A 144,179-nucleotide genomic window follows, 5' to 3' on the forward strand; every position below is an offset into this window, starting at 1 on the left:
TTATGCACAACGTCGTTGACAATCTGCCACACACCTGAAACCGATCCGCAAAAAGTGCTTCCTTGTAGCGCTTTCAGGGAAATCCCCAAAAGTGGATTCACCCTCCGGAAAGCGCTACACTCCTGCAACTAATTTGCAGCACTAGCGGGAAAGTTCTGTGCGTTACCATTGTTGTGGTTTCTACAAAGTCCCTCCCCCTGGCTCTCTCCTCTGATCTTCCGGCGAAGCGATCGCCATTTTTTTTTCTCCGAGCGAGCAAAGTTCAACCCACCAGCAAGCCTGTTTAGAGGCTTCCCTGGCTTCAGTCCCTCCCCAGAGCTGTTTATTCACTAAGCACAAACAACAGACAAGCCCGTTTGCTGATGTATTTTCCCTTTATTTTTTACACTGTTTTCGGCCGAAAATCGGGCCCGTGAGGGGGGGGGGATTTTTTTTTTCACTTGGGGGGAGCGTGGCAACGATGAAACGACAGCTCAAACACACCTGCCAGCTGGATGGGTCTCTCCGTTGCAACGAATCAACACATATTTGTTGCAATGGGTGTGTTTTTTTTTTTAAAAACCTTTCTTAAAGGGAAAGGGGCTGTTTGGGAGCATGCTAACGGCTGCCCATTGGCTGCTTGATGGCCAGGGGCGGGACGAGCTTGGCAATAGCGCTTCCTGTCTAGCGATTTTTGCTGAGACCGGAAGCTTGTGGGAAACGATAGAAACGCAACTGGATTCCACTACAAAGTCAGGTATGCATAATGACGAATTGCACTATTTTAAATGGCGATTTTTCGTTCAGCAAACAATTTGCTACAAGGATCCCGGTGCGGAAAGCCCCTCAGTTCCTGCTGGTACCAGTGTTGAATTTTGTTGACCTTGGGGCTATTACTGGATTCAAACTTCTTCTTGCATCTGCTTCTTAACTTTGTTATTTGCATGCTTATTTAAGACTATCCTGTTTCATTGTATCTGATGAAGTGTATGCACACCAAAGCTTAGACTTGAAATAAAACTTTGTTGGTCTTAAAGGTGCCAGTGGACTCAAAATTCGTTCTGCTGCTTCAGATCAACATGGCCACCCACCTGAATCTACCTTTTCCTATCATTCATTGAATTTCTCTCTCCTGACAATTACTTTTAACAGCTCCTGGAAATTGAAACACCAACAGTATTGGGCTTTAAAACAGGGCTGGCAGGTCTATTTTGTAATTATGAATGGAATGGAATGCTATTATTTGCTGCATTCAATGATGGGCTCATTCTTCAAAGTTTCTCACATTCCCCTATATCTATCTTTAGTAGTTCAAAACCAAAAGTCATTACAAAATAATTAACTTGCAGGCAGGCAATTGGGCTAAATGATGATGCTCACACTGTCACCGTCAATTGAATTGGCAAACAGGCCACAGCTTTATTGGAACAATAACCATGTGTCGGCAACAAGGGGATAGGAGCCTAAACTTACCCTGGGTCATCTGACCCTTAAGCTACTCAAATGGTGCCCTGGGTATCCTGTCCCAGACACCTGCTGGGCCACGTGAACCCTTGCCATTGAACATGCTTACCCCAAGGTAGCTGGGATACTTCAGGAGGAGTGGACCACCCTCTGCCCATTCCAGCCTACCTGACATTGAGTGTTTGGGACCTACCCATCCAGGTTGGCCATACTCAATGCTTTTACCTCTTTCTGAGGCCCCCCAATCAAGGGAGACCAATTATTCTCCCTCTGTTCCATTCCTCCCTGTTTAGGCTCCTTTCCCTCGTCCCCTGCCACCAGAACAGGACCTTCTGGCCCTGTTCCTGCCAACACAGACCCCTGCAATCATTTGAGCAATGTATTTCTAATACTATGTATTCAGATGTTAACCTCCAAGTAGACAAATGGACCCCATCACCCCTATACAGCGCCACGATTAAAGCATCAATGACCCCATGCCATGCTATGAAGCCCCCTGTCTGGAGCATAAGAGATCTGGCAGCAGCGTTGAATTTCTTTTTTAAAATGGCTAACTTACTGGAGCAACGAACAGGTGGAAAAGTGTGAAGGTAATTTTTTTTTCAGGTAATATTTTTTTTCAAAGTTGTAACACAAAGCATGCCTCTCTAAAGTCCCCCCCCCATTTTTTTTTAAGTACCGAAGGACTTGCAATCCGATAAGGGGTGGCATTCAAAAAGCACTATGCATCTATGATTCTATGCATAGGCGTTTCAATGGAGAAGTATGAATTTCTTTTTTTTTAATTAGTGGGCATCGCAGGACCTTTAAAACATGGAGAAAGAGGATTGGTTGTCTGGAATGATTGATATGCGGAATTAAAAAGGTGAGGAGGGACTGAGAGGTGCAATATGATTTAGTGCTACACCATTCAGCTGGCATAACACTATTTTTACTGATGTGTGGAAATTCCTAGAGATTCAGCAAGAGAGAGAGAGAGAGAGAGAGAGAGAGAGAGAGAGAGAGAAGAAACCCAACATGGGGAGTGGGGGGAGGAGAGAATGTAGCACACACTTCGCATGGCTAAAGCACAAATTTGGAGGGAGAGAAGAAGAAATGTGAATAAAAAACAGTGAGAAAGGAAACCTAAGGGTGGAGCGGGGGAGGATCACACATATATACAGAGAAATACGAGCAAAGGGGAGGAGTGGAGGAATTTTTAAAAATACAGAAGGAATGGTAGGCGAGTGAGAAAATAAAAGCAACGCAATTGGGAAGCTGCATAAATGTACATATACAGAGGAAACCCAAGTACAGGGCAGAAGAGGAGGCATATTTTTACATACATAGAGGAAAGAGGGGTGAGAGAGGAAATGAAAAACTCTGTGCAAGAGAAGAATAGAAAAGGGACCAAAGACAGGTTTCCTTTGGACTGTCAGCCCAGGGTTGCCAAATCCAGGTGGGAAAACTCTTGAGAGATTTGGAGGCAGAGTCTAGTAAAAGACCTTAGACAGATATAACATCATATGTTCAGCCCTCCAAATAAGCCATTCTTTTCTCTGTAGTGGGGAGATCTGTTGTAATTCTGGGAGATCTACAGGCCCCAACAGGAGACTGGCAACATGGCCTTAGCCCTGGGCAGCCCTGCAAACTGACCACTCTAGCAAGTCCCCTTCCTGGTTCCTACCTCCATGCCTATTCAGGCTAGGCATTTCGGCCCTGGGCTGCAGCACCAAGGCTTGGAATGAGAGGAGGATTGCAAGCTTGGACAGAAATGTAAAGGAAGGGCCTTTCTTTCCCTGCATGTGCCAGCTGACTTCTTTTCCTGCCAGGCTACAGAGGCAGAGCTCAGGAGGAAAGGAAGCCAGCAGGCTTCAGCAGGAAGTAAAGACTTTTCTCTCTCAGCTCTGATGGCTTATGCAGTGGAAAGTTTTTCTCCTCCCAAACGAGCTGGAAGGTAGACAATAGCCAAGGCAAGTTGCAACCTACTAGCCACAAGATCCTTCGGCTATTGCTGCAGCTACCTCTGAAGCAACTTTTTAAAAAACTGAATGCCTCATCTGATCTTCAGCAGCCAGTCAGAAGCCTTGCAGGGCTCAAGTCTTCCTGGCTCTGCCCACCTTCTAAAACACCTTGGAAGGGACCTGTGGTGGGGACCCTTGCCACAGAATTCCTAATGATCCATAAAGCGACATGATGACGCCAGTTTCCTTGGCAGTGATTGCTGTTGAACGTTGCTGTTTAAAGGTGTTCACTTCTGAATAAAGTCTTTCTATCCACCTCATCACATTTTAATAATTAGTGCATTTTATCACAGCTGCTTATTGTGCAAACCGAGCTTTCAGAATGTACAGTTATGAACCTGTGACTGCTGTACCATCATTCACCCAAACAAATGGGTGCTGAGAGCACAAACAGTACATGCAATCTTGCTCACCCCAACAAACACACTCAAAAGAACAGAGAAGCATATGCAGAAACTGGTTATTGTGAGCTTTCCAGGCTGTGTGGCCATGGTCTGGTAGTTTTAGTCACTGATGTTTTGCCAGTAACTGTGGCTCACGTTTTCAGTAGGACATGGCAAGATAGGAATCTCTCCATGCCAAAGTGTGGAGTTTGTGAATAGCTGCTGGACACTTTACTTACTTCTGGGTGTGTATGTAATGCATCATATTCCTGTCTTATCTGGGGATTTCCCAGGGGATGGACTAGAACTAAGAAGCACTTTTCCTGTGTCTGGGTGGAGTTCATTAAGTCAAGGTCTTGCCTATCTGAATTAGGCGGGATGGGATAGATTGCTGAAATACATTTTTGACCACTTGCTTGTCTATTGTAATTGGGTTTTTATTGTTCTTTAATGTTTTATTCTGTGAACCGCCACGGGTTCCTAGGAAATGTGGCAGTATACAAATAGAAATAATAAATAAAATAAGTATTTTATCTGATGAACCATTGAAAGTCCCCTTTTTTCCTATTCTAGCATTTTTTTAAGGGCTGGTAGCCAGGTTTAATGGCTTTCAGACTCACTTCTTTTTTTGTTGAAATTGTATCTGAGTTTGTGAATTTCAGTGGCTCCCCTGTATAGTATAGTAACCACTGACGTCGTCCAGTATTTCTTTATCTTCAAATAGGATTCTATGTCCAGATTGGCTTAGAGCATGTTCTGCTGATTTCTCAGGTTGTTCTAGTCTACAGAGCCTTCCATGTTCTTTTATTCTAGTCTGAATGCTGCATTTTGTGGACCCAATGTATACTTGTCAACAGCTGCATGGTATGTGGCAAATACCTGCGGAGGCAAGGGGGGGGGGGTCTCTCTGGTCTTTTGCTGTTTGTAGCATTTGTTTTATTTTTTCTGGTGGGTCTGAAGGCTGTCTGAAGGCTATGTTTTTCATCAGCTTTCCCAACTGCTTGGTCATTCCTATGATATATACATAGAGAGTTTTTCTTCCATTATATCCTTCCCTAGTAGCTTATGAAAAAACAGGCTGACTCCAGAAGAGCACACACACATACTGTTTGAAAACATTTCCCCCATCAGCTATACCATTCTGCAATAAAGATTAACCATTACATCAAAGCACTAAAGATGCTTTGCCTCAGCATAAGATAACTGAGCCAGTTTATCTCCTAGACCCTGGAGAGCGGCAGTCAGTCAGAATAGACTATACTGACCTTGGTAGACCAGTGGTCTGGTTTACTATAAGATAGCTGCATGCATGTCCCAGCCTTATTATCCTCCTAGCTCAGATAAGAATGGAGATGCTCAGCCTACAGTCACTTAGTAAGATTGGTACTGAGAAGAAATTTGAACTGGGGATGTCACTTAAAGGCATAGGACATTGCTCAAACAGTTGATGCTCCACACCAAAGCTTTTCCTGAGGGGGAACGCATTTCTCCCGTGAACTTAGCTGAGTTGTGCTTCCCAGTGAAGCCACAGCTGAATCAGCCTATTCCTCTTTGCTACATAGAGACAATCTGTTTATAATATCCATTCTGAAATATGGTACCTGCCTTTATTACAACAGCTGCTTTTCAGATTGTTCATTTCCCAAGGGAGTTGACAGAATTTGGGGGGGGAGTGGTTGTGCACAGAGATGTGACATATGGTGAAGTTTGGACAGGGGCAGGATGTAAAGAGTTGGCTTGTGTGAGGAGTCAGGAGGCACTTCTTGTTCCATTTGGAATATCTATGAAATGTTATACAAGGTGACCATCTGCAAAGGAGGGCAAAGCACCTGTAGCTTTGATGGTTGTATAGAAGCAGAGCTTTTTTTTTTTTAAGGTGAAGCTTTGAAACCACAGTGGTATGCGATAGTAATTTTTGTACGAACGTGTACACTGCCACAAACACACCTATGCTTTTCCCTTATGTGTGTGTGCGTGCGTGTGTTTTGTCACTATGAGTCACATTCCATGACATTTAGAAGCTTGCCTAGAGAGAGGAGAATCCTTAACAGTGGGATTTTGACAGCACTAATGCAGAAGAGTTAACACAATGCAACTTTTGCATGACTTTTTGAACTCCACAAATGATCTTTCGGGACTTTACATTTAACATCTGGTTGCACGTTAAAAATAAAATCCTGCCTAGATGAGAGACTGTCAGCTGCTGTTGTGCTGAATTTTCTTTTTTCATCCATTCAACGGACAGCAGCTCTGTTTTAGCCCATCTCCCTAAATGTGGAAAGTGTGAAGTGGCATTGTCAAATGGAGACATGGATTTGGCTGGCCTATCACTAAGCGTAAGGAACAGCCATTCATTCTTCTCTCTCTAGGGTTAGAAACTGTCAGCTTTACTTATTGTTGCTCCCAGATGCCTTTCATTCCCCATGGAATACAGAGATTGATGTCCCCCTTTGACTCCAAGCTGAATGGTAAACTGGGGATGGTGATCAATGCTGCTGACCCTGTCACTAGACAGAACACCTGCAAGGAATCGCAGCTGGGGTGTGATCGAGTCTTTAATATGCCCTTGAGGGTTACTGCACACTGCAGGGTCATGTTTCCCTTGCAAAGGCATTGAAACCTAGTATTAATTCATATTAGCTTGGATTAGCTTCAACACACCAGGGAAAGGATTTGGGCCAGAGCTACAGATTATCACAATGTTTTCAGGGGGAAAGAAATCCACCCCTATTTCATCTGATAATGCTCTAGACCTCATTATTGCAATAATAGTCTTTCGTGCTTCAAAAGACAAGCCACATTCCAAGTCATTGCTGCTTCTGCTACCCCCGTCATGATCGTCTTCCATGTCATCACCATCTTTTCTTACTGTATAACAGACGTTGATCCAATATGCAGGGAATGTATTTCACAGACCAAAAAGATTTGTTTGTGTTTCAGCTGAGCCATTCAGTGCTATTCAACAAATGTCCTAATAAAATGGCATGATAATCAGCATTGCTAGCCTGGTGTAGTAGAGAGCTAGCTTGGTGTAATGGTTAAGAACAGTGTCTTCTAAGCCAGAGAACTAAGTTTGAGTCCCCTCTCATCCTCCACATGCAGCCAGCTGGGTGACCTTGAGCCAGTCACAGCTCTCTTAGAGCTCTTGAAGCCACACCTACCCCACAGGGTGTCTGCTGTGAGGAGAGGAAAGACTCAGGGTACAAACTCCGATAGCTCTTCTTCTTTTCTCTGGGCCATTCCGCACAATGACCAATGTTGCTAAAAGTTTGTACTATGCAGAAACACTATATTTAATAGTAGAATTTTGTCATTCCGCATACCTTCAATTCTAGTGGGATATTGAAGTCCCAGTAGTGGTATATTCATTCCCCACAGGTCTCTGGTCTCGCTGGAATCACAACAAAGGAAGCAATATTTTTCTGCGCTTCTTCCCGCCCCTGGCTGTCAATCAAACAGAACAGCAAACGAACTGTTGTGTTCATGCTTCCGAAAAGCCCCTTTCCCTTTAAAAACTGTTTTTTTAAAAACCCAAATACACCAGTCGCAATGAATGTTTGTTTAATCGTTGTCTCAGAAAGACCTTATTTGCTGGCATAGGAGCTGGCGCTTAATCATTTCCATGCTCTTCAAGTAACCCCCCCCCCATCAGAGCAATTTGTGGCCGAAATTATGGGCAATGTCGAACAGGGGGCTGTATTGTGCTCTGAAATCTTAAAGACAATTGCAGAAAGGAGCTTTGTTTTACTGTTAAGCACTTCTGTTGAGGGACTTCAGCCAGAAGCTTAGGGATGAGACCAAGGGAGGGACATTCTTTCTACCACTATTTTGAGAATGCACATGTCTTTCGCTGATGTGTTGTGGCTTGTGCTCAGAAGTGTAGCGGTTTTTTCAGGGGGAATCCACTTTTCTGGATTTCCCCCTAAGCGCTATAAAATTCCGATTGTTGCTGGCGTTTGGCGAGAGTTTTGCAGTTTGTTTACAACGTCATGCGGAATGTTGAATTAATAGCGTTTATGAAAGGTAAGACTTTGGCTACATTTAAGTCGTGTGGAATGGCCCTCTATATTTACTACAATCACTAATGTCACTAATATGCTGGGGGGGATCCACAAACTATTCTCAGCCAAATTCCAATGTATTTTGCAAAAGGAAAGCCTCCCTGCTCATATTTGCAGTGACAATGTGTTTCACTCTACCTAAACACCATAGCCTGAAAACCCACTTTCAGATGAGGCTGAAAACAACTAATAATAATTGTGAATGCTCTTGGTATCTGGAATATTTTGCTATTGCAGAATGATACCACCATATAGTGAAGTCAATGTTCTCCAGGATATCAGGAGGGGTCATTAGGAATGTGATTGGCCAAGGTTACCAAGCAGGTTTCATGGGGAGGACTGGGGAATTAAACCCGGTAATCCAGATTACAGCCTGCCAGTTTTAGCCATTATACCATGCTGGCTGAACTAAACATAAATTCTTAGCGCAAATGCACAGAGGCTTAGGATACTGCACCTTATCCATCTCAGTGTATTTCCATTCTGTCAGAGTCACTGGGGTTTTTGTGTGTGTTTTTTAGCAGACTATGATGGCAAACTCATGAGAAGCTTCGAGTTAGTCACTAAGGTGAGCCTTTTTTATCAACTGGAGACAAATATAGGTAATATTGTGTGTTTGTTTATAAAGGTTTTACAGATATGTTTTATTACTAGTATGTTTGCTTGTTCACTGGATTAGAATGCTGGTTTTAAATCAATCCTTTCCTGGAGTGATTTAATTGTAATTTAAATCACCTACTTAAATTACTCTGATTTAAAACAATCTGATACATATTCTTGGGACATAGAGGTAGGACATGTATATCCCTTCCTTGGATGGGAACCAAAAGCAAAAATCACTCACATTTTCTTTTGTTTCAGTTTTGTCTATATGTCCTGCATGGTTCTAAATTACATTCCAGTCTATCAGAATAAAACAAGATATTTTCTGCTTCAGGTAATACTGGGTTGTAGTGTTTTTTGCAACTGAATGACTTCTTCGCATTTGCTTTCACTATGGAAAAATGTGGGAGATATATCCATGCCAGACTCACTGTTTTTAGGAAGAGTGTCTGAAGAACTGGGTCAAACTGACATGATGAGAACAAAGTTTCGTCCAGTGACACCTTTAAGACCAACAAACTTTAATTTTGGGTTTAAGCTTTTGTTTGCTTGCACACTAATTCAGATACATTGAAACAAACTTTGCCAACAATTACCTATATTTAGGAAAAGGGTGGGGGCGGGGCGGGGGTTGATAATTGCTAGGAAGGGCTAAATGGTCAAGCTGCATAAGTAACTGAGCAATAATTAAATCTAAGATCAGATTAAAGCAGTTTGCAAAACTTGTGACTAGCAGCAAGTTAGCATACAGGTAAAAAAAGAGTTAACAAACAGATGTACGAGCTGAGTGACTTAGCATGTGTAGTGAGATAAAAACCTGATATCTCTGTTAAGCCCTGGGGGTTCCATTGTCCTGAGTGTTGTAATAACTTGTAATTCAGCAATCTCACGTTCTGGTCTGTTTATGAAATTCCTTTGCAACAAAACACTACTTTGAGGTCCCCCACTGAGAGTCCTGGGAGGCTGAAAAGTTCTACAGGTTTCTCAATTTTGTGTTTTTTTAATGTCAAATGATATGAGGTGATGAGAGATGAAGCTCTAGGGCTACTAAGGCATACTTAAATGAATTACTCTGCAGGTCCTGATGGCATATACTTTAGGGTTATTAAAGACCTCAGATATGAAATTGTTAAAACTACTAACAAGAATATGTAATTTGTTCTTAATATTGACATCTATGTTGAAAATAGCCAATATCACAGCAGTTTACAAGAAGGGGGTTAGAGGGAATCCAGGAAATGACAGGCCAGCTATCCTAAACTGCTATTAAAGACAGAATTATTAAGCAAATTGAGGAACAAAGTCTGCTGAGGGGAAATCAGCATGGCTTCTGCAAAGGAGAGTCCTGTCTCATCAAGATCTTGGAATTCTTTGAGCAAAGTAATAAGCAGTAAAGGACAATCCAGTAGATGACATCCTATATTTGGACTTCAAAAAGGATTTGACAAGTTTATCTCATTAAAGCATGATGAGTAAGTTTAGCAGTCAACAGATCAGAAAATGGGTTCCTTTATGGATTAAAAAGTGATTAAACAACAGAAAGCAGAGAATGGGAACTGATGGACACTTTTCACAATGGAGGGAAGTGATCAGTTAGGTCCCACAGCAATTTGTATTGGGGCCAGTGCTATATAATTTGTTCATCAATGATCTGGAACTGGAGACAAGTAGACAGGCCAAGTTTTCAGATGATAACATATTACATTGAAGACCAAGGTGGGTTGTAATGAGATAAAGAGAAAGTTGAAGGAAGGCTTCATACTTTGCTTAGCCAAGTAGGTACCTTTTACAGCCACCCCCATATTGATTTTGGGCAAGTAGCTTAAGCACTGATATAGTCAATGCAGTTAAGTGGTACATGATTGAAAATGGGAGACATAGAAGAATTATATTATCAAATTGTATGCATACTAAAACTCAGGGTGCAATGATGTCCCTTCTGACATCACTCATCAGCACTGTCATTGTGCTAGAATGATGCTATAACACTCACCCCAAAGCTCTATGGAAACCATGGACTTATAGAATAGCTGGAAGTGAGTGTCATCCTCACTTCCAGATCTCACAGGAAGTGATAGCAATGTGCTGGGATGATGATCACCATCTCCACATTTGCCCGGTCTGTTTCTGCTTGCCAGCCAGCTGAGCTGGAGCATGCACCAGCCAAAATTGCTGGGAGGTTGCCTGCCATAACCAGACACCTGGGAAGCCTAGTCATGTGTGACTGTGCATGTGTTAAATGTTGCCAGTTGCACTGTACTGTAAGGCAGTGGTCCCCAACCTTTTTATCACCGGGGACCACTCAATGCCTTTTACTGAGGCCCGGTGGGGGGGGGGTAGTTTACTCCTCTACTCTCAACCACTGCCCTAGCGCTCTCTGATTGCTATGGTAATGTTTAAACATCCCTTCAATATAAGATACAGACATGCCACAACAATGAAGTGTGTTGTAAAGGGCTGGGGGGATGAAGTAAAGGGCTGGGGGGGGGGGAGAAGGCGTCCTTCGGGGCCCACCTCCAATTAGTCGAAGGACCACATGTGGTCCGCGGCCCACAGGTTGGGGATCGCTACTGTAAGGTATGTATACTATACAATAGCAGTTTGTAAAGGGAAGGCAATACATTAAAAGGTTAAAGGTATGTATAACAAACAAACAAACAAAACCACTCAAGTGAAGAGGGTTCATCTGCTCACAGCCAGCCTGCTTATCAGACAATGGCTCTCTGCTTCTGTTGAGCAAAATGTGAGCTCTACCAGGAACATTAACTGTCCAGAAAATTCAAACATCAGAACTGGACATCTGGTAATCCTAGTTCCTGCTTGGAGGTTTTCAGGGGCATCTGATCAGCTAATATAGGAAAGACAATGCTGGACATGAAGTACCATTGGTCTGAAGCAAGCAGTTATATTGGTCACACTAGTGTTCTGACATTCACATACAGGAGGGAAAAATACCTTCAAGCCATATACTCCCAGTCCAAAGTTCATCTTCTTAAAATGATCTTGTGGGCCAGCTACAGTATTTATGCCCCTCAATACTGCAGTTTAGTTAAGCTAAGTGACTTGATGGATTCATTGCTGTTTTCAAAGCTATTTGTTTGGTATGTTGAGAAATAAGCACTGATGTTATTCTGGAACCTCATGTGGACCTGGCAATATGATTTGGTATGGGTTTGGGCTACAGCAAGGCACATCTTGAATTCCAAAGCTCCTTTGAAATGTTAGCTAAGACGGTTACTTATAAAGCACACAGAAATCATGTTCAGTACAAACCTGTTCTCATTACACGAGCTACCAAACCACTTCCAGATGATGTGGGATTCCAGATCAGCAGGCCTGCTTTAGAGTAACTCATATGGTCAACATACTTCCAGTGGATTTTTTAAAGCCTTTTGCTCTCTACTGACCATTAAACAAAAGGTTGCTCCCACTCGGCTTTAACTTCCATTTTTGGGATGTTCTTTAAACTTCCTTGGGACATTCTTCATTCAACATTACATGTGCTTTTTCTTAGAGGACTCTAAGGAATATGCTCTAAAGCGTGAGGGAGTGATTTACCTCTTTATTGTGTTATCAGGCTGATTTATCTCTTCATTGTGCTATCATTCTTGGGGAAACATGACTTCATACACCTAGGCATTAGAAATCTCTTGATACAGTTACAACTTAACCTCTCCAACTCAATGCAGACTTGGAAACTCCAGCTATTTCCAAACAACACTGGAAGCAATTAGGTGAACACCACAATGGAAAAATCTAAGAAACAGGGAGGATTCCACAGGGACAATAAAGGCCTTGACTTCTAACTCTAAGCTAAATGTATCATTCTGATACAATGCCTATTCATAATGAGTACCTGAATATAAATTTAAGATGCAGAATATGGTTATGAATTGGGGGCACTTTGCCAAGAAATCTCTGTGGTACAATTAGCTCTGGTGTTAGCTTTTCAGTAGACAGCTCGTTACACACTTTACTAAGTCCACAACCTAGCAAAGTTAAAATACTAAGACTTAACTGGATTCAATCTTATAGACTTCTAGTGCAGAATAAATTTAGGGTGCAATGTGCCCGTTTATTGCTGTCGTTCCCAGGATACTCTGCATTTGCATTCCAGACTTCAAACCAGTGGAGCATGTGGCCTTTATATTGCCAACTTGGCTCTCATAGCCTTCTCATCTTTCCCCAGGAAGTTAGGTGCAGCATGCCTGAGCCATTCTGAAAAATCAGCTGCAGGAGCCCGTTTTAGTGGATTCATATTGGTTAAAAACATCTGGATCTTTACAGACTTTGATAGCATAGATAGTGTGAGTCTTACCTGGATATACCTGGATAAATTCCTCATACCTGATGGAAGTCACATATGCTTTAATCTCATTATCTTTGAGGGGGGGGAGTCACATAAAACTTTCCTCTTTTCCTACTCTGTAGCTTCAACCTACCCCATAACAAGGCATTTATTTCTGGAACTATGATGGTTTTGAGTATGTTTCCAATCCAATTCACAGCACTGGTTTTGACCTATAAAGTTCCATATACCGTATATCTAGAATATCTGAAGAACTGCCTGCTTCAGAGCAAACCTGGTCATGTGGATCTCTGTTGGCAGCTCTTCTTTGTATCCTCTATCAATAACATAAAATATTACATCACTCTGTCTTCAAAGGTGAGGTGAGTCTTTGCTGCTTTGAGCAATCATAAATGTCTTCTGTGGGGGCTTTGGGAAACATTCCTGCTGAACTCAGACATGGTCTAGGACAGGGTCTTCACATGTTTATATTCTTAAATCCCCTCTCCCTGAAACTGACCTAGCATCTTTGTTGCTGACATTGAAGCACAAGGCTAAGGGCCAGACTAGATGTGATTCGTGTCCAGCATAGGGAGACTGTCACCATTTCACATCCTAAAATGGGTAATTCAAAAATGTCACAAGGGCCCAGGCCTGTAGTGTGGAGGGACATGGAACTCTTACCCCCCTGCACTTTTTCTAATGCTGAAACAGCCACTCAGAGGGAGAGCTTTATAATGGTAATGATGTCCCTATATTGGACATGAGAATGCTATCTTCTGTAGTTTGGCCCTAAGGTTATTTTATTCCTAAGAAATCTTTGGCTTCTTTTCCTGTTTTCTAGTCTATTTTTAGGCCTCAACTTTCTGAGATGTTTGACTTTTCTGCAGCTGACTTTTTAATTTAGTCTTTGCAATTGTATTTTTTTTATCACTCTTGCATTGATTTCTGTGTGCACAGCTTTAAAAAGAACTTATCAAAGTGGGACAAAAATAAATATAAAAAATAATAACAGTAGATGACCCATTGAATAGCATGGGACTGAAAGTACATGTGGATTTAGAATTCCCTACATGTGGATTTAGAATTCCCCACATGCGTCTGAGATTTTTGAAAACATCTTGCGGAAGGAAGCCATGTAGCATTCTTGTTCTTGCTGAATCTACCATCACGAGCCAGCAGAACAAGTACACTTCATCAATCCAGAATTCTGAAATCTTACTGCAGGAAACCATGTGCACATTCTTAGCTCCACAGAGGTTATGTTGCGCCTATGGTTTAGATCCATCGATTGTCTGTCAGCCAGTGCTTTTAACACAAGAGAATGCCTGCAAAGGGGACATCTGTAATTTCAGAATATAACCTAAGAAATAAATAAGGACAAAAAGGTAAACTACGCTACATCTATGGTAGGAAGCCCAGTTCACTTTCTTTGAGTGCCTGTCTTGGTCAGTACTGGAAAACATATTGCTGGCAGCAGCTTTCTTATCAAAGCTTACAAACACTCAGAGTAAAAGTCCCTTAAGGGATACATCTTGTTCAAAGTTGAGAGAGAAAGAGGGCAAAAATACTTTCCACCACTGAAAATCTCCCCCAATCTCAAAGTTTCTAGGAGGAATTCTGAACTGGGCTTAAAGTATTTCAGAGATTTCATGCTGAAATCATTCATTCCAACTCCATCTGCCGAACTATAACTCGCTACCATGTCCGAGTTCAGCAGGAACGTTTCCCAAAGCCCCCGTAGAAGAAATTTATGGTTGTTCAAAGCAGCATTATAGGCCACAAATGTGTGCACTCCACATGTCTTTGTAATCACATAATGACTCATTTCCTTAATCTCTCATTTCCTATAGCCTCCTTACAAGCAACTCATAAACCCAGCTCCATCCCTGCTCTCCTGGCTAGAGCTGGGCAGAGTTGCGCCAGCTCCTGCTTCTGGTTGGCTGGCTAGGATTCTTTCTTTCTATTCCCTCCTGAAATGTTCCTTCCATTAGACTTTGTCCTCTGCTATAGTGACACCTACTGATGAGGTAAGAATGCATTAACTACAGGATCCCCTGGCACTGATTCCAGCCAGAGTTTACTTCCTGCCTTCAGCCAGATGTTTCTGTTCTTCTGGAGCAAGTTAAGTTCACACCCCATGGAGAGGAACTTTGCACAGTTTTGACATGAAGATGTTGGTGGCCAGCAGATGCAGACAGAGCAACTTCTGATATCAACTGATGCGGAGGGAACAGGAAGTACAAATACCTTGCACTTCCTGTTTATCTGATGCAAAATGGAGTTTTAAACCCTCCTCCTGTCTAGAGGAAAGGAAAACTGTCTTAGGAATTTGCAGATTTTCTGGGTGAAGAAGAGGTGAAACATATTTTGGGGGACAGCCAGGAGATAGTGTGGTTTCAGGAGGGGAGTGCTATCTATATGGCATAACATCACAGAGTTCTCCCTCGGAAGTTGCCATTTTTTCCAGGGGAACTGATCCTGGAGATTCTCTGGAGATCCCTGAGAGTGTCTGGAGATCAGCTATAATTCTGGAATATCTCCAGGTACCACCTGGAAGTTGGCAACCCTAGAATTGAAAGATTCTTGCATTCCCCCCCCCCCAATGCCCCAATGTAACATTTAATAACACAGTTATCCAACTTTGGCCTCAGTGAGTTTTTATCTAGTTTCTGGCCTTGACAGATTAACCTTGAAGACAACTGATTTTTGAAAGGAATTACTTTATCCTCCAGACACTTGGCACTGGAAATGACTGAGACATCTTTGTGATAATAGTGAGACACATCCACAGATTGTTCTATCTGCATTTATAAAAAGAGGTGCCTAGAGAGCGATTTGTTTCCTTGTGTAAGTGGGGGGGGGCTCAATGCTACAGCCATCAGGAACCTGCTCTACTAAAACCCTCTGCCATTATAAAAATGGAGAATTTTCTGCCTAGCTTATAGACCAAACAGAATTCCCAAAGATCTAACCCTCCCTCAGTCTTCATCCTTTATGAACAGTTACATTAATTCACAGCTCAGTTTTATCACCAGGCTTGAAGTAAAGATGCCACAGGATTTCAAGCAAGTATTAAAATCTGTAAGATTCTGCAGGGTATAGAACATTACCAAGCTTTCAATTTGGACTACCTGCAGAAAGATCCCTTTCCTTCTCAGTCGTCTCCAGCTCAGACAGCAAATTCCTGTAGTTCTTCTAACTTCCTTTGTCATCATGAATATTAAAAAAAATTTTTTTGAATAACTGGTGACTAGTGTAACTACTGCACATTGCTTTTGCTCTGCTGTCTCCCATCTTCTCCTTCATATCCAAGTTGTCTTCACATGATGAGTCCTTATATCTGCCCTAATTTGTTGTAGTCTCCCACTGGCCATCTGCGGCTGTGTTGTGTCTAGCCCTTAATACTTTGATGAGCTGTTTGGGCTGCAAAGCCTTCAGTTGTCTTAGACCATATGGTTTGCTGTTTCAGGATATCCTGCCAGCTGGGTCAGGATGGTGCTCAGTACTGATTTATGTTCAAATTTAAAGTCAGAAATGGCATGTATATATTTGCCAGTGTTCTGGGGGGCAGTTAGGGATAATGAGATTGTGTGAACAGAACAACAAATCTTGGCCAAAATCTGCAGCAGCCATCCTCATACTGGAAAACTATGGTTGTGTTTGTTGAGGAGCTTTTCTTCTGATGCTGCATTGCAAAGGAACTGGAAATATGCTCTCTGTTTCTGTACAGTATGAAAATATCCAAAACCATTCTCAGCCCACACAATGAATTTGTAAATACAAAATTCCTGAACTAATTGGTTTTGTTCACATTTATTATTCTTTGAAGATTTTACAAGGTCAGGGTTTTAGTTAATATGTTTTTGTTATCAGTTGTTAGCTGTCTTAAGTGCCTTTTTGGGCTAAATTAAGCTGGTTTCATTTTTTTTTCAAAAAAATAAAAACTGCACAAACCTATGGGCACAGACGTTCAGCGGAGTCTGCTAACTAAGTCTGGGTCAAGCTGACTCAGGTGGCAGCATTATTTCATTAAATTATGGGGAATCGTGTCCTGAGAATTCCCACAGCACACTGGCATGGTGTGCTCAATGATTGTTATTGACCCATGTTTGTTCTGGGTCAACCAGCAAGTAATAAATGTGGAAGTATCTTCCGTTACACAGGAATGCAGGCATTCATTGAGACAGCTGAATAATATTACACATGGCTGTCTCGCTTGATGAGCTAATGCAAGTGTGACGGATCATGTAATGATGAGACTATCATCTCACATATATTATATGCATACCCCCAAGATACAGTTTGACTTGACACAGTAACAAAGAAACTGGCATGGTCAATTTAGAAATGTTAGGCTTGTGTACAGTTGCTTACATACTAGGGATAAGGTTAACATGTTCCAGTTCCCTAAATCCAGGCAGTTCTGCTGTATTATAACAACTGTTGACTAAAGTTGCAACCCAAGTGCAATTGCTGCATTGTTGTAACCCAAGTGTAGTGGCTGCATTGTCTAACAATCACTTTGCGTCTTCTGGAAACCACCACAAAGTTACTAAAAGATCAGTGAAAACAACACTGCAACTTGATCATTTGCTCATGCTGGTATTGACTCGTGTGTTATTTTTAGACAATATTTATTTATTAATTTATATACTGCCCTCCTCTTGCGGCTCAGGGTGGTTTACATAGAACACAGAATATTAAGTACATTATAATTCAGAACATCAAATAAACAACAGTAGCAACAGTGGTTGCATAATAATTCATAACTGACATAACATAACTAACGTAGCAACATTAACATATTAACTATGACCCCAAAAGTTGGTCAGTTCAGGAATCAGTTTGGGGGGGGGGGCAATAGATGGTCTTGATTCAGTTGACCTCAACCAAATGCCTGGTGGAGGAGCTCCATTTCTTAGGCCCTGTGCAATTGAGCTAGCTCCAGCACGGCTTTGATCTCTTCTGGGAGCTCATTCCACCAGGTTGGGGCCAGGACAGAGAAAGCTCTGGATAGTGGAAGGTGACTGGGGAGTTCTTGCAACGTCACAATGATTGATGATCTAATGATCGGAGTTTCCATATCCTGTCCATTGGCTACATCAGGCAGTCGTGAAAATTCAGGGTGGACAGTTGGAAACAGACGAAATGCTACCCTGTGCAGTTGTGGTAAGTCTCAGGGCGACTAGCCCCAGACAGAAAACCAGGCGGCAGCACAGATTTGTGTCCTCCGTGCAGTAACGATCCCTCTCCCTCTCTCTTCCAACCAAGATAAGCGGTTTCATTTTTAATTTTTCCTTTTAAAGTACATCCTTATAAGCATACATCAAAACAGACAGACAAAAACATTTATGTTTAGCAGGTTCCCTGAATTCCCTGCTTGCGCTCTCTCTGTGTCTCCCGGTCCTCTTCGTGTGTGTGCAGAGCTATGCATTTTTCTTTATATCTCTGTGAGGGATGAGGGAAGACTTTTTAAAAAAATCAAAGCTGGGAAGTCAGAGAACCTGTTACATTGATATAACTTTTTATTTAATTGTTTTTTGGGGGGTGGCTACTTCCAGCACCAGCAAATAGTGGTGCAGTTCAAAAGGAACATAACCCTTCACATATGTTTCATAAACAGATGGGCAGTGCAGCTGCTTCCATTTTAGGCTTCCCCAGGCAGGTCTGCATAGGGACTTGCATTAACCCTGCTAGCTGCAAACTCCCCCACCCCCAATGGTACCCTTCCATCTCCAGCAGCCTGGAGCCCCACACCCTTTTTCTTTGTCCCAAAGTATGTGCTCATTTTTGATATTAAAAAAATTTGAAATATTGCTATAAGCATGTGCAGATAAAATTAAAGTGTGGTGACTATTGTGACACCACAGACAATGCCAGCAATGACAACCACGCCCTCCTTTGAAAATCCTATTTATTTAAGGCCTATGTGAAAGAAGACAAATTGATGCCACAACTGTGAAAATGCAGAGGGTGGCCTGACATATGGAAGAACGGTGCCCAAACTGATTCCAGTACTTGTAGAGAACTAGGTAATAAGCTGAGCATGTGGGAAAACCTGGGGTTCATTGTAGGCGAGCTGTATTCTTCATACTACAGTTATTGTTCATCCATTCTAAGCTGAGTTTTTCAGATGATATTTTTTGCAGTCTATAGTTACAGTTGCTCAATTTACCATCAATATGACCTGGGGCTATGTCTGCCCTTAGAAATCTTTCTGATCAGAACTTTTTAGCCTCATTGTATCAGGTCTGCTCCCTTGACATGCATATGTAATAAACTCTGTCTGTTCCTGGTTACTGTGAGAGTACGGCAGAAGTACACATGATGACCGATATCGTAGCTGGAAAATAAAAGACAAGCAGACATGCCGTGGGAATAAGGCAAGCTATAAATCACTATAAATCTGAATAAATCACTACCAGTTTATTTCTAAAGTTTCCGTAGCTGCTGTATAAGCTTCCCCCCACCCCCTTAATATAAGCTGAAATTCTGGAAAAGCAATCGTCTCTACTCTGTGAGATAAAGCCAGATTTTTCCAGTTACCACACATCTTTACTGATGCCTGCACCTCGCCAGTGTGATGTCATGACTCAGTGGCATGATGATAACATCACCTGATTGCTCCTTCCCATAACCTTGAAGTCAAGAATGTCTAGCATTTCAAGCATCATGTTTCCGTGTTGCTTTTTAAATGGATAACCCTTCAGGAAGCACTAAAAAAAATTACAGCAGGCCAGTGGGACGATCATAGCCTTGGTTTTGTGATATCCCTGAAGGGAAGAGAACACAGACAGGGTGTGTATGTGGGGAGGGGGGGGGAAGCCAAAAAAACAGGGATAGGGAATGGTGTTTAAAAGTGGTTATTTCCTTCCTTTCGCCCAGATAAAAAACAGACCCAATGGATGAAATATGCCAACAGCTGGAGCTAATTTTGAGGTTATTTTACAGCAAGAGCTACAAGACAATAAAACACTAGCCTTAAATGTGGCTTTGGGCTTTGTCTGACCCTTCAAAATCATGCTAACCTGATTTTTCTTCTTAGTTTTATTGTGTCACATCTGTCCTCTTGTCATGCCTATGTGATAAAGTCCATGCCTGTTCCCAGTAGCTGAGAACACTAAGAAACCAATGTCTTGGCTTGATGATTATAAAGGTAGCCAATCTTTTAGGACACCCATACACACAAAGGTTGCCTTCAGGGCCTGTTTTATGATGATTGAAAACGACTCTTCAAACTTTTCTGCATCTAGATGATGCAGTGTTCTCTTTGTACCTTCACTGTGCTATGCATAGTTGTAGATGGGTCCACAAGCAAGCTGTGCATTGTAAACTATCATTGTCACTCCTCTCAAGCCTGGGCTATCATGAAGTTATCTCAATCAAGTCTGATCAGAAAAAGTATCTTCTGGAAATAACTTGGAGACAAAATATCACTGAAAATTCCAGTGCATTTTCTTATGGTCCAACATACTAGAAGGACTGTCTTTCCAGGTATGAACCTTGTGGCAATTTGGATCATCCCTGCAGTTCCTCATATCTATCCAGTCTCTTAGGTAAGTAAGATCTGCAGTGGTCCCATCCTAGGACTAGGAAGCTTTATAACATAAATGTACTCAGGAGGACATTAGAGGGCTGATAATTGACCTATAATTCTTTTCCTGGATTTATTACTCCTTCCGATGTGGTTTTATTATTGTGTTTTTCTGCTTTTAATTGTTATTGCATGCCAATTTGTTTCCTGTTTCAGGAGAAAAGTGGATCTGAAGTAATTGAAAAAAGGAATATTTTATTATCCAGTTTAAACAGGGCTTCATAACTGGCTAAATAGCTTGATGCAACCGATAATGTTCTCAATTGCTACTCTTCAGCTATCTAGTCTATTCTTTTCCAAAAAGGCTCAGGTCATGTGTGGGTGGAGAACATATTGACATGTGCTGGTAGTTCCCTTTAAATGACAGGAACTGTACTATAAAAACATTCTTTTTGATCCGGACTTGAGGCTTCCTACATCAACAAATTTCCTTTTCTGCAGGTTGTCTAAATATTGTGGCACATGAAGCTGAATGGTATCTGTGTGGCCTTGCTGGTTCTCTTGAATCTTCCAGGGATCTTCAAGGCCACAGCCTTCTTCTGGATCAGCTGGGCTAGAGGGTATTGCAGGCACTATGCTCAACTGGTTCTGGTTCTTCCTGTCTTGGTAGCACCATTGGCTGATTTGTGGCTTCCAAATTCAATTCAGAGTGCTGTTTTTTATTTTTAAAGCTCTCATCTGGTTGGGATCAGGGTTCCTAAACATCTATTTACATACCTGCCCATCAGTTATAGTCTCCGTTTCAGGTTATCAGAAGTGCTTTGAGCAATGGCAGGCGATAGATCCTTTTTGATTGTGGCAGTTCATCTATTTGGCACCATGACTGATTCACATCTTTTGAAATCATTAAATTTGCCAGCAGGATGAACAATGGCTCCTTGATGCCATTTCAGGTTCAGAAACAACAGTGGGGGAAGAATTAAGCCCATTATATTTACACAGCAATAGTTCCACCTGAATTTGCCCATGTGCACCTGAGACTTAACTTCCCAGGAGGGAACTGCCTGCCCAATAACATGTTTGATGCCAATTCTGCATTTTTGCGGCTGTGCAAGTCCATTGGTGGTGCATTGCTGCAGAGCTGCATGCCCCGTAGCAATCTGTGTCCCCACGGGAAACAAAACAATAGCGGCTTAGTTCCACCACTTGGAGGTGTGTGTGTTAATTTTGCAGGAAAGTGGGGTTGTGTTTCTTCCTGAACAGTGAAAATAAATGCCCCAGTCCACTCCGCAATGTGGCAAGGCACCGCAAGCCAACTGGGGCATTGTTTGTCCTCTTTGGCTAAATAGGACAGGGAGGAGCCAAGCCCAGATGTCCCAGATCTTCCCTGTCCACACGGGCCTGCTGCGGGACAGACCATGTTGGGACCCACAGTGGGTTAAGGGAATTCAGAAAATTCTGTATTCACTTAGCCTAGGGCTTCTGGGGCCTGATCCACACCAGGTCCAGGAGGGCGGTGGCCTGGAGGCTACATCATATGGAAGCATGAATTTGCCCCGCTTCCATATGGCTGCCCTCTCAGCCTTTTCTGCCAGTGCAGAATTGGCCTGAGTGATGCTATAGGACTGCATGACATGTGAATAAACCCTAATTTGTTTTCCTACAACATTTGTTGAGTTTGCATTTGGGCTTTTTGGGGTAGGATTTCTTTCTTTTTGGTGGGCTTAGGTTGGTACATGAGTGCCACTGCTCTCCCATGAAGTTTGGGTTATTTGCTTTCCTATTGGCCAGTTCTGGTACAGATGTATCTACTTCTGGGGTCAAGGGATCAAAATATCTGTGTTCTTTGTGTTCCCCACAGTCCCCACTGAAAACAGTATTGGCTAATAAGTGTGAGACAACCATTTTTTAAATGGTAAATAGTAACAATAATCTGCTATCCAAGAGATCTCAGATACTTTCATGATGTGACATCCTCTTAACTGCTGAATGCTAAAATGTGAGCCAACATACCTAAAAAATGATGAACAGCCTAGGGGCAGCAATTCCAGGAACATTCTCATGAGGTGTCAGGGTTTTGCAAAACTCATAAAAAGGTACAAGAGTGGCCAAGAAAATGGAACCAAATGTGTGCTGTTGCTTACAATGAGCCTTTGAGACAGTTTGGATTCTGAATCCATCCCAAACAACTACAGTTCCCAGAATGCCTTCTCTAAAAGAAGCAGCAGCACCATGCTGGGACATTCTCATGATTCTCAACATTTAGTAAAGGGAAGACAGAGACTTTCCACCCCGTTTCCCCACCCCCTTGAACAGTAGTTGCAACCAGGGGCTATTGTGTGTTGCTCCTGCTGCTGCGTGAAGTCAAGCAGCACCTGTTCCATCTTTCATCTGCAGGCAATGATTTGTTGTTTTCTCCAGACAATTGAATGGTACAACTCCATATAAAAGCTCCTAATGTGTTTCCTTCCCTTTCTGAAGAGCTAATCAGAAATGCTCTTTTTGCCTTCCCTTGTGGGACCAGGAGGAGGGTGTGCACTGGAGAAACAGGTTGGAACTGTTAAAATAATTGGCAGCTTTGGATTCTTGCAGCTCTTGCTGGCTGCATGTTAAAATAGAAGCTTTAAAATATTTAATTATTTATTTCTGACTCAGCCATAAAATTGCCGCTTTATGACATTAACAGTTACAAGTGTGCAGGAGTTTTCCTCATTAAGAGGAGACCATTTCTCTCAAAGGCTCTGGTTATATCATTGTGGCCGATAAGCTTTGCCAATAAGGCTATTAAAGTGGTTGAAGACACATACAGCAGTCTTAGGAGGCTGCTTCCCTGGTAACATATAAGCAAACTTCCCTATAATCTCAAGGAGAGGATATGGGCTAGGGGTGCTGGTGGTGGCTTTAAAAAAAAGAAAAAGAAAATGCATGACAGCATGTGAGGAACACCAAGATGCTAATTAGGGAGTTGGTAGCAACAAATATTTGCTGCAGGTACAAACAGAAAAGCAACAGGAGAAAGGATACCTGAAACAGAATGTCTAAGTCTAATGAATTGCCAAGTTCTAATATTAAGTAAAGAGCCTCTTGTGGTGCAAGTAGCCTCTTGTGGCGCAGAGTGGTAAGGCAGCCATCTGAAAGCTTTGCCCATGAGGCTGGGAGTTCAATCCCAGCAGCCGGCTCAAGGTTGACTCAGCCTTCCATCCTTCCGAGGTCGGTAAAATGAGTACCCAGCTTGCTGCTGGGGGGTAAATGGTAATGACTGGGGAAGGCACTGTCAAACCACCCCGTATTGAGTCTGCCATGAAAACACTGGAGGGTGTCACCCCAAGGGTCAGACATGACTCGGTGCTTGCACAGGGGATACCTTTACCTTTTTAATATTAAGTAAGAGCCTCTTGTGATGCAGAGTGGTAAAGCAGACATGCTGTCTGACCATGAGGCTTTGAGAGTTCGATGCCAACAGCCGGCTCAAGGTTGACTCAACCTTCCATCCTTCTGAGGTCGGTAAAATGAGTACCCAGCTACTTGGGGGGGGGGGGTAAAACGGTAATGACTGGGGAAGGCACTGGCAAACCACCCTGTATTGAGTCTGCCAAGAAAACGCTAGAGGGCGTCACCCCAAGGGTGACCCAGTGACCCAGTGCTTGCACAGGGGATACCTTTACCTTTAATATTAAGTCAGAAGTTGTGAACAAGGATATACTAGAGTGCATAAAGCCTGATCTATCACTGGTAGGCAAAATCACGAAACTCTGGCTTACTTACTTTGGCCATCTAATGCAATCCAACCAATTATGCTAGGATTGGTCAGCAGTAAAAGGAAACCAGGCCGACAAAGGGTAGGGTGGTTAGATATGATCAAAATGAACACTGGCAAGAACATTACAAAACTAAAAAGTGGTACAAGATTGAAAACCGTGGAGACAGTTGAGCCATAAGATTGCCAAGAGTCGAACTCAATTGAATAACTAACATCATCATCATAAATAATAAGTGCCCACTAGGAGTGCCAGGCCACAGCCTATCACCCCAGGAGGATTTGGATGGTGGGGACAGTTGCACTATCATCATTCTAGTGTACAAGGTCACTTCTGGCAAAAACTGGCCATGACATTATGATGTTAGGGTTTACCAAAACTTGTCAAATCCTAGAATCATGCCCATGACATCATGGCATCTCTTCCAGTTTTTGCCAGAAGTGAGGTTTCATGCCAGCAGCAGCATGCCTGCCCCATTTCCCCCATTTTTTCACCTGTGTACCTTTGAGGCACTGGAGTACAACATACAGGATTTCTTGGAGGTCCCTATAGCAGGAGATCTGATATCCCCATTTCATTTCTTATGAAGGATCTTTGTCAAAATCTGGGTCAATGAAAGCACATCTATACTATAGCTTAGGGTTCCTCCATGTGGCACCTACCAATACTTCCCCTGATGCCTACCAAACTTTTTAGAAAGTGAGACAGGGCCTTTTTAAAGCAGGGCTTGTTACTGGCTCCCTTCATTGAAATGAATGGATTTACCAGGGATATAGCAGCTGCCACCATCACTGAAGGATCAGGAAGTCTAGTAAGCATGCAGGTTGGTGTATCCATTCCCACCTGTCATGTCCCCTCTGCCACCTCTTGTCTCCCAGGAGTTGCCACAGCAACAGGGCCTGCAGCTGAGCCAGCTCTGGCAGAAGAGAGAGAGGCCTCTGAAGGTACCACAGGGGAAAGCAGCACAAGTCACCTAGGCTCTTCCCAGAAGGCATCTTTGGTGCATCCGTAGATGCATTCCAGCCCTGACAGCTCGCCTGAACGATGCAAATGAGGCAGAAGGGTGGTGTTTGCTGAAGCCAGAGACTGCAGGCACACTGTCAAAGTAGATGGGGCCCAGCTGGGATAGCTCCTGGGGAGGATGAGTGAGTCCTCCCCCAGGTGCAGCCAATTAGCTGGGGTGCTTTTAGAAGAGACAGCAGCAGCTCTTCAGCGGTGATGCAATCTATGCAGAAACCCTCCTGTCCGGCTTGGATTCCTTGGTCTGTGAACTTCTGACTCCTGGTAAATGGCTTTTGACTATGCATCTGGTAACTGGACTGGCTTTGGTGAATATATGCTTATATCTGGACTCTGACCTTGGCTTTTCCCTGGATTACTCTTTGCCTCGCCCTTAACTCTGCTTGCTTTGATTCCTAACGACTTGTACTGGACTTTGACTTTGCTCTGGTGTGGACTCCGGCTAGGCTCTGCAGCCCAGGCACTTCATGTACGGCTGTCACTGGGTGTGATGAGCTAGGGCAGCATACCACCTCAGCTTTTCTTTGTTTTATTTACCCTTCTTTCCCTTACACTTTTCCTTAATTTTTGTCTATTGTTCTTCTGTGATTCTTTTGCAAAGCAAAGAAGGAAGTATTGTATTTGGCTCTGTCTCCTTTAGCAATCATTTTGGGTTGGTATTTGCCACATCTCTAAAAATTCCAAATGTACTCGTGAGCGTGACAAGTTTGGAGTACTCCATGTAGCCAAACATTATTTACACAAGCTTTGTTTAATGTAGATTTAAACTGGCGAGTTTGTCCCACCACTGATGAGTCATAACTTTTATTGAATGACTCAGTTAAAAACTTAGGAGTTCTGCTGGATCCAGGTCTTCGCATTAACCCCTCACCCCCACCCCCACCCCCAGAACAGCAACTGGTGAGTAGTATAGCAAAAATATGGCTTTCCCCACTTGTATTTAGTTTAGAAGTAGATCCTGTTCCTGCAATCATCTGATCTCGCCATGCGGATCCATGTAATGGTAACCTTGAGGCTAGATTACAGTAACACTGTATACATAGGACTGTCCTTGAAGATGATTCTGGTGGAAAATGTAGCTGCCCTTTTGTGACCACATTACACCAGCTTTCAAGTCTCCTCACCACCAGCCTATTTGTTTCTTCGTATAATTTAATGTGCTGGTGCTTACCTTTAAGCCTCTTATGACTTGGGCTTATGACCACAAACTTAAAGAACATGAACCTATGTAATAGTTGCACTCCTCACAACAGAATCTCTTAAGAATCTTTACTGTTGCTAGTCCTCCAGTATGGAGAGGCCTCCCATAAAAAATGAATCAAGCACCTACCTTTTGGACTTTCTGGTGAGGCTGAAAGGCAGAATGATGGTCAGGTGGCTAAGGAAGTGGTTAGAAAACCACACCCAAAGAGTAGTTGTCAATGGTATTTAATTGGAGGAAGGTGAGCAGTGTGGTGCCACAGTGCTCTCTACTCAACATTTTTATCAGTGATGTGGATGAGGGGGTGGAGGGAATACTTATTACATTTGCAGATGGCACCAAATTGGGAGGGGGTAGCAAACACCCCAGAAGATCAAGCCTTCAAAGCCACCCTCCTTCCCCCCAGGCCCCATCCCCTTTCAAAGCCCATTTATTTTTAAATGGGCTTTGAAGCTAGTTTCTTAATAATCCTATTGCCTATGGAGTAAATAGGTCTACTATAATGGCAGTCAGTGTGTTTGAGTTTCAGCTGTTTGTTAGCTGTGCTACAGTTGGATTTGTTTGGTTGATCAAATACACTCATTTCCTTTGATATATTTTAAAACGTTATTCCTCACTTTGAGAAACCTTGTATTGAAAAGCAGATCGAACTCTTTAAAATCAGTAAATAAAATCAATGATACAGCTGGAAGCTGGTTACAGTCTTTTAGCTGTAGACGTTTTTGAAATTTCATAATTCTTTTGGAATATTACCCTTTCGTAAAAATTTTTTTTGAAAGAGCTGTCTTACATTTTATAAGGTCAAAAATGGAAAATTAAAAAGGAAACCACTTTTTAAAATACATACATGCATACATACATTTTTACAGCCATGACTCATGATTCTGGAGAATGGCAAATTGATATTTTCACGAGCACTGAAAACTTTAGAAAACAAATTCATTTTTATGGACAAATAACCATGAACTGATGATTCAAACCACAGCTGCTGGATCGGAAGTATGTAAGCCACAAACAATTTTTAAAGGACTTGAGGAACACACACAAACACAGAGAAAATTTGTGTATCTAGCTACAACCTACCTATTTTTTCTAGGCTGTGGAAATGAAGTCTCCTTAAAATATTTCAGGAAAAAGCATATTTTTAATTTGCTCCAGAGTTGGGTTTATAACATTTGCAGCTACAGGGTTTCTTTATTTTGACTTCCCTTACAGCTCATGAGTATTTAGGGACAGGAATTATTGTTTTGTTTTTTCCCTTTTTAATTTATTTGAGGAAGTTCTAGTAAATTGGTGCAGGTATAATAAGCATGGAAGGGGGAGTCTTCAAGTGGCTAACACACACTAACAAGAAATGATATCAAGGCCACCAGTTAAAAACAGGATAACTATGGCAACGGGTTTGTAGAGCTTCCCCTAAGTGTACATTTTGTGACATTTTCAGTGAGGGACCATATCCATGAACAGAGGAGAAGTCATTTTACTCAGTGTCATTCCCTTCATGGAAAGACTGTATACATGGATGAAGAACTGGGCCTCAGTGATGAGGGGAGATGACTAAGAGCAAGATAGGGAGACTGGTTCCCATGTGGGACCCAGGGGTCCCCTAGAATTATAGCACATCACCAAAGAGATCAGGGCCCCTAGAGACAACGACTGCTTTGAATGATGAACTCCATTGCATTATACTCAACTAAGGACCCTCTCCTACCTAAAGCCCACCCAATCCCAGCTCCACCCCCAAAGTCTCCAGGTATTTCCCAACCCAGAGTTAGCAACCCTTGAAAAAGGGTGAGGGCACTTTAGTGGTGGGGAGAAATCAGAGCCTCACGTTTCAGCTTCCACAGATACCAATGCTTCTATCAAGATACTTGTTTGAGAAAGTGGGAGTACAGGCCTTCCAGTGAGTAATTTCTAAAATGACCAGTTTGTGGCAATGGGAGGGGAAGAGTAAAACCTCTTTGAGGTTCAGGCCAGCAAGGAGAGTGTTACATCATTGGGCAGAGACTCAGGATGATAACTGGGCACCCAGATGCCCCAGAGGGAGGAACAAAGTGGTGCTGATGGTGCAAGGGGGGTGTCCCATTGCTACAGCACAAGTAACAGAGCCATGAATCCTTAAACTAGCTCTGATACTAGGCCAGGGTCCATTCCGCACAGCGTTAATGTAGCTGAAGTCTTACTGTTGTGTAACACTATTTTTTTTAACATTATGCACGATGTCGTACACAATCTGCAATACTTCTGTAACACTCCCACAAAAAGCACTTCGATGTTGCGCTTTTCGGGGAATTGTCAAAAGTGGATTCCCCTTATAAAAACTGCTTCACTCCTGAGAACAACCTGCAACAAATCCGAAAAAGACATGTGCATTCTCAAAATAGCACTAGAAAGTATGTCCCTCCCTAGCTCTCGACCCCGAGGTTCCGGAGACGCGATCGCCATTTTTTCCCCTTAAACCGGCAAAAGCAATGAATAAGCAAGGCTTCTCCGGCTGAAGTCCCTCCACAAGCAATTTAGAAGTGCTTAACAGTAAAGCTCCCTTCTGCAATTGTCTTTAAAGTTCCCAAGCACAATACAGCCCCCTGTTCGACACTACCCATAATTTCAGCCAGAAATTGCACCCATGGGGGGAGGATTTTTTTTTACTTAAAGAGTGTGTAAACGATTAAGCGCCAGCTCCTACACCAGCGAAAAAGGTCTTGAAACATTGAATGAACAAATGTTCGTTGCTACTGGTATTTTGGGGTTTTTAAAAAAACAGTTTTTAAAGGGAAAGGAGCTTTTCGGGAGTGTGAACACAACATTTAATTGTCTATTCTGTTTGATTGACAACCGGGGGCGGGAAGAATTGCGGAAAAATATCGCCTCCTTTGTTGAGATTCCAGCAAGATCAGAAACTTGTGGGTAACGAAAACAGCGCTGGTGGGAGAGCCATTTTTGCAGTAGGAATGGCTGTGTGTGTTATCAAGACCTGCTGCTATTAATTCTAGTGCTTTACAATAGCACTTACATTTGGCTACATAGGCGATTGTGCGGAATGGACCCAGGACTGTAAACCATCATAGCAGACCAAGGGCTTGGTTAAGACCTTTCTTCCTGCTGTGCTGGTTTCTGTTCACTTGAGAGAACATTCAAAAGTGGTGCCCTCCACATGTAGCCTGATATAGTACTGTCTATGTAGTCACCTCATTGTAGTTCCAGCTTTTGAATTAGGGTTGTTAACCTCCAAGTGGGGCCTGGAAATCTGGAATTCTATCTGATCTCCAGACAATGGGAATTACTTCTCTTGGAGAAAATGGCTGCTTTGGAAGATGGACTCTATTGCACTATACTCCATTGAGGTCCATCCACAAATCCTGCCCACAGACTTCACAGGCCAGAGCAAATAATCCTACTATGAGGTGGCTATAACTAGAATCCTGGTTCTGGGAAAAAAAACTTACATAAGAGTAGTTATGATAAATTCCAAGATGGTGGAAGAGGAATAGATTATGTAGGAAAACATGAAATCTGAAAGAATACCAGTGTCAAGAGTAATTTTTTCCAGTTTACAAAATAAGAGTGACATAGTTTTGAACACATTTTGAAGCTAGGAGGGAAAGAAAACCTGTTATGATATTGGTTGGAATTAGGGCCAAGATTTATGCAGGAAAAATAAAAACTTTACTAAATTTCATATTTTATGCCACAATCCTAATCTGATTTTATTTTTCTTGTAATGTCCATGACCCGAGGCATTTTATTTAACCATGTTCCCTTCTTTTGCCAGCTCTCCATCCCCTCATCTTCTTTTCTGTTCTCTGACATTTGCAATGATGGTTAGGGCCTGTTCCCATGGACACAAAAAGTTTATGAGACAAAGCATAACATGCACATTTGTTGCAAATATGTATCTCCTGCTTTCTCCCATAAACTTGTTGCATCCATGGGAACGGTCTCTTACCCAGCCAATGGACTGTGTGCTCTTCTCATTATTGCTGGATTTCCCCCCCCCCCTAAACCTCCTTCCTTGTGCGACATCCAGGTGAGCTTGCTATCCAGAAAGGAACATCTGGAAAAACTCTTTTCCATGCTTCCTTTGCCTTCATTCTCCAGCCTAATTCCAACCAATTTTCTGAAGTGCCACCCAGCCTGAAAATTCTCAAGAGATACTTGTGTGTGTGTGTGTGTGTATGTGAATATGGATCTAGTTTAAAGATCCACACATAGAGAAACCAAACTTGTAAGAACTTGGACACTTCTCTGGCATGGACATATGCTGGGAAAGACAATTTTTATGGAGGCAAAGTATATTGACTTGACTAAGTTGATGAGGAATGTGGATGCTGTTCAGGGCTGGATTTGGAACTAGGAACTGTAGATTGAAATCCCAGCTCTGCCACAATCTTACTGTGTGGTCTTGGATAATTTACTATCTCAGTCTCTGTTCTTTATCTATAAAATGGGAATAATATTTGCAAAACAAAACAAAAAAACCCATACTCTTGCCTGATTCCCCCCCCCCAATATTCTCTGTGGCTAGCAAGAATTAAAAACAAAACAAAAACTCTCTTAAATAATTACAAATATGGGATGGATCTAATCCAAACTAAATATTCCATCAATAGAATGGAGCTTTCTTCTTTTATGTTTCATACTGTAGCCCAGTGCTCTTAACAAAATGTTATTCCTGGGGCATGGGAGGGACAGGAGGATAGGTGTAGTAGGAATGGGGAATTAAACAGTTTAGTCCGGATCCAACCTATTTTTTTTAAGGTAAACATGATAGCACAGCTATGCATCAAACTTTTTCTTTGTTGCCAGTTGAGTATAGATATGGGGTCTGATTGGTTTTGGATGATTGCTGATTCCATTACATTGGAGTCTCAACTAGTATGTTCTATATCGAGGTCTATCTTACTCCCAGATGAAGAGTTCTGGGACCAAGGTCTCTTTTTCAAGCTTTAAGGGACCCTTGGGAGAGTTCATATGGGGATGACAATAATAGTGTAGCATAAATCCTGTTTATTGTAATGGTGATATGCAATGCTATTGTAAACAGAATTCCACCATGCTAGTCATGAACTTCAATGGATTTTGAAAAAGGATCAAACTGGACCCATACTTTCCAAATGAGTCTTGAGTCCTGTTTAATGGAAATATGTTTTTTTATGATGCATAGTGCAAAACAAAGTATGCAACGGTGCTGAGTTTTTGTGATAGAGGACAAGACAAGAGAGTAACCAGCCATCTGCAGACTACAGACCAACTATTTGCAGACTATGATGCTATTAAATTCAGCATTCAGGTCAATGGAAATTAACCTCTAAATCCCCAAATTGTAACATTATGTTTCAAAAGAAGGAACTTTACAAAAATGAAGTTGAAAGGGACATACAAGAAAGTCAAATACCTAGAGGATGCTTGGAAAATATTTAAAACCACACTAAGTGAAGCCCAAATTCAATGCATTCCATATGTTAGAAAAAGTACTGCCAAATCTAAAAGAAGGCTCACATGGTTAATAACCCAGGTCAAGGAAGCTATAAAAAAGGGCTTCTTTTAGAAAGTAGAAGCCCTGCCCCAATGAATTGAACAAGAGGGACCACAAGCTCTGGCAAAATAAAATCTAAGTCAATAATTAGGCATGCAGAAAGAGATTTTGAAGAGCAAATTACTAAAAGCATCAAGACCAACAAGGTGGGGAGATAGCAGGAAAGCTCAATGACATTCTTTCTGTTGTGTTCACTATAGAAAGTGTGGGGCACATACCCATGCCACAGTCCCTTTTATTCAGGAAAGAAGTCTGAAGAACTGAGCCAAACTGAGATGACCAGGGATGACGTTCTAGGCCTACTGGTGAAAACAAAATCAATAAGTCCAGATCCTGATGGCATACATGCAAGAGTTTGTAAACAACTCATATATGTAACCTATCACTAAATTCAGCAGCTGTATCAGTAGCATGGAGAGAAACTAACTCATTTAAAAAAAAAAGAACAAGGGGAACCAGGAAATTAGCCAATCAGCCTCATATCTGTCCCAGGCAAATTAGTATAAACTGTAATCAAAGATAGATATTGTTAGGCATATGGAGGGACAAAGCCTGCTGATTAAATAGTTAAATCAGCATGGATTCTGAAAAGGGAAGTCCTGCCTCACCAACTTTCTATGAGAAAGTGAACAAGCATATAGACAAGGATGACACAGTAGTTATTGTACACTTGGAGTTTCAAAAAAATGTTGACAGTCAACTAAATGATTAAAAATATGGGATGGATTTAATCCAAATTAAATCTTCCATCAATAGAATGGAGCTTTCTTGTTTCATGCTTCACACTGCAGCCCAGTGCTCTTAACAAAATGTTATTCCTGGGGCATGGGAGGGATAGATTTATGAATGGAGTAGAGACAGTTGAGAAATAGAACATTTCCTCCCTCGTAGAGCTAGAAGGCAACATTGGGGGAAGGTCTTAGCCTCTATGCCCTGTTGTTGTCCATCCAGACAGAGGAAGTAATTGGCCACTCTGTGAGACAGGGTACTGGACTAAATGTATGATTGATCTGATCCAGCAGGGCACTTATGTTCTTGCACAGAGCAGGATTTTCCCACTTCTTCCTACTGGCACTCCCTACAATTTTGTTTCTGGGGGTCAGCAGACTCTGAGGAACAGTTTAAAGGACAAAGTGGTGGAATAGGGGACAAAATGTTTGTGTATGTGGATGGGGGTAATTGTTAGAAAATGCCACTTCTGCTTTCATAAATGGCAATGCCATTCCATTAGAAAAACTGCATATTAAATGTGCGTCATTGATTGTAAAACACTGTACATTACATTCTACATAGTTAAAGCAATAGTTAGATTAGAATACTTTGTTGGTAATTCTGATATGGTAATTCTGCATGTTCAGTTACAGACCTGCTAGGTCTTGGGGGTGGTTATTTTTCTCTTCCTCCACTATTTCCTCTTTCTCTTCCATGATTGCCCCCATAGCTTTTACTCTTTTACTCTTTGTCCTTCCCTTCTTCCTATCCACCAGCCACATCTTTTTATGTCTCCCTGCCCTTCATTTTCCCTTCTTCCTTATCAATGACAGCCTCTGCTTGGGAAGACTCTGCCCAGTTGCTCAGTGCTGGCTGCTGGGTTGTGTTCAGTTGCATGATGCATAGCCCACAAGCACTTGCAGGGGCCCCTCGCTTTTCCTTATATATCTCTCCTCATACTAGTTTCTCTTTCCCTACTCTGGGCAGGCCTCCATTCTTACCTTCCCCTGCTTCCTCCTGTCCTTCACATCTGCCAACTGTCATCAGCTATATTTATTATCCATTTATTTCATTCCTGTCCCAACTTTATCCATAATGGGGACAAAAACTGGTCTACTCTCATTCTTCTCTCCTCCATTTTATCTTTACAACAGTACTGTGAAGTGGATCAGGCTGGAAGAGTGGGATTGGCCCAAGGTCACCCATCAATCTTCCATGGCAGTGCGGATTCAAATCTGCCAGATGTGTTTCTTAAAGCTACAGGTGCTTCTTCTATTATTGGAGTTCCTTCCTTCAGATTTTTCTGCAAATCTGGCGCTTTTTCAGATTCACAGAAAGTCCATTCGTATCTGCTAATTAATTTGGTCACTGGATCTAAGTATCCATAATCTAGCCACAATGAGAATTAGATAGATTGATGATATTGGATGAAAAGGGGCCAGATGACTTAGATTTATTAGTCATTTATTACTTCTTTACTGCCAGAGTCTTCTCTAGTTCCTTTCAGTGTGTGCTATACTCTGAGTGGACAGGACTTCACAAAACTGCTGGCAGGACACTGGGAATCAGACCACTATTTATAATTGTGATCTAGGTCCTGCATACAGGTGTCCTAGTTAATATTGTGTTTACAGATCCCATCTCGGCAACAATAAGATCTGTAAACATATTCTTGTTAGCCTTAATCCTGGCAGTCATGAGTTTTTATAAAATGTTAAACAAGAAAGCCACTCGTGCAAGGCTAAAAAATGCATAATGTTAGCCTATTTAAAAAATATGTGATAATTGGAGTTTAAAATGCATCCCCTCCCCAAGTTTCTGGAGTTCAATACTGTTCAAATGAAGCGAAGTCAAAACTAGTTGTTGGATGGCTGGCCCAGCTTTTATGAATAATGAATAATGTCAAGAGCGGACTTCTAATGGTAACAAAGAAGGAAGCTCTGAAATGGAATAATGGGAAACATTTGGAGTTCAATTCATAGTGATACTGCTGTCAGTGCTTGAATCCATATTAAGGGTTGATACTCCCCTAAATTTTGAGAAACCTGTGCATTGAGGATTAAAGTGAAGTACTGGTGGGAAAGAAGCCAACCCACTATTAACATCCCTCACAGTGGAGCAGAGGAGTCAAGCAGAAGCAATGAACAAGGAGGTATCGCTGCCAGGTACTTTGTGGATCTTTCTTTGGAACTTTAGATCACATATTCAGCTGCTTAGTGTCATCATCTGAACCAGATTAAGTCCTGCTCTGGATAAAGCAGCCAGGGAGTGGACATCTCCTGTACTTATTTATAGAGCAAGAAGCCAACTAACAACTGAAATTACGATACTGGGTCCCCCCCCCCCCAATATAAAAGAGTAATTTTATCCAACTTTTTCTTACAACTCATCCTTTTTTGATTTTTGATTGAACAGAAGCTTTCTAATCTACAGGATGTGCTTATCAAATTTCCTGTTGGAAATCATAGGAGAATGGTATCTCTTATGCTTCCTGTGCTTATTATGACAGGCCTGGGATAGATCTAATAGCACCATTTCTCAATATTTCAGCACACTGTCACCAGAGCAATATAAAAAATACCACTGTTAAAAAGCAAAAAACAAACAAACAACCCCCCCCCAAAAAGACCCCCCCCCATAAATGGTCTCCAGGTCTTTGCAAGCTTTGAGCTTACACTGTGGATGGTGATTTCTTCCATGACTTCTCTTTGTGTTGTGACCTGGACTGACAGCACCAAGACTAGCCCAATCAATTTCAACATGAAACTAAAATGAATTATTTAACAAAATTCCACCATTTATCTACAACAGAATCCAAAATAAGATATCTAAGGCAACAGCAAAACAGGAAGGGGGTGCTTTACCGGCAGAGGTCTATCTGTATAGGGTACCAGGTTCAGTCCCTGGCATCTCCACACAATGAGCTGCAGGTATTGAAAATGCATCCTTCTCCCTATGGGGTCTGTGGCTTATTATGGAGCCAAGTATAACTCTTTTAAAAAATATCCAGTCTTTAAGTTAAGGCATACTGGAGAGTTAGGTGGGCTACTACAATAACCACAATGTGAAGGGAATGGCAGACAAAGATTTTTATGGGAGCAAAGGGCTTCTTAGAGATGCTTTATATACAGGGAAATGATAGATTCACACCAGTGCATTAAAACAATTGTGTAGGGTGCTCCTATATATAATTATTACCCAGAACATTTTTGTACAGAGGTGTAAAACACACGCCACTTCCTGCTTGCAAATATGCAATAGGAAACCACGTGTTTGCACACTGCCTGACGGGAAACCTCTCCTATGTTATTCCACTGCCTTGTCATGACTTTTCCCTTCCAGCCAAGGCGCGGAGAAGCCTAAAACATGGACAAACCCGTACTTCTCCTCCCACTCCTTGGGCTGTCAATCAACACAAGCCATCAATCCCTCCACAGTGGTTGTTTTGGGAACTCAACCCCCCCCCCCCCGCCCGAGTCCCAATTAAAAAAAAAACACTTCTGTGTTGGAGAAATGCCAGAACAGTAAAACACTTTTTTAAATTGCTCATCCGCATTGCTTCAGGATCATACCACAACAATAAAAGATTTCCTTAGATCCCTTTTCGGGATTATTTGTCTAATGATCTTTTTTTATGTTCAGGTAGATTTGGGATAGGCTGGCCATGGTAACTGGACCCGAAGATTGTGTTAATGAGAAAGAATTAAAACAAAGAGCACAGATACCAAGCTAATAGGGAGATGGCTGCTGCATCACACGCCCACCCTTTCACCTTCATACCCCATTGCCAGAAAACAGAAACAGGAATGGGTTTTAGCTGCCCGATCCCAATATTACCATGCACACTGAAGAGAACATTTTATTTGAAGTGAGGACACATCGCTTTGTGGTTCTGTGGACTGAAGCATTTTTAAAATATTTTGATCAGGAAATGGAGAGGGGAGGGTGGGTGCGAGAGTGGGCAAAATGCTACTGTCATGTGTTTCTCCCTCCAGACAGGCTTTCCTCTGTTTGCATGCTGATTTGCAGCACAAGTAAAGGGAAATTGGGATATTGCAACGTCCCTCATTGCAGGGCAAACTGGACGAAAACTCGCACCACCCACTGGAGAGCTCTGGGTTGCTGCCAACATCATATGGAAGCAGCACTAAAACCCATGAGCAATGAGGAGCTGTCCAGGGACAAATTCCTCATGCAGAATTGGTCCCATTGTGAGTTCTCGTCTTTTGTCACTTCCCAATAAAGAAGAAGCAGTATTTGGGCTGTAGGAACTGTATGGATTTTTGATTGACATGTCAGCTTTCAGTAATGTTAAGCTGTATGCTTTTCAGTTATGCAAATAGATTTTCTTATACTGGCATTTTGTTGGCCTCTTGGTCTGAATTTTGATGTACATTGGCTCTTTAGTAATAAAAGTTGCAGACCCCAGATCTCCATGAAGGCCTCAAAAACTGCTGCCTGTCAGAGGTGGGAATACTAAACTGTGTTCTGATACAGTGTAAAGTGCTGTGTATATTCAATAATTAGTCCAAAACTTTGAGCAAGCCAGCCTATGAAGTGGCATAATGAGTTAGTACCATGTAATGGCCAGTATGCTGAAACCGGTGATGCAAATACCTACTAGATGCAAATACCTACCCTTGCCCTTGAGCTCACAGGGTGGCCTTGATAGTCCTTGATTATGTTGAACTGTGATAAATAATATGCAGATCTTTAACTATCATATTATGTTAAATTTTGATCGTTCAGTTTTGGGTATATAACTTCTGGAACATCCATATCATGACATCTGAAAGAAAGGATTTCTAATACTGCCATTCACATATTATTGTGCTGTTCTGCAATACAGTGCAGAAATCACCCAGGAAGGGCAAATCCTGGTAACTGAGCAGACAATGAATAAAGCCTTTCCCCTTAAATCTGTAGATGAGTTCACATGATGACTGCACCATCAATTGATGTATGAAACAACTTGAATGTGTGAAACAACTGCCACAGCTCAAACACTGCAAACAAGGCTTCTGTATCATTTTCTATTATGGCGAACACAATACTTTTCTATGCATGCAGTTCACACATTCGGTGGCAGTAGTTCTCGTATCTACAAGTCATCAAGTAATACAAATGCATAATTGAATGCACCCAATACACCAACCAGTGTATGGTAGCCATTGCCAAGATATCAAAGATAGTTCAATTTGTTTGAATAAGGAGTTGATTCATAAAAAAGGATTAAATAAATACACTTAGGGCAGGTTCATCAACTGCTATTGTCTAAGAAGCTTAGCATTATATAATAGTGCCAAGTCTTTGCTTCGGCTACTTTCCCCTGTTCTCTATACCAATGAGCCAAACTGCTTCACCACTGTCATTTTCCATACACGCCACCCATGTTCAACAGCAAAACTCGCCAATTCTGCATTCTCATTTCTTTTAGCAGGGCAACTTGCAAGGGAAATTTAAAGTGCTATTATGTACAGGCCAGTAATGTATTGTTTTCCAGCAGGATGATTTAAGACAAAATCCTAGTTCCATGCCTGCAAGGAGAAACACCAGAAAGTGAGAAACTTGTGGTTGTAATTTAAAGACACAAAAATCCCTTGGAAATTGACTTTACATTGTGCTGTGTCTGCTTGATATTTCTGAAGAGGGATCTCTAATCAGTCCTGCTGTCACAAAGCTCTGCCAAAATACAGATGGGCTGCGTGGATTGTTTGAAACCAAAATAAGTAGAGGTTTTCAAGCTGTGCAAAGTAGGGAGACTGTCCAAGGACAGAAAAAAGAAAGTATATGAATTCCCTATTGATGCAATTTCCAATTTAAGGAGCCCCAAATGAATATCAGGTGGTTATAGATTTCTATGCAGTAGCTCTTTAGCATTTTGAAATATTAGTAATGGCTGTGCAGGCATTGTAAATGGACGCCACAGAGAGCAACTTGGCAAAAGATAAGCAATGTAAATTTGATGAAATGTTTTGCAATGTGTCTCTTTTGAAGGAAAAAGAGTGTATTAATCATGGACCTTTTCTTAATATAGTAAATAAAGGACCGGAGAGATTCACCAGTGATGGGTGAGGTGCCACCACCAAAAAATACCCTGTCTCTAATTGCCAGCTGTCTCATCTCTAAAGGTGGGGCAGGGTTTCACAAGCAGATCTTAACTGACAGGCTAGGTAGTATGAGAGAAGACACCTTAGGGACCCTGGTCCCAAGCCATTTAGAGACAAGATAAGAACCAGCACTCTGAATTGAAACAGATGGGTAACTTGAGCGTTGCCAATTCCAGGTTGGGAAATGCCTGGAAATTTGGGAGTAGTGCCTGAAGAAGGTTGAATTTGGGGGAGGGAGTAAGCTCAGCATAAATATATGATGCCATTTACTCCACCCTCCAGAACTGCCAATTTTGCCATACAAACTGATCTCTGTAGCACAGAGAAATGTTATACTTGCATGAAAATGCCAGCCCTCATCTGGAGGATGAAAAAGGATGGGTAACCAGTGGGGATTTGTCAGCATAAGGGTGATGCAGTCCCTATAATCAAACCTCAACAATAGCCTTGCCCCCACATTTTAGGGCAACTGAAGTTGCCAGGCCAAATTCAACAGCAGCCACACATAGAACACAGTTCCTGGGCTCTAGTTGATCAGCACCAGAATGAAGGCCAAGTATCTTAATGCTCAGAACAGTCATCAGTCATTCCTGGTTTATTCCCGAGAACAGTCAGTTTTTCATAAGTGGTCAACATTCTAGGCAATAGAAATTGACTCAGCTGGTGGTAAGACCTTAATAAAATCAAATTCTCCATCATTTATATTTGCTCGGCTTCCCAACACTGCTTTCTATGTGAAACCTACTCGTGCTGCATGTTGCCCTTCTTGCCCTTGCTTTTTCTTTGTTCAGATGACTGTTCATAGAAGGTACCTCCAGGGTTATCTAGTCCAACCCCTGCACAATGCAGGAACTCACAACTACCCGCCTACACACAGTGACCCCAATTTCATGCCCCAGCGATCCCCCCCACCAAAAATCTCCAGAATCCAACCTGGCCTGGAGGGAATTCACCTACCATCCCACAGTGGCAATCAGCAGTTTCCTGGGTATGCAAGGAAGGGCCACAAGAGACAAACACTGGCATATCCCTTCCCGCCCACCCACTCACAATATGCCTAAGTTTGAAAATCAGCACTTCTGTCAGATGGCTATCTAGCCTCTGCTTAAAAACTTCCAAAGAAGGAGAACTCACCACCTCCCGAGGAAGCCTGTTCCACTGAGGAACCACTCTTTGTTTCCAAAGGAAAGAAGATTTTTCAAAACAATACAAATGAAGCTATATAGATCATACAAAATGTGGCTGAAGAGGAGCAAAAACGTAGGTCTTTAGCTTTCCTCCATTTGTACAGAAATTACCTAGATTCTTTTCACCTCTCACAAACCTTTTATAAATGGAGCAACTATTAGGAACGCAAGATGTGCCTAACTAGGTCCTCATGTCCATTTGGCCTGGTCTGCTGTTTTGAAAAATAACTGCTTCTTTAGACATTCCAAAGGAATCATAGGGAAAAGATAGTAACTAGGATTTTTGATCTCCATATATGATGGCCCCAGGTTTACCTAGGACTATTTTGTAGCCACAGGTCAGGAAGCTAGGCCCAAAAGGGGAGATTTTCTTTCCCAGCTGTGGTAGCAGAAGAGCCCTCAGGTATGACAAGGGGCCTCCTGGGCTGGCCTTAGGGTTGCCAGGTCCAGGTTGGGGAAATATCTGGAGATTGAGGAGGGCAGAGTTTGAAAAGGGGAGGGACTTCAATGGGGTATAATGCCATAGAGTCCACCTTTCAAAACAATAATTTTCTCCAGGTGAAGTGATCTCTGTCCTCTGGAAGTCAGTTGAAAAAGCAGGAGATTCCCAGCTATTACATGGAAGTTGGCAAGCCTAGCTGGTATGGCTGCTGCTCCAGCTAGCCAATTGCAGGCTGCCCAGGTTGTCTGACCTACCCCCTCCTCTTTGTTAGATTGACAAACTTTGCATTTTGTTGGCTTCAGCTATGGCTGAAGATGGATATGTTGAGAGAGGAGTCAGTGAGAACACTGGAGGTTGAAGCAGGGGAGACACAATGATTCTCTGGACTTCTTTAGCATGATCAGGAAGGCTGCAGCAGTGATATCCTGCAGTTGGTGGCGGGGGTGGCACCTTTGGTGGTAATAAGGAAGTTTGCTGATGGCACCAGCAGCAACACTTTCCATAAAGGACTGCATGGAAGTGGCGTGGTCCGAGCACCCTGTTACTCTCCCACACATCTTCTTTACCTTGCCATCATGGCCTTTTAATGGCTGTTTCCCCTATCCCCAGCTGAATCACGGGGCCAGCCCAACCAGTTGCCTTTCCCTTTTATTTTATTGGTCTGAAATCACAGGGCCAGGCCTGACCAGTTTGCTGCCCCCTCAATTATATCAAAGCTATACTCAGGCCACCTTTTGCCTTGCGGTTACCATAGATGTGCTTCCTATGCCCTCACAGCCTTTCAGACTGAAGGCCAGCTGTTTTGGGCCTTCTAGCTCCTACATGTTCAGCCAAGCAACTTCTGCCTTTGGGGCACTGAGTGAAATGTCCTGTGTCAATAATGTCATGCCCAATGGATTGTTCTGTGGCCTATGTGGCCTTGGAAATGTTAAGCACCTTCCTGGAATGGGCAGTCAAGAACCATTTCAAGTAAATGGCAGAAGCTACAGATTGTAGAAGTCTATAAGTCTATGTATCAATCCCCATTCCTGCGTGCAATTGTTAATCTCCAAACAGAGGTTTGGTCAGTCCACCCTTAAGTGATTCAACCTGTGGGGTATCCGTCATGTCTCTAAGGGCCTTGTTGACCTCACTGTTAGGAATATTTTCCTTTGCTCAGTTTCATCCTGTTTCTCTCATTTACCCTTCTTCAATAATCCCCAAGTGATGGACCATCTTTTTCTGGAAGATCATCAGACAGCAACGTGGCAGTTCCTTGTCCACAAGCTAAATGATCATGGAGCCAGAATTAATAGTCTTTTTCAGATTTTGTGGTGACACAGTAGTTATTAATGATGGCATGAAAATTAAAAAGTCAAGCCATTTTTTTAAAAAACATGTTGTGTCTGTTAAACTGGGACTTTAATCCCTGAGTTAATTTACTATGGCTAAATTAAAAACTTTACGCATGAAATGATAGAATGGAACGACTGACAGAAAACTCATCTAAGTGAGAGATTGTCATGAGTAAAATACTTTGAAATGAGGATTGCTGTGCACAAGTTGCAAATGAAATGATAAAAACCATGTATCACTTCAAGTTCATTATTTACTGCTTTCCTATATAAAAATGCCTGTATATAGCAGACAAGATGGCTGCAAGTATGAGCTTTTATCTTCCTCCCTGACATGTTAGCTCCCCATCCTCTATTGGGTGAGAGTTCAAATATACCACCATAACCACATTTGGTCAGATGTATTAAAGTCCAGAACCACTTTTACTATACTATCTGTTGTTGTGTAGAAGAGACCTCTATTCAAAGATAGCATCTTGTTTCTACAATGATGAAATGAAAGGAATTGGAGGCTTTTAGGGGATTAGTAAATCTAAAAGGAAAGGGAGGTCTGCAGGAGTTAGGGTGGCTGATCCATGGAACATAGGATAGATTGAGGTAACTGAAGGTATGTAGCACATACTGGAATAGGACAGCTCTAATGAGCACCAACAACTGTAAGAACCAACACATGTTATGGATAGAAAAAATCCCAGGTTCAATCCCTGGTACCTTCAGTTACTGGGATCAGGTGTTGGGAAAGAGGCTTTTATTGCTGAGACCATCAAAGCTACAACCCGTCAGAGCACATAATCCTATGTCCCAAAAGACTGACTTGATATGAGGTAGTTTCATGTGTTCATTAGCAATGTAAGATGGATCCATGGAAAAGAACATCTCCCCTAATACAGATATAATATGCAAAGAACTTCAAGAAACTCAAGGTCATTTGAGCCTAGAACATTGTATGTAATACAGGTTTTCATATCTTGATATAATTTAAAACAAATTAAAAGCAGTGTTTCTGTTTCAAAGGACACCTATATTTGTGTCACTTATATTAAAGTAGTATAAGAATGTCATAAAAGAAACAAACAAAACTGGGAAATTTACCACAGGAAGTCAGTGAGATGGAGATGGTCTTCCCAATTGTGCACAAAAATGAAAACAACAACAACAACAACAACACAACTTCCCAAAATCCCTAGTAATATTTTTAACATGTCAATGTGCTCCAGTACAATGGAAGAGAATCCAGGATGTACTGTTGTATATTTCTGGTGAGCATTACAGATTATAAAATACACAGATGCAAAGGGTGGATTTATGGATTGTCTTTATTATCAAGGGGAGCAAGTAACTCCATCTGTATTGCTCATTACTTCCTTCCTTGTGACACACTCTCCTCATTTTAGGGAACCACTCCCCTAAGTAAGACTATTGTTGCTAGAATATTATCCAGCTCTGTACTCCTGCATTTGAATATATGCATTTTGAACCTATATTTCCATGGGTCTTTCACTGCAGTTGCAATCTGTGATATGTGTTAACTAAATGCCATTTGATGGCATCCAGGAAAGCTTTGGTCCTTTTTTCTCTATAAAAATGATGGAAGAACTTTTCTATGTTAGTCCAAAGATCCATTGGGCTTAGTCCAACATCCTTTCTGGAACAGACTGAAATTCTGCTTAGACAAAATCACTGCAGAGTTCATTTCACTGGAAGCCTCTATGCAGGATTTTGTAGTACTTTATACATAACTAGCAGTAGAGCCCGCTGTCCAAAAAATACAGCAGGACCTAGGGGAGGGTTTGCTTCTCCTCCCCCCCATGTAGCAAAACGCTCTCCAGGCCCCGGGGCTTGGGGAGCGTTTTAAGGCAGTGTGCAGGTTGTAAAACGCTTTCCAAGCCCGGGGGAAGGTGATCCGCGGCTCCCTGAGCCACGGATCGCCTTCCCCGGGGCTTGGGGAGCGTTTTAAGGTGGCACGCAGGTTGGGGAGTGGGCCAGGGAGCCTACCTTCGCTCTCAGCGGCCAGCAAAGTAATGGCCGCCGTGGAGCGAAGGAAAGCTCTGGTGGGGGGAAGGGCGGGTTGGGAGGCACTTCGCGCCTCCTAATTGGTTGTTGGCCGGGCAAGCAGCCAATCAGCAGCCATGCTGCCCGTTGCTGCTGATTGGCAGCTTGGGGGTGGACTGACCAGTGGAGGGGCCCTTACTCTTTTATTTAGACCGCGGCGCTGGGCTGTTTTAAGATAAGGAGCATTGGTCCTAACCCAGGTGACGCTACTTGTAATTAACTCCCAATGAAACCAACGGAGCAAGTTGGTCATGGCTAAGTTTTCATTGCACACACATTGGATAATGCACTTTCAAAGCAAATTTTCATGTTTCACAGAGGAAAATCCAGCCGCAAAAGCCCATTGAAAGTGTGTTATCCAATGTGTGCAGAATGAGCTTAGTCACAACTAACTATTGCTCATTTGAGGTCTGTGTTTAGGAACTTGTCCGGAAAAGAATCAGATATTTATTTAATTTGACTCTTACTCGTGCTTTTCTGAATCTGGCCAAGGTGTTTCACAATCTATGGGTCTACACAGTGATGAGATTGATTTTAGAATGGGGGAAACAGACATGGGGGAAACAGACATGGTAGCAACAGACATGATAGAAAGGAGCTGACTGACAGAGGGAGCTACCACTACTCCAGCCTAGGCCGATGCAATTCTGACTTCATTCCGTTTAGGCTGGGTCATATTTGTACACACCAAATGAATGGTTGATGGACTGCTAAAGACTTCAGGTTATACAGAGCTGGCTCCAAGGGGTGGTGAGATCATGGTTTTGTTGCAGCCTCCTCCAACTGGCAAAAGTCCCAATGTTCCAAGAGTGTTGCCCTCATTGCTGTGCACAGAGCATCCCCAGAAAGCCTGAGAAAACAAGCAAGAGTTATCTTCCAGGCTCAGAGAGACTACTGAGGGTGTCCAACCAAACCCCCTCCATGAACCTTGGAACTGGTATTGAGGTAGATTGAAGAATTAGCTACCCAGCCTTCAAATGTCAAAGAAAAGTATATAAAATCAGCTGGATCAGAGACCAAATATATTTTTCCCTACATGCCACTGTGTATGAGAAAACACAACTATAGGTTTAAAAAAAAAATTTTGGTCTGAATGACAGTAAATAAATATTGATTTGAATAGGTTTAAAAGGTAAACAACACCTATCCATTAAAGAGGCATGCCACACCAGCAAAAGCAATGTCTGAATAAGATATTCCATCCCATATTGCTCCCACTCATGTAAAGCTATCAAGCTGCAATGTGTATTATTGCTGTATCTATCCATGCATCAGAAGAGCGAAAGCCATGGAATGCATCTTAGTTATGAGATCCTTGGCCCACTGCTTCAGCAAAAATCAGTTGCAAAAGGTGTCGACCGGGCTTGGAGAACAGAATGCCTTTGGCAATTTCCGTCTGCGTGTGTGTATGCAACTTCGAGAGCATCACTTCCCTCTCCCTCCCCCTCCCCCCCTTCATGTTTGCGCTCACTTTATACCATCTGCAGTGAGGTCATTGGAGCTGGTCAGCCAGTGCATTTGCAGCAGAAGTGGCTGTGTACTCAGGTGCAGCTTGCTCTTCTGAAGTAATCACTCAGCCCTCAGCCAAGTCCCTCACCGAGGGGAGCTGCTCTTCTCTTCTACAGCACCGTGGCGTTGTTCCATCCTCCTGAGGCCAAGCAACAGGCAAGTCAAAAGTGCACAAACATGGAATGAATTATCTCCGCTTAAGTGTTGTTCAATTATACCCAAAAAATCTCCCCTTTAGTTGTTTGTGGGGGGGGGGGGTTCACCCTTAAGGGATCTTTCTCTCTCTTTCCCTTTTAAAGCCATCAAGATTATTTTTCCTTGCAGGCAAAGTGCAAGGGAAGTGATGGATGGCTTTTCCTAGTTCTTAAAATAATAAATAAATCCATCAGCCCCATTCCTTAAAATGTTTAACCTGCCAATTGCTTGATTTCAGAGAAACCCAGAAAAACTCTGTGTGTGTGTGTGTGCGAGTGATTTGGGATCCTCCAGGCATCTTTGTACTTACAAGTATCTTTGTACTTACAAGCAATCATACTGGAATCCTCCCATTAGAACCTGTGTCCACTGTGTCAGGAATGTGTTAATTAGCAAGCACCGAGAGCCACCCAGACAGGCAATTTCAAGAGGCAGGGTGGGAGCTATTTGCTGAATGATAACACCACATGGCTGGAATAGTGCGAAGCTTGCATCACACTTTCCATTATAAATCCCAAGTCCACTTGAACTGCGTGTCTTCAGCGGCCTGAGCATGAATGATATTTATTTTCAAATAGTGTGCGAAATATTTTGAGGTTGTTTGGAATCCCAGTGCTGTAGTAGCGAAGCAATGATGGGAGCTTTCTTTTGTTTCCCAGCATCCCTAACTTTTGATCCCACTGCTCAAATCTTTCTTTCCGACTACCTAGCCAGCCTAACAAAACAGACAATAATGTCTTCAGACAAATGATCTCTTAATGTTGGAATTTCATACCGTCAGTTATGCCCTGGTATGTCCTCAAATATCTGGCAAGTGAATGTAAACACTGTACTCATGCATGCAAGCAAACAAGAGGCTTCTAGAATTGCAGAGAGTAAAAGAAGTACTTCCATGTGGTGGGAAACTGGTCTAGTTGCATTCCACCCGTCTTGGGAAGAAATGATATCCTAAGTTCAAAGATGCAGGTTCCTGGAGTGTAAGGGGGGGGGGGGAAGTGTGTATAATTTTGTTATATCTCTAAGCATCTGCATGATGTTGTGGTTAAGAAAAGCCAACTCTAATTGGGAGAACTGAGTTTGATTCCCCAATCTCCACAAGCAGCTAGCTGGGTGAGCTTGGGCCAGTCACAGCTCCTCTCAAAGCTCTGCCTGCCTCACCTGCCTCAAAAGATGCCTGTTTTGGGGAGAGGAAGGAAAGGAGAATGCAGATTGTTTTGAGACTCCTTAAGGTTACGTTTGACAACCTCCGGGTGGTGGCTGGAGATCTCCTACTATTACAACTGATCTCCAGGTGATAGAGATCACTTGGAGCCAATAGTCTCTTTGGAAGGTGGACTCTATGGCATCATACCCCACCCCTCCCCAAAACCTGCCTAGACTCCCCCCCCCAAATCTCTAGGAATTTCCCAACCCAGAGCTGGCAACTTTACTTAAGGTAGGGGAAAGCAGGGGCTATTGCTGCTTCTTCACCATAGAATTTCAAGCAAGAGCATTCCCTGGAAATTGATGAATCATGTATTAAGACCTAGGAGGCAAAACAAAATAAAACTCTTGACCATTCTGTATAAAGAATTTCACATCCAAATGGCCCTGTAGTACTTCTGTCTTACAACGGCAACACGGGAAGCAGCGGTTGTTACCAGCAGAGCTTTCCCTAATTTATTTACTGTTGTTACCAATGTTTTATCAAGTAAGGTCAAAGTAAAGGTATCCCCTGTGCAAGCACTGGGTCATGTCTGACCCTTGGGGTGATGCCCTCTAGCGTTTTCATGGCAGACTCAATACGGGGTGGTTTGCCAGTGCCTTCCCCAGTCATTACAGTTTACAGCAAGCTGGGTACTCATTTTACCGACCTCGGAAGGATGGAAGGCTGAGTCAACCTTGAGCCGGCTGCTGGGATTGAACTCCAAGCCTCATGGGCAGAGCTTCAGACTGCATGTCTGCTGCCTTACCACTCTGCACCACAAGAGGCTTGTTTCATCAAGTACCATCCAGCAAATATGGTAGAGCAAAATAACTGGATACTTTTCCTAGTAAATATTTACTTTAAACTGGGGAGCTGCAATTCTTCTCCTGCACTAGGTGTTCATTGTAGTGAGTTATGGATTATGGTATGAGGAGGTTTCTGGGTAGTTGTTGGATATTTTTTGTGGTAGAGCTAATGGAATGTGACACAATTATCCCCCATCACTAATACTGATGTATCTTGAAATAAAAGAAAGAACACCAGCAGGTACTTTACAGATTTCCTGGCAGTAATGTTCTACCTTCTGTTTGCTCCCCACCTATGACTGCATGCTCCCCTTTTCTCATGCTGAAGTACGCATACCAAAGCAACTCTAGAGCATTCCTGTTTAAAAAAAGAAAGAAAAACTAACTCATAAATTTTCTGGCCAAAAGAGAATATTCTCAAACATTTATCAAATGTGTTATAATTTGGATGAGTTTTATTTCAGAAATAAAAGGACTGATATATTAAACTTTTCACAGTGCTGTTGTATTTTTATAGATAAACCTCACATTGAAGTAGGCCTTAAAGGCAATTCTTTAAAAGTACTGTGAAGGTAGTGTTATAACACTGAAAGGGAACGGAAAGGGAACAAAAATGTGAACACCTGTTGGTGTAAGAAACACAGAAGAACTTTTAAGCACATATGGTGGGATTATTAAACTTTTCTGGTCAGAAAACATTATTCGGTTCTCCTGAATCAAACTCCTATGTTGTTGGGTTATTTAAAAGAAGCATTAAAACGTATCCCTTTGATAATGATTCTGATAACTTAGTCCAAAATTTTAATAATACAGTGTTGGTTGGAAACAAACTAAACTGCCTTCTGTTTTGTTGCTGAACAAGTAACATTTGGACTGTAATGATTTTAAGTAAAATACCATAAGCATTTTGGGGAAATACCAAATTAAATACAAGCAGACATCAGAGGGGCAATGTTACCTTTCTCAAATGACTGGCATGCTATCATGCTGGCTGAAGTTGTATGACAAGATGTCCTTCCTATGATTTGATTGTGCTGGGAGAGTTCTTGAATGCAGTGGATTTGGTTGTGTGTGCATTCCTGGAAGGGAAGTCATTAGCGTACAAACTGATTTTGACTGAGTCCATACATTTATGAGAACCTTAAAGAAGCATGAAATATTTATATTGATAGTAAGTGCGAGGTTCTCTAGAGGCAATTGCTAATACTACAGTTCAGTAGACAGGGAAAACATAGGCAGAAAATTGCCTTTCTAATCTCTAATGAATAGAGCTTAGGATAAGACCTCCATGAAAACAGGTTATCCTACATCTGGCTATTGGGTGGGAATTGAGGAATTCCCTGATCTCTGTAAACATTAAGTTTTGGCCACCAGTGGAGAATAGGATACTACACTAGATGGCCTGATTTGGCCTGGCGAATGCAGCTTATTCCATCCTATTAACATTCATAATTGTTGTTGTTCTTACAGCCCCACATGGTAAGCCTACATGTGTTGAAAGTAATGAGGACTTGCTTTTCCAATACATGAGTCATTCCTTGTTGAGTTCAAGGAGGATATATAACAGAGAAGTGATCTTGTGTTATTTCGATCTTGCGTTATTTCCAACCCCCCAGCCTGAAGTTCTAAGATTTCACTGAAATGTTTTGATGAAGAAATGATTAACATAAATGTTCTAATAAGCTGAGCTGTACACATTAAGTACATATTGATAGGCATAACCATTAACAGAGAGAGATTCTGCTCATGGTTTTCCAATCACACAAACCCTAGTATCTTTTAGAGCTGCTTCAGGTGTTTTACTTGGCAGTTAGTTTAATGCAAGCAGACTAGTGCATACTGTTGGTTCCTATGCTATACAAATCAAACAAGAGGAACAGATACACATTTGGAACCATCTAGAGAACATGTCCTAGGAAATTATGTTCAGCAAGGATTTCCTGGCTTGTGTCCTTAATGGTTTAGTGGTGCACATCTGCCTTTCACACCATATGTGTTGGTTGAGGAAGACATTAGTGTAACTACTATTAAATCCATCGGTTCAGTGAGACACAGACACTTAGCCCCAGCAACCAACCAATTTACTGGAACCAGAAAACACCGAACAACAACAACCCAAACTGTGGAACTTATATACATATTCGACACATGATTGGCTGTTCATGGAGGCCCGTGATTGGTCCACAAGTCTGTTAGATGATTGGCTGTACCATGAGAACCGCCCAATCCTCAGAAAAGGTTCAGGATTCCATTCTCCATTCCTGAACTCAAGGTCAAGAGCCACAGCAAACATGATTACCCCCTCAAGGTTGACCTTTAATGGCTGATTCCAATGCTAGCATTTTATTAACATCTCAGTGCTCATTCCATTGAGCCAGTAAAAGTGGCTAAGATCAGTGGCAGTGACTCAGGAAGCATCTGCTATGAAGTCACTAAATAACCTTAGGCAAGCCAGTTTCTTCAGCCATTTCCCCCATCTGTGCCAATGTGGGAAACCAGAGGCTCTCTAGCAGAGAGTGGAAGATAGTTAGGAATGTCTTTGTCAGCTATATAACATTTTAGTTGGACTTTTGCTTCTCTTTGCTGTTCCAGGAATACATAAGTAAATAAAATTTTATTTATATCCCACCCTACCCTGAAGGTTCAGGACAACTAGCAACAGTTGTATAAGAATAACACAATAACAATCATATAAATTAAACTTGGGTGTGGCCAGAGGCACAAGATAAAGGGCAAGGGTCAAAGGACTCTTGGGCCTTGACTTTTACTTCATTAGGCTTTCTATGTGCTTGTTGGGGACAAGAAATCTCCCACCCACTCCCAGCAGATACTGCTTGCAATCCAGCAGCTGGCAAGAGAAAGAGTTTTTCTTTTTTTTAAAATGGTGTTGGTGATATGATGTGGTGTCACTTCTAGGAAAACCCTTTGGATAAACAAGGCTAATAGATCTAGGGCCAGCTCAACCTGTAGCTGGTTATTCTGTTTATTTATAACATGATTTTGTAAAGTTGTAAGCTGATTTGGGTCCCCACTGAGGACAAAAGTGGGTTATAAAAACCTAATAAATAAAGCAATCTTGACCTCTCTAAGAGTTATTGTGAGGATTATACTATGATCATTTGTTTGGAGGGTATTGTATTAAAGTAATTTAACTTCCATATCAGTATGATGCCATGAAAAAAATGGCAGCCCTCCATGATCTGGAAAAAAGTTTTGGTATGCAAGATTCCCAAAACATGCAATTTGAAGGTTCTTCTTTTTTATACAGTTAGATTTTATTTATTTGTTTTATTGATTAATTATATTTATTGACCACAGCTCTTGGTCCGGCCAGCTTGCAGCAGTTGATAATAGTAGGCATAAAATACAATAAATTCTTTACACCACCCATAACTCCCACAGACCAGTAGTTCCACTCTGCAACAGACTCAATGGCCCTTTCAACCCAGTGCCTCAGGGAGGGTGTTCAGAGGAAGGACACATCTTTCTTGCCCTGGCCTCAACCAAAGGCCTGGTAGAAAAGCGCTGTTTTACAGGCCCTGCAGAATTGTGATAGCTCCAATAGGGTCCTAAACTCTTCCAGGAACTCATTTCACCAGTTAAGAACCAGGACAGAAAAGGTCCTGGCCCTGGTTGAGGACAGACACACTTCCCGTGGGTCAGGGATATGCAACCTATTCAGGTTCACAGAGTAAAGAGTGCTGCAAGGACCATAAGGAGTTATACAGTCCCTCAAGTACACTGGGCCCAGACTGTGAATGGCCTTAAAGGTCAGTACCAAAATCTTGAACTTAATCCAGAATGCAACTGGCAATCCATGCAGCTGCCACAGCACTGGCTAAATGTGGGCTCTCCAAGGTGTTCTCATGAGAACCCATACAGCCACATTTTGTACCAGCTGTAGTTTCATGCTCAAGGACAAGGACAGGCCTGCATAGAGCAAGTTACAGAAATCTAGTCTGGAGGTGACTGTCACATGGATCACTGTGGCCAGGTGTTCCAGGGCCAGGTAAACCGCTAGTAGCCTCACTTGAACTGATTCCTCAAGGCAGCAGCTGCTCCAGGATGCAGCTGGTGCGATCCTATGGAGCTTTAAGATTTGCAGCTTTCAGTGTCCCCACGGGAAACACAGTGGATAGAACACAATCCCACCTTCCTGCAAAATTTCAAAAATGTCCTGGTCTGCCCTGCAGCGCAGCAGAATGCTGCAAAGCCGACCGGAGCATTTTTAGCCCCCTATGGGCCACTGTAGGATGGGGAGGAGCCTGGCTTAGAACGCCCAGCTCTTCCCTGCCTGTCACAGGGCAGGGCCTGTTGGCCCCCTCAGTGATCTAAGTGAACATGGATTCTCCCGCATTCCTTTAGCCTGAGGCAACTGAGTGCCCAATCCATGACAGGCCTTGGATGGGGCCAGCCCAGAAGCTGCATTATATAAAAGTGTGGATTAGCTCCACTTCCATATGAGAACCCTCTTGGCCTTTTCTGCCTGTGCAGAATTGGCCTTGGTGAAAATGGAAAAATGCCAGCCAAGTTACCTTCATGACCTGTGCCTCCATGGACAAGGAGGCATCAAATGTCAAGTTCCAGGCCAAAAGTGAGATCTCCAACTGCACCCTACCCAGGCAGGGGAGATGCACTTCCTGATCTGGCCCTTTGTTTCCTGTTTGACACCTCTAAATTAGGTTAAATGGGTATCCCTTTAATAAACCTAACTGATAACATATCAGCTTGTACTGAACAATATCAAGGATGCACCCCACTTTCTAGAAGGCGGCATGGCAAAAATTAAAAGAGAAGCCTTTTAGATATATATTTCTGCTGCTTGTATTGAGTTTTGACTTGCAGGCGTGTCTGATGGGGCGGAAGGAGGACACTGACACATAGATGGCTTCAAAACATGGCCACAGCTTTTATTTATTTATTTATCACAAGGCCGGTTGGCAACAGAATGGTCATGGTTGAAGGAGCCTAACCCAGCGGTCTAACTGCAACCTTCTGGCTCAATGCTCATTGGGTGCCCCTCTTGCCCCATTCCCTGGGAGGCAGGTCACCTTGGAGTGCTGAACCCCTCACTGGGAGGTGTTCCAACCTAATGTGCCAGAGAGAGGCGCAGACCTCCTCTGACACATAGGCCACCTGGCTCAGCGAGCATCCAGCCTTCCCTTGCGGGTTAGCCTAGCTCGCTTCAAGCCGCCTCAGGCCTGAGGCCCCACTTACCAAGTCCGATGCTTTCTTCGAACCCTTCTAAGAGGCTCCTTCACTGTGCCATTTTCTCCCCATAAAAGCTGCGACAAAGATAATAAGCAAATTAGCAACAGCAACACATCAATACAACAATAACAGGGTGGGAAGGTGGGTACCGATCGCTCGCTGCCTTGCTCCAGGACGGGGAAAAGAGGGCAGGCCAACGCCCGCTGCGCCTTAAATAGGTGCGACGAGCACGCCGGCATCGGCACACCTCACTCCTCCTTCTTCCCCCCCCCCCCGCCCTTGGGACGCGTAGTGTCCTCTGCCGCCCCGCCCTCATCAATAGAGGTTCTGGGGCCGAGGTAAATCCCCAGCCTCATTTATCTGATTGCTGTTCTGTTTGTTTTTCTCACTTGTTTTTTATTCATATTTCTTTGGAGACTTTTAGCCAAGGGGAGCAACTTGTACATCTTTCAACCGCTCCTGCGGAACAGTATAAATAAAAGAGTAAGGGCTAAAGGGGAGGAGAAAGGGCGGGGTATGTCCATGATAAAAACTCAGAGGGCCCAATGAGGAGCCGCAAAGTGGCTCCTCATTGGGCCCTCCGTGTATCCCTCCAGGGCCAAGCGGCCAATTGGGAGCCATGCGAAGCCTTGGCTGGGGGGGGTGGTAAAGGAGCGGGCCCGCTGCACTGACAACATGGCGGGCCTGCTCCTTTCCCACCCAAGACAGGCCTGTGCCCACTGAGGCCACCCGGAGCCTCCACCCACGGGACCGCCCACCTTCATCGGGGAGGGGGGGCCTGCCTGTGCACCCGCCAATGGCCATCGCCTTCCTACCTTTGCAGGCTGGGTAGGGAGGTCCGCCTGCCCGCCCACCGCATGCTTCCGCATTCTCGCTGCCGATCGCGCAGCCGCTACTCCCTTCCCCATGCCGCCCATCCTTCTGGCCGCCATGGCCACGGATCGCTCATCGCCAAGCTGCCCACCTGCGCTGGAGACCGGCTGAGGGTGGCCTAGAAGCCCGACGCCAGCCCCGGCCTTCTGCCACACCCTCCTGCCCACGCGCCTCTGGAGGGGGGCCTTCGGTGGGCTCCTACTATGCCCATTTTTACAAATGGGCTTTACCCCTAGTTCTAAAATAAATAAATAAATAGGAAGCAGAAGCCATATTCAAGCGTCCTTGAGTCATCAGATCCTTATTGTCCAGTTCCTTTGAGCCAGATTGAGGTCTCATCTTAGGCAATGGCTTACTCATGAACAAGGCAAGAGAGTCAGGAAGCAGATTTGACTGGTAAACCATGTATAAAAGTTGGAGTGTGTATGTGTGTGTTGGGGGGGGGGAGTTGGGGAGACAGAGTATGAAGGAGTTTTGTGGCTTTTGTGTGGAGAAAGAATGAGTCACTGCCTTCCTTCTGGCTGAAGCAACAGGACTTATGGCTTGTCCTACCCTCCTCTTTGGCTCTGTAGTAGTCACAAGTAAACATAAAAAATTATAGACTGATAACAGTAAAAAACACTTTGAAAGAAGAAATATTCTTCAAATCACAAGATTTACTGGGGTGGTAAGTTTAGATTTGGTTCTCTAAATTTTAATTCTTATAGATATTCAGATAACACACAGACAAGATGATCTAAAATACCTTTGGAGAAAGCATGTGCTTCCTCATGCATGAGGATATTTGGTATTTCCTATGGAAAACTTGTTATGTTGCTTCTGTGACTCTGATAAGTCTGGCTACTATTGTATATTAGATTGACTTAAATTAGTTATGCCTGGATATATTCACTTAGGGAATGAGCCAGGTTTCTGTAATGGCACCTGGCTGAACAAGGGGACATTATTTTTAAAGTGGTTAAGTATTGACCTTGACCCACATTATGGAGTGGGAGTTGAGAATATTAATATATGTCCTGTGTAGCTAGGGAAGCATGGGGCACAGTGTGCTACATTGATTAAAGTGCGGGAAAACTAGGATCTGGTCTCTATTTAGAATACCTCACTACTGGTCTTAGCCAATCTGCTGCCCCACATCCTTAGCAACCTCAGGACTATATAGTTAAAATGCATTGAATAGGATCCACATAGCTTAATTTAGTAATACACTGGTTTTTAAAAAGTTGACTTCTACTCTGGCTTCTTCCATTTATGTAACCCATCTTTATTTTTTGCAATATTAGGATACTTACCTTTGATTATCTCCATCTCCATTAAAAGCATCCACTTGGAGCATTCATGCAACCAGTTCTTTTAGGTGTGTAGAGGAAGGGAGAGCTTATGCTACTGCTCCTCAGCCATACAAAGACTGTTGGTGCCCAAACTGTTTTGGATCAGGCTTCTGGATCAAGCTTTAGGTCAAGAACCACATCTAATCACATGCTAGGAAGTGGAGAGCGGGGGATCAAGTTGGACAAAGTTCCAAGGGTGCTGTTTACCCACTGGTGTGAGTATGTGTGTGTGCTAGAATAGGAAGGATGTGATTTGTTTTCTTATGATATTGGACTAGAACTTGGTTATATCCATGGGGAACCCTGCCTGTGGGTCCTTCAGTGTGTTTTCCAATCTTTCCTTTTTCCAAGCTACATGGCAACATGTAGCTTTAACCAGAGTGAGTAACTACCTGGTTCCCTTTAAAGTTCCTTCCAATTCATAACCTCTGTCTCTAATCACCTGCCCTAGTGCCACTAACACATAGCAAAGAGCTTTCAAAAAGAGGAAATTAATAATCACTTTAGTTTCTTGTGATCCACACACATGGTTATATGTAAGCCCTTACAACTGCATCCTCCTGCATCCAAATTCCTGATTTATTCAGAATGTGTTAAAAGTTCTCAACTAAACTGCTCCTTTCCTCTAAAGACATCAAACATGCAATATGAATTTCTCTTGTATATTCATTATGGGGGGAGGGTAATTTAAGTATAGCTATGTATTGGTCTGGGTGTAGCTTTTAGGTTTGACCTTTATCTTGACCGAGTTTAGACCAGGGATTAGGTAAATACACAGTAATCATTTCTTCCAACTTCCTCTGACGATCAACGGAGAAGGCAGGTTCCTTTTCTGGGAAATGGTCAGTTCTGTAAATCTTGGATTAATAGAAATTGGGAGTGTATTTCCCAGAGGATGGCTAGATCATATCCGACATGGCATGGAATCTGGCAAAGTTAACAGTGAAGCAAATGCCACAATTTCACCTTCCGAGAATATCCCCCCTCCCCCTTTCAATATAAACAAGCACTGGAACAGTTTTGGAAACCAAAGTTGAACATAGTGGGAATAGGTGATATTATTCTTATGTATCATCTTTCCCTCTGCCTATAAGATCCTCTTCATATCTTTCTTTTCTGGACACTGTTTTCTGAAAGAACACGACTTACATAAAAAGCTCTTATTATTTTTATTTTATTTACAAAATTTGGGCCCAGATTTCCTGTCTATATAAGGGCCATTGAGGAAGCTCACAATTTACAGCATACATTACAAAATGACATTTTAAAACTGTATAAAATCAACTCCCAGACATATAATCAAATCAAGTATTAAAATATGTACGAAATATAAAAACAGCAATTAAAACATTTGTTAAGAAAGGGATTTCATTGTGAGAATTCAAACAAAACAAAACACTCTTTACTCACTGGTGGAAGATAGCAACAGAAGGGGAGAGTCAGATCTCCCAGAGACAGTTCAAGAGCTTGAGTGCCATGACCCTCTCCTGTTCTCAGAAGGTGGGGGCAGTGGAAGAAAGACCCCCAAGGATGAGTGTGTAATGCCTAAAGTGACTAGATTTTAACATTGGTAAAGAGGGACACCATTGACCAGGGGTTCCATATTAAAAAATTGGTCTATGTGGAGCAACAAAAAGTTTCATGGAACGCATAGAATGCAAAAATAGTATTGTAATATATATATTTTTAATTTCAACATAAGTACAATTTGCCAGGTGACCCCAGATGTCCCTCCAAAAGTGGGACAATCTGGTCACTTTAGTAATGCCCCCACAGCCACCTAGCACCCCTGACCTATTTCAGGTCAGGAAACATTGCAGAGTGGAGGTAAGGTTGCCAGATTGGTGTAGGTTCATGTTCTGGAATTCCACACTACCTAGGTTACATAAACCTGATTAAGGCCAAGACTACTGTGCACAGAGAGACCTCCTCTTAGGGTTGCCATCTTCCAAGTGAGGCTCTCTACCCCCACCTTCCTCATGGGAAGTCTGCTATGAGAAGAGGAAGGGAAGGCAATTGGAAACTGCTTTGAGACTCCTGAGGCCTGCTGGGTGACTGAGGATCATTCCCAGCTCTCTCAGATCTCTCACAGCCCCTCTTCCCTCACAGGTTTTCTATTGTGGGGAGACAAAGGGAAAAGGTGTTTGCAAACTGCTTTGAGACTCATTTGGGTAGTAAACAACAGGGTACAAAAATCCAGTTCTTCTTCTAAGGAGCAACCGTGAAAAAACATGTGAGCACATAACTTTTTATGAATGGTGAAAAAAAATGGAGATGGAGCAGGGCAGACACCTATGTACTGTGACTATCCCATGTGAATTAGGGCAGGGGGACACTTTGGTGTCTGTGGCCTAATTCACAGAAGAAGGGAAATGACGTTGAATACAGAACTGGGAGGAATTGGTTGCTGTGTAATCTCCCCCTAAGAAGAGTCTCCTGTCTGCTTTTCCCTTCACATATCTGCAGACATGGTTCTGGAAAGCTCATCTGTAACCACTATGCCATAATTCCCAAAGGTTGGTCCTGTCCCACACTCAACGAACATTCCAAACCACAGGTTCTTGACACTGGCTGTGAGACCCAAGTTCAGATCTCCATCATGCTGTGGAATGTCACTGGATGATTTTGGACCAGTCACATACTTTCAGCCCAACCTACCCCCACAGGGTTGTTATGTGGATAATAAGGAGGAGGAGAGAATAATATAAGATGTTTTGGTAGGGTTGCCAGGTCTGGGTTGAGAAATACCTGGAGACTTTGGTGGTGGAGCCAGGAGTTGGTGGGATTTGGGGCAGGAAGGGAGCTCAATGGAGCATAATGCTACAGAGTCCACCCTCCAAAGCAGCCATTTTCTACAAGGGAAGATATATCTGTTACCTGGAGATGAGCTGTATAACTGAGGGATGGCATCCCCCATATTTTGGTCCCCACTGTGGAGAAAGGTGGGATATAAATGAAGTAAATAATAAAGATGGGAGGCAGACAAAAGGTAGATCGGTGAGTGACTGAGAAAGAGCAAGTGAATCAAGAAGAGGATATGGGGATTGCCAAGAGGAGGAAACGAGGAAATTGTGTGAGGAGAAGGAAAGTGAGCTGTGACCACACAAGTCTTTGAGGATTTCCAGGGCAGGGTAATGGCTGGAATGACCTGGAACGGGCATTAAAATAACAAGAATACCACAAAAAAACAGCGGGATTACAGACACTTGAGAACAATATTTTAGAAATGAAAAAGCAGAATTCTCATACCTTTATTATCCTGTTCTGGGCCAAAATGCCTGCTGAATAGGCTGGAATGGGCATTAAACAAACAAGAGTAATGCAAAAAAAACATGGTATGCTTTACAGACACTCATGGACAATATTTAGAAAGGAATAAGTGGAACTCCCATACCTTTATTAACACTTTCCAGGACAAATGCCTCTGGAATAGGCTAGAATGGGCATTAGACAAACAAGAATACCACAAAAAGTAGGGAAATGCATTACAGACACTCAAGGACAAAATTTTAGAAATGAAAACTCCTTAACCTTTATTAATCCTTTGTAGGCCAAAATGCCTATGGAACTTCCTGAAACAGGCTGGAACAGGCATTAAACAAATAATAGCACCTTAAAAAACAGTGGGATCTTTTTAAGGCACTCCAAAACATGCTTTGGAAATCCAAACCAGAAATATTACACATTAATCTGTTTGGGGCTAAAATACTTCCGGAACACTGCAGAACAGGCCAGAATGAGCACTAAACAACCCATAGTACCTCAAAAAACAGTGGGATGCTAGAAAAAACAACCCTTAATCCAACAAATCATGGTAGTGTACAAATGTCCAACAATAAAAACAGAATCAAAGATTTAAAATATTATAAAATTATAAAATATATCAAGATTACCTAAGGCAAATTTCCAGTAGCACAATTTTGTCATACTTTGCATGCTATGGCCCAGTATTTGACTATTGGTTTGGTGTTGGGCTATTTGTTTGGTGACCTCAGTATTTCCCCCAGGGAGGAGGCCCTTCCTCAGAGTCACCAGGAATACGGGGCGAGGGGGGGGGTCATGATTTTATTTTGCATGCATTAAAAGTACTCCAGAACACTATTTTGGAAATCAAAGCACAGAAATATTGTGCACAGATTAACTCTTTCCAGCCCAAAATGCTTCTAGAATGAAAGGAAGGGAAGAAAATATTCCACAGGTTAATAGAGGTGCGGGATTTCCACCTTTTCATTTCTAAAATATTGTTCTCAAGCATCTGTAATGCATCCCACTGTTATTTTTATGTGTGTGATCCTTTTTTTTTGTTTAATGCCCATTCTGTTCAGTTCCAGCTCTTACCATGCCCTAGAATTTCTCATTGTGCAAGTGGGGCGTGCCCAGGAGCTGGCACCACACAATTAGGCCACATTTTTTCTAGGCAGAGGCTGCTGGGGAGGTGGGGGGGGGGGAGAGAGAGAGAAAGCTGAAGACAGAGGAACAGATAAAGGTAGGTTGATTGTTGAGTGGGAAGGAGAAATAGCTGCCCACTCCAGGTTAGGAAATTCTTAGAAATTTGGGAGATGGAGCCTAGGAAGGGCAGGGTTTGAGGAGGAGATGATCCTCGGAGCCATAGACTCCACCCTCCAAAGTAACCATTTCTTGTAGAGGAACTAGGTGGAAGCTGGAGATCTTCTGGAATTACAACTGCTGTCCAGCTGAAAAACTTGGAGAAAATGGCTCTTTTGCAGACAAGGGATTTTCCAACCTGGAGCTGGTAACCCTAACTAGGTAACTGATCTCTGTAGCTGGGGAAACTGATGTGATATGATGAGATCTTCAGCCTCCCTTTGGAGGTTGGCAACCTGAGAAGAAGACTCCAGAAATAAGGAGTGACAATGGGGGTTTTGAGGAAAGGGAAAGAAGAAACAGTGGGTGAGGGAGATGCTTCTTGCAAGTGGTTGTGGGTTACGAGCTGTCTAGTCTAGATGTAACTAGGACATGTACTCCAATGGCCAGATATGTTCTGCCCAGAAAATACCACAACTGGCTAACCATTAAAAGTTGGTAAAAGGCACTGATAGATTTGTCAACTCCTATGTGGTGGCCAGAGATTTCCCACTGTTTCCCAGGAGACAGGGATCAGTTCCCCTGGAGAAAATGGCCACTGTGGAAGATGGACTCTATGGTATTATAGCTCACAGAAGTCACTCCCCTCCCCCAACCCCACCCTCATCAAGCCCTACCCCCCCAATTCTCAGGTATTTCCCAGCACAGAGCTTTCTGGCCACAGCTGCCATCTGTTTATCAAGTAGTGCGCCTGGGTCCAGGAGCACGCCAGATTTCAGACTTGTTCCTTCAAAGAGAGTGCAGCCCCATCAAGAAAGGGTGGTACCTTAAATTCTGTGTCAAGCTGTCTACCCACAAAGGCACTTCTATGGAGTGATCACTTGGGCATGAAATTGGGGTCACTGTGGGTGGGCAGGTAGTTGTGATTGTCCTGCATTGTGCCAGGGGTTGGACTAGATGACCTTGGAGATACCTTCCAACTCTATGATTCTATTAAGCTTTCAAGATTAAGCTTCAGTTTATTAGCCCACATCCATTCCAAAACTGCCTTCAGGCACTAGTTCGGGGTTTTTATAGCCTCTCTGAGATCAGCTGGAGGCTTGAAAAAGAGTGGTATCATCCATTTCTTGGTGACAACCCAGCCCAAATCCCTGGATGAGTTCATCTTGTGGCCCCATGTAGAGCATAGGGGAAAAGATGAATCCTGTGGGCCCCATAAGCCAAAGACAAAGGGATTGAACAGCAGTCCCCCAGCAAAACTTTCTGAAACCATAATCTCAACAGAACAATCACAGCCCAAAAATGTGGGTTATTCTGATGGGTGGTATCAAAAGCAGTTGAAAAGTCCAGGAGTCAGCCACCAGGGCAACCAAAGCTCTTTCAGTCCCATAACAAGGCCGAAACCCAGACTGGAAGGAATCTTGTCAGGTATACTGCTGTAGCTATCACTTTTGCACAGGACCAGTTAGAGTAGGGAAGGGTAAAGGTAAAGGTAAAGGTATCCCCTGTGCAAGCACCGAGTCATGTCTGACCCTTGGGGTGACACCCTCTAGCGTTTTCATGGCAGACTCAATACGGGGTGGTTTGCCAGTGCCTTCCCCAGTCATGACCGTTTACCCCCCAGCAAGCTGGGTACTCATTTTACCGACCTCGGAAGGATGGAAGGCTGAGTCAACCTTGAGCCGGCTGCTGGGATTGAACTCCCAGCCTTATGGGCAAAGCTTTCAGACGGCTGCCTTACCACTCTGCGCCACAAGAGGCCCTTCCCACAAGAGGGAAGGGTAGTGGTATATAATTTCAGGAGTTCTTGCCTCCTGGGATCCAAGGTGCCACCTTGGTGTAGTGGTTACAAGTGAAAAAATCTAATTTGGAAAACCAGGTTTGATTCTCTGCTCTTCCAAATGCAGCCAGTTGGGTGACCTTGGGCCAATCACAGTTCTCTCAGAGCTCTCTCAGCCTCGCCTATCTCTCAGGGTGTAGAGAGAGGAAGTTAGGTGATTGTACGCCACTTTGAGACACCTTTGGGTAGTAAAAAGCAGGGTGCAACCTGCTTCCCAGCTCTTTTCTTTAAGAAGAAGAGCTAACCATGTGTTTTGTATATTCTTCTAAATGTGAGGAAGGTCTGACAGCAGTCTTTGCCTGTCAGTGATGACTTTGCTTCTGTAAAAAGAATGTGAATGTTGAGAAGGTAGCATATATGAATGCTGATGTGTAATAAGACTCATTACCGTTTCTCACTTCAAGTATTATATTTCGGAGTCTGGCATGTATTCTCAATTGCAAAATATGACTCCATGTCTATATGACTCCATTGCCATACTGCTCAATGAAATACAGAGAAATAACAACTAGGAAAGTTTCAGTATCCAATGTCCACATGTTTTGTTCATAAAATAATTGATTAAAATGTCCTAACACCATTCTCAGCTGCTGTGGTGTGCATTAGATTCAAGTGGGTAGCTGGGTTGATCAGAAGCAGCACAACAAAACAAAATCAGAGTCCAGTGGCACCTTTAAGTTCAACAAAGATTTATTCAAGGCATGAGCTTTCGAGGGCAAGCACTCTTTGACTGAGGAAGAGTGCTTGCACTTGAAAGCTCACGCCTTGAATAAACCTTTTTTGGTCTTAAACAGGGGTAGTCAAACTGCAGCCCTCCAGATGTCCATGGACTACAATTCCCATGAGCTCTTGGGAATTGTAGTCCATGGACATCTGGAGGGCCGCAGTTTGACTACCCCTGGTCTTAAAGATGCTCAAACACCGGCTGGTTGGGCTCACAGTTCTGCTTTTCTATGGCAATCAAGCAGCTGCTTGATTGACAGGCTGCTGTCCCATCTGCAATGTGTTTGGAGAATGCCACAATTTGGGCTGTTCAGAACAAAGGTGAGCCTATCACCCAGTCTTGTTAGCTCCTGACAATCAACTTGGGTAGCTGCTGAACAGAACCTACCTCCCAGATGTCTTGCTCGATCATCACTTAGCAGACACTTGGTGAGAAGTTTGTAGGTGGAGATCGAAGTCGGCTGGCATTATTATCCCTATATTGCCTACCCTATGGGGTTGTTGTAAGTATTACAAAATTAATGTGATTGAAATGCTTTGAATGTGGAAAACAGTATACAAATATTTAATATTAAACGTCATCCTCTCTCAGTCAAGATGATAATGATAGATAGACAGACAGACACAAAAACTGCCTTAGAAAATGTCCACCAAAAATAATAGCACAGCTGAGTGTGAGTAAAATGTAATATTTTTGGTGTAATTTAATTGTTTTAAATAGAAAGCAAACAAATTGGTCCTTTCCCCCCAGGAGAGAGCATGCCCAGTGTGTGTGTGGAGAGGGGGGGGTGGGCAGAGTGTCAATTGTGCCAAATTTGCCTCTGTGTTGATTTCCTGAAGGCACTTTTGGAGCCCACCATCCCACCAGACATTGGGAGCAATTAATAAATACTGATGTATCACACAGATGTTTTCCTCTGGGCCTCAGGCTACAACTCCAGATGGCCACCATGTGCTTAGCCAATCCCATGCTGTCTGTTTGCAAAGTCCAGGGCAGAGGTGATTTTTAATTAGGGCTGATGCCTAATTTGGGCAGGTGCAATTAGATGAGATGATTAATATGACTGGGTGGTGACATTGCTCTCTGGTTCTGCCATAGTAGCTTTCTTAACTAAAATGTAGCCTTGGAAAGCTGCAATGCGTTTGGTTGAGCTCTACGAAAGAATTAGTGATCCTGCTTCCCTCACACACACACCAAATGCTGACGGGTGTTCATGTCATGCTTCTCAGTACGCAAAAAACCGCAGATGCCATTTCTCCGTAGGAGTCTGATTAGATTAAGAGACAGCTTAGAGTCAGAAATTTGGCAGATGTATTGCAGGATTTTGCTTGCTGAGCTCTAACTGCAGCTGTAAGGTTGATAAGAAATTCCAGCTTATACCATCTATCCAGGGTTTTATTTGACATATAACAGATAATGATAGAGACAGATTGTATTTTAAGGAAGGGGGCAGAGTTAAGGCTGACGTTTCAAATGCATCTGTGTTTTCTCACCTCATATCTCTCAGTCATCGTAGAGAACTGACACCCCACTTTCTTATTTTGTTTTCTCACAGATTCATAAAGTGATAGAAACGGGGAAGTGATGTTGGTGACTGAGAGGGTCCATTGGGACACATAGTATGATCTTCTTAGTGTACAGTGGGAAAGGATGTAATACTGTGGCTTGAAATAATATGGTTTTCTGGGAGGAAAAGGGGCATGGTGTATAACCTGATCTCATCAGATCTGGTCTGCTATTCAGAGTCAGTGCTTGGAAGGGAAACCACCAAGGAAGGCTCTGCAGATGAAGGCAGTGGCAAACCACCTCTGTTTCTCACTTGCCCTGAAAGCCTCTTGCTGGGCATTCCATAAGTCAGATTCAACTTGTTGACATTTATGTACATAATCATCTATAGAAGATTATCCCAGATGAAGTTCCAACTTCATTGAAATGAGTATATCTAGTAGCCCTATTCAGAGTTAGACCACTGACACATCAAGTTCAGGAGTGTCTACTCTGGTTGGCTACACATATGGAAGAAAAGATTATTTCCTAAAACCTCCTTTTAGAAATTTTCTAAGTGGAGATACCAGGTATTAAAACCAGGCCTTTCTACACAGTCTCTCCAACTGAGTAGAGATGGGCACAAACCAACTTTTTCTTCCCAATATAAAATCTGGACTGGGAAGTAGTGCTTCAAATAGCACAGTGTAGCAGAGGGGACAGAATTTAGTTCTTCTAGCTACAAGAACCCTCTCAGCCATTGCTTTGTGTATGAATGGGTGACCAAGCACAGATTGAGTTCTCTTTCCCATATCCTTTTCAGTAAAACAAAACATATTGACAGGAGCACAGGACATCATATCTCCTGTTGCAGAGATCTCACACCCTTTCATCATCACTAATGGTCAAAAGTTTTAAATATGTGCTTTACAAAAGTTAACAAAAAATAATTAAAACTCCTGAGCAGGGGGGGGGGGGGAAATCTCAAGATCTCAAGGCCACCACAGCTGTGTTCAAGTTCATTGACTGTAAGCAGTATGCACAACGTTCACTGCTGGTTTAAATATGCATATGCATATGCATATACATACACATACATACATACATACATACATACATATATATATACACACACACACACACGCACTTATTTATTTATTTATTTATTTATTCATGTATTTAATTATTTAATTATTTATTTATTTATAGAATGAAATTAAGTACCTCAGTACAATTGCTCTTTAAACAAAGAAATCCCAGGGTAAATCATCCCCTTCAATTAAAAAAAAATAGGGCAGTCCTGGGAAGCATCCATTCCCCACATGCTGTGTAAGGTACGTGCCAACTAGAAGAAGGGAGTTAAGGAGGGCTGGTCTTTACTTCTTCTGATATTAATGATTATCACATCACTTAAAGAAGCTGATAAAGCAGTATAACATGAAGGAAACACTAAAATGGAACCACTGGAAGTCAAGAGGGCTACTTCTGAAGAGACCTTTGTCCAACATCTGTGCTGTAGGCATGGCTGGGGTGGAGTGGGGAAAGGAAGCCCAAAAGAGGCAGGAGATCTGCATCCAAAAAAGAGTACCTTGGGCCTGCAGTTCTTTGATGAAGCAGAGAAAAATTAGCAACTGCAGAGTAAATCTTCAAATGTGCAGATTCAAGAAGAAAATGACCAAGATCAGAGTAGATATTGGGGTCAGGTGCAAATAGCTTTTGTTTGATTGAACCCAACCAGCTTTAAAACCCCAGTGTAGATAAAACCCAGATTATAAAACAAGATAATAATGAATAGACCTGATAGGTTCTTATTGTCACTAAATGTCATCAGCTTTTTCCATCAGATTAATTATATAAAAGAATACATGTTATTTTGGTTGGATTCCCTTAGTTATTTCCTGACCATGCATTCATAGAAGAGAGAAACAATAAAATGTTTAGGGTTAGGATGCAAAGGGCTTACATACTTGATATTTAAATCATTGTGACAACTCCAGTAGCTGAGTCTGAGAGGCAGGCACCCTAATTCCACTTAAATTTGATCTGGTGTTTGAACTTCACTCACCTTTATCCAATGGACCGTAAGTGCTGTAAACCTAGCTTTGACAAACATCAGTTAGGTAATGTTAAGCAAAATTTTACAGACATTAAACATATGAAATAGATTATGGGTTATTAAAATTCTAAAAGGCCCTAATTTTATAACAAAACCTTGGTTTAGTTTAGAGTATGGGCTTTACTTTAGGATGATTGCCTTCACTGGGGACTTCATTAGGAATAAAAGAAGTTTTTGCAGGAGCTTTTTCCTGTGACAAATTATCTAAACTATTAAGAAAAAGGGACCATGTTCTCTGCCTAGAACAGGTCATGCACTCTCAGTCATTAGACTTTCCCTTTTCTTCTATGCAAGGGAAGCTAAAAGTGACTGTAACCCTCAGGTGGCCTATAATAACTGAAGTGGTAATCACAAACTATGTTGAACTAGAGAAAAGTTCAATGTGATACAAAACGAAATGCATGTAGGGGAAGAAATCCCAGTTTTAAATACCCTCTCCCTTTTGGTAGTTCTCCTCAGATAGATTCACGACCAGATACCAAACTCACTTTATTGAAATGTGAGAGTTAATTCTGACAATTTAAAAGCAGCTAAATTAAAAATCAATGATATTGGCATATGTGGATTTTTTAAATGATGTTCAATTTACAAGAGAACAAAAATGACAAATAAAGCCTACTTCTTCATACATAAAACTGATTTTTAAAAAATGAATTAGTACACCTAAAACTACAGAGCTAGCATACTTAAAATATATATTTTCAAAAAATGTTTTAATAATCCTGAAAATATTTTAAAGCAATCAATCTTCTGGCAACAGTAGTTATTAATGTAGAAACTGAGGCCCCATGTGTTCACAGTTTTATTCATACAGTCCTAGCAGTTTGAGTAGTCCAGATTAGTCTGAATTTGTCAGAATTTGAACGCTCAGCTGGATCACCCACAGTTAGTACTTATATGGGAGCCCACCTAAGAGGACAGGGAGTGCTATGCAGGCAAACTCTTCTAATTGTTTGACTATAACACCCTGTGGATGGAGTTCCCATGTGTTGTTTGTGACTCAATGGCACAAACTGGCTCTCTTGTTAATACAAATCTGGGATATTGTTATCACAACGGTGTACATTTATTTTGAGATATAGGTAAAGGTTACATGCGTGACCCAGTTCCCAGTCATATGGATCTAATTCTCTCCCATCTGCATGGCTTTGAGTGTAGCAGGTTTTTTTTTACCAACTCCCTTTCCCCATCAGCAAGCTGCCTTTGTGCTGTATTTTGGACTCAACTAAATGCAAAAGTTGGCTTGAAACTCAACATCAAGAAAATGAAGATCATGGCATCCAGCCCTCTCAATTCCTGGCAAATAGATGGGGAAGAAATGGAGATAGTGACAGATTTTATTTTCCTGGGCTCCAAGATCACTGCAGATGGGGACTGCAGCAAAGAAATTAACAGACGCTTGCTCCTGGGGAGGAAAGCTATGGCAAATCTAGACAGCATCCTAAAAAGTAGAGACATGACCCTGTGTCGGGAACCCGCTTGCTAACTGAAAAAAACAGGGTGCCCCTTTTGAAGAAAACGTCACGCCAGGCCTGGTGAACGATACAACAGGAACAAGCTTTATTTCAGCAACGTGGAGTCCGCTGGTATGGAGTAAGAGCTTCCACCGAAACCCAGGTGGAAGCTCCCTTTTATACAAAACCCACCTCCTTAGGCTGTATTGCCCCACCCAGTACTTGCGGAGGGAACATGCTGATACAATCATGACTCATGCACATATGCGAGGTTTTCCGGGGTTCCTGATGGCCCATTTTCCTGGAACAAAGGGCCATCTCCGGGCCCTTGTCAAAAGGTGGAGGGGGACATTGAGGTTCTTTAGCGGCCATTGCCACCTCAACGATCGGGTGGGGCGCCCAGCTGCCGGCTTGCCTATGATCACCATGCCCTACCTCCGTGATCGCGGGCGCCTCTGATGGCGGGGTTCGGTCCGGTTCCCAAGCCACCAAGGACCGAACCACGACATTCTGCCCCCCCAAAGGTCCATTCTCCAACCCCCCGGGACGGCCAGGATACCGCTTGTGGAAACGTTCAGTGAGTCGGGGCGCAAGGACGTCCGCTGCCCAGACCCATTCCCGGTCCCCCAAAGCGAAGTCCTTCCATTCCACGAGGTACTGCAACTTCCCCCTGTGGAGTCTAGAGTCCAGGATATCCGCCACCTCGTGGTGCTCCCCCCCCGGCAGGACCTCGGGCGCTGGCGGGGAAAACACGGGGTGCCAAACGTCACCGTCCGGAGTTTTTTTTAGAAGGCTCACGTGAAAGACGGGGTGGATGTGCCGGAGGTTCTTGGGGAGCTTGAGCTTGACCGAAACTTCGTTGATCGGGGCCAAGACCTCGAAAGGCCCCAAAAACCGAGGGCCTAGCTTCTTGCTGGGCAAATTCAACCGTAGGTTCCGGGTGGAAAGGTAAACTCGATCCCCCGGTCGGATCTCCTCAGCTGGTCGTCTCTTCCGGTCGGCGTCCTCTTTCTGCGCTGCCTTGACTTTGTGGAGCTGCTCCTGCAGCGACTTCCAGCAGCTCCCGGCACGCTTCCCCCACTCGCGAAGGTCGGCCGATTCCCGGGCGGGGACCTCTCCAAGCTCCGGGAAGTGTCTCAGGTCTGTCCCGTAGACGACGGCAAAAGGCGACATCTCCGTGCTGCTGTGGTCTGCGTTGTTGTACGCGAACTCGGCCAGGGGGAGCAGGGGCACCCAGGTGTCTTGATGATAGGAACCGAAACACCGCAAGTACTGCTCCAGTACTTGATTAACCCGCTCGGTCTGCCCGTCCGTCTGGGGGTGGTAAGCGGAGCTCAGCCCTTGCTCGATGTGTAACAGGCGCAGGAAAGCTTGCCAAAACCGGGACACGAATTGTGAGCCCCGATCGGAAATCACCTTGTCCGGCAGCCCGTGCAGTCGGAACACGTGATCCAGGAACATCCGAGCCAACTGTGAAGCACTGGGGACACTGGCGCAAGGAATGAAATGGGCCTGTTTGGAAAATAGATCTACCACCACCCAGATCACCGTTTTCCCCTTGCTGGGAGGCAAGTCTGTTATAAAGTCCATGGAGATCACTGACCACGGCCGGGTCGGGACCTCGAGCGGGTGCAGCAGACCTTTCGGCTTGCCAACCCCCGGCTTGCAGGTCAGGCAGACAGGACAACCACTGACGTAAGCTTTTGTGTCCCGCCGCAGACTGGCGGTCTTAGCATCGTGGCAGAGGCTGAGGGCTTCCCGTCGTAGCCCTTCCGGGACGTAGACAGCCTCCCCCCTCCGCCAGAGACCGGAGTCCAAAACCAAAGAGTCCCGGAGCTCAGCCAGCTCCTCGTCTGTCCCGTAGGCTGCCACTAGGCGGTCTCGGAGCGGGGCGGTCGCCGGGTCGGGCTCCCATTCCTCCCTGGCCCGACGCCTAGTGACGACCCCCCGTCCCAGCTGCTCCTCACCAAACACGGACCTGGTGCAGGGAGCGTACCCCTCCCCATAATGCGGCAGACGGGAGAGGGCGTCCGCGAGGAAATTCTCTTTGCCGGGGATGTGACCAAGCTTGAAATTGTACCGCGAAAAGAACTCCGCCCACCTCATCTGCTTGGCGTTCAGGGATCGCGGTTGCCGGAGCGCCTCCAGATTCTTGTGATCTGTCCAGACCTCGAACGGCTCCTCTGTTTCCTCCAGCCAATGCCGCCATTCGGTGAGGGCGAACTTAATCGCAAACGCCTCCTTCTCCCAGGTAGACCAGTTCCGCTCCGTTTCGGCGAATTTTCGTGAGAGGTAGGCCGCCGGCCTCAGCTGTCCCGCCTTGTCTCGCTGCAGGAGAACCGCCCCGGCTGCTGCGTCGCTGGCGTCGACTTGTACCACCATCGGCTGGGTTGGGTCGACGTGCAGTAGCGTGGGCTCAGACGCGAAAGCTTGCTTGAGGGCCAGGAACGCTGCCTCCGATTTCTCATTCCAGCCGAGCGCTGCGCTGGGCCGCGTGGCGCGAGGACCTCTCCCCTTGGTACCTAGCAAGTCCGTGAGGGGAGCCACTACGGAGGAGTATCTGGGGATGAAGCCTCTAAAAAAGTTAGCAAACCCCAGGAAGCTTTGTAGCTGTTTCCGGGTGCGGGGCCTTTCCCAGGCCAGCACCGCCTGCACCTTCTCGGGGTCCATAGCTATGCCCTGGGCTGAGATGCGGTAGCCCAAATAGTCCAGGGAGGGACGGTGGAATTCGCACTTAGCCAGCTTCACGTATAGGTGGTTTGCCAGCAGGCGCTTTAACACCTCCCTCACCAGGGTCACGTGCTCTTGGGGATCTTGGCTGTAGATCAGGACGTCATCCAAATAAACAACCACCCCCTGAAACAGAAGGTCCTGCAACACCTCATTAATTAGACTCATGAAAACCCCAGGTGCCCCGCTTAAACCGAACGGCATCACTTTAAATTCGAATTGTCCCAATTGACAGTTAAACGCTGTTTTCCACTCATCCCCCTCCCGGATGCGTACCCGGTAGTACGCCTCCCTTAGGTCCAGCTTAGTGAACAGAGTCCCTTTGCCCAGCCGGGCCAGCAAATCCGGGATCAGCGGGAGGGGGTAAGCGTTCCCCGCTGCGATGGCGTTGAGGCCCCGGTAGTCCTGGCACAGCCGTCGGGACCCATCCTTTTTCCGGACGAACAAGACTGGAGCTCCCATGGGACTGGAAGCGGGCCGGATGAAACCTCGGGCCAGATTTTTACCCAAAAACTCCCGGAGGTCCTTGAGCTCACCCTCACTCATCTTGTAGATGCGCCCTTTGGGTAGTACCGCCCCCTCTGGGATGTTGATAGCGCAGTCCGTGCGGCGGTGTGGGGGTAGCTCGTCCGCTTCCCGCTCGCTGAAAACGGCTGCGAGGTCTCGGTACTCTGGCGGGACCTCGGGCTCTGGTTTCTCCTGCTGCGCCGCCGCCGCTCCCCTGGGACGCGCCGCCGTCCTCTTGTGGCTGGAATTCTCGTGGGGGACCCGATGCCGTGCACCCACCGTCAAGTCGAACTTCAGGGTCCCCGCCCGCCAGTCCACCACGGGGTTGTGTTCCTTCAGCCAATCCAGGCCCAACACCGCCCGATATCCCGCTACGGGGACCTGGATCAGCCACCGCAGCTCTTGGTGGTCCCCTATGTGGATGGCGATAGGACCCACCTCCTCCCCGAAAGGTCCCCCCTGAATCGGGCTGCCGTCCATCTGGACGAAAACCAGGGGAACCTTCCGAATGCGCTTCGGTAGCCCCAAAGCCCGGGCTATCTGGGGGTGGACCATGCTGTGGTCGCATCCAGAGTCCAAAAGAGCCTCCCCCACCCAACTTAGTCCGTTCTCCGGGTTCCGGAGCTCTAAAATTACCACGTTCGGAGGTCGCGCCTCATGCTGTAGGGGTTTTCCCTCGCACCGCGGGACCTGCTGCCCGGCGCCGTCTACAGCAGGTCCTGGCCGTTTCCCGTCGCCTGGGCGCTTCCCGGTTCGTTGCGGAGGTCCTCCGCCCGGCGTGCCTGCTGGGGGCGTGTCGCACCTCCCCCCTGGGAGAGCCCGCGGTCCTCCCCCCCTTGCCGTTGGCACGCTGCTGCGAAATGTCCTGACCCCCCGCATTTCAGGCACAGACCTTCCCGGCGTCTCCTTTCCCGCTCGGGGTTCGGGGGTCGTTTGGGGCGAGAGTTGTCGGGGCCCGGTCTCGGCGCCTCGGCTGACCCGCCTTTGGCCTCCCGGGGGGGTGCGGCGGCCCAACCCAGGCTGGCTTCCAGCTTGGCGACCACAAAACACCACCCCTCCAGTGTAGACAGATCTTCTTCCGTCCCCTTGATCACGGCCCATTCCCTGAGTTTCGGGTTAAGGCCCTCCCGGAAGTACTCGATTTGGGTCTCCTCGTTCCAGGAGAACACCTTGCCTGCTTCCCTCCGGAAAATGTCTATATAGTCCATAACCCCCCTAGTACCCTGTCGAAGTCCCTTGATCCGACTCTTTGCCTTGTCCTCAGCCTGGGGGTCCTGGAATCGTCGGCGGAGCGCGACCACGAAGTCCTGCAGGTCCCGAGTTGCCGGGTCGCCGCGCTCGGCCAACCCTAGGTACCACTGACCCGCCTTGCCCTGGAGACACGAGGCCACCCCCCAGACCAAGTCCTCGGAGTCCTCATACCGGTCTCCATACCTCCGGGCATGCGTCAGCGCGTGGAGGAGGAACTGCGGGAGGTCGTCCGGCGTCCCGTCGAAACGCGCCTTAAGCTCTGGGGGGGAACGTTTTGGAGAGTAGTCCGACCCCCTCCGGATCCGGGATTCTCGGCGTCCGCCGTCTCGTCCTGCTCCGCTCCACCGGCTACCAACTTGCCCAACGACGCCGTGCCGCTCCCTGCCTTGCACGTCGCTCCTGCGTTGGTCCGGCTCTCGCCGCCCCGTCGGCTCACCCGCTCCCCCGAGATCCTCTGCTGTCTCGCCTCTCCGCTGGCCGTCTCGCCTACTCGGGACTGAAAACTGCTCCGGGTCGGGGTCCGGGGCCCGCTCACCAGTGCCGGGCTCGTCCTCGTCGCTGGAGACGTCCTCACTCGACGCGATCCCCTCCGCCGTTGTATTACCAGTCCCTCCGGGCCCGGCCCGAGCTTGCTCACGGGCTTCAGCTGCCTGCAAGCGCCTGGCCAAGTCCGCCATGGCCCGCCGCAGGTCCTCTAGGGATTCCTCAGGTCCTACCGGGCGAAGCGCCTGCCTCAGCTGGGTGTCCCAGGTTGGGGCCAACCCCCCAGACCTCGGCGCGCTCCCCGCCGTGCTTGGGAACCCCATGGCCCGGCGCCTTCCCTTGGCCGCCGCTGCCGAGGGTCTCGGGGTCCCGGACAGCTGCTCCTGGCCCCCCGATTTTCGGAGGAAATCTCCCGGGGACATTAAACTCATGTTCCCGGGGTTCGTGGGGGTCGAGACCGCCCCGTTGCTTGAAAACGCCATCTCTGGATCCGTCCCGATAAGCGCTCGGATGCGATGCCGACCCTGGAGTTCGGAGGGAAGCTCTTACGATGTCGGGAACCCGCTTGCTAACTGAAAAAAACAGGGTGCCCCTTTTGAAGAAAACGTCACGCCAGGCCTGGTGAACGATACAACAGGAACAAGCTTTATTTCAGCAACGTGGAGTCCGCTGGTATGGAGTAAGAGCTTCCACCGAAACCCAGGTGGAAGCTCCCTTTTATACAAAACCCACCTCCTTAGGCTGTATTGCCCCACCCAGTACTTGCGGAGGGAACATGCTGATACAATCATGACTCATGCACATATGCGAGGTTTTCCGGGGTTCCTGATGGCCCATTTTCCTGGAACAAAGGGCCATCTCCGGGCCCTTGTCAAAAGGTGGAGGGGGACATTGAGGTTCTTTAGCGGCCATTGCCACCTCAACGATCGGGTGGGGCGCCCAGCTGCCGGCTTGCCTATGATCACCATGCCCTACCTCCGTGATCGCGGGCGCCTCTGATGGCGGGGTTCGGTCCGGTTCCCAAGCCACCAAGGACCGAACCACGACACCCTGCCAACAAAAGGGTGTTTAGTCAAGGCTATGGTATTCCCAGTTGCAATGTATGGCTGCGAAAGTTGGACCATAAGGAAGGCTGAGCGTCAAAAAATTGAGGCTTTTGAACTCTGGTGCTGGAGAAGACTCTTGCAAGTCCCTTGAACTGCAAGGCGAACAAACCGGTCAGTCCTAGAGGAGATCAGCCCTGCCTGCTCCTTAGAAGGCAGATCCTGAAGATGAAACTCAAATACTTTGGCTACCTCATGAGAAGGAAGGACTCCCTGAAGAAGAGCCTAATGCTGGGAGCGATCGAGGGCAAAAGAAGAAGGGGACGACAGAGAATGAGGTGGCTGGATGGAGTCACTGAAGCAGTGGGTGCAAACTTAAATGGACTTGGGGGAATGGTAGAGGACAGGAAGGCCTGGAGGATCATTGTCCATGGGGTTGCGATGGGTCAGACACGACTTCGCACCTAACAACAACAAAATGCTTTGTAAGATTTGAGATGGGTTGGGGGCCTCCCTGACCCGATGTGTTCATTTAACATCCAGAAACTAATAATCCCAACTAATCATCACCAGCACTGATTACTATGTGTGAGGGGGGTGGGGCTGGCCTTCCTGAAGTGTTTTTGCTCAAGAAATTGGTGGAGGGAAGACTGAGCTCCCCTCTCCCTGTACCACATTCACACACATAAGCAGGCTCCATAGTACTCAGACATGATAGCTGGGTCACAGATAACATTTAATTGAGTCCATACAGGATAGCTGCATATATCCAACTATACAAATTATGTTTTTCTTATGGAAAAGAAACATTTTGCCACTTGACAAAATTTAGTGTGCAACAATGTGCACTACCTTCTATACCAGGCCCTTAGGTACTTTCTGTATCTATTTCTATTTAGGAAACTCCTCCTCAGAGCTATGCAGATGGACTATGAATACCCTGTGTGTGCAGTACTGAGGAGGCTAACCTAAGCTTTCTCCCATCATTAGTCTCATCAATGAAGAGCAGGTAATTCCTGTTTACTTTGTGCCAGAGGAAGGAGCTCCAGAAAAGAACTTTCAGCAAAAATGTTGAAGTTTGAAAGAGTCCTCAGTCTCTTTGAATCATGTTAGGGGCCATCCAGGCCATCCAGTCTCAATGCTGGATTGGCCTAAAGCAGTGGTCCGCAACCTTCTTGAGGCTGCGGGCCAGTGGCGGCAGGGAGGGTGATGCCCGGCCGCGCATGGGCATTTGTGGCTGCGCATGGTGCAAATGCGCATGCGCAACCTGGCCATGCATGCGCATGCTCAACCCTGCTTCCCTCTCCCCCCCTCCCACAAAAAGAAGCTTGCCGGGCCGCAAGCTAATTGGCTGCTTTTGCGGCCAATTTGCTTGCGGCCTGGGAAGTTTCTTACTGGGGGGGGGGGCGGTTAGAGGGAGCCGTGGCCCAGTGGTTGGGGACCACCAGACTAAAGCATCCATGGTAAGTATCTATCCAACTACTTCGAAGACCCCCAGTGTGGTGGAGCTCACTATCTCCTTAGGCAGCTTATTCCACTGCTGAACTACTCTGACTGTGATTTCCCTCCCCTGATATCTAGCAGTAGCATTCTACATGTAGTTTAAAACCATTACTGTGGGTCCCACCCACTACTGCCTGCAGGAACTGCTCCCTCCTCTCCTCTAAGTGAGGACCATTCAAATACAAAGAGAGCCATGATGTTCCCTCTCAGCGGCCTCACCACCTCTAGTCTAAACATTTCCAAGCCCCTCAGCATTTCCTCTTAGGGTTTGGTATGCAGACCATGGATCATTTTCATCACTCTCCTCCACACCCTCTCAGTTTTGTCCATATCCTTTATGAAATAAGGCCTCCATAACTGTGGGAGTGCTTCAAAGTCCTTAGTGAATCTTCTAGCGTTGAAGGCATAAACTGGTTTTCCCTGACCATCTCCTCTACCTCCGTAAAGTCGTGGCGATGGCTGAGGCAAAGTGAATTCAGATTAGTGCCATTAAATTACTGAAGCCTTATGGCCCTGGTATCCGGTATATTACTGCCTTAATCCTGGCTTGCTCAAGACAAGATGTGGGTAAAACACAGTCTCTAGAAAGTATTGAGCTTCTTTTACTACACCTTCAGAATATGTCCAAACACAGTTAAAATGGAGTTTCAGTATCTCATCTGGAAGTTGTGCCAAATAATTCACATATTAATTTTCGTGAGTTTGGCCTCTTGAATTCCTTAAAGAAGCATTTGGGATAGAGATTTTGGCAGAAATTCATTGAAGACATTCTTGTCCAAACCCTGCAGTATAAGGAGATTAGGTCATTTTACTTAATGCATCCCTATATAAAACTGTTGCTCCAATTGCAGAATACATAGTTAAAATTCTACCTTGCAGTAGGCTTCAGGAAAGAACAATCTGAGTAAAGACTGTGCGTAATGTATATCTCTGAAAGAATTCTTCTGAGGATGCACCCTATGGCCCATTTTGCATGGGCCATAATGTCAGCACTGCCGGCTTTGGGGAAAATCCCCGATAATGCTCGCCACTGCTGCCAGCGTGAGCACGTCCCAGCCCAGGGCTATGGAAGGTCCGTATTAAGCAAATGCGGGGACTTCCACAGCTTCCTGGGTATGCCAGGGGCCGGCAGGCTGAGGCGGGCCGGTGCTGTGCATAATCACCAGTGCTGGGTCTTTAGGCCTGCCCAGCCCCAACCTACGGTGTTCCTGTAGAGACGCCACATGCCCCTGCGGGCTCTGTGGAGCCTTGGAGCTGGCAGGGGCGACCCCTGCCCACACCAGTGTGTGTGGAGGGGGCCTGCCCCCCCACTGTCTTACATGTGTTCTTCATGAGATTCACACAGGAATCTAGCAAAGATTGGGAATCTCACAAGCACTATACAAATCACTCTGCCAAAATTCTTTCCAGTTCTCCCAACTGTGCAGTACTATGCTGATTCTACACTATTACTCAAGGATGTTTTCTCTGACTAAATTATCCTGAGAGCAGATGATTCTCAGCTAAGACACAGAGACCTTTTCTACACCAGGAATTTGCTCTGACATCGCTCATCTGATGGTGGGGCAAATTCCCAGTTCCACTCAATGTTGGCACCCAGTCGGGGCTGTCCCAACTCATACCCTCAGTTCCCCCAGGGCAAGGGAAATGCAGATATATCCAAGGGAAGATAAGGAAATGGGGAAAGCAGAGAGCTTGAATATGTAACCGAAAATTAGAGCCTTCATATGCCTTGTCATTATTAAATGCACATAGTCACTGCTGCCATGTTTGGATTGGTTCTAAGAAACACACATTTTTTATGACTGCAGAAAAATCATTGGAAAATACAGAGACAATATCTGCTTGAGGCCCAGTAGACCCAGTGTGGCAGGACTTCTACCATCTGCACACCTTTCTGACCTTTTTCTATCCACACCTCTCCTCTTCCTTCCTTTGGCTTTTGTCCATGAATTAGCTTTCAGCGTCCTACCCTTCTTTCTTTTGTACTACACCCCTTAGTCTATGCCAAAACAAATGTTCAAATTCTGCAGAAACAAGGATAACATGAAGAAGCATGCTTTATATATATCATAGAATCATAGAGTTGGAAGGGGCCGTACAGGCCATCTAGTCCAACCCCCTGCTCAACACAGGATCAGCCCTAAGCATCCTAAAGCATCCAAGAAAAGTGTGCATCCAACCTTTGCTTGAAGACTGCCAGTGAGGGGGAGTTCACCACCTCCTTAGGCTGCGTATTCCATATATATATTGAAGATTTTCCCCTCTTGGAAAAATTTACATTTTACACATTCATGATCTCAAACCAATATATCAGAGAGGAACATTTCTAGATGCCAAAGGAGTTGAGCATGGAGATTTTGCTGGGTCTTGTCTTCTATTTGCTAATTGACTGTCTAGACAACAGGCCCAAGTGGTGGCAATTGCAGGTGTGTATGTATTAACCGCAGACCACTTACAGTGCATTCAGAACACTGCAAGTTCACTTTTAAATTGGGCTGAGGAATTAGGCAGGGAAAGTAGTGCTGAGAGGCAGGAGGTATTTAGTTCTTTCCCCCATCCTGCTTTTCTCAGTCTAACAGTACAATGCTAAACAGACTGACACTCACCAAAACCCACTGACTTCACCATATTTAGAAGGGCATAATCCTATTTAGGATCGCCCCTTGATATCACCTTTTGCCTCAATGGGAAAACATACAAATTTCCCCCAACCTGATGGAGAAGCCTTTGCATCTGCTTTTTAACAACACCCATGGCAGTTCCTGATCCTGAATTTCCAGCATCATGCTTATCTTGATTCTAAATTATGAAAAAAATTAAAGCTCTACTCTTTACCATACACTAATTTTGTATCTAAATTTTACTAGATTAGCATCCTGCTAGATTAACACCCAACTCTAAGAAGGGACACCGACAACCCTACCTGGACTTTTTCCTGTTGTTGACCTATAACATTTGGCAAAATGATTTCCTTTCCCATGTCAATTGAAAGGTTTTCCCATAAACCACTTAGGTTAGAGGCTAATGTTGTATCCCACGTGTACCTTTCCATTTTAGTGACTTGTCTTGACCTTTGCTGAAAGTGGTTGTAGTCTCCCATGCACACCATGACTGTTCCCCTTCATTAATTTATGGCACATGCTGAACACCCATTTCCTCCTCCACTTAACTGTCTTACATGTGTTCTTGTTATCTCAGCTGCTCAACTGATCTGCAGTGCAGTCCAGCTTGTGTCCAGCCCGGGAGTTCTATTGACCTTTTTCCTCTGATGATGCTCCATAGTGATTCACCCTGATCTTTGAATTCTCACTTCATAAAAATTGCTGCTTGGGTGTATTGCAATAGGGACCTCTGATTTCCCATGCCCTTAGAACAGACTAGATATGCAGGAAGCAGTGAGGCCAACCCTGAGTATTGTAATATCAGGAGCCAACATTCACAGATTTCAAAAGATAAGAGAAAATGATCTGCAAAAAAACCCTTTTAATTATCTTATAACATATGTTCTATAGCTGCAGATCCCATGTGGATGTTCCAACTATGTCCAAGACTGCTGCTGTTTCTGTGCAATCTTTCTCCTTATAGTCTTGTAGTGGAATAATTCCAACAACTAAGACACATGAGAGAATCTTAAAAGACACAGTGTTGGTTAGTAGACAATGTGCTAAATTTATATGCAAGGCTGGAATCTCCCTCAGTATTGAAGCTCTTTGGGTGATCTTGAAATAGGGATGTCAAATCCTTACTCACTGGGGCTACAGAAACTCCTGCTGTGGTGTCTGCTCTGGTTTTTGAGCAAAACTCTACCATAGAGATTTGCCCAAAAGCCAGAACATTGCCACCAACAAACTGATGTAATTTCTGTGAAACAGCAGCACGTTGGGAGCTCCTGTCCATGCCCCCAAATCTCCCTTCTGCCAGCCTGCTTTTACCGGGCAACCCTATCTTGAGGCAGTTACTATGCTTCACTTAAGTACACCTCAGACTACTAGTGTGTGAACAGAATGGAATAAGGGCAATTGACTTTTGTCCTTATCTGAACAGATTAATCAATCCAGCTTTAACTGGTTAACAACGTTTGGTGTAGTGGTTAGGAGTGCAGACTTCTAATCTGGTGAGCCAGGTTTGATTCTCTGCTCCCCCACATGCAGCCAGCTTGGGTGACCTTGGGCTCGCCATGGCACTGATAAAACTGTTTTGACCAAGCAGTGATATCAGGGCTCTCTCAGCCTCACCCACCTCACAGGGTGTCTGTTGTGAGGAGAGGAAAGGGAAGGTGATTGTAAGCTGCTTTGAAACTCCTTCGGGTAGAGAAAAGCGGCATATAAGAACCAACACTTCTTCTTACTTTTATTCATGTGCTTATTGGCTTTCACAAACATCAGTTAATAGTGGCTGGAGCAGGCACAGAATAGACAATATTGACCTCAATAGACCAATAAGGTAAAGGTAAAGGTATCCCCTGTGCAAGCACCGAGTCATGTCTGACCCTTGGGGTGACGCCCTCTAGCGTTTTCATGGCAGACTCAATACGGGGTGGTTTGCCAGTGCCTTCCCCAGTCATGACCGTTTACCCCCCAGCAAGCTGGGTACTCATTTTACCGACCTCGGAAGGATGGAAGGCTGAGTCAACCTTGAGCCGGCTGCTGGGATTGAACTCCCAGCCTTATGGGCAAAGCTTTCAGACGGCTGCCTTACCACTCTGCGCCACAAGAGGCTCTTCAATAGACCAATAGTGACTGGCATATGTGTATCCTGGCACTCCTTTAATTTGCCCTTTAATTTAAGTAGTCCACTCATGTCTCAAAATTCATATTCCCAGACTGAGTTGGGAAGTTTGGAACAAAAACAAGACACAAGTGCTCTATTAGTTATTACTAATAATGCTGCTGTTTCCCAAGGGTGAAACATTTTAATGGTTTCTTTATTATAAGGTTTGGATTTGTTTTGAACTTTTATATTTTTATCAGATGTTAAATTAAAAGTTTTAAAGAAAATTAAAGAGGTGATAATATTACATCACCAGATACTTTACATGGATATGCATGAAAGCAGATGGTAGCCACAGTTTTTAGACTGTCAAGGAATCTTGGTTCAATCAGAAGACTGATTGACTAATAATATGTGAATTTTGTATAGAAATGACTGGAGGATATGTTCAGGTTTGTTTAAAATCTGACTTCCTTACATAATAAAAAGAATACAATTATTCTAAACTGGTGTTTTGAGTGGGTTTTCTTAATATTTGTCTCTGTCTTGACGATGATTAATTCCATATTTAGATGTCCTGTACTAATATTCTGAATACGGTTCCATAATATTGAGGCTTCTCAGTCTTGATGGCTGTGTTCTCCAAATGTCATTCCAAATGTCATTTCTTTGGTAAGCAATTCCCCAATCCCCCCCCTCAAGTTCCACATATTTTGGCAGAGTTTCCAAAGTGTTCATATCGCTGTTAACTGATAGGATTAATCTCTTCATCAAGGAATACAGAAATTTGGAACATCTGAACTTTATCTCACAAAGGAAATCTCAGACAACGTCAGATGTTTTTAATGTACATCATCCATTCTTGGAAGATGATTTTCATCCCACTGATAACGCTATCCCTATTTCAAACAATTCTCATCAAAACCCACCCTATATTAATAAAAGAGTGGTAGAATTATATTTGAGAACTTCATATGAGCAGGCAAAAAAAAAGCAAGTTTTAAATTCAGTTTTCTGTATCAATCTAGAGATAAAGGAAGAATGAGCTCCATTTACCTCAAATTATGTAGGACTGCCAAAACAATACTATACTGAGAAATAAAACTAACCAAAGCAGTTTGACTTGGAAAGAGAAGTAAGTGGTAAGCAGTCCTTGCAAGAATTATGACGGGGAGCTAAATAGAACAATGTCTCAACTATAATTCAGGCATGGGAAGGAAAGAAGGACATCTGGATTCTAATCCCTCATTGGTATCCCCATTCAATATTCATCCCAATTTTAGGCAGTCATCCATAGGAGTGTGCAGCTTCAAAAAACAAGATGCTGATGAGATTCTATGAAATCATGCCCCAAAGCAGCATATTTACTAAAATTTTATTAAGGAGGTAAATAGAAGGAACTCATGACAACAAGATTTGCAAATAATCCATCTCTTTACAAACTTCAGTTCTTAAAAAAAAAAGTTCAGACAACAGCCTGTCATTATCATTATCTATGTAGGCCTTTGGGGTCCTCCTGACATCCTGCTATAGGCCTTAAAAATGTAAAATGTGGTGGCAGTTTTTCCTTCACTTTATACATCTTTTATGAATGATGTAACCATGCACAAAGGAATAGAAAAATGTGGAGCATGTCACACTTTGGATGGGATGCTCTTCTCTGCATGAACTCAAGGATTAAAGGAGAAAAGGTTTAAACGAGCAGGGCAAAGAGTTGGAGGATGAAAGAGGCAACGATTAGTAAGCGGAGTTACAGCCTTGGAGATGAAAGCAAAGAGTGCTAATGGGATGAAGGAGGAGAGCGGGTGCTGATGTAGGAGATGTAGCTGTGGTCTTTGTGTTGGCTGCCCTTCAAATTCCCAGACTGCATCTCTCCATCCTCTGCACACTCTTGAAAGGGACTTCATGAGCAGCACAGCTGCCTTCCTTCACAATGACAGGAGGGAACTGGAGAAGTTCTACACAGTGGCCGGGTAAATTTCTGTTTATTCAGATGGCCTTTCCATGGCAGGCATTTTGGGGATGATGGATGCTTGTCCCATTCTCTGGATAATATCCATTTCCTGGGAGGGATCACCTGGTTTTCTGCTCCCAGGCCAGTTTTTGAACAGCTGGTCCACTTTTTAGGGCTTTGCTTTATTGTTTGGGGAAAAAAAACCCTGGTCCATAAAATAAGAATGGAGGTACTGTGAATTTCCAAACCACTTCATGAGATTCACACAGGAATCTAGCAAAGATTTGCATTATTTTTACACAATGAGATTGTTAAATTACATTTATTCCAACTTCAGCTCACCCAAAGTGATTATTAGCATTGACTTGTTAATAAATTGCGGCTGCGGAATTAGTGCGGCCGCCGTAGATGCTGCGGGGGCGTAGAGAGAGGCGCGTACCCGGCAGCATCACAAGGCCGCACTGCGGCCTTTGGGGAAGGGCAGGGCCACCGGCCTTAAATAGGCCAGGCACACGGCATCCCGCCTCTTCCCAGCTCTGCAGCAGCCCGAACAGCTTGCCACCCTTATTTCCCACCCTTTGTTGAAGTTAAAATTTGTTTTGTCGCAGTCGTGTTTGCCCGACTGGTTATGCCTGCTAGGGAGCCTATAGGCGGGGAGCCTGTTTGCGCACGGGACTCCCCGAGGGAGGGGGTCTCATTAATGGGACCGGCCAATAACTGGGCACGGTCACCCGGCTGGGTGGCCAGGGGCCCAGGGCCAAGCGGCCTGAGGAAGTCAATGGAGGCGGACGTCCATTGATCACTCAACAGCCGCTTCCCAGGAGTTTCCCGTGGCGGAAGGTGTCCCATCCTCCCGGCTGGGAGTGTGGCGTGGAGCCTGAGCGCCGTGGTTCACATCATGCAGCCGGACGGCTGATTGGGGGGTCAGGCTCCCTTACCGGCACCGGGCCAACCCTCCATGGGGAGGGGATTTGGGTTAATAAATGGCTGCGGCCAATTTGTCGCCAAATAAAAGGGTACGCGTCGTTACTGGGAGAATCGCCACCTGCAAGTCAACAGTTTTCACATCTGTGAATTGTACTACAGTGAACTAGAACCTGTGAGGAATGATGCAATCTGGAGGCAGTTGTGTTGTTTCCACCATGCCAAGTCACCCACATTTCTTAATTCTGGTTGTAATTTCGGTCACCATTCTTTTGGAGTGGTAGTAAATGATGGAAGTGCCTTCCATGGTCTCAGAATATGCAAGAAGATCAAAGGGAAGCCAAGGGAAATCAAGCAACAACAAACAAGGAACCTAATAACAATGGGGGGGGGAGGGAATGAGAGAAGGATTCAGGTTGCCTGAGGATGATTTCTCAGAAGTCCTCCTCTCAGTTGCCCTTACTGGCTCAACCAATACAGATGAGCATTAGAGGCTGGGTCTTGTTTGCTGTAGCACCATAGGGTCTCTTAGATCTGCATGTTTGTTGGCAAATACTCTGTAGAAGTTTTTATAATTGTCCATATAGAGTTTTAATAGAAATACTTTATTCCCTGGGTGTCTGCTGAATGTTTTATTAATTTTATGCATTTGTGTCATGATTTTTATTTTTTAATATGTCCTATGTGTTGGTTGCTTTAAGGATGTTGTATTTATAACATCCTTACTATGCTTTTAAGCTGTTTTAGTGTTTTGGCCTGCTGGGTTTTTGTTTTGTAGAGCTATTCTCACTGAGCCTGTTGTGGGGAGAGGAAGAGAAGGTGATTATACGCCTATATGAGACTTCTTTTAATAGAGAAAGGTGGAGTATACAAATCAAAACCAACTCTTCTTCTTTAAGAAAAAATGTAAGCAATATGGAATAACAGTCCATTAGCATCTGGTGCTAATGCTTACTGAAAGGTTTAGGGGGAAGCAAGGTGAGATATGCACTCTAGCAGCAGGAAATCAAACAGCGCTGGGGATTTTTGTTTCATTTCTTTTCAGAGCTGATATGTTTTTGTTCAGTTATTTGCTTTTTGTTGTTGCTTTTGGAGATTATTTGGTATTGTGCATGATATCCATGTGTTTATAAGCAGTTTACACATCTAACATATGCTTTCTATATACTAATAGTGAAGTCAGCCAACTCTGGATATGTAAATCTGTGAATAGATAAGACAAATCCTTCTGCGAATCAGAAAAGGTTTACAAAAAAATGAAATCTAAAAAAAAAAGTTTTAAAAACACCAACATGATACAGCACCCGTAGCTTCAAGAAATTAATTATCTCAGTGGCTGTTGCTAGGCAATTACAGTTTCCCAGGCTTCAGTTTCTGTGAGTAAAAGGCGGGGGGGGGGAGGCATGGACTTTTCCAGGGCTATCTCAGGACTCAGTGGGGCCAGGCCAGGCAGTAACCACTTGAAATTGTGACTTGAAATTCCCTGACTTGTATGATTTAGCTAAGCCTTAATGTTTGGTATTCTTCAACAGTAGCTATACTATGGAAAGCCAGGGCGGAATAATGGTTAGAGTTTCAGAATAATGCCTGAATCAGATTCCCCTCTTTCTATGGAATCTCACTGGGTAATTTGAGGTCAGTCACATACTTTCAGCCTAACGTATCTTGCAAGGTTGTTGTAAGGATAAAAGGGAGAAGAAAATAATGTGCTTTGGTTTTCACTGTAGAGAAAGGTGAGTTATAAATAATATAAATAAATTATAAATATAGATGAAGATGGGCGGTAAATAAAAGATTGGCTAGTGAATGGCTGAGGAGAGGATGAGGCAAAGAAACACAAGAGGAAATGGGAATTGCCAAGAGGAGGCAAAGAGGAAATAGTGTAGAAAAGGGGATACAGGGGAAAGTGAGGCCCCCACCCCACAGGTCCTTGAAGGTTCGCTGTCATGCAAGTGGGCCTGGCCCAGTGAATGGTGGTATAAAACAAGGTCACACTTTTCCTAGGTAGATGCTGGGGGTGGGGGGAGAGGAAAACCTGAAGACAAAGGAGCAGATAAGACTAGTTTGGCTATTGGGGTGGGGAGGAAACGGGGAAATAGTTGAGGCTATGAGGGCTTTCAGGAAAGGGAAAGAAAAATAATGGGGGAAATGATATTCCTTTTGCAAGTCCTTTTGAGTTCCTGTTTGTTTATATATAAAAAAGACTTTTTATAGTCCATATTTCTCTACCTTAAGGAGTCTCAAAGAGGCATACAGTTGCCTTTCCCTGTCCCTCCTCACAACTGGCACCTTGTGAGGTAGGTGTGGCTGAGAAAGCTCTGAGAGAACTATGACTGGCTCAAAGTCACCCAGCAGGCTTCATGTGGAAGAATGAGGAATCAAACCCAGTTCTCCAGATTAGTTTGACACCCTTGACCACTACACCATGCATATATGTATTTTAATTTACATATATCATTTGTACTTCAGTTTTACTTATAAAGAGCATTGAAAAATGTACATCCTACAGAAGTGTGAGAAGACAGCAAACTGCACAAAAATAAAGAATCATGGTTTCAATTTGGGGTCAAAACCGGTGATGCTGAGAATCTCCAACAACAGTACAATTACTATGTGAACTTATTCTAATTTAATTCTTTTCCTTACCACAGAGGTGAGCTTCTGAAATGGGATCATCATAATATTTCCTGTCAAAGTTGCAGCTTGCCACTGTTTTTGCCCAATCAAGGAACTAGAAGAAGAAGAAGAATAGTTGGTTCTTATATGCCACTTTTCTCTACCTGAAGGAGGCACAAAGCGGCTTCCTTTTCCCCTCCCCACAACAGACACCCTGTGAGGTGGATGGGGCTGAGAGAGCTCGGTCAGAACAGTTTTATCAATGCTGTGGTGAGCCCAAGATCACCCAGCTGGTTGCATGTAGGGGAGTGCAGAATTGAATCCAGCATGCCAGATTAGAAGTCCGCACTCCTAACCATTACACCAAGCTGGCTCTCACTTTGGTGTGTGATTTGTTTTGCTTAGGGCAGGGGTAGTCAACCTGTGGTCTTCCAGATGTCCATGGACTACAATTCCCAAGAACCCCTGCCAGCATTTTCTGGCAGGGGCTCATGGGAATTGTAGTCCATGAACATCTGGAGGACCACAGGTTGATTACCCCTGGCTTAGGGGGTTGGGTGGTAAGACTCCCAGCTGATTTCCCCAGTTTGCTGTGACTTGGCTTCTGACCCACGGATAGCTGTTTGAGTTGCTTGACACAATCTGAACGTATCTGTGAGTGCTGAACAAAATAAATCTGTTTGCTGAACAGATTCACTGAGAAATTTATAGCATCACTAATGATGGTGAGTAAGACATGAGTCAAACTGGACAGTAAATGAGCATGATCTTCGAAAATACCAGGTACGAAAAATTTGAAATAGGTTTTAAGTAACATATATGTTGCAAAGTCAAAAGCACAGGAGATTACCTTTTGGGAAGAATTGTGGTGGACCAAAGTAATCCTGAATGTGTTGCTCTGGACTTATCTAACAGGGTTCCTAAAGAGACAGTGATACTCAATTTGGTATTCCATCCTTACTTATGGCCTTGAATAGGACAAAGGGGGAAATCTTGATTATTTTGTTCAGTGCTTGATTTGGAAGGGAACAGAAAATACAACAAAATTATAATTAAAGATATAATCAAGCTGGTGATTTTCCTGGCAAAACACCCTTGCAAGATGTTTGGAGGCCTGAATGCCTAATTAAATAGCAAGGATTGTTGACTTTTTAATGACTGACTCATTAGAAAACAACCTCCTGGCAGCTGAATGCCATGCTATTATTACAAGAGCTGAAACAACTTCAAGAATATATTTTCCTGGCTTCCTAACGCAGTACATCAAAATAGACCACCTTGTGCGTTAGAGCATAAAGATGTAACGACTGCAAAGATGACAACGGTTCCTTACAGCACACTTCCTGGAGGTATTTGTTTGCCATGAGCTCATCGTCATTTCATCTTGGCTTCTGATAGCAACAGATGGTGACTCATGCCAAAGCCTCCGAAAACTACAGCTTTCGTCTTTAATGATAATCTATGGGAGAAAGGTTGAGTGCAATAGTTTGATAAAACAAGATTTCCTCTCTCCTTTTAAAAAATGTAAATGTCCAAAGGAAAAAAAGACAGATTCCTGGTAGTACATTTTCAGCCATCCCCTCAAAAATATTTGTAATAAAATAGCTCATCTTAAATGTCTTACCTCCCATACTGTCATGTTTGACTGGTTATATTTGACAGTACTTTTGTAATTAGCTTCTTTTTATCCCACTTTCTGCTGTTAAAATGAATCCAACTAAAAATAGAGTCCTGCCATCCTGTGTCATCCATAGTGCCCAAACTAGATACTGTGGCAGTTTGGTATAGTGGTTAGGAGTCTGGACTTCTAATCTGGCAAACGGTGTTCAATTCTACACTCCCCCACATGCAACCAGCTGGGTGATCTTGGGCTTGCCATGGTGCTGGTAAAGCTGTTCTGACTGAGCATGATATCAGGGAGAGCAAAGGGAAGGGAGAACCACTCTATAAGAACCACTCTTCTTCTTCTTCTTCTTCTTCTTCTTCTTCTTCTTCTTCTTCTTCTTCTTCTTCTTCTTCTTCTTCTTCTTCTTCTTCTTCTTCTTCTTCTTCTTCTAGCCAAGATAGTACAAGCAGAAGAAACATACATAAACTGTATGGAACTGAAAGCAAAGGTAAATAGGATGGATTTCATTCTGAACCTAAACTTTTTTGACCCTAAATTCCAGGGAAACTTGACGACAGCTGTTGTGCAAACATGTGAGTATACACACACAAACTTACACATACTCCATGTGCCACTCAATGCAGAGGAGGTAAAGCTGGTATACTTTATCAATTATTTGTGTCTCCCTACAGCAATAGGATTTCAAAACGTATTTCCCTCAATCTTTAGATATGTTTTTGATGGATGTGCACCCTTCTTCACTGTTCCAGTGTATCTTCTCCTGTGATTTAATTTTTAAAATCCAGTAATCAAGCCATCTCACTGTCATACGGCTGCCTACCTCACTTAATTACGTCTGAACATGTCATTATGTCCTCATGGAACTTGCTTCCAGAAGACATAGTGATGCCCATAGACACAAAGAGTCATGGAGGACAATCTGTCTGTGACTATTAGTCATGGTGATGAAAGGGAATCTCCACATTCAGAAGCAGCAAACCTCTGAATATTAGCACCAGGATGCAGCATCAGGGGAAGGCCTCAGTATCTATTCCCTATTGTTGGCCCTCCAGAGTAACTGGCTGACCACTGCATGGGACAGGATGCTGGAACAGCTGAACCTCTTGCCTGATCCAGCACCATTTTTCTTATATTCTTCATCTGCCACCATTGCCTCCAGTTTATGGAAGTCCTCACAGTCAGATTTGCTTTTCACCATCCCTAATAATTTTGTGTCATCTGCAAATCTGGCCACCACAATACTCACCCCTAGTTCCAGATCACTGACAAATAAACTACTGTAAATAGTACCAGTCCGAACACTGATCCTTCCCACAGCTTACTTCATTGTGAGAACTGTCTATGGATTCCTACTATTTGCTTCCTATCATTTAATCAGTTTTTAATCCATAAGAGAGCCTATCCTCTTCTCCCATGACTGCTAAGTTTACTCAGGACTCTTCTGTTTTTATCATATTACGATTGGTGGATCAGATGTCATGTGAATATCTAAGGTGAGTGTGTGTGTTTTAATCGTCTGACTTGCAGCCCATATGAATACTTCTGATTTTCTGGGCATCAAGCACACTGTATATGTGTGTTGGATAACCCTTTTTGCCCCATCTCAGCATCTTGTCCAAGTATACAGTGGGCCTGTTTTGACCCTCGGGCTTATCATCCATGGCAGGGATTTTGCATGAAATGAGGTCTGCATTGTACTGCCAGACTGGCAGCATGTGCATCATGTCTTCTGTAAATGAAATACACGTTTTTGTGAAACAGTAGCTACTCCCACAAATATTGGTTACACGGAAATGTTCTGCAGAAAACTCTTCCCATTAGCTCCCATCCTCAGTAAGGTGGGCACCATGTAAAGTTAGCTATTGAGTAGAGGTTTGGATTTTGTTTATGATGCCAAGTGTTAAAAAACACTCCTAGCTTTGAATGGTATGTATATATTATAATCTCTTCCTGGAACTGTATCCAGATAAGGCGTTAACGTTGCTTTTCCAATCCTGACAATATTCATTGTTGTAAACCAGATATGCCAAGACAAGTGGCGCTGATCCAATCAAAAGTATCACTTTTGACTTGTCTGCTAGTATGTGAGGCTTAAAATGGTAAAATAGTAAGTAGCTCTGCTAAACAATCTGAGTTGGCTCCCCACATATCCATGGGACTGCCACAAACAAGGTAGGGAAGAAAATGAAATTGGAGATTATGGAATTTAAAAGACACAATCGTGAGCAAAGGAAAGTGAGTTGCATGTTTAAGATCTGTAGTGCTTTTGCTTCTTTCTATTTCATTGAAACTATTTCACTCCCTCCCACTTGGAAGCACCCATGCATCTGTCTGCTGGGGGATATGCAGAGGGACAACAAGAGGCCTGGATCTTACCCCATTAAGTGTAGAGAGTGGTAGTCCAGTGGGGGGGGGTGACCTTCAGAAAAGTCACCAAAAAGAGAACAAAAACCCAATCAGAGAAAACAAGTCAGGAAACTGAATATTTATTACTAAGTGCACATTAAGCAGATTAAAAACAATATTAAAACATGAGAATCATAGTCTGTGGAATAGTTCACATACAATCTCAATGGTTACACATGGTATCACCATAGACCAAATGCGTTAAAACCCAGAGGGTCTTGATCAGTGGTCAAATAAACTATATGCACAATAATAAGACCTGGTTGTTGGCATAAGAATCCTTAGGGCTATGGTTCAATCCTGAATGTGAATCCTCATGTGGCTCTTACATTTAAGTGTTTTTAATCTCCTTAATGTACTCCTTTGTATTTTAATGTAATATACATCTGTTGCTCAACCTTTGGGTTGCTGACTGGACTGAAAGGGGCCACAAAAGAGTGCTGAGGCAGGAGCAGCAATGGGGAGTTGTGTGGAAGGGGAGGATGCTCCCCCCCTCCCCCAAATCACTGTCAGAGACTTCTCCAAAGAATGTTATCAACTGCTGGTGTTTGGGCAATGCTAATAACTCCTTGTCCATTGTGGAGAGCCCCAGCAACAGATCAGGAAAATGGAGTTCTGAGACATCTTGTTATGCCCTGCTAGAGATGGGCTTCTGTGGCCTGGCAGGATGGGTTTGATGCCTGGGGACAGGGGCATGGGGGGTTCAGAACTTCTTGACCTCATGATGAGCATGCTTTGTACCTACTTTCACCCTTATCACAAAGGGGGGTTGCTTTACCATCAAGAGGGATGGGAGGGTAGAAATCATGTGACTTCAGCTAAATAACCCACTAGCTAAACTCCTCTACTTGCCGTGAGCAAAGAGATGAGTGGGTATGAGCCCTGAGTCCATCTGAGACCTCCAAACCCCAACAAAGGACAGGAATCGCAAACAAAATATGTATTCTCAGCCAAGTATCCCATCAGCTAGGCCCCTCTGGTTGGCATGAGAGATGACTGGGTCAGAGCCCTGAGCCCATCTGAGACTTCCAACCCAGCAGGGGAGAGGAATCACAATCAAAATGTGGTTCCTCGGCCAAGGAACCCACTAGCAAAACCCCTCTGCTTGGCATGAGCAGAGAGACAGTGTGGTTCAGAGTCCTGAATCCACCTAAGCCAAAACCCTAGCAAGGGAAGGAGTTCCCAATCACAAGGAAATGTGCTTTGCTAGTTTGCTTTTAAGAAGCTCCCTGTTGGTTCTTCATCAGATCGCATGGAGCTTTAGCAGTAATATACTAAAGACTGTATTGAAGAATGATGTTATCCGTTCAGTCTTCGACATACGCCTCTGTCTATGATCAGATTTTTTGAGGCTCTGCTTTGGCAGAGCTAAAAAACAAACAAACAAAAAACTAAAAAAACAAGAAATTCCCTGCCTCTCTCTGTACCTCTGAACACCCGAGAGAAAAGAAACTGAGCTGAGTATTTATATAGTATTCTGCTCCCATGGTGCAGAATGGTAACTCTGCTATTGGCAACCATCAGTGCCAGTTAAGCTTTGGAAATCTCCTATTGGGGTTTCCATGACTGGAGAATTTTGCTCTCTCCCCCCCCCGCCCATTGCCTTGGAGTTCTGCAAACAGTTTAATTAAGCAGAGACAGTCAGTCTTCAAAATGCATCCACTCATGAACTGCCACAAGCAGCACCAAAGTTTGTGGAATTTTTGTGCCGGGCACACTTTCCTTCACAAACTGGCTAAAATAATGGTGAACTTTAGTTTGACCACCGCTGATTCTGATCATTGTTTAATGTGAAGAATTGGGAGAATAGGATGACAAATACAGAGCCAATATTTCTTAGGCTGGGTCTCTGCAAATCCATAAGTTATTACCTGATTTCACTTAAACCACAATTTACTGTAGATGTCAAGGTTCCATTCCAGGTAAAGCGTATACGAAGGGAAGACATTTCTACAAGGTTAGCAAAAAGCCCTTCGACGGGGGTGCCCATGTTATATCAGCCAAGTATCAATTTCACAGCGCCTCCTCTAGATTTCAATCAAAACAACACATGATGGGGGGGGGGACGACACAGGAGTTGATCTTGGGACCTTCTGTACACCAAAGCTTGCGCTGTGTTGCAGAGTCATGGGCCCATGAGCCCATCCCCATGAGGTGGGTACACAGATCCCACATCCTTGATTTTAAAGAGATGGAGCTCCCTTTTCATCAGCTGGTTCCTATGGTATTTTTAAATAATAATAATAAGAAGAAGAGTTGGTTCTTATATGCCGCTTTTCCCTACCCGAAGGAGGCTCAAAGCGGCTTACAGTCACCTTCCCATTCCTCTCCCCACAACAGACACCCTGTGGGGTGGGTGAGGCTGAGAGAGCCCTGATATCACTGCTTGGTCAGAACAGTTTTATCAGTGCCATAGCGAGCCCAAGGTCACCCAGCTGGCTGCATGTGGGGGAGTGCAGAATCGAACCCGGCATGCCAGATTAGAAGTCCGCACTCCTAACCACTACACCAAACTGGCTCTCACTGGTAAAACACTGGTACAGCTGCAGTACCATTCATAATTCCTACCCTGACCAGATATGGGTGAGTGAAGATAGCACCAGTCTCCGACCTAGGGAAAATGCAGAAAGTCTCTTCTCATCCTGTGAAATGCAGCACAATCTCCCCACCCCCCCCCCCCACACACGGCACATTATTCTGTGGTTAGAATCTTCAGAACGGTTCTGCCAGGGAGGCAGCCATCACTGCTGGATGAGGATGGTTTGGAAGCTTATTGAAACTGCGGCCACTTTGGTATCATTCTGAGGGATTGTTTTACAGAGCAATGAGTCATGTTATTGGTGGAGCAGAAAACCCTGACCTTGGGGCCTGTGCAAAGAGGGAAGCATAAGCACTGCCCCACCCTCTAATAACACAGAGACCCAGGCAAGGCTGAGGGCCAGCCAAAACAAATCAATTGCATCATCCAGTGGGTATTGTCTTATTATATCAAAGACTCCCTTCTCCCAAATAAAAAAAAAATTGTAAAAGCATCTCCCTGTTGCCATTTGATCTTCCACCATCCAGCTCATGCCTTTTGCCTGGGAGGTTATTTGGAGGCGGAAAGAAAAAATGGCCAGAAAGGAACAGTGTGGAGACAAGCCCTACCAGAAGTGCTAAGACAGCACCCAGTTCTGTGCTGAAATCTGTTTTCCACTTGAGAAGTGCTTCTGTACCTTAGAAAAGGAAAGCAAAGCAAAGTGTTAAAAATGTCAGAAGGCAAGGAATGGCCAGGCACCAACTAAGTTAAGAGTGGTGAGAAGTGGTGGGTAATACTCACAACCTGAAGTTTTCTATAGTAATCAGGGAACAGGCTGTGACTCAGTGGTAAATCATCTGCTTTGCATGTAGAAGTTACCAGGTTCAATTATCTCATGCTTAAAAGACTAGGTAGAAAGTAGGTGATAAGAAACTCCTCTATCAAAGGAGCTATCTGGCTCAGTGTTATTAATGTGTAGTTTGCTGTGAAAATAAATTCTTGAAATATGAAACAAGAAACTATATAATTTAGAGAAGGTAAGTAGATAAGTTCTGTTTGAAGTCCTATGAAGAACAGCTTTTTGCTTGGATTTGTGCTTGCCAGGGCTAAAAGAAGTGGGTTAACCTATTGACTCTAAGGTCATTTTTGCATAAATAGCTTACTGCAGATTTTTGGGGCAGCCAATCTTTTAAGCTTGATTTTGAATTTGGTACCTGCCTTTATGCACCATTTTTTTCCTCCAGTGTATTTATTCTGCAGCTGCAACCCAAAACCACAGTCCAGCTGAACTGGGCTGCCCAGCAGAACCAAGATGAACAGAAACAAGCAACAGGATCAGCTGTTTGGTGAAGTCTGCTGCATGGTCTGGTTTAAACTGGGCTGTCCAGCAGACTCCAAGTTGAGCCTCTGAGGAGAGTTCTCTCCATGGGATTAACTGTTTGGTGAGGCCTGCTAGGAGGCCTGCTTTAAATTAGGCCATCCAGCAGACCCTGAATTGGGCCCAGGAGAGGTCCACCCAAGCGACAACATCATGTGGAATCAGGAATTAGCCCCGCTTCCATATAACCACTCTCCCGGCCTTTTCTGCCCATGCAGAATCTGCCTTAGAGATCCTGGAGAAACATTGATGGGAAAGTGAACTGAGCACTGCATTCTAACACTCTAACCATCACACCACACTGATATTTGACACTAGTCATTGGGCGCTTTTGGGTAACAATTCAGGACTGAGATAATTTGCCATGGTCAGAGAAGTCTGAACTGGTTAATGACCTGACTTTGGCATAGGTTGAGAAGAAGAAAAGAAAAAATGGGCGATGGAGGCAGAACAAGTTCAGGACAGACCTTATACTGGAAATTTTGATCTCTCTTGGGGACTGCATAATTTGCAGATTTTTTTTAAAATGAGGAATTTCTGCTCCCTTTATGCATTGACTCATTTGTTGTAGGAATATATTGGGCTGTCAACCCTGTCAGAAGAATCTCTCTCTGTTTCAACTCTCACACTTGAGTATCTTGAAATATAAGCAATCTGCAGATGCTCTGAGATGTCACTGCCATTAAGATATCCCACAAGGAAAGGAATGGCTTTTTTCAGAGTGTGCATGGATGTTTCACAGAAACTGCCAAAGCAGGAAACAACTGAGTCCTAGGCTTCACCATGCCGCTGATTTCTGCCTCTCTGGCCCAGCTCTCATCCCATCACCTCTATCCCTGCCATTCCGTTAGTTCAATTCACCTTCGCCTTTAGCCCTTTTGTTTTACACTCTCCTCATTTTGGGTCAATCAATTTATCAGAAAAAGGACACTGGGATTGTTATCCACACACTGATATGGAACTGCGGGATCAAATGTTCCTTCATGTGTCTATATCTTCCATTCATGCTGAAAGTTGACATATCAGACAAAAGGTTTTTAGAACAGCTCTTTCCTTTATGTACCAATTTTCATTACAAAAAGAAAAAAGAAAAGTTTTCTTGGTTTTAGGGGTATAATCCAGCAGGCAACTACCATCACTATAACCCCCAGGCAATAGCTGATACTTTTTCTGAACATGCATATCGGTTCTCAGCCTGTTAATCTACTTTCCAACTCCACACCCTGTGATGGTGGACACAAACAGCTGTTACTGCTGTCCTTGACTGGTCACTTAATACAGAGATTGACTAAAGAAGTCTCATTTCATGTTTTGTCATCTTCTAGGTACTGTCAGGAAGGGCAGCAAATGGTGCATTTCCTTTCATCCAGAAGTAGATGCTGAGTGTCTTCTAAACACTTCATACTGGAAGCAAGTTCATGATGCACCCAGAGGACACCAGGAGGTAATTCAGGATCTGTATATTCGCACAGATCTCCTATAAACATAGCAAGTTTCCTTTTATTAGTGCTACTAAAGTTAAAATGCTGGGGTCAGAAAGAAAAAGAAGAAAGGCTGGGTGAAGTGGGCCAAGTGCCTTATCAAAAGGCATCTAAGAGGCTTATTCTGGGTCATGTGAAGAGGGTGAGGTTGAAATAACCATAGCAGATATTAATCTGCAAATGGGACTAACCACAGCAGATATTAATCTGCAAATTGGAATAACCATGGCAGATATTATTCTGCAAGGCTCTGTTTCCTTTAACAACAAAAACGTTGATCTTTGGTAACAGGGAGGCTAAACATGTAATAATAGACTCAATGACATTAGTATATTATTTGATGTCAATGATGTATTTCTGGGAGGGATTTTTGTGACCTGCTTTCTTCTCGTCAATCCCATTTCTTGTGTGGACACACAGATATCATGCTACTAGCCCATTTGCCTCTGCAATTCCTGAATATTTCAGTAGAAACTGATTGTAACTTAGGAAATACAACTCAACGTGCTTACTCGGTTTTTAGAATCTGAGATCAGACACTTTTAGTGCTCAACTGTAGTGCACAGGATTACCTTACCTCTTTAACTTGAGGAAATAGGTCTAAAGATAACAGAAAGAAGTACCTCATAAGAATTTTGCCACCTCTCTTCAGTTTTTCCTTCCACTCAGGCACACTGAGAAGTTGTTCAGAGAAGCCAACAACATTGGTTGACTATCAGCTAAACAATTCACCCTGTCCCTTTGGAACTGAAATTTATGACATTAAATGCTGGTTTAGAAATATCCCCACAGATCACAATAAAATGGCATGAGCAGCTCAGGCCTGCATTCTGGTTATTGTTAAAGAGAAACAGATGACATCACTGTCAGAAGACCTTACATCAAAACAACTATATGACTAATTATTTACAGCAGTGGCCATGCCAGACTGCCGCCAGTGTCTTGCAGCAGGGCAGCATGCCCCACCACTTCCCGTGTATGCACAGGGGATGTAATCCCCCAGCGCACATTGTCTGCCCTGGAGTTGTGCGTGTAAGATTCCGCTTTGTGGCAGTGGCAGCTCACAGATGTGATAGAGGTGGCATTAAAATTCTCATTTAGCTGCCTTAACTGCCATCTCATATGCCCTCATAAGCATGCAATAGGATGTTCTTGCTGCTTCATTGCAAGATTTCTGCCACACTCACTCTAACCATCTCACTTCCCTCTTCCTCTCCCTTAGCTCCCTAGTATACTAGGGGGCTAGTTTTAGGCAAGGGCAGAGAGGGCACTTGGGAGCGATCTCGTCAATGGTGGCAGCTAAGTGGGAGTGTCAGTCCTCCATTAGCACCACCAGCAAGTGACCAGGAGACATTGGGTTCCACAGAGCATTCAGGAATCCTATTGGATCCATAAGTCTCTGTGGGCAGGCTAAAATACAGCCATCATCCACACAAGGAGGAGGTGGTATCCTGAGCTGAGACTTCAAAGCATAGTGGTCTGACCATGGGAAGGGGTCCACTGCCACAAGATCCACCTCTACCCCGCACTGAAAACCAGATCAAGCATGTGGCCAGCCTGATAGGTGGGGCCAGTAACAAATTGGGAGAACCTCAGTGCTGCCATGGTCAACCCCAGGTCCAAACGTGACCTGGAGGTTGGTGAACTGATGTGGACATTGAAGTCCCAGGATTATAAACATGGGTCTGGCCCGGCTGGCCTCTGATGGCTGTCACAGAAAGAAGGGGAATGTGGAAAAATCAGTGTTCTTTTTCCGCGGGCTATCTGAAGCCCTAAAGTAGGCCAGGGCTGGGAGGGGACCTGGATGGTGCTGCCATTGTGCATAAGAGGGGATTAGCCCCACTGTCATGCAGGTGCTGGCTTCCCTTCCTGGCCCATGCATAATCAGTCTATGAGATACAAAAAAGGAATGGGATATGTTTCTCTGATGTGTCTCTTGTTCTGTATAGATAGAGGTGTGTTGGTCTCAACCTCCAAAATATTAAGGAAACCTCAATGATTTTTGAAGGTCTGTAAGATCTACAGATCCTATTTCTATTTTCCCCACTTTTAAAATGTTAGAATATGCTCTTGCTTTAAGTATGAGTTAGTGCTGCCAAATGTGCAAATTGGAAATCTGGGGAAATTTCCTCCCTACATTTTTTAAGTGGGGGAAAGTATATAGAATGCAGCAATACGCGTATGTTCACATTTCAGTCATAAAAATATGGCAGAAGTTAATTTGCAAATAATAACACGCAAACAAAATTAACCTTTTGTCTCACTTGAACTCATATTGAACACTGTTTCCGAGTGTTAGAGCACAAATAGTTTTCCAAATCCTGCATGACCTAATAACATAGTAATGAGAGTTTTTTTGAAATGTTCTCATTTTGAAATATTTCTATGTATAGATACTTTTAGGAATGTGTTGCCCTTTTCTCTTCTTTTCACAGGAATCTGGTGCCGTCTAATTACTTGTTGATTTTATAAAGGCCCCTTGAGAAAGAGCCAAGCACTCAAAATGCTCACACTGAAATTCAGCCATTTATATTCAGCACCTGCTAATTTCCCCTCTAATTTATTTATTTACTTGCTAGTTTAAAACATTTTATGTGGCTCTTCCATAAGCTCAGAACTGTTATCAATGTGTTTATTTATAATTTACCTTTCTTACTGAGACACCAAATTAAAATCTATTGGAGAATAAACAACATTAATAGAAATATCTGCCTCATCAAAAGCATTACAATGACATCAGCCCTGCCACTCACAACAGTTTTTAGAGGAGGATCAATAAAAGGCCTTCTGGAAAAAGACCTCAATTTTCTGAGGGCCAGAAGGCTTGGGATTTAATGAAACTCCACTGGGAGGTTGTTCCATTCACAACTGGGGAGTTACCACAAAGAATGTTCACTCTCGTCAATGCCTGGCACACAGCCTGTTGTGAGAGAACAACTAACAAAGCCTAGTGCACTGATCTAAGTGTATGCATGGGTGACTATTGGGTGAAGCAGTCCTCCATGGAAGTGGGAAGGGCAGGCTAGAACTATAACAATAAAACAATAAAAACTCCTTCAAAACTGGAGTAATACACTCAATTCTCTTAGTCCATAATTGGGTCCCACCAGTGATAAGTTGCCAAAAAGATATATGTGAATGTGTTTTGTGAACTGAAAGGCTCTGATGCACCTGCTGTTTCCAGCCAATCTTGTCCTTGTACTGATACTCAGCTTTCCCCCACAACTCTTTCTTGTGGAGAACCAATGTTAGTACTTGAGGAGGTGAGAAATCAAGCCTGGTTGTAAATGACCTATTATGCAAATAACCTATTCATAATCAGCAGGTTGCAAACTGGGCACTTTCCTTGTACCATGCAGCGTTTTCTTTTCTGGCATTTGTGAAGCGATGAGGGAAATAATCTGTTCTGCAGGCTATTTGGACATTCACTTTTCATTGCATTTCACTTATTTTCTTTAGGAAAACTTTAAAAATTGTTTCTGGAATTGAAGAATGCACATTTCCTGCAGCTTTGAGTTCTTCCAATTTGTGTGCAAGCTCAATTTACCAATGAGAATGTTTGTATTCCTAAAAACACCATACAGAAAACATCCAGGCACTGATGTGACGGTAAATGTGATTTCATGAAAATTCTTTCCCTTGGCGTTTAAATGGATGTGCACATATGCACCAGGGGATTAGTAAAATGCTACATTCTTGATACAGGAGCATTCATAATCAAATCAAGACTAAGGTTTTACAGTCAGGGCCTTTCCGCACAAGGACCAATGTTACCAATTGGTCCCGCTAAGTGGAAACACTATTTTAAAAATGCAATCTCGGCGTTACGCATACCTGCCTTTTTTAGTGGAATTCAGTAGCGTTTCATTCGTTTCCCACAGGTTTCCGGTCTCGCAAAAATCGCTAGAAAGGAAGTGATTTTTTCTGTGCTTTGTCCCGCCCCTGGCTGTCAATCAAACGTACAGCCAATGGGCAGTTGTTATCATGCCCAGGTAAAGCCCCTTCCCCTTTAAGAACAGGTTTAAAAAAAAACGTTGCAACGAATATGCCTTGATTCTTCCTAACGTAGAGACCCATCTAGCTGGCAGCTGGCATGTGAGCTGGCGATTCATCATTACCACGCTCCCCACGAGTGAAAAGAAAAATCCCCCCCCCCGGGATTTTCGGCCGAAAATAAAGGGAACTTGCAAACGGGGCTGTGTTGTGCTTGGGGACTTAGGGGAGCTTTAAAGCACTTCTGTGGAGGGACTGTAGCTGGAGAAGCCTCGCTGGGTGAACGAACTCTCGCTGGTTCATTGCTTTCTGCTCGCTCCGAGAAAAAAAAATGGCGATTGCTTCGCCGGAAGTTCGGAGGAGAGAGCCAGGGGGAGGGACTTTGTTGGAACCGCAACAATGGGAACACACAGGTCTTTTTCGCTACTGTTGCAGATTGTTTGCAAGAGTGTAGCGCTTTTCGGAGGATGAATCCACTTTTCCCGATTTCCCTTTAAGCGCTACACCAAATCGCTTTTTGCAGGACTGTTTCAGGAGTGTGGCAGATTGTGTGCGACGTTTTGCAGAACTGCAAATTAGTAGCATTTACAATTTGCAAGCTTCTGCTACATTGAAGTCGTGCGGAATGGCCGTCAATATGTATACATGCCCTGATAGTTAAGAAAGGATGTAAATGAACTGAAGGGGAAAACCATGTGGGGAGTATTTCTCAGATCCTGGTTCTTCTATGTAAGAAGCATTTCCTATCTTAAAAGGGCTGTTTGATTAATGTGATATACCTGTGAATATATTTGGAACATTTAATTTAGCCTTTGGTCAGATGGGCAATCTCAGCCAACAAGGCATGATGTAGCAAATGGGAAATACAACAATGCTATTTAGCCAGTCAGATATTGGAGTTGTGATGTCAATGAGGGCAGACTGTTGACTACAAGGGAAAACTTTCCAGTTGCATGGATGATCTCAGTGAATGAGGGATCATCCAAGGAATGGGATGACATAACTGAACTCTATAGCTGTAATTCTGCACTTATATAAAAACTGAGTTCACAAAATGGATTCCTTATTGCACTGGAACAAATTTGTTTTATCTTAAAGTTTTGCTAGGAAATAATTAAAAAATGGGCCTCTCAAATCATTGTGATAAAGAGATGCTGTTTTAGGATTCCTTGCATTCTCTTTTCCTCTACAGCAGTGGTTCTCAACCTGGGGGTTGAGAACCTTTGGCGGTTGAATTACCTTTTCACAGGGGTTATGGCAGGGTGAGCAGCTTGGCTGGGGGGGGGGGCGCCATCCACACAACAGATCATGATAGAGGGTTCGTCTGTCTGGAGCAAAGGAAAAGAGCGAGATTGGCATGATGGGACAAGAGGCAGAACTGAACTGAGCATCCCAGAAAAAAAAGCAATTTATATACAATCATGAACAATGGGTGTCCATGCAACTGGTCAGTTTCAGTTTAATTTCTGTGAAAGAACACTTGCATAATTTTATGGTTGGGGGTTACGACAACACAAGGAACTGTATTAAAGGGCATTAGGAAGGTTGAGGACCACTGGTCTACAATTTCACAGAAGTTACTGCATTGGAAATAAACATACTGGAAATGCCCGTATAGCACAAACCCCAAACTGAACTGGTCCAGCACTGTGTTTCTCCTTTTAGTGACAACCAAAGCAAAAATTCAAAGCACAGAACATGCGGACCCTGAAGCCTCTTGTGTGCTTCCAGAGGCCAGGATAACTCAACATGAAAGGCTGACCTTCCATGCTCTTCTTCCCTGCTTTATCTGTAACACACACCTGCATCAATGTGGTGCCTGCAGGTATGTGTGTTAGATAGATCTCTGACATGTAAACCTCTGCTTAATTTCTGTTCACTCCGTCCCTGCATCATTTCATCTTGGAGGGCTGGAGTCTTTCTTCAAGCTCCTCTCTGTCAGGCTGGAGGCACCTCCGCTGTGCAATTTTTCATTTCCTCTTCTCACTTCAAAAGACGCTTTTGACTCCTCGAGACACCTCATAAAAGAGATTTCCATGCTAAGGACATCCAAAAAGGAAGCACACACTCTCTGCTACAGCCCAGCTATGCCCCAAACAAAGAAGGGGGTAGTTTGTTTGCAGGCTTACTTGTTTGAGCCCTGAAACCCTGAAAATAGAGGCCCATGGAACTGGGAAATCTCAGAGGAAGTTACAGTGGGAGAAGGGAGCGAGGAGAGGTACAGCTGAACAAAACAGAGCCTGCAGCACACATAATATCTTGATTTGGTCAATTTGGCTGCACCAGGTAGAACAGGAAGAAGGGCCTCAGTATTCCCAGTGAGGGGTGTGTTACACGCCTCTAACATTTCCGTCAAAATTCTACAGCAGAGTAGTCTTTGGTTACAAGCTGCCGTGCCCCATATGCCCGCCAAGAGAGGCATACTGGAATAAAAGCACAGCTGCAAAAATACAGGGCTGGGCAACTCATGTTAGCACAGAAGGGGGTGGGGAAGGAGGGAATTTCTTGCTTCAGCAATGAGAAGGCACTGTGCCAGTTGGTATTACCCTCCCCCACTTCTGCCTTTAGGCAAGTCTACTCTCCCCCTCTTTTTTTTCTTCTCCCTCATCCAAAAGTATTTTGTTTTTGAAGTCATTTTGCCTCCAAATTCTTCCCTTGACAGTATTAATCTTCCACCTGCCAGTCCATGAATAGACCTTTCTTTTTGTGTCTGGAATAGGTTGCCAAGGGAAAGGAATCAAGGAAAGGAGAAGCCTGTGTTACAGGTGGGGCAAGGAGGTGTTGGCTGCCTTAGTTTGGAGCTATATGAAATTGTGACCTGAATCCCTCTGGCCCCTGTGGTGGGCTGGAAGGAGTGCCTCAGTCCTACAAAACAGCAGGACCACTTGGAGTGTCTGAGGGGCTTCTGGCCAACATGAAATGTGGTCAGCTGAAATGCGTCTTCTATGCGTATCTTGACAAAAAGACAGAACAGAATGCGAATGTAGCAATAAAATGAGAAGGAAAGAAATGTTCAAAATGGAGAACAATTCTTCTGTAAATAGCAGCCTGTGCCAACCATTCTGAAGGAAGGCTGACCTTGGGCTGGGCCAAAGCAGGATTTGGGAAGGAGTGGATTTCCCCATTTCATCCTTCATTGTTCCAGAATTTGCTCCACATTTCATTTTGCCAAGTAGAAGAATTTCCAACATTAATTCTGGTACTGAGATATATGCAGCTCACTGCACTTTTCTAATCATTCAAGTTCATTTTTATCTCCCCCAGCATGCAATCTATCCAAGCAATCTTTATGTGATTGTATGTACAGAGTATGTATGTACAGATTGTATGTACAAGCAAGGAACACATTTTTGTCTCCCCACAAAGTTCCTCAAAAGCATGAGGAGGGGGGCATATATAATTTTGTGTTCTTTCTAATTTCTTTATATATAAAAAAGGTTTTATGGGGGGAAGGTTATAGCAAGGTTATTGTGTGTGTGCACATGCGCAACATTCTTCCATTCTACACAGAATGCTCTTTCAATGCACTTTAGAAGTAGATTTTCCTGTTTCTTCCAGGCTGATTCTGCACTTAATCGACCTGGGATTGGAATAAAAGTCCTGTTTTTCAGGACTTTTCAGCCCAGGGCTATCCAGCTGCAAAAGCACATTGAAAGTGCATTATCCAACATGTGCAGAATGAGCTATTGTCTACACTAGCGGTCCCCAACCTTCTTGTAGTCGGGGACCGCCTCCGAGGGTGGGAGAGAGCCGGCGGCCTGGCCACAGCAGCTGCACGTAAACACGCGCGCGCAGTTGCTGCGCATGCACGTTTTCACCACTAGGCGGCGCTAACGCGCACGCGCAGAACAGCCACACGTGCACGTTTTCGTCAGCAGGGGGTGCAAGCACGCATGTGCGGCGGCTCCGCGCGGGTGCGTTTGTGTCGCTGGCGTGCCAGCGGCCGCACCTGCCTCTTCCCCCCCTCTCGCTGCGGGGGGGGGGCAGGCACGGGGGTTGAAGACCCCTGGTCTACACCACTACATAAGTTTGGTGAAAACCTGGAAGTGAAACAGGATATCTCAGAATCACCAGACACTCTATGGCAAAAAATATCATAGAGTTTTTGGCAACTCCTAGGGTTACTTTATGTTATGAACATGATATAGCAACATTTCATTTCACCCACCACTGCTCTAAGTGGCTGGCAACTAGAGCAGAGTGGGTGACATCTTAGATCATGGGTAAGATCTTCTCACCATTAACACTTCTGTTTTGTTGGAATTAAATTTTAGTTTATTAGTCCACATCTACTCCAAAACTGCCAGTTCCTGGTTTCCTGGTTTCTGCAGCCTCCCTGGGGTCAGCTGGAAGTGCAAGATAGAGCTGAGTATCACCTGAATATTGCTGAAAATCCAGCTTAAATCTCCATATGACTTTACCCAGCAGTTTCATGTGTATGTTGAAGAGCAGGGAGACAAGATGGTGCCTTCTGGGATCACAAAGGGCAGGGAGCTGAAAAGCACTTTCTGGAAACAATTTTCCAGGTGGGCCCCAAACCATTGCAAAACAGCATCTCATTCCAACCTGGAAGGGCAGTTCAAAAAGACACAATGACCAATTATATCAAAAGCCACTGAAAGTTCAAGGCAAATGAACAGAGTTGCACTCCACCTTTTCATTTCACAATGCAGATGATCCACCAGAATAACCAAGGCTTATCCATCCCATAACAAGACCTAAAACCAAATGGGAAATCAAAACAATCTGCTTCATCCACAAAAGCATGAATTTGTCCAGCTACTATACTTTGCTTAAAAATTGAACATTTGGGACTCTTCAGTAGTTATTGCAATGCCTTGGGTAAATGGTAAGCTTCTTAAGAAGTGGATGCATCACAGCCTGTTTCGAGGCTTGGATGACCACCCCTTTCTCAAGGAGGCTAACTATCTCTGGTATCCGCTCAGCCACCCCCTCCCCCATACCCAGCAGATTTAAGTATCAAGAAAGGGTCAGGATCTTCTAAGCAGGTGGTAGACCTCAAACTTGTAGTGATTCTGTCTACAATATCAGAGTGAATAAGCTGAAAAGTATCCCAAAAATTGGCACCCTGGAACAAGCTGACCCTGTTACAATTAATGTACAGTTCAAGCTGGAATGGATGCAAGAGATGTTGCTTGCAAATTGTTAAGTAAACAGTCACAGTGGGCCACTGAGCAGCCCACCTCCACCTACAGGCCAGGCTTCAACAGACTTCTGACCACCAAAGAACAGCGCCTCTCACCTACACTGTGCAGACTCAATGGTGGAATAAAAGCATGATTTCTTTGCCAACATCACTGCCATGGGATTTGCTTTAAAATGAGCTCCTGCTGTGCCTTATCGGGTCATTTTCAAGTCTTTCGCTGATGTCACTCTTTCTCCCTCACCTTTTCAGTGCCCACAGCCCCCTAGTAAATCTAGGGGTTACCTGGGCTCTGTAGCTGGAAAGAGGACATCTGGGAATGATTGCATCACCCACCCCAGTCCATTCCCCATCCCAGAGATCATTCAGGGAATGCAAATGCCAACATGATGACTGGTAGAAACTAGTCTGGGGGATGTAGAATTTGAACCTTTGCCCCAGTCCCTGAATTTTTTGGGTTCTTCGGGCAACAGGCAGCATCCACTCCACTACAATTTGGTTTAAAAGCAGTCACTCCTGCCCCCCCCCCCCAAATATCCTCACAGGAAATAAAGCCAGCCCAATGGGAAGGGCCAGGGCAGGAGTTCTGTGAAGGAAACCACCTACTCTGTGAAAAGAAACAACCAGACCATGATAAAGAAAGATATATTTTTATTGTCAGTCACTGTAAGAATAGGAAAATGATATGAATTCTGATGGGTTTTCTTGTTTTTTTGTTTGTTTTCTGCCAGGCTTCGAGAGAAAATCACCTACATTGGGAGTCTCTAAATTTGAAACCTCTTTATTTTATCTACTTGACACTTAAAAGGTTTTACATTAGAGGGAGGAGTGTATCTTGTGCAAATCTGTTGCTCTGATCTTTATAAACATCCACCCTGTTTTCTCATATACATTTCCCATTGGAAACTATAGTCCCTCCTGAACTCCAGACCCCCCCCCCTCCTCCCAAACACATAGATTTGAATCCCAAACTGGTAATGTTCTACCTGAACAATCGGCTATCACAGTAAAAATTCCTCTTCCCCTGTAACCAAATCTGAAATTATAATGAATTTTTTTCTGGGTGCATACCCTTATCCAACAACCATGCAGAGTCTGCAATTTTTAAACCGAGCAAAACACACACACACACAAAACCCACAGACACTCAAAATCAGAGTAGACTGGAGCGGGTCATTTTATACTCCAGGTGCTTTTTTGTTTAGAGAAATAAAACTAAATGGCTGTCATTTGGGGGTGTTTACTGATGTGCTCCCTGGAGAAGAGCCTAATGCTGGAAGCAATTGAGGGCAAAAGAAGAAGGGGATGACAGAGAATTAGGTGGCTGGACGAAGCAGTCGGCGAGAACTTAAATGGACTCCGGGGAATGGTAGGGGACAGGAAGGCCTGGAAGATCATTGTCCATGGGGTCGCGATCAGTCGGACACGACTTTGCAGCTAACAACAACAACTGATGTGCAGGTGAAAATGTCCTAAAAACATAGTTGACCCACTTCTTGCTGACCCAAAAAAGAAACCTAGCTGAGCTGACTTTTTACCTTTCAGTTTTTGCTTAATTGTAACATTTTAAAATTTCCTGGAAGTAGTATACAAATGCATCAAATAAATAAATGAGCACGCAATCAAAAAATAAATCTTGGGCCAAGGTTATAAATCACCATGTCATAAGCCACTCACATTTGGAATATGCAAGAATTCATAAGACTGCAATACAGAAATCTTCATATGGAAAATAATATAATCAGTTTGAGCTAACAACTATTTTTTTAAATTATGGCAACTTTTCATAATTAACATAGGTTTCGTAAAACCAATCTGAAAGGCTGGACATTAACAGTTACCAGTATCTGTATAAGACCCACCACAGAGGCCTTATCCTCAACTTGTCCAGTTCTAGTCTGAAGTATATAAGCACCATAACTGTGTAAGGCTAATATATATAAACTCCATGGATATAGTAGTATTTATCAGTGCATCTCTGTCTCCATATCATCATTTACCTCTAAATTCCTCTTACCCAAAGAAAAAAAAATGTGAGGGGGTATTCATAGACATTTTTTAAATAATGACTGATAAAAGCAACTAGGGTGTATATGCATCATGGAAAAAGACTGCCAAAAACAATATCTTATTTTTTTATTCTTAATGTGTCACTGTGTTTGCAGCACAAAATCCATTGTATTATTTTTGTTTTTGCATTGCAAATGCTGGCCACAGTTCCGGCAGCTTTTTATCAGTGAGGCTTCTGAAACTAACTTTACGGCCACTTTTCTTGTATTACGACACTGAGAACGGTCTTTTTTTGATGCATAAATGTCAGCGTGTTTTTGATCTCCTCCCCTTTTTTGCTCGCAGTCCCCCATCTACCAATGAAACTCGAGAGCCTGCTGCCTTTGTCAGTGTTTATGTGAACATGCCATTTGCCCTGGCAATCCAGCCAACTTTCTTGCTATGCAAATTAGTAGAAATTACCCTGTGGTATTCATTTCCTCCACAGACTTCTGTGAATGCTCCTGAGACTACAAAGCTCTACCTCTGATCAGTGATCGGGGGGCGGGTGCTTGCGGTACCTGTGGTTGATTTCTTCTTCCTCGTTGTCAGCAATCAGGTGAATATGCAATTTGATTCAGTCTCCCATTGCCTGTAATAGCCCAAGGTCAGCATAGGTGTTCCACGTGGCTTTTTCTTAGGAAGGAAGGGGCTTTGCCTTAACTCTGGGTGGCTCTCTGATAGCCAGTTTAGAGCAATTTTGCCCAGAAATCAGTCATTTGTAACTTGATTTCCTCAGACCAAGGCTCTCTGTCTTAAAGCTATTGATTACAATTGAAATGTTAATTGTGGACGTTCGTTGGAATGCGAATAATGTTGTCTAGCAATGGAATTCCCTCCCCAAACTCTCATCCCCCTCCCAGAGTTTCTGTAGGAACTTTTTGAGGTGCATAATCACGGGGGGGGGGGCATGCAGTATCACAGCTCATTTAAAAGGACAGTTTAAAAGCGTTGGTGAACTGACTGCATTGAAAACTGATACATGCATAATAGGCCCAGGAATTGTTCACTGGCCTTGAGGACATTCCATCTCTCCTGCCAGCTGGAATGGGTCAGGACTGAGAGTAATGTGATAGGCCTGAAAGCTAAAAGCAGACGAGTGTGGCAAAAGTGGGTAATTTTTCTTTGAAGGACCCAGGGTCAGTGTGGTGCAGTGATTAGAGTGCTGAGCTAGGATCTGGAAGACCCAAGTTTGAATCCCTACTCTGTCATGGAAGCTTGCTGGCTGATTTGGGGCCAGTCACACAAACTCAGTTTAACCTACCTTACAGGGGTGTTTTAAAGATAAAATGGAAGAGAGGAAAATAATGTGAGCTGCTTTGAGTCCCAACTGGGAAGAAAGGTGAAGTATGTCAGTGACTAGATATTTCTTTTATAAAGAGGACCAGGCAGGGAATGGAGAAGATATTTGAAACAGCAAAGGCCTGAGGTGGCATACAAAGACTACCAAGTTCAAGGTGGCATATGAGGATTGTCAAGTGGGAGCATTAGGAGGGCAACATTCTGGAGTCCCTGGCCACAGAAGATAAATCATGTGGATATCTACTGATGAGTTTATCTGGCAGTGCCAGATGACACCTGTGGTAAAGAGATACAGTTGTTCATACAGTTCATGCTACATGTCAGATTACTGTGTACCAAATCTTGACCCTGATCCATTTCTCACAGTGGTAACCTATTGGTATTTAATGTGCAGAAGAATCTCATCACTCCTCTTCTCTCCCAGATTTCTGAGTGTGTGCAAAGTGCATATTGCTTGCTGGGATTCTTCACCCATCTACCCATGGTTAAGTGTGTGCCATTCTCAGGCACCACTTGGTAATTGCCAGTGTTTATCCACAGAAGTCCTTTATGGGACCTACCTGAGTTATCTCAGAGTTCACTGGTGCTTTGTATTAGACTGATCATCCCCAAGTAAGATCAAACAGGTTTAGTTGGCAGGAGAACACAAACATTAGGTATTGGAAAGAACATGGGCAGTGTTCCTATTAAATGTGTATATCTGAAGGATAGGAATTATCCCATACCACCAAAAGTAGATTGCTCTTTGCTGCCATTTCTCAGTGTTGTTCTCTAGCAGCTAGTACAGACACAATTTACATCTGTAGACCCACCCCCCTACAACTTCAGATATATGGTAGGGGCTACATTCAACTACATTCAGTGGGATATACTTCTAGGTAAATTGCTTTAAGTATATGTTGCCAATCAGGAACTCAAAAGCTGAGCTGCAAAACAATGTTAAAACAATATTAAAAAATTATTACAAATATTTATTAGAGTGCACCAATAGTATATTAAAAACAAAATAAAAACAATACATATCTAACTGCACATGAAGAACAGACCAAATGTGTTTTGACCCACAGGGGTCTTCCTCAGTGGTCAATATATACTGTACAATGCTCTCTTGTCTAAATACAAATTATAAAGATTTGCTGGGTGGTCAAGAGAAATCTGTTTGGTGTAGCCCTAACCAATGTTTCTAAAATGTTTCTTTTTGGAGCCCACCTTCTAAGATATATATTGTCTAGGACCACCAGTCTCAGCTATAATCTTACTCTGCTTCAGGAGTGCATTTCATGTGTGTCAGAAAAAGCTGATCACCCATGAAGCCCAAAAATTCTCTTTTAAAAAAGCTGCCTGGGTAAGCTGATACAGTTATACACAAAGATTAACTTTCTTGCTCTTTTCCTCCTTCTTTCCTTTTTGAAAGCCAAATTGTTTCACAAGCCCCACGAAACAAAGCCCTTCCCAACCAGAAAAAGCTCCCTGTGGTTCCATTTGACATTCCTATGGTTTTAACAACAGGGAGCCTGATTTTATTCTGCTGCTAGCAACAGGGTTTTTTATAAGTTCTAGTCAAATTTCATTTGATTTGGAGTATATTGGCAGGGGTTGTGGCTCTGTGGCAGAATATCAGGTTTGCCTGGAGAAGGTCCCAGATTCATAGAATCATAGAGTTGGAGGGGACCCCCAGGGTCATCTTGTCCAACCTCCTGCACAATGCAGGAACTCACCTGTCCACCCACAGTGACCCCAATTTCATGCCCAAGTGATCCTCCCCGCATCCCACCACGAAAAATCTCCAGAATTCAGCCTGGTCTGGATTCAACAGCTGGCATCTCCAGTTGAAAGGATCAGTCAATGGATGCAGTGAAAGACCACTGTCTGAGATCCTGGAAGATACTGCTAGGCAGAGCAGACAATAGTGACCTCGATAGCTGACTCAGTATACAGCAGTTTCTTGGGTTTGTGCTCATATATAGCAAGGGCCAGTATACTGAATTCCACAGGTCAATCTTTGTTCCTTTAACAGCAAAACAAATCATGGATTTAATAAGAATTAATTTATGAAATTCACTGAAACCTAAATGAAACATCGAAGATCCAAGGCAGCATGTCCCTAAATTCCCATTGTTGAAATGTAACAGTGGAGGGCTGTTACCTTCATGACCTGCTTAGAGGCTTCCCAGAGGCACATGGTTGGTCAATTCTGGAAAACAAGATGTTTGACTAGATAATACAAGAACACAGTAATAAAACCAATACACAAGACAACAATCTACATTGTTTAAGCACTGGTTACCAGTGGACAATAAGTGTCTGTCTAGCTGAAATTCTCGTACTCCTAAACTGAAGAGCATTAATTACAATGCTGGCTAATATTTAATTTTAGTAAGCACTACTGAAGGTTGCTATTAAACCCTGCAGAAATACTTCCTACACTAATGGGAGAAAAAAAATCCTGCAACTTTTATTTCCCCCTGCAAAAACGTTGCTGGAGAGACAAGGGCACTTTATGTTTACCCAAATGGCAGACACTTATGAAGGGTGACTGGAAAAAGACTGCCTTTGTTTTCAAGTCCTGGCATGAGTATATCAAAACCCCACCCAGACTCCAGAGTTCAACAGAAAGTTTAATTTCAGAAAGGAGAAGGACAAAGTACCTGGCAGCTCATCCACACATTAGCACCATCTGTGCCGTTGCAAAGTTGTCCAGAGCACAGGGGGTGGGGGTGGGAGCATTCTGTTATTAAGGGAATAATAGGTCAGACCTCCAGGGGTAAAGGAACTGCATCAGATAGTTGCCCTCATCAGTTCCTTACTGGCTTTCACTGTCAGATGCTCCTCTTGTTTTATTCAGTTGCAATCTGGCTGCACTCTGTATCACAGTGGTGTCAAACTCATTTGTTACAAGGGCCAGATCTAACATAAATGTGACTTTGCCGGGCAGAGCCACGACTGCCATAAAACCTAATGCTAGGTACTGGAGATATAAACTTTATAAAGGGACAACAGTTAGTAAGCTTTAAGTTGGTGCCTGTATTGCAAGGCCCCATGGTCTAGGAGTGATGCAAGGAAAACTTGCATGCGCCAACAGGCAAACCAGTGACACAGCATGGAGCAGACACTCCCAGCCATTTCCTGATGCCAGGGCTGTGAGCCCAGTGCTGTGAAGCAATTGGGTTCTGCAAACTCCCCCGTGTCCCTGATCCACCATGGAAGGGGACTGGGAAGACAAGTTAAACCAACCCCACAGCCTGTCCTGCAGTGGTCCAGGACTGAGACCATGTGCACAGCAGGGCCCAGGCCAAGTAAATCCCAATGAGCTGGAAACTCCCATGTGGCAATGGCTGCCTCCAGCCAAGGCTGCCAGGCCTTGGTGGGCAATGTTTGGGGTTCAAGCAAAAGATTTTCAATAAGCTGTGCCACTTCTATGCTGTGGCAGCTACCCCAGGCTGAAGGTTACCAGATCATCTGATGGGGGAACACACAGCATGTACAAAAGGCTGCATGTATGGCAGAGAGCCCAGGCCACCCAACAATCATTATAACCAGAGATCAGAGACACCACTCCCCCCCCTGAAGTGACCACCACTCCAACTGAAGGCCACTGGGTGGTCCATGGGGGAGAAAGGTTGGCCAGCAAGTTACATGCTTAGTGGCAGGACAAGGTCCCTGATATGTGAAAGAAACTCTGAAGAACACCCCTCCATGAGCCAAAGTATGACTGCCACATGAGGAGGGGCATTAATATGGTGACAGTACTGGCTGCCAGAAGGTGCTAGCAGAGGATCATATGCATCCCCCATGTGCAAATGAAAATGGACACTCTCACATGAAATTAGAAGCAGAAGAAGAGTTGGTTCTTATATCCCGCTTTTCCCTACCCGAAGGAGGCTCAAAGCAGCTTACAGTCGCCTTCCCATTCCTCTCCCCACAACAGACACCCTGTGGGGTGGGTGAGGCTGAGAGAGCCCTGATATTCCTGCTCGGTCAGAACAGTTTTATCAGTGCCGTGGCGAGCCCAAGGTCACCCAGCTGGTTGCATGTGGGGGAGTGCTGAATCAAACCTGGCATACCCAGCCTTTCCTCCCATTTTCCAGGCCTTTAGTCATCATTTCCCTCTCCGCAACTTTATCCTCACAACACCCCTGCAAGGTGTTGTGACTGGCCCAAGGTCACCCAGTAAGATTCCATGGTGTGAGTGGGAGTTTGGAGGCCTTCCAGATACTAGTCTGACATTCTTAACCTCTACACCACACTGTTTAACCCCATCCTCCCCCCTTTTTTTTTTGCCCTTTGCCTAATGAAAATCCATTCCACAGGGTGAAAATATACCTATTCCCATGCCCTTAATATACCTATTCCCATGCCCTTATTATTGCAACAACTGTAACAACCTTATGACTTCTTAAGCTTTGGCTGCCAGCTGCATGAAATGTTAGTCCGTTTCAATATGTAATCATTACATGAGCACAACTGGGGAAGGTCATCTGTCCTACCAAAAGGAATACAACATAATCTTCCAACTTTTACCAGTGAGTCAGTGAGAAAAGCAACTCTTGAGTTCACATCCTGGCCTAGTTTCCATTAGGGCTCCTGAGGCAGCAACAGAGGTCACATTCTCAGGAAGAAAGCTGACGACAATATCCTTGGCCAAAGCAACCTCTTGCTCCAGTTTCCAAGGCAGGGCTGCTTTCAGGGAAGGCCTACAATCTTACAGGTTGATTGTGGGGAAGAGATCAGTACAAGGTAATAAGGAACACATTGGAGCGGTCTGGAAGTCATTACCCATAACGATTATGTTAAGAGAAGAACTGGCGTGAAGTCCACACCAAGCCCTGCTTTTGTCCTCTCCTTTCTCTTGCTTTTCCTACTCCCTCATGCTTTCAGGTTGCCGAGAATAATTGGCACACATTTCGGCTTCTGTTCTGAGTCATCAAAAAAATCAGACAAAGGAGAGGGGGAGGGAAATATTGATCTCCTGTCCAGCTGTGGCTTATCCACTTGCCATGGAAACACATACCTGGACTGGAAACAATGGAGAGACCGCAAGAGCACATGATGTGGCAGCCCGGGATGGGAATGCTTGAGACTGGGGCCGGTGAGTCATCATCTCCCCTGCTTCAGTAAAGGGAGTCTGGCTGAGGAACATTCATAGTCATTTATGAAGACAGAAAGCCAACTAGGATCTAGTCTACATATAATAAAGTACAAGGAGGTGGAGTCATCCTGTGCTGGTAGAAGGGATTGTACTACTCTAGTCTATGGAATGCTCCCCAATGCAACAAAGACATCTTCTGCCAGGAAAAGCACCATTAGAAACTTGCCCCCAGTTTTATATTTGCAGAGATGCCCCCCCCCCCTTCAATATACTGGGTACATAAAAAAATTAATGTAGCTCAAATTAGTAGAGTCTTCTTTAGACTCTTAGGCATCCTCCACCTTGTTTTCTACATGTATGTCCACATGTAAATGGGATGCTGGTAGGTAAGAAAACTTAATCATGAAGCAACCCATGAAGTGGCCTTATACTGCTCAGACCAGCAATCTTTCAAGGCCAGTATAGTTTCCTCAGACTAGCAGTAGCTCCCCAGGGTCTCAGGTTGAGGTCTTTCACATCACCTATTGCCTGGTCCTTTTAAATGGAGAGGCCAGGGTTTGAACCTCAGACCTTCTGCATACAAAGCAGATGCTCACCCACTGAGCTAGTGCAACATTGCAGTGAACTGGGTTCTCAGCCACTTGGAGCGAAATCCAAAGCTGTTATCCCCTACTAAGTACACTGAAGTCAGCAGGATTAGAAGGGTGTCAGAAGTGAACTGAAATAGGATTGCCTACTCTGGGTTGGGGAAGTTCCTGGAAATTTGGCAGTGGAACCTGGGAAGAAGAAGAAGAAGAGTTGGTTCTTATATGCCGCTTTTCCCTACCCGAAGGAGGCTCAAAGTGGCTTACAGTCGCCTTCCCTTTCCTCTCCCCACAACAGACACCCTGTGAGGTGGGTGAGGCTGAGAGAGCCCTGATATCACTGCTTGGTCAGAACAGTTTTATCAGTGCCGTGGCGAGCCCAAGGTCACCCAGCTGAATGCATGTGGGGGAGCGCAGAATCAAACCTGGCATGCCAGATTAGAAGTCCGCACTCCTAACCACTACACCAAACTGGCTCTCCAAACTGAAGGTTGGGGTTTGGGGAAGCAAAGGACCTCAACAAGCTATGCTAACACAGACTACACCCTCCAAAGTAGCTGTATTCCCCAGGGGAAGGTATTTTGATGGTATGGAGATCAGCTGCAATTCCAAGAAACCTCCAGTCACCAACTAGAAGTTGTGTAATACTGGCTCTAAAGATAATCACCAGTAATATAATAATATAACTACTATAATACAAAAATAGTTCAGCTCCTGTTGGACTTCTGCCTGAACTATTTTTTGCATTATACTTATTACTAGTAATCAAGCCCGCTGCAGCTAAATGCAGCGGGCGCTAGGCACTTACTGTGGGTGGCTGTTTTTCAATGTCTGTGTTTCTGCGTCGGCGGTCTGATGGGCGGTGGCTGGCTTGGTCGCGTTCTCTCGGCGGCGGCGGCCTTCGCGCGACTGCCGGGGGCTCCCTCGGGCGGAGGCCTGACACAGCGAGAGGCGCTTCGCGCCTCTCCCCACGTCAGGCCACCAGGCAGGGAACTCCCGGCAGCCGCGCTTCGCTGCTCGCAGTTGCTGGGGCTGGGAATCGGAGGGACCAATCGGAAGGCGCTTTGCGCCTGCCGATTGGTCCCTCCGATTGTCTGTCGTGAGGAAGGGTCCAATCCGGACCCTTCCTCATCACAGACAAATCCCACCTCAAGGCCCCTTAACCATTTATTTAGTCTGTGGCGCCCGTGGCACCACGGGCGGTTTAAAGATATTATTGTATGGTTATTATTGATGATTATTTTAATGATGCTTTATCAATAAGTATTTTGAACTTTGGAGGCATTATTTACTGTAGTTTTAGAACCACTATTACACATCCCCCCTTTTCCTGGTGTTTTCTAATTACTGCGTACCCCAGTTTTTGTTTGTTTGTTGTACCACCTGAGGGTCAGCAGTCTTGTAGGCATGCAACATTAGCACACCAGAGATAGAATTGCATGTCCACATGGTTGCTGTGTTGAAGTATGAACTATGAACATATGGTGAAATTGCATGCATAGTGGCCCTCATTTCAAAGAAATATTTGGTGCAAAATCAGTGATTAATTACCTAGAAGCACATTCCAGCCTCTGACTTGGTCCATGCATGAAGAATGTGTTTGCAGACTATGCCATAGTACTTCAGGTTGCAGATGTAGGATCACATCTTGGAATCCCCTCTTATGCTTCCTAGGGAAAGTGAAGAACAGTAAAAACAGTTCTTTTTTCTCTAGAGATCTCTTGTCATTCAAGAAGAACCCCAGGCCTCACTGGGAGGTATGCAACACTATGCACTTCAGTTTTGTTCCTACTTCATTATCTTGGATGTGTGAACCAGGCTAAGGCCTTTTCTGCATTGGTGTTTTCCTGTATTTTCAAAGTGCACTTTCACCTGGTGTTCTCTCTTTCTGCCTTTCCCTCTCTTTCTCTGTACACCTCCTTCAGTTTTAATTTTGCATTCTGCATTTTTAATAAAGATTTCATTCTGAGTTTTTAATATAAATAGATACACATGCTAAGAAGCATAAATATGGAAAAAGGAAATGAAAGAAGAAGAAACAATAAACAAATGTAACAGATAGCACTAAAAATATAAGGTCCTAAATGCTGAAATGAAAGTGACAAGAGAGTGAAAGTTTAAAAATCCTCACTAGGCAGATAGAGCCAGAGCAGAGCCTACTCTGAGGGCTCTGATTGACCAGTAGCAGCTGAGATGCAATTGATATGTGGCTGTTTGCTGGCGAGAGATTAATTCTGAAAGAACCTGAGCTGATCATCTACTCTAGGGAGAAATTTAGTCAGAGAACAGAATTTACTACTGACAGCTAATCCACACATTGTCTGGACAACTAGGGCAGATATTTGCCAAGTGGTAATTTGGGTGGTATGGTAATTTGGGTGGTGAGGTCTGAAGTCCCAAATCAGGCCAAATTGAAAGGAAAATCCTTCTAAGAAAAGGAAAATCACTGACTAATTAGAAGGGGAAATTTGGTGCATGCATTTCCTTAGACTCATGTATCTGAGAGAAAGAGCTTCAGACTCCTCAGTAGGCATGGGATATTGGCTCATCTAGGAAGGGAGAAAGTAGTGGCGCTAGCTAAGAGTGCCCACTTTCTAGGACTCAGGGGGGTTCAGTGGAATTCCAAAAGAACAAAATTAAAAGATAAACAGACATGTTTTAGGATAAACACAGTAATAAAACCTCTCAGTTAACAAGCAATCTCAACATCTGAAAGAAAAGCTTATGAACAACTAAAAACCTGTAATTAAGAATTTAAACTCTAATATTACTGATTTGTATGAAAAACTTGATTCCTCATTCCAACTACCCATTTCCTTTTTGTATATTAATTTTTTTTATTGGTTTGTTATTAAAAATACCTCAGTGCCATTCTGACAAAAAGGTCTTAAGTGAAAGAGCTCTACAACTTCCCCAAAAGTTTCAGGGCTGAGTAAAACCAAATGATCTAGCAATGACAGGGAGAAAACATGAGCATCATTTTAGAGTAAAGAAATCACACTACTAGGGCTATTCCATCTGTGTGGGGACATTTTTATTTTGGAGGGAAGATTGACCTCAGAGCAGAGAAGTATACAAAATTCTAAATTCTAAAACATACTAAATTCATCACAATAAGGTTTTGAGTTTCCAGTTCATCAGGACATAAGCAATTACTCAATAATTCAATTGTATCAACTTATAACAAGATTACTTAAATTAAAATTATTTCAAAAATTATTTTCTTTAGTCCCTGAAACTGCAAGTCACCAGATCATTTCCCCCTCTTTCCTGCAAGAAGGGGTTTCCAATTAATCATAAAGGAAATTGTTGCCTTTTCTTTAATCAGTGACATAAGTTTAGCCCTCTCTGCCCCTAGCTGAGGCAGCTTTGGACGCCCTCACACCAACTCTGAACCAGAGCAGGAGGAGGGTGGGAAAGGACTACAAGGAGAAAATAAAAAGGAAGAAAAAGCACTCAAAAGGTGGGTAGGTGATGGGCAGAAAAAAACTGAAGGGGGAAGAAAAGTGTTAGAAGATGCAAAGATCAGGAAAGGTTTTTACACAGAAGCAAAAAGATGGCTAGGTGAGTCGGGGTACATTAAAAGGGAGTTGATGGTCAGTTAATTGAGTCTTCCTTTTTTCTGCAGGATCCTCTCACCAAAAGAATTGTAGGGGAAAGCCCCCCCCCCCCGCAAGCTGGTTTGTATCTCCTGGTAACTTCTTGCTTCTCTGAGGGGTAATGGAGCACACATGCATACACACATAAACATAAAGATTTCCCTGGTAATGGGTTTTCCCCAAACATGGGATTCCTGCAAGGAATCAATGCATTTCTAAACTTATTGGTTTCTTTTTCTTTTCTTTTTTAAGGATAATACTGGAGCTTAAACAACAAGGGTTAAGATGGAGACCACTAAACGGGCAACCAGGACAGTAAATGCAGCTGGAAGAATCTGTTTTTACAATTTCAAAATCAAGCCCAACACAAAACTGATAATAAGGAGAGACCTACCATGCCCCCACTAAAAGAAAGCCTCTGTGATATCAGATTATCCCTTTTTCTAACTGGTATGCCAAACACATATGCCATGATTCCAAAGAGAAAATCAGATTTTAAATGAAATGAAAATTTCATTAAATGAAAATCAGAGTGCACACACAGGATTCAAATTGAAGGCATACCAACTGGAATTCAGTGCTAATCGAAAGTAAACGGTGTATGCACAAAGGGGTCTCAATTACGTCTTTCATGCCTGGTGGTTTATTTCTGAATGCAGCTATCTTTTTAGCTTTCAATCCTACTGCAATGACCTAGGTGAAACCATTAGTACAGTGGTCCCCAACCTGCGGGCTGCGGCCTGGTGCCGGGCCGCGAAGGCCGTGGCGCCGGGCCGCGGCTCCCTCTCCCCGCCCCCCCCTGCAGTAAAAAACTTCCCAGGCCGCAAGCTTGCGGCCCGGGAAACTTCTTATTGCGGGAGGGCGGGGAGAGGGAATCAGGGCATGGCCTGCGGGGGCGCGGCCCGATGAGCGGGTGCAGTCCGCGCGGGCGCGGCCTGATGCCCTGCCGGTCCCCAGCCTCAGAAAGGTTGGGGACCACTGCATTAGTACATCCACCCCCCTTGCAATCTTTCCCCATGCTGCAACGGTAAACAGATTCTTTTCTCACCTCATTAAAAAGAAAACATGAACAAATATATTTGAAAAATTTGCAATGCTCCTTCTTTCAGTGTCACATAAAACAAAGCTACATAGGAACAGAAAGTACAGTAGGGCCTCGGGGAGTGCTAGTTGGGCTTTGATTATGCCAATATGGGAGAAAGCCTGTAGCAGCTTTACTCGGTTGATGGGAGCAAGAAATCAGTGAACTCGGCTCTGGGACTAGTAAAACCTGTCTAAATTAGAGACGAGTAGAGTAAGATTAATGTTTTACTAAGGAACTTTTTTCCTGCCTCCACAGGGCTACTAACGTTCGGCCAATTTGAGACATAAATGATTAATTTTTCTAGTTGCAGGGGGTAATCGAGTTAGCAGATGTAACCAAAGAATTACAAGTCATGCTCTCAGTTACAAGAACAGCCGTTTCCTCTGCCAGGTACATGGAAAGTTTTGAGTTGTACACTTAACACAGTGCTGAATATGGAAATGGCTACAAGGGAATAGAATAGCAAAGTTTGGATGTTTTTTTCATCACATAAAGTTGGGGCTTCTATTACTAAAAAGTAAAGTTTAATTGAAAATCATCACCTTTAAGCTTTTGTGCACTTTACCCAATAGGCATAGTGGTAGATTCTGTTTTACATGTCACACAAGTAGTATATTAAATGGAAGGGCCAATTTTTCATATGTCCTTTGCTGGTACTTGAATGAAATGTCTAGCAATAAGTATGCATATTTAAAGGGAAACACATCACATACAGACAGAGAGGACAATATCAGTGGGTTCTTTTAAAAGTCTGATGGCCACTCAGGGATCACACAGGGAACAAGACAACATCACAGTGACAAGCTGCCAAATTACCTGTGACCACACAATGCCATCACAAAGGGCAAATGGAATCAACTGAGAATGTGACTAGCCTTGGTCCTCTTGGGAAGTAGGGTCAAATCATGAGACAGATAATATGGGAGCTTTGATTAGTTACCTTGTGAATAACTTTATATGGAACACCAATGATACACTGAGAAACATAAAAGCAAAACAATATAAAACAATGAAAACAACATTAGACAGCAGAAACAAAATAGTAGCAGTTATGGCAGCAATAAAAATAAATTCATGAACCCTAAAACAATACTTCACACACTAACCAAGCACATCTGAACCAGATAAAAAATACAGATGTCACCCAGTACCTAAAATGTGACAAAGATGTGCTGGGAACAGCTTACAAAGCCTGATGATAATATTAGCTGATGGCCACTTTCATAAGGAAAGTCCTTCAGATACCCAGGTCTCAAATAGTTTAATTCTTAAGGTATCAGCACCAGCACTTTTAATGGTATCCAGAAACAAACAGAGCCGATGAAAATCTCTGAACACCATGGAAAGTCTCAAAATGTAACACTGTAACAATCTTCTAAAACAGCTGAAGTTTTCACAATAGGGTTGCCAACTGCAGCTTGAGAAGTCTTGGTTTTGGGGGCTGGTGCATCAGGAGGGCAGAGTTTGGGAAGGGACTTCAGGAGGGATGTAATACTAATACAGTCCAGCCTCTCCTGAGGAAGTGGTCTCTGTAGCCTGAAGATGGGTTGCAATTCTTGGATAACATCAGGACCTAACCTGGAGATTGGCAACCCTATGAGGCAATTACATATACACTCATCTATAGTTTTGATAAAAGAGCCTCTTGTGGCACAGAGTGGGAAGGCAGCAGACATGCAGTCTGAAAGCTCTGCCCATGAGGCTGGGAGTTCAATCCCAGCAGCCGGCTCAAGGTTGACTCAGCCTACCATCCTTCCGAGGTCGGTAAAATGAGTACCCAGCTTGCTGGGGGGTAAACGGTAATGACTGGGGAAGGCACTGGCAAACCACCCCGTATTGAGTCTGCCATGAAAACGCTAGAGGGTGTCACCCCAAGGGTCTGACATGACCTGGTGCTTGCACAGGGGATACCTTTACCTTTATAGTTTTGATGTTACTCATTAAATTGGTGGATGACACCAAATTGGGAGGAGTAGCAAACACCCCCAGAAGACAGAGATAGAGTTCAATGATAGAGTTCGAAACACGCCAGAAAAGTTGGCAAATGAGAACATGATGCAATTCAAGAAGAAGAAGGGTTAGTTTTTATATGGTTTTATAAGTAGAAGTGCAGAGTTCTACATCTGGGTCACAAAAATTAGAAGCATGCATACTGGATGGGATATACACTTCTGGATAGCAGTTTGTGTGAACGTGATCTTGGGGTACTTGTGGACTGTAAGCTAAATATGAGCAGACAGTGTGATGTGGCAGTAAAGAAGGCAAATGCAGTCTTGGGCTGTATCATCAGAGGCATCACATCAAAATCACAAGATGTCACAGTTCCACTGCATACCAGATCGGTCAGTTCTGGGGGCCTCACTTGCAAAAGGATGTGGACAAAATTGAGAGGATTCAGAGGAGAATGGTCTGGAGCCTGGGGACCAATCCCTATGAGGAAAGGCTGAAAAAAGGCTAGTAATGTTCAGCCGGGAGAAGAGGAGGTTGGGAGGGGACAAGATTGCTGCCTTCAAGTATTTGAAAGGTTCTCACTGAAAGGAAGGCAGGGAAAAGTTCTTTTTGGCAGCAGAGGATAGGACCGGCAGTAATGGGTTTAAACTATGTGGAGAATGGTATCGGCTAGATATCAGGAAAAAAATTCACAGAGTAATTCAGCAGTGGAATTGATTGCTTAAGAAGGTGGTGAATTCCCCCTCACTGGCAGTCTTCAAAAAGCAGCTGGAGAGATACTTATTTTGAATGGTTTAGGCTGATCCTGCATTGAGCAGGGGGTTGGACAAGATGGCCTGTATGGCCCTTTCCATGATTATACTAAAGCATGGATAATTGTGGCAAGATCATCCTTTCCAGGAAGGAACAAATCTAGGTTGACTGTGCTAGGTTGGGAAATTCCTGAAGATTTAGGAGTGGAACCTCAGGGGGCTGGAGTTTGGGGAGGGGAAGACATTAACAGGGTACAATGCCATAAAGTCTATCCTCCAAAACAGCTGTTTTCTTCAGGTGTAATTCAAGGAGATCTATAGGCCTTACCTGGAGGCAGAACCCCTAAATGCAATACAGGATCTAATAGTACCTCCAGACTGCAAACCTGATCTTAGAGTGATTCCTTTCTAGATCAGTTGAACACACTTCTGTTAACCAGTAAACTATGCAAAAACAGTAGTTTGCAACTTCAGCTTACATTGATTCACCCTAGTCATCACATTATAGGAGCCTTTCTCAATTTTTTAAAATCTTTCTCAACTTTTTACCCTTCAAGAAAACCCAGAAGTGGCACAATTGTGCAGAATACGGTTGGGAAGCAGAGTTGTCTATATGCACAACCAAGGCTCCTCCCCTTCTCTCCTCCATCAGGCCCATCATTGGCCATTTTGGAGGGGGGGGGCAGGTTGACATGACCATATATGGTCACATCACCCAATGAATGTTTAACAAAATTTAAAAATGTAAAAAAATAATTAATTCCCATCCATTCGGGAAACCCTTCCAGGACTATCAAGAAGTCTCAGGTTTTCATGAAACCCTGGTTGAGAAAGCCTGCATTACAGATTTCAGCTACCTGTTTAGAGAATTCCCTGACTCACCTGTTCTAGATTAAAAGGAGACATGGACTTGGCTGGCTGTTATTTATATATTGATTCTTGAAACAGATCTCCAGATAACTTCCCTCAGAGACTTCATATAGATCCTAAATGTCAGGGGAGGTGGGAGAATACATAGGTGATTATCTACCTGTGAACAGGGTATTTTTGTACTTTTGCCCCATTATGGTATTCCTTCTGTTAATATGAAAAGTTTCCCATTTCCATGACATGCATAGATTTCTATATACAGAAGTACTTGATGTTTCTGTCTAGAGAGTCCTATCTCATCCCCATATTCTGGTTGTGGTTGCCAACTCTGTGTTGGGAAATACCTGGAGATTTCAGGGATGCAGCAAAGAATGGGTAGGATTTGGGGTGGGGAGGGACTCGAGTATAAGGCTATAGAGTCCACCTTCCAAAGAAGCCACTTTCTCTAAGGAAACATCTCTTTAGTTTGGAGATGAGCCATAATTAGGAAGGCATCTCTAATAATAGCATTGAACACACTTGCACACTAACAATCCAACCCCCTATTTCCTCAACATCTGCAGCCACATTCAAAGCTTTCCTGAAGCCTCCCCCCCCCCCCCCCAAGCAAGCATGACTGTCTTTGGAGATGCTGATTTTAGAATGTGCCAAGCAGAGCTTTATGGTGAGGCAACAAAGCAGAAGGTCTTGGCATGTGCAAGTGTCTTGGAGGATTAGGGAGGCAGTGAAACGAGTTGTACAAAATCTGGGCTTAAAGAGCACCAGAGACAGGCCTTGAAAAGAAAGCTCGAGTGAGATGTGGCCTGGGGGCAATTTCTTTCGATTCAGTTCGCAACACTTTCTCACAGCCCAGAAAGCAGCTAGGATTCCAGTACTGTGTGCTGATGCTGACACAAAAAGCCACAACAAGCCCTGACTAGAGATGCCATGCAATTTTGAAAGGCTTGTGGTTCAAGCCGAAGATGAAGCATTCACCTCATCTGAACTGTTGTTAATCCAGGTCAAGCACACTGGATAACCTGCAACATTTCTCCATCAAACTACCTCCTTAACTGCTCCCTCTAGATAAAATGCTGACCTTTGTGTCCTGGCATGACAGGCAATACCCGAGGGGCAGATAGTTCTGCTACTATTGCTACCACCATGTCTAGGAAATGCACACTTTTGCGTTCTTTCTGCCCCTTTCCAGAACACTCAAGTTGCACATTGGCCCCTGCCTCTGACAGGTCACACCCACTCATAATGTTGGCCCAATCATTGGGCCAAAGTTCTGACAGGGCCCGCCCACCCAGCAGCAATCCGGAGACATCAATGCCAATCTGCCCCTGACCACCGCAAGGAGAGGAGGTCGGGAGGGCTGCTGAGGGGGATGAGAACAGAGGATTGGACAAGCTGTGCCAGCCTTTTTCGCCCCAAGGCTGTCCTAATTGTTGTGTCCAAGTGTAACTTCCTTCACTTTGCCTCAGAACCCTGACAGAGCTGGCAGGAGGCTGGAGAGTGCTCTCCCTCCCCCCTCCCTTCAGGCCTGCTGCGAAGGAGCCTCTGATAGGTCCTGACTGAGGGGAGGGAGGCGTTTCCAAGAGCAACGCAGGGGAGTCTGAGGGCATGGGTGTGGGTATTCCTTTTGAGGAGGGGGGAGCTTTCTTCTACCAAACAGCTGGTTGACAGGGAGGCCACAGAAAAGCCCCTTCTCACTTAAAATACTGCTCTGGCCGGGGGTGTGTCGTGGTTCGGTCCGAACGTGGTAATTTTAGAGCTCCGGAACCCGGAGAACGGACTAAGTTGGGTGGGGGAGGCTCTTTTGGACTCTGGATGCGACCACAGCATGGTCCACCCCCAGATAGCCCGGGCTTTGGGGCTACCGAAGCGCATTCGGAAGGTTCCCCTGGTTTTCGTCCAGATGGACGGCAGCCCGATTCAGGGGGGACCTTTCGGGGAGGAGGTGGGTCCTATCGCCATCCACATAGGGGACCACCAAGAGCTGCGGTGGCTGATCCAGGTCCCCGTAGCGGGATATCGGGCGGTGTTGGGCCTGGATTGGCTGAAGGAACACAACCCCGTGGTGGACTGGCGGGCGGGGACCCTGAAGTTCGACTTGATGGTGGGTGCACGGCATCGGGTCCCCCACGAGAATTCCAGCCACAAGAGGACGGCGGCGCGTCCCAGGGGAGCGGCGGCGGCGCAGCAGGAGAAACCAGAGCCCGAGGTCCCGCCAGAGTACCGAGACCTCGCAGCCGTTTTCAGCGAGCGGGAAGCGGACGAGCTACCCCCACACCGCCGCACGGACTGCGCTATCAACATCCCAGAGGGGGCGGTACTACCCAAAGGGCGCATCTACAAGATGAGTGAGGGTGAGCTCAAGGACCTCCGGGAGTTTTTGGATAAAAATCTGGCCCGAGGTTTCATCCGGCCCGCTTCCAGTCCCATGGGAGCTCCAGTCTTGTTCGTCCGGAAAAAGGATGGGTCCCGACGGCTGTGCCAGGACTACCGGGGCCTCAACGCCATCGCAGCGGGGAACGCTTACCCCCTCCCGCTGATCCCGGATTTGCTGGCCCGGCTGGGCAAAGGGACTCTGTTCACTAAGCTGGACCTAAGGGAGGCGTACTACCGGGTACGCATCCGGGAGGGGGATGAGTGGAAAACAGCGTTTAACTGTCAATTGGGTCAATTCGAATTTAAAGTGATGCCGTTCGGCTTAAGCGGGGCACCTGGGGTTTTCATGAGTCTAATTAATGAGGTGTTGCAGGACCTTCTGTTTCAGGGGGTGGTGGTTTATTTGGATGACGTCCTGATCTACAGCCAAGATCCCCAAGAGCACGTGACCCTGGTGAGGGAGGTGTTAAAGCGCCTGCTGGCAAACCACCTATACGTGAAGCTGGCTAAGTGCGAATTCCACCGTCCCTCCCTGGACTATTTGGGCTACCGCATCTCAGCCCAGGGCATAGCTATGGACCCCGAGAAGGTGCAGGCGGTGCTGGCCTGGGAAAGGCCCCGCACCCGGAAACAGCTACAAAGCTTCCTGGGGTTTGCTAACTTTTTTAGAGGCTTCATCCCCAAATACTCCTCCGTAGTGGCTCCCCTCACGGACTTGCTAGGTACCAAGGGGAGAGGTCCTCGCGCCACGCGGCCCAGCGCAGCGCTCGGCTGGAATGAGAAATCGGAGGCAGCGTTCCTGGCCCTCAAGCAAGCTTTCGCGTCTGAGCCCACGCTACTGCACGTCGACCCAACCCAGCCGATGGTGGTACAAGTCGACGCCAGCGACGCAGCAGCCGGGGCGGTTCTCCTGCAGCGAGACAAGGCGGGACAGCTGAGGCCGGCGGCCTACCTCTCACGAAAATTCGCCGAAACGGAGCGGAACTGGTCTACCTGGGAGAAGGAGGCGTTTGCGATTAAGTTCGCCCTCACCGAATGGCGGCATTGGCTGGAGGAAACAGAGGAGCCGTTCGAGGTCTGGACAGATCACAAGAATCTGGAGGCGCTCCGGCAACCGCGATCCCTGAACGCCAAGCAGATGAGGTGGGCGGAGTTCTTTTCGCGGTACAATTTCAAGCTTGGTCACATCCCCGGCAAAGAGAATTTCCTCGCGGACGCCCTCTCCCGTCTGCTGCATTATGGGGAGGGGTACGCTCCCTGCACCAGGTCCGTGTTTGGTGAGGAGCAGCTGGGACGGGGGGTCGTCACTAGGCGTCAGGCCAGGGAGGAATGGGAGCCCGACCCGGCGACCGCCCCGCTCCGAGACCGCCTAGTGGCAGCCTACGGGACAGACGAGGAGCTGGCTGAGCTCCGGGACTCTTTGATTTTGGACTCCGGTCTCTGGCGGAGGGGGGAGGCTGTCTACGTCCCGGAAGGGCTACGACGGGAAGCCCTCAGCCTCTGCCACGATGCTAAGACCGCCGGGCACTTCGGTTTCGTAAAATCCTGGAAGTTGGCCCGGCGGCGGTTTTGGTGGCCCAGTCTGCGGCGGGACACAAAAGCTTACGTCAGTGGTTGTCCTGTCTGCCTGACCTGCAAGCCGGGGGTTGGCAAGCCGAAAGGTCTGCTGCACCCGCTCGAGGTCCCGACCCGGCCGTGGTCAGTGATCTCCATGGATTTTATAACAGACTTGCCTCCCAGCAAGGGGAAAACGGTGATCTGGGTGGTGGTAGATCTATTTTCCAAACAGGCCCATTTCATTCCTTGCGCCAGTGTCCCCAGTGCTTCACAGTTGGCTCGGATGTTCCTGGATCACGTGTTCCGACTGCACGGGCTGCCGGACAAGGTGATTTCTGATCGGGGCTCACAATTCGTGTCCCGGTTTTGGCAAGCTTTCCTGCGCCTGTTAGACATCGAGCAAGGGCTGAGCTCCGCTTACCACCCCCAGACGGACGGGCAGACCGAGCGGGTTAATCAAGTACTGGAGCAGTACTTGCGGTGTTTCGGTTCCTATCATCAAGACACCTGGGTGCCCCTGCTCCCCCTGGCCGAGTTCGCGTACAACAACGCAGACCACAGCAGCACGGAGATGTCGCCTTTTGCCGTCGTCTACGGGACAGACCTGAGACACTTCCCGGAGCTTGGAGAGGTCCCCGCCCGGGAATCGGCCGACCTTCGCGAGTGGGGGAAGCGTGCCGGGAGCTGCTGGAAGTCGCTGCAGGAGCAGCTCCACAAAGTCAAGGCAGCGCAGAAAGAGGACGCCGACCGGAAGAGACGACCAGCTGAGGAGATCCGACCGGGGGATCGAGTTTACCTTTCCACCCGGGACCTACGGTTGAATTTGCCCAGCAAGAAGCTAGGCCCTCGGTTTTTGGGGCCTTTCGAGGTCTTGGCCCCGATCAACGAAGTTTCGGTCAAGCTCAAGCTCCCCAAGAACCTCCGGCACATCCATCCCGTCTTTCACGTGAGCCTTCTAAAAAAAACTCCGGACGGTGACGTTTGGCACCCTGTGTTTTCCCCGCCAGCGCCCGAGGTCCTGCCGGGGGGGGAGCACCACGAGGTGGCGGATATCCTGGACTCTAGACTCCACAGGGGGAAGTTGCAGTACCTCGTGGAATGGAAGGACTTCGCTTTGGGGGACCGGGAATGGGTCTGGGCAGCGGACGTCCTTGCGCCCCGACTCACTGAACGTTTCCACAAGCGGTATCCTGGCCGTCCCGGGGGGTTGGAGAATGGACCTTTGGGGGGGCAGAATGTCGTGGTTCGGTCCTTGGTGGCTTGGGAACGGGACCGAACCCCGCCATCAGAGGCGCCCGCGATCACGGAGGTAGGGCATGGTGATCATAGGCAAGCCGGCAGCTGGGCGCCCCACCCGATCGTTGAGGTGGCAATGGCCGCTAAAGAACCTCAATGTCCCCCTCCACCTTTTGACAAGGGCCCGGAGATGGCCCTTTGTTCCAGGAGAATGGGCCATCAGGAACCCCGGAAAACCTCGCATATGTGCATGAGTCATGATTGTATCAGCATGTTCCCTCCGCAAGTACTGGGTGGGGCAATACAGCCTAAGGAGGTGGGTTTTGTATAAAAGGGAGCCTCCACCTGGAGTTCGGTGGAAGCTCTTACTCCATACCAGCGGACTCCACGTTGCTGAAATAAAGCTTGTTCCTGTTGTATCGTTCACCCGGCCTGGCGTGACGTTTTCTTCAAAAGGGGCACCCTGTTTTTTCAGTTAGCAAGCGGGTTCCCGACAGGGTGAGAAACAGCCAAACCATGCAAGTTTCTTCTTCAGAACTCTCTGCAGACCTGAAGCCTACTGCACAGCATTATTCTGCACACGAAACTGGATGCTGTTGCAGAGGTTCTTTTGTCTCCTGTTTCATCTGCACATCAACCTTGTGCAGTAGGCCTCAAGTCTTTCAATTCAATAACAACCTGTGTAAAAAGGTAAAGGTATCCCCTGTGCAAGCACCGAGTCATGTCTGACCCTTGGGGTGACGCCCTCTAGCGTTTTCATGGCAGACTCAATAAGGGGTGGTTTGCCAGTGCCTTCCCCAGTCATTACCGTTTACCCCCCAGCAAGCTGGGTACTCATTTTACCGACCTCGGAAGGATGGAAGGCTGAGTCAACCTTGAGCCGGCTGCTGGGATTGAACTCCCAGCCTCAAGGGCAAAGCTTTCAGACGGCTGCCTTACCACTCTGCGCCACAAGAGGCTCATTACAACCTGTGTGGGAGGCCTTAAATGTTTCTTCTCTACCACAACCCTGTCCAAAGTAGCCCTTTCTGCCTGGGGAGCTGATCTTTATACTCTGCAGATGAGCTGTAATTCCAGGAGCTCTCCAGGCCCCACCTGGAGATGGCTACCCCTGGATTGGAAATATTTCTGGAGGTGGGACTTCAAAATTGTACAATTCCTCAGAGTCCAGCCTTCAAAGGAGCCATTTCTGCCTGCAGAGCTGATCATTATAATCTAGACCATCACAACAAAGCACAATGTAGCCATGTGGAGAGAGGGGGAAACTGATTTCTGAAGTCTGGAGAGGAGATTTCATTCTGTGGATTCTCCAGGTCCCACCTGGATGCTGGCACCCCTGACTAGTGGTGGGGATTCTAGCCTCCAGCTGGGACCTGGAGATCCCACTTCTGGGCTTTCTTTAAAGCCTGAAGAATATTTCAAGGGGTTCTCAATGGTAAAAAAAGTTGCAAAAAGCTGACACAGAGGCAGTAATGGAGAAACCCTCTAAGTTCTTTGCCAACCAATGTTTTCATGTTAGATTGTAGCATATAACTGGTTTTGATTTACTCTGATATTGAACTGAACTGAACTGAACAGCATACTGACTGCAGGTATTCTGTCATTTAAGCAACTTTTTCTCTCAATTAAATATTTTCTTTAAAGCAAGAAACCAACAAGTTTATGAATTATTTGATGTTTATTGTTATTAGCAATTACTGCCCCCCCCATTTCTCTTTGTTTCCCACCTGGAGCCTGGCATCCCTGCACCTCCATGGCATCCAAAGACCGGGCTTTTCTCCAGGGGGACTGATCTCTGTTGCCTGGAAGTGACCTGGAAGAGTCCCCCCCCCCTCCAAAGCAAGCCCTCTCATCAGGATCATGCAGATAAGTTGCTGTTGTAGATTCCCCCCTCCAAAACAGCCACTGTTCCCTGGGAAGCTGATTTCTACAGTCCAATTCCAGGAGATTTCCAGGCCACAGTTGGACGTTGGTGCCCCCTGGGTCAGAGATGTTCCTTGAGGTTTGGAGGCGGGGCCTCAAGAGTCCAGGGGTCGGCAGGAGCTTTTGCCATGTAGCCAGCCCCCAGGAAGGCCACAGTGCAGGTGTGCATCCTAGTGCCCATTGTATTCCTGGGTACAATGGACTTTTCCTCTAGTCAGGAAATAAAACTAGGAAAGTCAAAACTGGCCCAACAGTTCAGGATGATTGTGGGAATTCTATGGCCAATAATGAAAGGAACTGGAATAACCACTTGGTGTAGTGATTGCCGACTTCAAATCTGGCGAGCCAATTTGATTCCATGTTCCTCCACATGCAGCCAGCTGTGTGACTTTGGGCTCACCACAGCACTGATAAAGCTGTTCTGACAAGCAGTAATATCATGGCTCTCTCAGTCCCACCTACCTTACAGGTTGTTTGTTGTGGGGAGAAGAAAGGGAAGGCCGCTTTGGAATTCCTGCTGGTAGAGTGAAAACCTTTTTCTTCTTCATCTCCCCACACAGAGGTTTGGAGGTGCCAGCATCATGCGCATGACAGATATACTCCCTTACAAGAAGCAGCCAATGTAGGTTTATACTCTTGGATCCAGATATGCAATATGGATTTTGATTGTAAGAGTTTGTATGCTAATTTCTTTAAGGAGATCACAATTCAACTGGATAGTAAAGCACAATAGAGAAAAAACAGCCATTCTGTACCCCTGCCGCTACTCTGGACCTGTAATGTGGCTCAAAGATGACAAGCTAGATTCTTCTTCAAATTTTGTTTTGGTGGATTTGGAATTTCAGAACAGTCTGTTAATCTGGATTCCACTTTGATGGATCCACAAGCTACTCTACCATGTATGCTGTACAAAAGTATTCTAAACTTACATGGCATAACATTCATTGTGTCACTTTAGCTGGATCTGCAGTAGAACCTGCTGTGCTACTGAAGTTTGGGAAACTTTGTTTAAAACCACAGGTCTTGTACTGAATTCCACTCTTAGTTTCCTGAAGCAGCTTCCCAAAGTACATTGGGCAACCTAATGTGGAATTCGTGGTTGTCCTAGCAGAAGGGAAAATGCCTCCTGCCATTCTGGTCTGGAACAGGCTTTGAGGAAAGACTTATAACATATACAAGGATATAATTTTTCAAAAAACTAGAATGATCAAAGGCATTTACCTTTTGGTACCATAGCAGTCTTTGTTAGAGAGCCAATAAGGAGAATTATAGAGACTTATTCCCAGCCCCACCCTTGCCACTATGTTGGATCTGCAATGCCGCTCAAAGATGATAAGCCAGTTCCCCCAGCCTTGACAAATACACCAAATGGCCAAGGCAAATCTCAAGCTGGAACTTTGCTTGAGAAAGAGTTTCCAAATGGAAAACACGTCTGCTTATTGGACAAATTAAGTAGGCACCGACGAGATTTCCACTGCCCATCCCTGTCTCAAAACCATACAAACGTGCCCATACTCCTGTTCAGCAACACACAGTTCAAAGAGGGGGGGGGGGACATCATGGAAACCTGTTTGTTTTTTTAAACTGGGAACAAGAGCGATGGTCAAAGCATGTCACAGTAGAACATGTTCTGAAGATCCTTGGTGGGATTTTCTCAGCAGTTTTGTTTTTACTTTAATACTTCTGAGAGGGACAGGGCCTCTGAATTAGTTCTCTACAAAGGTGCTGGGTTTTAGCCTTTTTCCAAATGCCGTTTTCCTGATCTAAATTGTCTCTCCAACATTATCATGCAAGAAGGGCCGCTTCCTATCATATGTTCTTGTGCACCCCCTATGGTTGTCAGGCTGCCACTTTCCGGCTGTTCACACACTTGGGGTAGTCTTCATGGAACTGACCAGAGCTTAGTCCTGTGGAATTGGCTCCCTTCCTGGGAGATCTTCAGAAGGCCCTGTAAGGCTTGCTTGTTTATCAAAACCTATGATGGCATATGGACACCTGCCATCTTTTGGGGGATGGAGGAGATGTTGGAGGTTTCATTTGTCTTTAATAGGCAATGTTTTAATGTTGATTTGTAAGCCTCCATGAGCCAAGACAAAAAGTGAGGTTTAACATTTGAATTTATTTGTAATCTGTAACCACTCCTACGGAGCGGTAATAATAAAGCAGTAAGGGCTAAAGGGGAGGAGAAAAGGCAGGCCCTGTCTGTGATAAAACTCGGAGGGCCCAACCAGGAGCTGCTGTCACTCCAGGGCCACCTCCGGGAATACCGGGGACGCCGTCCCGAGCCTCCCGCCACCCCACCCCCGGCAAGCCTGCGCCAGCCCCCACTCTCCCACTCACCTGACGAGGCCCTCGCCGTGGCACCGCAGCAACGCCGCATACACGCCGCGCCCCTGCTGGGCCTCCCCACCCCTGGTCTCCCGACACCACCTCCAAGAACGCTGCGCTCGCCCACGCAGCCTTCTCCACCACCTTCTACATGCCCATTTTTAGAAATGGGCTTTATTACTAGTGAATAAATAAAGTGAACATGGAGTTAACACTAAAAACTCCTCTTGGTGATGGATTTAGATTTGAAAAACAGCACAATGTCAAGCACCTCTCACACTTTGCTACTTTTCCAATCAAATCTCAACATGCCTCCTTTTACCACACCAAAGAAAATCAAAATACATTAAGAGATCCAATCACTATTCTCCCACATAACATGTTGTCTTAGTCCAATGATTTCCCCATTTGAGAACACAGATATATGCAAAAAACCAAAAACAAGATGGTGTCGGATCTGGGCCCGTCTCTTCAGTATTATACCTGTTTGTGTTCTGAATAAAATGATTTGCTTTATTTCCAGATTCCAGATTCAGTAGGTGTCCAGTTGTAGAATTTGTTGGGCCACTGAACTTCTCAAGGAGGACACCTTTATAGGAGGGGTGGCCAAAGTGTGGCTCTCCAGATGTCCATGGCTCATAGTAATTGTACTCCATGGACATCTGGAGAACCACACTTTGGTCGCGCCTACTTCATAGCAAAAATGAGAGTCATGCTCACTGGCAGAAACCCCTTCCATTAAGAGTTGCCACCTCTGGGCTGAGAAATTCCTGCAAATTTGGCAGTAGAGCTTAGGGAACGGGAGAGGAAAGACCTCAACAGGGAATAATAACATACAGTCTACCCTCCAAAGCAACCATTTCCTCCAGGGGAACTTATCTCTTTTATCTGGAGCAGAGTTGTAGTTCTGAAAGATTTGTGGGTGTTGACACTCATACTGTCACTGGGAATTTCGGGTGGCTCTAAGCAATACTGCCATTTCATTTATGTATCTTCTGCACATACTAAACAGACAGATATAGGTGAAAGTCACCAGGTGACTACAGGAAACCAGTTTTGAACAAAGAAACCACATAATATGTCTCCTCCAGCAATCTTGATTGCATTGTAAGATTTGCGAAGACTGTCGCTTTAAAATATGGCTTGCCTGTCACGTCCAGCATTATTTGCTTTGCTGATTGCACAAAGGGATGACTGAATGAACAAACCCAGAGTGCTGTTTGAGGTTTGCAGTGATCTGTGGCACATTACAGAAGCAAAAACATTGCTTTTGTCAGCTGTTTATGTCAGGAGGATCTTGTAATTAAGGGCCCCAAGGCCTGTTGTCTTTGAACATAGCCACCCTTTCTTGGACAAGGCAAGGAGGATCTTTCTCTGAGAAGCTAGGGCTGCTTCTTTGGGAATCAAAAGCACCATGATGGGCTTTTAAAAAATCATATACAAAGTGCCAAGTGTATAGATGAGGGGTAGTCAAACTGCGGCCCTCCAGATATCCATGGACTACAATTCCCATGAGCCCCTGCCAGCAAATTTTAGCTTTGCTAACAATGAGCTATCAGCAACTCTGGAGAGGTTCCAAAAAATGATCCATATTAGCTGAGCATAGAGCAGGAAGAGAGGAAAGCAACCAGACATAGTGACTCGAGTCCAGAGCTTAGTCTTGGACTTATGAAGAGCCATCTCTGGCTGACTATATGAAATGCCAATGACCAGCCTGGCCAAGGAGACATAAAGGAACAGGTAATGCTAGATGAATCCCTTTGACAGGTCCTGAGAGAAGAGCAACTATATAACTACTGCTGCAGCTGCCTAGATCTTGTTTCCCAAATACCTTCTCATCCACACAGCAGCAAATAACTAACTTTAAAAAAAAGTTGTTATAGGGAGGGGGGGGGGAATAGAATAGTCCTGGCACAGATGGCCCTGCAGCTGTTTCATGTGAAATTTAGAAAGGGGCAGAAGGATGTGGAACTTTGACTAAAATGGAAAAAGTTAACAGACCAAGTGCATGAAATGCAGCCTTTGGTAGGGCAAGGAGCTGGACTTGATACAGTGGCCAGGAATATGGGCCCTAAATCTGCTTCAGAAGCTTGGAAATGGCATTTATATTGATCCATATAATCCTCCTTTTCTCCCTCAGCCAAAGAACAGTCAGAGACACCTGCACTTTTCAAACAAGGAGTCTGCAGTTTTGCTGTGATTTGTGAAAGGACAGGAGACATCATGGTGTAGTGCGGTGTTCCCCAACCACCGGGCCATGGAGGCCTCAGTGCTGGGCCGCGGCGGGGGGGTGGGGGTGGAGAGAGGCGCAGGCCCGATGGCGCCTGCAAACACGTAGGCGCGGACCTGTGTTGCCTCCCCCCACAGAGCACGGCACTCGCTGCGCTGGGAGGTGGACGATTGCTCCCAGTGCAGCAAGCGCTGCGCCACGGGGGGAGGGAGGCGCGCCTCCTGGTTTGCTGCGCCTCCCTCCACCCCCCCCCAGTCCCCAGCCTGAAAAAGGTTGGGGACCACTGGTGTAGTGGACAGAGAGTTGGGATCAAAAGTTGATGATTATTGTTGTCAGGTCTCCCATTATAGCTTTACTGGGAGACTTCCTGGCAACCGGGTATTTTGTACACCAGTTCCTGAAGCACTGGTGGGAAGAAATCGAGGCATGAACACTGGAAAACTGAAAGTGACGTTACAGGATGTAGTAGGACTTGCAAAAACTGTATGATTGCATACAGAGTGATCCCTACATTCCAGTCCTGACCCTCCATGGGTGCTGAAGCTGGCAGCATACAAGGCAGGCTGGGCAGCAAGCAGTGACTGCTCTCAAACAACCTTCCCACCCCTTTCTCAGCTTGTAGATGGATACTGCACCTTAGGGAACCTCAGCAATGGCAGGGAGGAGCTTGTATACAGATGAAGTGGGGAGAACTGCTAATGTTCTGCTCCGTAATGGGTACCAGAGAGTAACTGCAGAATGAATAAATTCCTACTTCCTATTTCAAAAAACACACCCAGCTCAAAACTGACCACTAAGGAGATATCAACCCCACTGCACAAAAATAACAAAGTTCCATGCTGTGGCACTATCCAGTTTTTCTTGATTGTATGCAAAACATATACTGAGATTCCTAACAGGAAGTCAGAGGGAAAAAAAACATGCAGAATGCAGTCACAGGGTTTGAATTAAAGCCATGCTGATGCCAATTCAGTGATAACTGAAAGTAAGCTGTGCATGCAAAAAAGGCCTGATTAGTGTGGTATCATACATGTGCATTTGCACACAGCTTTATGGTGGCACTGTTCTCCTCTCACATTTAATGACCCTACCTGACTATCCATTGACAACACATTGGTATATTGGGGGAGATTGATTGTATCCTGGGTAGAATCAATCTTACCTATTATTCCAACGTATAATTTGTGCAAGGCAAGGAAGTGGACCTCTACCACTACAGCTACTGCACATCTGCAAAGCTGTTCAGAAACCTTTTGAAGTGGTCAATGGACAACTGAATCAATCAAGGGTAACAGGTGATCACAGCTGCCAAACCAGATATGTCCAACTCTGAGACATGTTTGTTTGAGTAGAGGAAAGGAAACATTGAAAAGTTCCCCAATCGTTCTGCAATTGTTGAATCCAACACTTCACCAAAGGAATTTTAACAGCTTGGGATTAATTCCCCATGGGATAAAGTAAATGTATCTATCTTATGGTTGAGCTATTAGGGACAAGGAATGTGGAATGGTATAACATAGTCGAAGCTAAGCAGGGTTGGTAACTGGATGGGAGACCACCAAGGAAATACTTAGCAGAGGAAGGGAATGTCAAACCACCTGTGTTTCTCACTTGCTTTGAAAACCTCTTGGTGGGGTCTCCATAAACTGACTGTGACCTGACAGCACTTTACACACACACACTAGGGATAGATAACACATTGCTTCAGAAGAAGTCCAGGAACACAGAAAGACCTTTTGGAGCGGAGACAGGCAATTTTGGCCAATATGGTCTTTGGAGATGTTGAAGCAGGCTTTCTCAACCAGGGTTTCTTGATGGCCCTGGAGGGGTTTCCTGAATGTGTGGGAGTTAATTAATGTGTATATATATATTTATAATTTGCTATACATTTATTGGGTGATATGACCGTAAATATTCATGCTGATCCCCCTGAAATGGCCAGTAATGGGCCTGGGAAGGGGAAGGGCCCTGGGTGGGCATGTACATGACTATGCTTACCAACAATATTATGCATGATTGCAGCACTTCTGGGGTTCCTCAAAGCCAGAAGAATGTTTCAGGGGTTTCTCAACAGTAAAAAAGTTGAGAAAGGCTGTGTTGAAGATACCCTGTCTTGTGGGACTACTGAGACCAGGCATTCTCTAGGCCTCACAAGATTAAGAAAAACCTACACGTTCTTAGGAAACTTACAGGGTGGTATTTCAGAGGGGTGAAGTGTATACCCAGCTGGGTCTCTAAGAGGCTGCAATGGGAGCTGAACATTTAGAGCTGACCAGAAGGACCCTGCTGCTTCAGTGGGAGGCAATAGGCTGCATGAGTTTGAGAGTAGAGTGTCTATGTACTGTTGTCCTTCCATAGTCTGAGATACCTCTCAGACAAGGAAGTGAGAGAAAAAGGCATAGAGGGCTGGTCCATGGGTTTAACTGCCTTGATGCCAAGAAAGGGACCTGACAGCAACCCAGCATGTCATCCTGTAAACTATTGCGGGACATTTTATCATAATGGTAACAACTTGTGCAAGCAAGACCTGGTCTTGAAAAGAAGCCAGGAGTTTTTTCCTAAAACCATGTACCTGGCTCACTACTTCTTAAAAAATAGCAACGAGTCTGTCTGTGTATAAAGTGCCAGCTCGTTGCAGCCAGCTTATGGTGACCCTCAGCAAGGGGCTTTCAAGGCAGGCAAGAAGCAGAGCTAGTTGGCCAGTGCCTTCTTCTGAAGAGTCTTCCCTGGTGGTCTCCCATCCACGTACTACTCTGCTTAGCTTCTGAGATCTGATGAGAGTAAGCTATCTCATGCCATCTTCCTGAGCAATGGGTCTAGGAACAAAATGAAACTACAGGTGTTTTCTTCACATTCGGCAACGTGAGGCCCAGAGATGTTAAATGTGTCATAATATTTAGCTTTTTCTCTTTTCAGGGAGTGAAAGAAAGGGTGGGGGTGGGGGGGAAAGGGACTGGTATTATGTAACTTGCAAAAATGTGTTTCTACTTAAAGGCTAATTGACATCTCCCACATCAGACAGTCAGCACTGTGCTGTCAAGTGGATTACCCCTGATCTGCGCTTTGTCTCAGCTGTGGATTAAAGAGTGTAATGCTATCCATTTAATATTTTAACCGTATGGGCTGCAATTTCACAGGCAATTATAGGACAAGGGAAGGATCCCCCCAGCCAATCACTGCCTAGAGAGTGGATATGTTCTCACAGAAAGCCCTGGTGATACGAGAGGCAGTTTGTGCCATCATTCCACTTCTCCCCCAGAACTTCGTCCCCACAGAAGCCTCGCTATTGGTCACAGTGGAACATCCAATATGATTCTGGATTCCAGCAGGTGCTGTTCTTATTTCAACGCTTTCCTTTGCATTGAGACCTGCTTTTACAGTAAAACACAAGGGTCCATTCTGACATCTTGGTGGCATGGGAGCCAAGCCAACACAGAATATGTTCCTCCCTCGAGTACTAATAGAGGAGCATTGAAAATGAGTGTGCATGCTAAGCCAGATGCTGAAAAATGTTTTCAGCTTTAACCAGGGCAGCATTGGCCTGATTTTGTGTGACTGCTTCCAGTCATTCTGAATGAAATAGCTGGATGGGTCATGCTGACCTGGCTGTTCCATTGGAAACTTTGGCCATTGCAGACCTTCCCTGTCCCTCTTTGTAGAATTGAAATGGTGTGGTGTGGTCTCATCCCTTGCAAACTATTCCTCTAACTGTTGTGTGGGCCCTGGGGTGCCAGAGGGGAGACCCTCCATCCTTCTACCCACATGTGTGTAAAATCAAAAATCAATTTGGAAAACAGTGAGCCCAACTTTGCTTGTGGGGTAGGGAAGGGTGGGGTATCCAAAAGGAAGGGCAGAAATTCACCTCTACCACACTCAGGGTCTCACACTACATTTATAACAAAAATAATTGCATTTTGACTTTCAGCATCAAAAGCACACTTGTGGCTGCTTGTTCCTTTCCTTTCTTATCTTGCTGTTGTGCCTTGGATTTCTCTTGAGTGTTTGTAGCGTTCCCATATGTACACCTGCATTGTTATCATAAAATCACAGAATCATAGAGTTGGAAGGTGCCATAAAGCCATCTAGTCTAACCCCCTGCTCAATGTAGGATCAGCCTACATCCAGGATAAGTATTTGTCCAGCTGCTGCTTGAAGACTGTCACTGAGGGGGAGCTCACCCCCTACTTAGGCACTCAATTCCATTGCTGAACTACTATGACTGAAATTTTTTTCTACTGATATCTAGCTGATATAGTTCTACACATATTTTAGCGCATTAATGCAGGTCCTATCCTCTGCTGCCAACAGGAACCTTACCTTGCCCTTCTCTAAGTGACAACCTTAAATATAGCAATCATGTCACCTCTCAACCTTCTCTTCTTCAGGCTCCTCTTCTTTTTCAGACCAATCAATTTAAAGATGATGTGAGGGTTCAAAAAAGGAGGAAAAAGGGAGGAAGGATGACCCGGGAAACTACAGACCAGTGAGTCTGACCTCTGTTGTGGGAAAGATAATGGAGCAGATATTAAAGGGAGTGATCTGCAAACATCTGGAGGACAATTTGGTGATCCAAGGAAGTCAGCATGGATTTGTCTCCAACAGGTCCTGTCAGACTAACCTGGTTTCCTTCTTTGACCAAGTAACAGGTTTGCTGGATCGTGGAAATTCGGTTGATGTCAGTTACTTGGATTTTAGTAAAGCTTTTGATAAGGTTTCCCATGATGTTCTGATGGATAAATTGAAGGACTGCAATCTGGATTTTCAGATAGTTAGGTGGATAGGGAATTGGTTAGAGAACCGCACTCAAAGAGTTGTTGTCAATGGTGTTTCATCAGACTGGAGGGAGGTGAGTAATGGGGTACCTCAGGGCTCTGTGCTCAGTCTGGTACTTTTTAACATATTTATTAATGATCTAGATGAGGGGGTGGAGGGACTACTCATCAAGTTTGCAGATGACACCAAATTGGGAGGACTGGCAAATACTCCAGAAGATAGAGACAGAGTTCAACGAGATCTGAACACAATGGAAAAATGGGCAAATGAGAACAAGACCTTTGAATGTGATATATTGTACAAGTAAGTTGCTGTATTCACAGCTTCAGCCCAGCACACATCAGGCTCAGCTCCTGTTTCCTTTGCAGAAGGTCAGCGCAGGTCTTTCTTTCTGTACAGCTATCAGAGGCTTTTCTGAAGCTCTTAGCTCTGGCGCAAAAGAAAAACTTAATCCTCCATCTTCTTGCAAAAAAAACTCAAGATGATCTCCAATAAGAAAAATGTAAAAAATACTTTTTCCTTCCTATCCTGATCTACCTTTTAAACTTCTCTGCCAGGTCTCAAAAGTCAAACATGCACAGGAACATATGGGCCAACATAACCTATTATCGGGAAAAATCTATTCCCTTAGCAGAGTTACTGTAGGAAAGATTAGCAGAGTTACTGTATAAATAATGAAACCAGACAAGGCAGATTTACTGTATAAAAAGACAAACTGTACTAGCTAAACAGGGTAAGGGTAAAACAAGAAAACTACATTGCTAGCTACAGCTCATTCAGGAGCTTTATACCTTAGCTGTTCCATGGTGTTCCATGGCAGATGGATCTGCTTCTCTGCCTAAAGCAGAAAACATTCAAACATTGGGAGGAAGTAGAATTCTCTCTCTTCCTGCCAAACTTGTGTACATGACAAATCAGAGTCAGGCCATGGCCACAGTTAGGAAATTTACATTTGAAAACAGCCCATTTGACCCACTCTGCCTGTATCACTAGTAACAAATTAAACAAACAGTTTAACCCTTTGACTGACCGTCTGTGGCTGGCTCTTGCTAAAAGACAAAGTCCAACAGTGGTGACCCCCAACCATAGAATTATACAAGTGTTCTTTCACAGAAATCAAACAGAAACGGACCAGTGATGTGAAGATACATTGTTCATGATTGTATATAAATTGGTTTTTTCCCGGGGTTTCTCAGTTCAGTTAGAGGAGAGTTGGTTCTTATATGCCGCTTTTCTCTACCTGAAGGAGGCTCAAAGCAGCTTACAGTTGCCATCCCTTTCCTCTCCCCACAACAGACACCCTGTGAGATTGGTGAAGCTGAGAGCCCTGATAACACTGCCTGGTCTACGTTAGTGATTATGACGACAGTTTTAGTTCTTCCATGTTTTTGTGAACTACAACTGAAATCAAGGGATTGGCTGTTTTAGCAAAGAATTATCATATGGCATCATATGGCTGAATTTGGATGTTGTGACAGAGTTTACTAATTTACCATAATTAGCTTTTGTCTTATCTTTCCACTGTTATGATGGTAGTTCATTAGTCTGAGGAAGAATGGATGCACTTGAAAGCTCACACCTTGAATAAACCTTTGTTGATCTTAAAGGTACTATTGGACTGTGACCTTGTTGTACACATGGAATAGACCAACATAGAATGGACCAAACAAGTTTCAACTCCGAGGGGGTCTTCCTCAGTAGTCAAATTGTAATGAGAAATGCGCTCATGCTGGGTGGCAAAGAGGCTTGGGGCTCGCAGTGCCAGGTTGCCTGGGGTGGGACCAAGAGGGAGGTGGGGCCTCTCCTTGGCACCCTAGGGCTTACAGTGCAGGTGGCCTGGGGTGGGGGCCAAGGGAAGTGTGCGATTCCTCTTGGCACCCCAGATGGACATTTCCCTATGGTGGGAATCCAGCGGCAAGGCAACCCACGTTCCCAGTGGGGGAACCGGGTGGGCCCCAGGGAGCTGCTGGCTCTTCCCGTGGGTGGGATCCCAGCAGCAAGGAGACCTGTGTTCCCAGTGAGGATCTGGATGGGCTCCAGGGTGCTGCTGGGATCTGGGTTCTTGAGGTCTTCTGCTTGCAAGTCAGGCTCCCTCTCCCATGCTGTGCCAGCACTCCTGTGGAGTATTAATAAAGCTGTGGCCTTGTTTAAGCCAATGGAAATGTGTGCGTGTCTTCCTTGAGCCCAAAATGCCTTCCTGCAAGTCAACTAGTGTTAAAGGTGACTGAACAGGATGTTTAGATTTGTAGAAGCAGGGAAAGTAGGGACTTCACATTGTAATTTTGCAAAAGGGAATATTGGTAGCTTCTCTAAACATCCCCCATGGACATTAAGTAGTGCCCCAGCTCTCCTTGGGCCAGGCCTCACTTTTAGTTCCGCCTCTATGACAACTTTTCTCAACTTTTTACCATTGAAATATTTTATCCTGAAATATCCTTCAGGCTTTGACAAACCCCAGAAGTGGGATCTCCAGGGATGCCAATCTCTTGGTGGGACCTGGAGAATCCCTAATATGAAACCTCCGCTCCAGACTACAGATATCAGTTCCTCTGGAGGAAAGGGCTGCTTGGGATGGGGTGGGGTGGAGCTGTGTAGCACTCCCTTCTACAGACAAACACACACAGAGAGAATACAGAAGAAAAAAGCATTCCTTCCTTCTCAAATAGCAAACCTTATTAACCACAAAATGACCTTGGATTGCTTTGAGAAGCCATGGCTAGAAGGTCTGTATTTAAAGGGAAAGAATTCCATAGCAGTCAGTGAGCAAGTCAAAAAAGACTTACCCCATCCTCCTGTAATAGCTTCTTCTGCCTGTGCTCTAGCTACATCTCTTTCAAGCAATGGCAATTTGTACAACTTGGTGGAGTGGTTAAGAGCAACAGCTTCTAATGTGGTAACCTGGACTTGATTACCTTCTCCTCCACATCTGGGTGACCTCGGGCTAGCCACAGTCCTATTAGAAACTGTTCTCACTGAGCAGTTGCTCTCAGAGCTCTCTCATCCTCACCTACCTCACAGAGTGTCTGTTGTAGGGAGAGGATGGGAAGGGTATTCTAAGCCACTCTGAGACGCCTTTGGGCAATGAAAACCAGGGTATAAAAACCAACTCTTCTTCTACTGGGAAGGTACTACTGGAAAACAGTATCTCCCCCATCCACATGACCTCATGGCATTTCTTTGCCCTGTTTATAGTTTCCCCACCTTTCATGCCATTTATCTCAAATTTGCTTTGTTGTGGTGGTCTTAGAAAGACCACAGCAAGACCAAGGTGGTATCCATACTGAAAGGGAAAGTCTTACATCTTCCCAGTTCCACCCACATCAGCATTAATTTCCCTGCTGCAATTGCCTGTGATGGTTACCCCCAAAGTATTCCACCCTTCTCACATGACTTACTCATGAATAAACATTCCCAGGGCAGAGGCTTTTCCTGGCCGCCCTGGGTTCTAGAGGGTCAGTAGGGAGCCGTTTCTGAGCCTCCCACATCCTCTCCCTCCAGAAGGCACATTGGAAACAGCTTGCTTTCCCCCATGTCCTCTGAGTTGCAGGAGGCCAGGGCAACTTACCGGTAACAGGGCATGCTCTGTTCCTCCTCTTCTATCCATCAAACTTCTGAAACTGGCAGGAAGTTGGAAGCAGAGAGATGATCCCTCTTGACTGGGGTTATACTACCAGGGTGGATCAATTCTAGCTGAGGGCCATCTTCTATTGGGGGAATATTTATGAGGGGACCAATCAGGTAGGGAGTAAATTGTCTGCAAGCAATTTGAGCTGATTGTCCCTCATTGGAAGAGTACAATTTGAACTGACTGGCCTCATTGGCAGCTTGCAATTTGAACTGATTAGTCATCATTGGCACAGTACTCTCTCCCTATTAGCAGCATACTCCCAGGGAGGGCTAATCAGGTAGGGGATCGTCTGCATGCAATTTGAGCTGATTGGCCCTCATTGGGAGAGTGTGGTTTGAACTGACTGCCCCTTATTGCCAGAGTGGTCTCTCTCTATAGCTGGGACGACCGCAGGGAGGGCCAACCAGGTAGGGAGTGAGTTGTCAATGTGAGTTTTTATTGTGTTTAATGATGATGATGATCTGTGGAGTTCCAGTAATTCTTTTCAAGTTTTACAATACAGAGAAAGGGAAAGAGAACAAGGATCCAGGCTTCCTACTAAGTGTAGCTTCTCCACTGCTTTATTCAACAATGCCTAAATGCTGAAATGAACTCTGACTCTTTAGTCCCTAAAGGCAGAGGCAGACACTTTATTTTTATTTTGTTTATTTAGATTTATTTAGACTATGTACAAATGTAGGCAAGGGCCTCTGTTGTCCTACTGCATTTATATGCAGCTTTTGATTCAGTAGGGACCTTTATAGAAAGGTCTCCCATCTGTACTGTTCTAAGCTCATGGACTTCAAATGATTTGGAAGAGTGTAACTCTTCTTAGGATGGCAGTGTTTATGTACTGATGTACTAAAAGGACTAGCTTGGACCATTTTTTACCAAGAGATAAAACTGAAAATAAAATATTTGCATACTCAATTAATTTTAGAAATACAAAGAGAGAAAACAAAAGGAAAGACACAAACCATTTTAGAGCAGGAACCAAGTCATGAGTAAAGCAGTCCAAAGAGCTGCCAGATGACACCAGTTCTCAGTCTTTTTATACAGTTGTGGGTTTGTTTGTTTTTACATTAGAGTTAACTACTCATATCTAACTTAAATGGCAATGCAAAGTTTTGAGTTTCTATATTAGTATAGCACTAATATCCTGTAAGTCTCCTGTGGTAGATTTGATGTTAAGAGGTATGGTGGCTCACTCACTCATCCAAATTCCGGGGACATACTAAAATTAAGGATGGTGGGTGCCTATAGACAATACATATTTGGCCATAGGGAATGCATACTTGCCTATAGGGAATAATGGGAAGCACAATTACCTATAGGAAACAATGGAAGAAATACTTCCCCACAGGTAACAAGGCAAAGCACGCCTGCCCATAGGGAATAATAGAAAGGATGCCTGCCAACTGCCCATAGGGAATAATGGGATGCATGCCTGCCCGTAGGAAACAAGGCAAAGTATGCCTGCCCATAGGAAAGAAGGGATAGCACACTTACCCATAGGGAATAATGGAAAGCATACCTGACCATAGGGAATAATGGGAAGCATGCCTGTCCATAGGGAATAAATCAAGCTTTCTGAAAGAGAATGATTCAGAGCTTTCTTGCTCTTCGAACATTATATGAACCACATTTGACTGAAAAACTGTGAGACATCTTTTGGAGAAATTAACAAAAGTAACTCTCTGAAAATCTCTATTGTTCTGTGATCCTCCACTATTCCTTTTCAGCAGAGCTTTCTTTAGAACCTAGTGGGTCTTTTGGAGTTGTATCATGGTAAATTTGTTATATACTATTATGAATTTGGTTATATCCCCTTATTGTAATGCACTGATGACCAACAACAACAGCTGGACAGAGGAGGGTTGACTATGCTTGTATTGCCTGAACTTACAGCAATGTTTAATACTGTAGATCAGCCTTTCTCATCCTTTTTACCATTGAGAATTCCCTGAAACATTCTTGAGACTTTGAGAAACCCCAGAAGTGACACGTTCATGCAGAACATAGTTGGGAAGCATAGTTGTGTTTACATCCACACAGGGATCCTTCCCTTCCCAACCGCCCTCCAGGCCCATCATTCGTAATTTGGGGAGGGGGGAGAGGGTTGACATGACAATATATGGTCATATCACCTGATAAATGTTTAACAAAATAAAAATATATGAACATTAATTGACTCCCACTCATTTCGGAAAGCCTTCCAGGGCTCTCAAACCGCCCCAGGGTTTCATGAACCCCTGGTTGAGAAAGCATGCTGCAGATCATGAGCTTCTTGCTTGCTGCCTCATTGATGCTGGGATATGGGGGACAGCCTTGAAATGGCTTTCAACACGGCTGAAGACAGAGGGAAGCTATTGAGGGGGAACAATCTTGCTACTTTAGTCTCTGGTGTGGGGTTCTACAGGGTGTAATTCTCTCCTCGGTGTTCTTCAACATCTCTATGCACACTCTAGCCCAGCTGGTTTGGGGATACAGGCTTGGGTGCCATCAATATGCAGATGACACCCAGCTCTGTTTGTTGATGAGTGGCCTGTTCAATCCCTGTGTTGTTGATTGGGTGTCTAGAGGCTGTGACAGAATGGCTCAGACAAAGTTTCCTAAAATTCTACACTTCGAAGACAGAGGCCTTCTGGCTTGGAAGGAAAGGGCTTGATGAGGAATTCTGCCTTCCCAGTTTGGACAGGGTGCATCTTGTCAGGAATCTAGGAGTGACCATGGATTCCTCTGGGTCACAAAAATAACTCGGCTGAAATTTTTCCATAGTTGCCACGTAAAACTACTATCTGGCCCAGGAACAAATGGCCACCAAGATCTATGTGATGGTCAACTCCAGACTAGACTTCTGCTCTAGGCTGTTAACCTTATCCCTGATCTGGAAGCTGCAATTGGTGCAAATTGCATCAGCCCAGGTTGCATCAGCCCATAGTCTAAATAAATCTATTTTATTAAAATTTATTAAATCTATCTTGATTCAAAATTTGGTCTATATGAAGCAACAAAAAGTTTCATAGAATGCATAGAACGCAAAAATAGTATTGTAATATACATATTTTTTAATTTCAACATGAGTACAATTTGCCAGGTGCCCCCAGATGTCCCTCCAGAAGTGGGTCAATCTGGTCACCTTAGCATAGTCTAAATAAATCTAAATTACCAAAATCTAAATAAACAAAATAAAAATAAAAGTGTCGGCCTCTGCCTCTAGGGACTAAAGAGCCAGAGTTCATTTCAGCACTTAGGCATTGTTGAATAAAGCAGTGGAGAAGCTACACTTGGTAGGAAGCCTGGGTCCTTGTTCTCTTTCCCTTTCCCTTGTTTGTATCTGTAGAACTTGTGGGATGTGGGAGGCTCAGAAACAGCTCTCTGCTGACCCTCTGGGACCCAGGGCAGCCAGGAAAAGCCTCTGCCTTGGAAATGCTTATTCATGAGTAAGTCATGTGAGGTTTGCAATGTGCAGTCTGAGAAGGGTGTAATGCTTTGGGGGTAACCGTCACAGGCAATTGCAGCAGAGAAATTAATGATGATGTGTGTGGGACTGGGAAGATGTAGAGTTTCCCTTTCAATATGGATACGGCAGAGGGCAGCTCCGACCCAAAGAGGAGGAACAGGAAAGAGAGCCACCA

General features: G+C 44.5%; 1 long non-coding RNA gene across 1 annotated transcript; it reads left to right on the forward strand.

The window, feature by feature from the left end:
* The first annotated feature begins 25,294 nt into the window (after positions 1–25,294).
* Positions 25,295–116,733, forward strand: LOC143828684 (uncharacterized). Its single transcript, XR_013227832.1, has 5 exons — positions 25,295–25,360; positions 93,923–94,041; positions 105,733–105,843; positions 115,888–115,939; positions 116,111–116,733. It is a non-coding gene; the product is annotated as an uncharacterized LOC143828684 (long non-coding RNA).
* Positions 116,734–144,179: the final 27,446 nt, after the last annotated feature.

The sequence above is a fragment of the Paroedura picta genome, chromosome 2 (assembly GCF_049243985.1).
Source record: "Paroedura picta isolate Pp20150507F chromosome 2, Ppicta_v3.0, whole genome shotgun sequence".
Taxonomy (NCBI): domain Eukaryota; kingdom Metazoa; phylum Chordata; class Lepidosauria; order Squamata; family Gekkonidae; genus Paroedura; species Paroedura picta.